The following is a 144,179-nucleotide window of genomic DNA, read 5'->3' as shown; positions in this document are numbered from 1 at the left end:
ATAAATATGTTCCCAAAGTTTCATATTCATAGGAGTTGGGCATTTTTTTTTATTGTTGATGAAGTACTTGCTAGTGTATTTTAGATTTATTTTTTTTAAATCAAAATTGGGATAATAAGAAATTTAAATATTTTAATTTTGACTTCATTTTTGGGTTGTTTTTTTTTTTGGGGGGGACAAAGTCATCTAGGCGCGACACAAAGTTAGATGAACTAATACTTATATAACAATTTACAGTGTAGTCAAATTTCCTACGTGAAGTGAACAGAATACTACTTGGTAGACTTGTTTGGAATGGTTGCAAGAGTCTTCCCTTCCTTATCCAAGAATTCATTGGTATAAATTATAACAATTAATAACTATCTTACAACTTACAAATACCGCAATATTCATATTGCAATTTGTAAAGATGAAATATTATTAAAATAGCTAAAAAATGGCACTGGCGTCAGGCAATGGTTTCAAGAAAAAAAGACATCTTTTGTACCACTGTTTGAGAACCACTGAGGTAAGTTATTGGGTTTGAAAAGCATAAGTGCAGTGCAGTGATAAGGATTTAATTTTTTAAATTGCTCGAGGTTGGATGTTTAAAAAAAAATATGTTCCGTGATAATGCGTTAAACAAGGAAATAAATACTTAAACAAAAAGTTTATAAAAAAATAACTTATAGACTAATCTATATATATATTTTTATATCAATATCAAACAATTTCTGCGTTAAAATATCAAAGTTTAATTAGTATTTCTGAAGAAATAGAACTTTTAATAGGAAATATTCTAAACTGTAAATTATATTTTTTTACATATAAAGTTCACTTTGTTGACTTGGGTTATCTATTTTTCCACTTGTCAAACATATTAGTTCTACAAATACATTCTTCTGTTGTTTCAAACATTCAATGTATGAGCTTATATACTATACTTGATAAACAACATGTTTTCTAGATAGAAATATATATCTACTATTGTGTTTTTACTTATAGGTAGTTTGAAATTTATGAAATATGTATATATTTTTTTTAAATTACACCTTAACTTATTTCATTTGAAGTTATTTAATACTTCAAATTTTATTTCTTTATTTTAGAATATAACTTTTTTGACATTGATTACTTATTTCTATTAGCAAAATAATAAGTACAAAATGACGAACTGTGTGTGTTCTAATTATTTAAAATCTTATTAAGAAATGTAATGCGCAGAAATTATATAGACAATAGATTGAGAAGTATGTTTTTATATTACCTCATATTACAGAAAGTTTTAACGTAAAAAATACATATTAATTTTCCTTAATAAAAAAATTATTTTAAACAAAAAGGGGTATCCTGTATAAGTTGGCCTACACGTCATACTTTATACGTCTCTTTCTATCTCGATATTGGAGACAGCGACAGAGGATAGCTGAAAATCCATTATCGCAACCTTTCAATAATAAGGAAATAACTTTGGTACGTCAAGCGAAGGGACGCAAAGTGAAGAATATTATTGGATGAGGAAGAGAAGACGCGAAGTGAAGCGGAAGGACTCGACTTTTCCGAGTTGTTCGGTTAATTAGCACTTCGAAGGGTCACAGAAACAGATGAAAAGTCTCATTGAGTGGAGGGCATATTTAAATAAAGAAAAGAATACTATAATAAATTATAAACATTGAGTATATTAATAAATTAAGAAGTTGTGAATTTGGCTCTTATGGAGTATTCGGAGGGGGGTGAGTTCTTTCGGAGTCCATCTGTTAATACATTGCATGGGATTAGTAATGTGCAAATTTGTACTGACGTTTTTCTTCTTGGGCATCGATGAACTCTGATAAGAGTTAATTCAAAGCCTAATTGAAGTATTTTTACTCTTAGCTTAATGTATATAGTCTTTATCCTTATTCAAACTGAATTATTTGGTACCTACTACTAATAAATAATATTATATTACATTAATTATCATTTGATTTTGTGATGATTTTAATCGATCATAATTGTTGGAATAAGTTTATAGGTAGGATTATACAATCATAGGAGCTTTTACTGTATATTTCTATTGCAACCTTGGTAATGAATAAGATATGACACACTTTACTGTAGTGCATAATTATAACTTTGTTGATCCATTAACTGGAGCTCATACTCAGACGATAGAGTCTTTGTGGAGTCCTCTCAAGGGTATGCTCAGATGGTTAGGAGTAATGAATACCTCTAAAGAGGATATTAGTCATCTTGACGACATTATGAGCCAATATCCGACATGAGATTTGTTCATATTTTTCAATTATTTTTTTAAAGTTCATTTATGCTCCATTTTCTTTTTTTGTTTCATGACTTAGTGGATATGATAACAAATATGTTTCTCACAATGATACCCATTACTTTCATCGAAGAAGGAGAAGAAGTATACCTGGAATATTATTCACCAATTAGACTTGTTCGATAGCTTTGGATCAAAACAAAAACCTTTTCTTTTGGAAGGATTGCGAATTAAACAAATTGGAAATTTGGACTGCTTTATATATGATTGCATCGATTGTTTTCTATAAATTTTAGTGTTATTTGTTATATATTGTAATTTATTAATTTCTTATGAACTCAATGAGACTTTTCATCTTTTTCTGTGACCCTTCGAAGTAATAATTAAACAAACAACTCGGAAAAGTTGAGATCCTTCCGCTTCACTTCGCGTCTTCTCTTCCTCAGCCAATAATATTCTTCACTTCGCGTCCCTACGCTTGACGTACCAAAGTTTTTTCCTTATTATTGAAAGATTGCGATAATTGATTTTCAACTATCCTCTGTCGCTGACTCCAATTTCGAGGTAGAAAGAGAAAGTATGACGTTCGGACCAACTTATACAGGATACCCAAAAAAAGTCTACGAGGTTCTGTACATACATTTTACTACTTTCTTCCGTTTTTTAACTGTGTTCCTTTTACTCCGTTTTTCTAGATCATTGATAAAATTATAGTTATTTTGTTACATTTTGTATAAGAGGTGAGTCAACTAGAAATTACGCTTGAAGTACTTTTTCTCAAAAAAGTGTAGGGATAGGTTTGTATTCTTCAAATAATTAATTATCTTCCATTTCTTTTAATAAATTATTTTGATTAGCCCTAGAGAGGCCATTTAAAGATTGCAAAATTTACAGTCACAATAAAATAAACTAAACATACGGTGTCCCTGATTTAATTTTGTTTTGACATATGTGGTGCGTCAATATAAAAGAATATTGAACAAAAATCATGATAAGGAAAAAATCCAAAATTATTTTTTACATTATTTGAAAATAATTTTTGATAACGTAATTATACTATCTTCGCGAGTTAATGCTAGGATTTATTAATGAAGAGAGTTTTTGAGCCTTTAATATTGAATGAAACACCTAATTTGGAAATTTTAATGAAGGAACTCATCCTCTTTACATCATTTGAGGTTCGTAGTCGATATTAAAGAGTAATAGAGCCTCTTTTGACTATTGTATACTTCAACTCACAACTTGAAATACAAATAATGATAAAAAAGTCTTGACTGTTTGCCCCTCTTTTCCCAATGTCTTCCAATGAATCCCTTCACTTCAAATTCTGCTCTAGCCTCTGTCAAATATTATTATTCAATGATATCATATATCAATGTATTATCATTCAGAGGAATATCAAATAGAGTTAGGATTTAAGCCACTAATTGCTCTTTGGAGGATGAGGAGGACATTGATAATTCTAAGGATATAGGTGTTTATTGAAGCAGCTGAGAGGATGTTTCTGCATTCATAATTTCCTTGATGACTTCAATGTTGGATTATTCTGTATTCAATAATATTTTTGACGGAAGTTTTTTTTTGTACTCCTTTACGATATAAATTATACATAAATGTCAACATTAAAGACGGAATGAAGTAAAAATACGGGGTTGAAGAGAGGAAAAAAATGGATAGGACATACAGAAGTTGACTTTTTTATTTTTGTAATTTCAAAAATCAAATGACGATGCTTTTGATCTTATTGGGTAATACTTCTTCTTAATCATCCCTTTAATGTTATGCGTTTTTTTAAATTATAAACTCAATCAAATATTTATGTAGCGATTAGCTACCCCGGTAAATTATGACCGGTTCTCCCCAAAGGACTTTATCGTTGAATAATAATGTATATAGATTTTACCAGAATGAAGTTGGTATGTTTTATGTGTCTAAGTGAGTAAATTTCTTATTGAAACAGACAAACTGTTAACTCCGACATGATGGCTAGAAGAGGCCAAGTTGTAGAAGTCCCTCAAGTGGCAGGGCAAGTTAAAATTATCCCCTTTTGGCAGGACAAACCCTGGTTTCGCCGACTTGAGGCTCAATTTGGATTCTTGTAAGGTCTCAGAAGAGACTGAAAAATATTACCATTTGCTGGTAAGGAGATGAGGAGGAGAGTTTGGGGGATACTCCTTACTCCGACCTAAAGTCCAAAATTCTCAAAGAATCCGAGATATCAACTCAAAACAAGATGGAAAGACTTTTTAAACTAATTGAGAATCCTGGTGCTTACTCTTTGACTGAGATTGTTAGTCATGGGAGAAATTATCTCTCGAACATAACCCAGCAGAGGGAATCTATAATCAAACAGATGCTCGTGAGGAATCTTCCAAATCCCCAAAGGAGTGGACTCTCTGTGCAATTCGCGGATGTGGACTTAGACGAATAGATATGGATTGTAAAATTCAATGACGGAGACCTCCAGTGTGTTAAAGACGATCAAGGATAACCAGAAGCCCATACATCGTAGAACCGACAAAAAAGAAGAATGTTTCTATCATAAAAAGTGGGGAAAGAAGGCAATGAAGTGTGAGACCCCACATAAGTGTCCTGGTTAAAAAAAACTAATAAGGCGTCGAGCAATCGTCCCGACTTTAAATCTATATAATTCTCTCAGCAAACTCCTCTTTGTGACTAGTAATGGAATCAAATTTCTCATTGATACGGGATTACAGCGATCTATACTTCCAACATCATTTACTCCAGATCATAAAAAAGTAGTGTTCCCTCAACTCAACTCCCAGCGCCCCAGTAGAAACGTGTGGAGTGATAAATCTCTGTGTTAGGGTCTACCCTGTAGGAGAGGTACATTGGGAGTTAATTGTCGCCGACGTCAGTTATGGTATCATCGGAGCGGATTTTCTATATAAGTCACTTTAAACTCTGAGTGAATATGGAGCTCGGTTCGTTAGAGAGGAGTCATCACTATCATCTTCAATGTGAATGAGTTGTGACATTGTTAAGGATATAGTTTCTCAGTTCCCTGCTCCTTAGTAAGAGGATCAATTTTTCCATCGACCCAGTCATGGAGTCAACCATGAGATATGTACTATAGGAGCTCCTTGCTTCACCCGTATGCGTCGTCTTATCCTTGAGAAGGAAGAGAATGTTATATATGAGATATCGAAGTTACGGGAGGAATCATACGGAGATTAAAGTTTAATTGGCCGTCATCTATCCATCTCGTTTAGAAGAAGGATGACCCCTGGTGTATGGTGGGCATTACAGACAATTTAATATTTTGACATCCCGGATCGTTATCCAATGCCTCATATCCACAATTTCTTGTGGAGTATTAGAGGAAGCAAGTTTTTCTCTAAATTAGATCTCAAACGGGCCAATTTAAAAGTACCAAGTACAATGATGATGTCAGGAAAACGATAATTACTACATGCACTGTACTTTATGAATTTGTCAGGATACCCTTTGGTCTACGTAATGTGTCAAATACGTTTCAAATACTAATTGATTCTCTTTTCAGCCAAATGAGTTTTTTTTCGCCTATATCGATGATATTATCATAGTTTCAACCACAGAGAAGGAACACCATATCCATGTAAAGAAAGTCATTTAAGTACTGAAAGATAAATGACCCGGCTTATAGTTTCGAAAAGAGTGAATTTTGTAAATCAAGTATCGAATTCTTAGTGCATGTTTTCAGCGAAAAAGGAACCCGCCCAGTCGAATCAAAGTTATGCTCAATCGTCCCGAAGAAGGCAAATACCTTCATAAGCTCATCGGAATGGTAAATTATTATTGAAGGTTTATTCCCAATTTGGGAAAAATATTGGCCCCATTATACAAGATACTGCCGAAGACTAAGAGTTCGTTCGTTGAGTGGACTGAGGAGGGATACATTGTTTTTTTGGTGTTTTTTTTGCAATTACGAGACACTCTCTCTCGGGTGATACTAGTCTTGGGCATTATTCCTCAGGTGGAGATATTTTTCTCACCGTAAACGCAGTTATCTTCCAAAGTGTCCGAGTACGGAGCCAGTCTGCGTCATATAAGCGGGAAGGACAATATCCCTGCAGACTTTTTGTCAAGGATAAATAATGTTATGGCGGATGTGGTGATTGGAAGGAATGTCATCGATCTTCACTTAATCCAAGGAAAACATTAATATGGAATATATTTTATGATTGTGCGTTCAGATTTCTTTATGTATGTAAAGTCTTAAAAGTGATTCGATAAATCTGTGCAATAGGATAAATTATTCGGAGATTTCGGTTTTGTGTCCGTAACTTTCATCTCAATGTGTTATACTCATTACACAGGTTTGAATTTTTTAACATATAATAATTTTTTTTTAAATAAAAAACATCAGGATCGAGATAACAGTGATTTCACTATTTAATTGTTTTTACATATGAATTTTTTACACAACTGTTTTAAATTTTTGTTAATGCAAAATTTACACAATCTTCATTTTAGGTCTTTTTATTTAAATATCGTTTATATAAGCAAAATCACATACAATTGAAGCTCTTTTCTTTAACTCTTGATGATGATGAGGTAGGAAGAGGACTTGAGGAAGGAAGCTGATTAAATATAAGAGGGGGGGGCTCGAGGTAAGAAACGGATTCAAGGTTGAAGGAGAATATGGGGAAGAAAGATGACTTGAGGGGGACGAGATTGATATGGATAGAAGGCTTAAAGAGTGCTCCATAAGTTCTTATATTAAAAATTTCCTCTTAGTCTCACAATTGATCAGAGGAGCTTTATTTTTTTCTTATTATTTCCTTTCTTCTATTAAAAAAGCTTCTTCTTATAAATAATCTTCAGGAATCGAAATTGCTAATTCCTTAGATGAAATGATTTTCTTTAATATCCATAACGATTTAATTTATTTACTGTTGGACCACTCATTCATTCTTACAATTCCAGGATGATCAGGGGAGAACATAAATACGTGATATTCTTTTATTCCTTTTATCTTACTTAAGTATTCAGATATAATTTTTTTACCAATTGAACCATTTAACTCTATCTTGTTTTGAAGAAAATTTTGGAGGCGTTCTTCTTGAATAGATAAAAATGTCCATTGTCAACCATTGAACTTCATTCTTATTATATTTAGCATAACTGACTCGTCTGTTGTAGTCTTTTCTTTTCATTTGAACACAATCCAAATGATTTTTATGGAACTATCAATTTTTAATGTCTAATCGTCTAAAGTATTTTTTTTTATGATGGACTCCCTAAACAAGAAGGCTAAAGTTTCCGAATGATCTTTACATATGTCTGAAGGAGAAGGTAACCTTCCAGGAATAAAAACGCCATGCTCATCATGAGGTTTTCAAGAAATATCTTGATACATTCCCGTCGCGCATATTGTAAGGGTTGTTTGATGGATTCTCAACAGATCTATTTGTCTTCAAAGTAAGGCCATTTTCCAGATAATGAGTATGTAAACGACCAAGGGTACTTTTGGACATTCCCATTTAGAAAGAAAAAGTGATAGGATTCACATTTTTGAGAAGCTTCCCTTCAATAAAGAGCTTCATCCTGTCTTCTTTTTCACCCATTCAAGAAAAATGTTTCAAGAGATTACGAGAGAATCTTTGAAAACTGTCGCCATTTCCAAGGACTGATCCCTACAAAATGTAACTTCTTGGGGAAAAAAAAACTAATTAGAGCATGGGCCTCTTTATTCACAGGATTTTTTAGGTCCTAATTAGAAATTGCATACCATTTTGCAAAAATGGGGAAACAATCTCTTTCTCTTCCTTGTCCACACAACGAAGTATCACGTCAAGATGAAAAGGTCAAATATCGAAATAGGAGGTGGTAAAAATGTCGGAAATAATTTATAACGTTTGGATAATAGTAATGGTGCCTAATCAGTAATCGTATAAATAATACTATAATTATAATAATAGTGTATAATACAGATATAATAATAATATTGTTCCTCTGAAGGTAAAGCTAGATCGGATCAACTCGCTTTATTTTTATGCAACTCAGCTTTAATAAATATTAACTGAGGCTATGAATATGACCAATTATATTCAAAAGGTCATAACGGGGCCAATTGGAGTCACATTAATTAATGGAAGGATCTAAATTATAATTTATAGCTAATATTCTTGAGTATCCCATCCCTTAAATTTGAACATAAATCCCATAATGGAATAAATATCCCTACTAACTATTTGGCCGTTAATATTTATGAGGTAAATAAATAAAGTGGGAATTTCTCAATAACTTGATTTTTACTCAAGCTCCATTTCTAGTTGACTATTTGCTAATACACCACCATAAATAATGGAATCAGTTAAAAAATGTGATGAGTCAACATTATCATCATATTTTCCCCGATTTCAATGCCAATTTCATGACGTCATGCCCTGAAAAAGGAATATCAGGGCAAACGAAGGAAGATACTTCTAACTTGATCTGAAGAGATGTTCGGATTCCGAATTCTACGAGGGACGGCAGGAGGAGAATTCATCCAAGGAATTCTACCAAATTTCATAAGGGAGTAGAATGGACTCCTTCCTTGAGAACAAGATATCAGGATAGAAACAATAAAGTCATCCATTAACGATAAGTAGATAATTTTAATATTTCAAAATGGGATGACTTAAAAAATACAAAATGGAATAAAAATCCTTAGAAATGCATATTTTCTAAATTGATTTTTTTAAATTATACATGAAATATTCTTCTATAATATAAGCTATAAATGTGTTATGAATAATTTATATGCGTCTTAAGAAGAGTGTTGTTTTTTTATCAATTTTCAGCCTAAAAATGTAATTATATCATATCATAAAGAATCAATAAAAAACATTTTAATCATAAAAAAAACACTTTGATATAAGTTTTATCAATCCTACTTTTAATTTTTTTATTATTTGAGGGGTAAAAAATGACTATGAACGATAATAATCCCAAATTACAGTAATCCCAGATATTTCAGAAATCAAACGACTGAAAGAAATACTGAAATTAGTTTTGTATTGTGCGCTCAAATTTAATTTCCTTTTTCTGGCTTAAATTCATTTGTACAAAATAAGTGTTCCGCAAATTTTGAAAATGAAAACTTAGTAGCAAGTATGGACCTCTAAACTTTATTTAGCGATCTTTTTTAGAAGATATGTTGTCTATTTAAGTTACTAACATATACTTTTCTTTTTGATTTAAACTTTTTAGGATTTAGACAGTTTCCCCGTCCTTGATCATAAGTAGTGATGTAAATTGAGTTAATGTTGTCGCTGGCCTCCTTTTTTGAAAGTTGTAATTTGAAGAGTGAAGTTTTTTTTCCTCGGATGTTGTCATTATAATTAAACTCCTGAGTAGTTAATGTATTTTCCTATTATATTCAAAACCTGACGGAACATTCGTGTGTACTCATAAAGGACGGAGAGTAACCGTGAGGATTTGTTGCGTAGTTATAATTGTTACTTGATGGACTCGGATTAGAACTCAAGATCGAAATCGGAGTCAAAGCTGCTTGTAGCTGTTCTAATAAAACGTAACGAGAACTAAGTTACACTCCTCTAAAACATTGTTCAAATTGTCAAGGTTACAATGTTAATTTTCTTTTTTCAAACAAGCTCAAAATGCTACAGATTAACATCACTACTTATTGAAGAAAAACACAAATAATACAATCATATAACCCGTATATTCATATTCATAACATTATATGTTCTATAAACTATAATATATAGGAAACTAGTTTAATCTGCATTTCTGTAAATATTTATATATTCCAAGGATTAAATTTCAATAACTTATAATGAAACATACTGTAGCATATATAGTAGGGAGGTCCAAAAAATATTTATGTTTGGGAAGTTGAAGTCTTGCCCTCAGAAGGTGGAGCAATATTTTAAAATTCAACGATGCCACCAAATACCAGGTGTTGGAAGTTTTCCATTTTTCATTAAAGTAAATGTCAATCTTTGATATAATAAATAAAGTTATACAAATTATTTAATCATATATTATTTTTCATTTGTTTTTTTGTTGCTTCAGGAAAATTCTTACGATGATCTTAACCGCTTTAGAAAATATATAAATTGATGTTTAGTTTTGATAAGGCTCTCGTTAGAATTTTGAATTATATTATATATTTTCTTAATTAACCAGAGAATTTTCTTTTAATCAGCTCGTAAATGATATCCTAGATCAGTGGCTCTCAAACTATTTAAATTAAATGTCAATGTTATGTAAAATTTGGGATGATCGTTTTTTTATAAAAAAAAACATTTTATTTGAATTTTTTTAGACAAACTATAAAAGTATTCAGAATGGCTACCCAAAACTTTTGTTATTATTCCATGTCTCTAAGTGGAAAAACGTCGGAGCAACATCAAAAAAGGCAACGCATGTGCGATCTCCTTCGTGCCAGTACCCATAGGGTCTGGAATAAACAAAAATTCTTCAGCAACAATATGGTTGACTTCTGGCCTGGATCCATGTGACACTCCTTTATCCCAGACTTGGCAGTTTGGGACGTCTTGAAGAATAATGTCTGCCTCACCTCTCATCCAAATTTAAATTGATTCGGAGCTGCCAACATGACAGTGTCACGCTGTAGACACAGCTTTCATCGTCAAGAGGTGCTAATCTGTTCGCCAGCGCGTCAAGGCTGTTATTGATTGATATAATTTTGAATATTTTTTTGCTAAATATCGTATTTAAATCTATGAAAAATTAAGTTTGAGTTGTTTTTCTTTATTTCATAAAAATTATTATTATTTAATACGTTCTGCTACTACAAGTTTTGGGTAGCAACTCCGTATTACTAATTTTGACAAGAAAATTTGAGTTAGACAGGGTTCTACTCCCCCTCCTCCCAGCTCAAACCTCCACGTATCATTAAAGGTAGTTCGGAGAAAGTTTGAGAACAACTGTTTAAGACAATATATTTCAAGGGTTTATGTTTCCATTTTTTTTGTTAATGAATTAATATTTTTTTGGCAAACGACGAAAAACTTGCATTCACACATCCAACGTTTGATTTTGTGATTTCAGGAATTTCTTAACCGTTAGTAAAATCTATGCAGGTGGCCTACCACATCGAGCATAAGTGTAGACGTATATACGTTTATCATTTGGAAACAGACAAATAAAAGAATCTATTTCTAAAAACTTTGTATAATATTATTTTCAAACCATAACAACTTTCCCCTTTCAAAATATAGAAGTATTGTAATTTTAAATGTTTTTTTGTTTTGTTTTGGGGGAGTGAAAATCCAATGATTAAATTTTGAAAAATTTGCCATTTCCTTTTTCCCAACCCAAGAGAATTTAAATTCACATAACAAAAACAAAGTATTTATGAGTTACTTCTTTTCAAAGTTTTGTAGTTATTGGTAAGATTCTTGGTACTTTTTTAAATGTTATAGCAATATTAAGTATAACAATCAACTAGGGATATATATTTTTGACTTGTAAAGTCTATAAGTCTTGTCATTCAGTTTTCTTAAATGTGTCTTACTTGTATACTTATTCAATACAGTTCAATTTTGATAGCATAGTCCCCCCTTGTGCACAATTGATAAGATATATCCTTCCAAAAATCCCCTCTTAACCCTTATCTATTTGATTATTTATGATGATTGTAAATCTTTAAGAAATATCAGGCCTGACGTTTGAAGTTCAGTATCAGGACATCAGATATAATCATTTTGTATATTTGACGCAGAAATACAAAAGCTTCAAAAAAATCAAAAAATTCACACAGCTAATGAAACCATTAAATAATATAAGTTGTACAACATTCATATTTTTTAGACCACCCTAATATATAGCTATACATTTTTGAAGGAAAACTACTTAAGAGAGTGCTGCTTGATTTTGTTTATCAATACAAAAATATTTTTCAACAGTATACTATATTCTACTAAAACACATCTGATCAAAATGCCTAGTAAGTATATATTATAGGGATTGATAATTTAGAGGTTCTTATTTTATATATTTATTTTTATAGACCCCTGTGGACAATGCTCATGTGGAAAAGAGTGTGGAAAATGTTCATGCACAAATTGTACTTGTTCCGGATGCAAAAAGTAACGCACTCCTTACAATGCACATGAATTATATAATTTCGATATCATGTAATTACTTATGTAATAAAAAACATTTATAATAAAGTATTATTATTTTTAATGAATAATTATTTATTCTGATGTGTAAAACCGAAAACGATTTAAAAGAATTTCTTCTACCATTTTTTATGTCAATCATTCCTATACTGAAAAACTTTTGATTTTGATCTACCTTCGGAGTTACGGTATAAAAGAGTGCACAATAATAAAAAGGTATATAGATTTAAAACAAAGAGTAACCCTGAAGATTTATTATAGAGTTATAATTATAATTCTTTGTTGGACTCAAAATATGATTGAGGAACGACATCGGAGTAATTGTTGCCTATGTCCTTGTTCATCTCATTCTCTCCGTCGTCACCGCTGATTGTAGAAGATCTAATGAAAAGGCATAAGAACGTAGCTGCTCTCCTCTGACACATTTTTCAAACGATCAGGGTTACCATCTTATTTTTCGAAATCTTTGAATCCAATTTGAGAAACGACTTCGGCAACTTAATCAAAAACAATTTTTACAGTTTCAGCATTCAATTTGGATACGGGATGCATTGTAATCATGTCGTTATAAGTAGAATGAAGGCTCTTAATCAGAACGAAAAATATTGTCTTGGATATCTCTTCATCTTATTTTAGTCAAAAAACTCTCCAGAGAAACGACTCGTCTTGTGGAGTACGTTTCATCAAACACAATACCAATGTTTTTGAAAAGAGTTCAAACGAGTCTTCAGATATTTAACGGTTGTTTCCCAAAGTCTTGATTATAAATTAAGTGATTTTGACAGTTCTGAAAGTCGATATAAAATGGGAAGAGTAAGGACATCTTTGTGGAGCTCTCTGTATAATGCAGTTGAAAAACTTTTCCATAACGTAGAAAAAAACCTACATGGATGTAGTGTACCTCCTCTGTGAAGGATTTTTTAGAAGAAGGGATAATTATTCTGTCAGGAAGCTAAGTTTTTTTTTCTTGATGTTCATCCAAATGAGGATTGAGGCTTTGGAGACGCTTAATAACTGATTCTATTTCATCTTCAACATTGGTTTCAGTTGAATTTTCAGAAACAAAATCGGAAGTAGACAAGGAATTCAAACAGGACAGTATGTCCAATAAAATATCACACTTATTAATATGATTGTTGTCAATGATGTGTTTCAGTAGTTGAAATGTAAGTTTCTTGTTCTTGTACCTGAAAAATTGAAATATGCATGATTATTGATGCATGTACATTTTAACATACTGAATGGCTAATTGTTAAAAGATTGTTATATCCAAAGACTTCCGTCATTTCTTATTCTTTGGAAAAATATAGAAATATCTTTTTGGTGGGAGGAGGATCTTGTCAGACTTATTTACCCTGTAACCACAAAGTCATCCAGGTGCGATACAAAGTTTTCCCATTACTTGGATGAACTTATACTTATATAACAGAATACAGTGTAGTCAAATTTTCTACGTGAAGTGAAAATGGATCCTACTTGGTAGACTTGTTTGGAATGGTTGCAAGAGTCCTCCCTTCCGTATCTAAGAATTCATTGGTATAAATTGTAATAATAATTAATAACTATCTTACAACTTACGAATACCGCAATATTCATATTGCAATTTATAAAGATGAAATATTATTAAAATAGCTAAAAAATACACTGGCGTCAGACAACGGTGCAAGGAAAAATGTGAAGGAAAAAATGGCAAGATTATTTAAGCTGATAATATATATCACCAATATAATATATAATAAGAGAGAAGAAAAATAAACAAACACGACATTGGTTCTAATCGAAGGAGTGCTAATCACTTAATTCTCCGTTATTAATTACAATATCATTAGACATGATGGACTATTCATATTGGACAAGACTCTTAGATTGAGGGACTAGTATTTGCAAAATATTTCAAGAGCAGCGATTTCCACTTCGTTATGATCCAGGATGTGCCAGAAGAAGAGGTGGTTGGCTCTGGAGGGACAAACCATCGAGAGGATTGACTTCTTATGAATCAAGCCAAGTATGAGAACCATAAAAAGTGACTTATAGGCTCTTTCAAAGAATTTTTAAGTGTATTTTTCTAGTTTTCACTACGTTTTTAATAAATAATAATGATCTTCAGTGATATTCATCAAAGAATATGAATATTATAACTCTATATATTCATTCATTTCATTTTAGAATGAGAATCCAGCTCCAACTGCATTAACTTGTAAAACATATATCAATGTAAATTCCTTTGTCAATGTTTAATTCCATTGAATATATGTAAATAGACATTTTATGACGACAGATACGGCTCTAAAATAATTTATTCGACACTCATATAATTATATAATTTGGTTTATTTAGGTACGTATTACTGGAGTCAACTCTATGGGAAGGTTTCAGGTCCTCAAAGATTTCAGATGCCTTATATTTCTCTTAACTATATTGTATTTTAAAAGTTTGGTATTTGTGAAACTGTTGTCTATTTGACTCAGGTTTACCTTTCAATTACAGAGAAATACAATATAAATTTTGATCATAGTGGGTATTATTCCACTTCTGGTCATCATAAATAGACTAATATTTTTTTAAAGGCCCTTAAAAAGTTCGTTTTATGAATAAAATATATATCAAATTAGTAATTTCAATCGTTATTTTCGGCTTATGGATGTTTAAAAATGTGTAACTTTCAAGTAATTTAGATCTTATTCCATTGGAAAAAATTCTAAAAGTTACATCTATCAATTTGTTATAAAATAAATAAATTTGCTTAGGATTATCATAGCATGAATATGATATATTAATTATTATTTTAATGTTGAAACATATCAAACATAATACACTCAAACAATTGGATAAATGAAGCAACACATTTTTAATTTAGAAGTGTTTTTCATATGCTTAGATCGTTCTTCATTAATTAAAGACTGAAATACTTCCATATTCTCTATGAATTAGTACGAAAGAAGGGATCCGAGATACTATATCCTCAACAGGAGACGCTTGAATTTCAATTTCTACGGGAATTATGGCAGATTGAAGCATTATCGGAAGAAGAAAACTAAGCTAAGCCTCAAAAGAGAAGAGTCGACTCCTTCCTTGGGGGAATCTTGTCCAATATGAATAGTCAATCATGTCTAATAATGTTGTGATTAATAACGGAGAAATAAGTGATTTGCACTCCTTCCATTAGAACCAATATTTTTCTTTTCTCTTATTATGTATTATATTGGTGATAGATATTATATCAGTTTAAAAGAATCTTGCCATTTTTTCCTTAACATTTTTTACATTGCCATTTTTTCCCTTGTCATTTTTCCTAAATTCCAGACAACAGTTGACGTAATCTTGGGAAACATATGGGAACTCCTTTAGTCGTTTCCTTTACAGTTGATCCCATCATTGACTCGGCATAATCCTCATATCAATATATTTTATGAGTTGGAACGTCTTGATAGATAATCTATAAATTTGACATTTCAAATTTTTCAAATAGTATAGAATTAAAGCTTAAGGAAAAATGAAAAATCCATTACTGAAGTTTATCAGATTATGGCATTTGTGAGCTCCTTAATTTGAATTATTGTGTTGAGATGATTATTACATTTCAGATTTAGTGTTTCTGAAATCTTCTTCTAAAATAATGGACACTGTGACTGGTCAATTTAATTGCTTGCTCGAACTTCATATAGTTATTAAGAAATATATAATGATTTTGCTTCATCAATATTTAAGGAAAGTTAGATGACAATTCAGAATCCAACTATTGAGAAATATGGATACCTATTATAAACAATCGGAACAACGGGATAGAGTCCAATTAAACGAAGCGTATTGTCATTTTAAAAACGTTAATATTATATTAATTCAACTACAAACCTACTATTTACATATTCTGTTCTAAATAGTCTCTAACTATTTGATTTTAAACCGCAAAACCTAACCAAATAAAGAAGTTTGTGTAAAATATAGTGATGATTATTTTTCATACTTTTATAATACAATTTTTAAAAACTTATATATATTGTTTAAACTTATTGTTGGTTGTGTTTGATAGTTATTGTATAATAAAGTGTTTTTTAATCATTTAATTTTTAATATTATTAAATAAAACAATTCATAAATTACTACTTTCAAAGCTCTCCATTTTTGCTAGGAAATCGATGAAAAGATGCTTCTTATGCTCTTAACATATTTTCAAGCAACTTTTCCAATTTTACAAGATATAACTATTTTTTTAATAAAAAAATACTATTATAAAATTAATTTAGAAGATTTAGACGGATAATTATAGTCAGTTATATATATATTGTTTATAAATATTTACCTTAATTTTTTAAATCCAAAATATTCCAATGTCAGACTTATAGCTGTTTAAAAATTCAAATACAACTATTTATTTATGTCATCATTCAATGTATTTATGAAGAACTACTAAAGAGTTAACATATTTTTCCTTCGTTATTATTAATAGAAAAAGGTGAGCTTCTGAGATTTTGTTGACTTATAAAAAACTTACAAAAACACTTCTATTGTTAAATTTCATGCCGAGAGGGTTTCAAATGTGATGTCGTACGTACCAAATAACAAATCCCGTCTGACGATGACTCACGTAAATAATAATAATAATATTTGTATGATTTATGATAACATTTACCTATCTTCATAAATCAATGTTCCATTTCACTATCATAATATCCTTGACATGACTCTCCGTCTAACGGGACTATTTCGGTATATGACACTGAAAACTCTCTCACAATCACAGTTAACAATAGGAATGTTTTTGTATTTAAAAAAAATCGCTATTGTGATTGATGGTTTCAGGTGCCAATTCTCACAATTCGATGTATCCTTGATGTATAATGAAAACCTTCAGTCTTTTGCCTCTGAAATCTGAGCCAAGAAAGATTTTTAATAGTTTTAGTGGCGGCTTTGGTAACATTTTCCAAATGAATGAGATAAGGACGCCCCAAAAAATAGCACTAGTAAGGTAGACTGACTTATACAACTGTTGCAAGCAAATTGGTCTACAGATCACGCTCAAACTTGGCATCATAATGAAAGAAAGTGCTGCCAACCTAGAAAAAGGGAAGTTTTAAATCCCTCCACAGCGGGCAATTTAAATTAACAATTCCCAATACTTTTTTGCCAGAATGCAAAATACATTCATATTTATTAGAAGTAGATGAATACTTTCACTCAAGGGAAGTTAAATTAATGAAGTATTTTATTTATTTATGCATGTTAAATTTATGATGAAATTAAAAAAAAACAACTATGTTTTATGTTATTATAATATGCCAGAAGGTGTAATTTTACTTTATTACTTTGAACAAACTGCAAAGGTAAGCTAAGTGTGCCATTTACAAAATACGTATGCAAGTTTTTGGGATTTTTTTTGCTCCCCACACTTCACTATCTTCACAATTGGTACGCAAAATTTAGTTACTTTATTATGGCTTTTGTTCGTAATTTCAAAACCTCTCCTCCCGAGTTTGTACTTTGTACATGTTCTCTAAGAACTTATTTCTTTTTTTTTTAATCCTTAGACGCATTACTTTTTATTTTGACTTGAAATAATTTTTTTCAGGTGAAATAAAATTTCATAGAGCTAATAAAAGGTAAAAAAAAAAAAAAATGGGCACTTGGTAGAATACAAATGTCCCCCTAAAATAATATCCCCTGAATATGGTCAATTCAGTATTTTTATGGTTTTTTGTAGCATTGACCTAAATATGATTTTCGATTTTTTCAAAAATTATGATAGATTTACATTTTTTCCTTTCTATTTTCTTGGCCTTTCAAAATTGAATAATCTCTTACTGTTAACTTTTACCTATTTAGCGGATGTCTTGATAAATATTATCAGTGATGCTAATCTGTAGGATTTTGAAAAGAGTTTAAAAAATATGCCCTCCCGTTTTTTTCTATAAAAGAAAATAAATAATTCACGTGGTCACCTTGACAAATTTAAAGAATGTTTTGAGGAAATCAGCTAAGCCATCATGGCGTTTCATTATATCAGCTACAAGCAGCTGTAACTTAGGGGGAGAAGTAAATAAGTAAGGACATAGGATTGAATTACTCCGATGTCAATCCTCAATTCTTCTTGGAGTCCAACAAGGAGATAACTCTACAACAAATCCTCGAGGTTGACATTTATGAACACACCTCCTCGGTAATTAAATAATAACAATAAGCTAAAGAAAAGGAAATTCATTTTTGAGGTTGCCAACCCCAAAAAAATCAGTGAGCTAAGAAATGTACCCAATTTTTATAATTATGTATATTTATATTAAAACACATTTACATTTATTTCTATTTCAAGTTGCATCTCCAACAATGGATCAAAATTAGAAATATTTATTTGGAAATGTTTAACAACTTGTAGTTTGATATATTTCCCTTGAATATTTTATTAAATTTCGTTGTTATGTTTCATATTTGCAACAAAAAGCATTTAAGGGAACATTCTCTTTTAATTACTATGAATTATGCAAATAATACAACATTTGAAGTTTATAAATGTGACATTTAAACAAGACGTAATAAAAATTGCGTCTTGAAATGTCAAAAAACCTTAAAACTGTCATGTTTATCATAATATTAATGTATTAAAAATTCATATAATTTTCAACCTCTTATTTCTCAAAGGAGATTTTGTAAAAGTGATCCTCGTTAATGAAAAAAACTATCAAATATTAGGCTTTCAAGATTGATAAAAAACACTCTTATTTTTTGCATTAATGTTCAGTCAATTTGATTTATTTCATACATTAAAATATTATGTTTAAATTGATAAAAAATAAAAATATAGTTTTCATTATAAATAATTATTAAAAAAAAAAAAAAATTCGTAGAAAAATTATAATTTTAATAAATGTGAAAGATTAACGTGGTCACCCTGAAAATTTGAAGAATGTTTGGGAAGAGATTTGCTTAGCTGATCTCATGAGATTTCAATAGATCAGTTACAAGTTACATTTTTTATCGATATTGGATATATATTTTAGAAATTTCGATTTTTACTATGATATTTTATATTAAATAATAAGAAAATAGAAGAAAATGGGGAAAAAAAAATCCTGTTTAATTTTTATGGCCAAGCGATGCACAATAATAACACTTAACATCTATTATGTCTTATGTTCTTGCTAAAAAGAGTGATACAATTTTTGTAAAGTTAGTCATTACATTAAGTAAAAAAGATATATTTATTCAAGGATAGTCAAGGGAGTTATTTTAAAAAATAACTCTTCTTTTTTAAATGGTCATCTTGACAAAATTACTAAACTGTACTTAATAACTAAAGTATTGGTAACTCGAATTGATTAATAAATAATTAACCTACAATGGCTAAAACTAGATGCAAAAAAAAAAACCAATTATGACAAAACATGCTCAAAAATCATCCTATGTCTAACTTAATATTTGCTTTTATGTTAATGATTTGAAATCTCTAATAAGTAATTTCTAAGTAATGAAATGGAAATACGAAAATGTACAAAAAAAATAATTCACTTATAATAAGAACTCAAAAAGTTAGTCATCGACATGTGAATAGTAACAACATATTGGTATTTTTCTGGTCCTTAAAGATCAGAGTTGGACTTTTATTGGCCAAGATTACTATAAGCCAAAATCATTTTTGGGCCATGGAGGTTCTGGTCCCTCAAATAAATGCTTAAATTGTAGTTCTCGGTCCTACTATAGTACAGTAATCAACATTATTTGCAATAGGTGCTGGTTGGAGTAACTATAGATTACATACTATTAATTATGTATAAATACTACTACTGAAAAAAATATTATGTTTTATAATGATAATACACATTTGAAGCTTTGTTTTAAGTAGTTTTGAAAATCATACCAATTACATATCATCCCCTATTGTCCATAAACTTAATTTCTGTATAGATAATATCTGGTAATTTTTCGTTTTTGTATTTCTCTTTAAATATATTTCCATACAAAAGTTTGAAGGAGATCTTTGATAATTAAAAAGAAGCACAAGTTAATACAAAAACCATATCTTATTTTTTAAATGGAGATGATTAATTAAGAAAAAAATTGTTATCTGCGATTTTTAAATTTGAAATTTTTTGGTTTTTCTATAACAAATCCTATTTCAATTACTCCGTTTTAACAAACTACTCTTATTTAAAATTATTGCATGACACTTAATATGATGTTATCTATTTAATTTCTTTTACATTGTTATGTGTGGTGTAATTGGTGTTCAAAGAATTTTGCAAACTTGAAATTATGAAAACTAATTGAAAAATCGTTTTATGTATATTATAAATTAAAGCAAATAACTGACTTTCATATATCCCACCTATAAAAACTAAAGAGCTAAATTGCAATTTTAGTTTATTTATCTAAATTTTTTTTTTCAAACTATTTGTTGGCAATAATTACTTTCGATAGCAAACGCATAACTTTAGCACTTTGGAACTTGTTGTAGTTCTGGAAGTACCTACGTTCCAACTGAGTAATTATATTAATACATATACAAAAATAAAAGAAAGACATAAATTCTCTGTTTTTGTCTAAGAAACTTTTGAGAATATATAGTAGTACTAAATATTGGATAAGGTAGTGTGGAATTACATTTTCTCTCCATTTTCTTCATAATCCAATATAAACTTAATAATTGATATTTTTTTTTGTGAGCATTTTTTTTCATTGCTCATTTCTATCTTTACCGAAAAATGAAATGACAATTCTGACAATCACGTAATATTTGAGAGGGAAGCAGCTTAGCTGTCATTACACTTTATTTGATTAGTTAAAAGCAGCTATGAAAGATTAAAAATCACTAAAAGTCCTGGTCTGTATCTAGAAGATAAATGAATTGGATGTCAACTTGTGGAATCGACATGTTGTACATGTTGGGAACAAAAATTTTATATATGTCGCTATGGAGGCAAGAAAAGCCATAATATGCTATTTAATCTGCCCGGAGAGGACCACCTCAGACATCATGAAGGGCTTAAACGTCAGAAAGCCAAAGTCTGTCGTGTCATAAATCGTTTGGCTGATGCGACAACCTTAACGACTTACCCAATTTAAAAGAAAATATAAGAAAAAAGATAAAAATTACATATGAAAACGAGAAAAAACAGATGTTTTTTCTTATTCGATATAAGTTAGTTCATAATAATATGGGTGGAATAAATGTTAAGCATATTGCAATTTATGTAATTTTCAATTTTCTTTTATTGTTTTTGTAGAAGATATGCTCTTAATTGCGCCTTCAAATACATTTTTTTTTATTCCAACATACACACCTACAGACAATTTTTTTTATTGGTATAAATGAACTTTTGGAGCAGGAATAATTGCATTTTTATCATTTTTAATAGCTTCAGTAAATTTTAACTATCTTAATTATCCTTGACCGATATGGTTATTAAAAAATGGTTTTTTTAAATCAAAGTAACTTTTTTTGGACATGTTATCTTTCTTCACTCCTAGGATCTCATATTACCCATTAATTTCATGTTTTATTGGATATAAAAAAATCCATTAACTACATCAGCATGAGTTGTACTAACTTTGTACCAAATATCTTAATTTTCACGGTAATTTAAAGAAAAAAATTTTGATTAGGGTGTTTCTTATTTTTGTTTTGTTGAAATGTTCAGATCGTTAGGTGGAAATACGTTTCTTTTGATAAAAAAATACAATTCGAAAAGTTTGAACAAAATTGAACAATGTTTAAATGTAGCTCAATGGCCACAAATTTTTGAAATTTGTCATTTTTTTCAAAAACTTTTTTTCTCAATTATTATGAAAACTGTTAACGGTATAGTTGGTTTTTGTTTTATAATTTTTTTTCAGATAACTCTTCCTGAATACTCTTTTTAATTCAAAATGATGATTTAATAAAAATCACAAAGCTATTCGTGATGAAGAGAATTTATTTCCAGTCAATTTGGTGAGAAATACGCCATTAAAATATAACTTACATTGATATCGTGTTGATTTTTCTATAGTGTCTGTCTTTGCACTTTGATATTTACGCTACTTTTGTTGAATAAACAACTACTCCTACTTAGATTTTCCTTTATTAAAAATATTCTAGTAATATATCTCCTTTCTATCTTCGTCCAAATTAGCATTCACAGTTTAAGAAAACAACAAAGTATTACGTATTATTATTTGTTAATAAATATTCTTCAACTATTATAATTAAAAATTGCAGTACGAGGATAGTTCTATAAAGAATGAATTTATATTGTAAACTAAAGTAGTCCAGATGTGCATATGAGCAGTGATGATTCATAAAGGGGGATTGAAATTTGGAACAAATATCAAGACTGATTTTACATCTCAAATTAAGGACGGAGACAACAAAAACAAAGAGTCTTGTTTTGCAAGAGAAAAATTTAAAGATATTGCATGTGGTAGTTTTCTCGTCAGCTATTTTGCATTGTAATTCGCTTTATCAATATTATTTTGTCAGAATAACATAAATACATCTTTGAGTAAATTGAGCCATCTTGAAGAAATTATAAAACAAAAAAAGCTGTATTGTGAATTATTTTCACAATAATTGTCAAATAAGTCACCTTTTTGAAAAAATTTACAGTCTTCAAAACTTTGAGGTCGTTGAGCTAAACACTTTTCAAATTTGTCCAAACTTTTCTAGGCGTATTTTTTTATCAATAGGAACGAATTTTGAACTGGTGACTCGTACATCTCAAAAAAATAAAAAATATCCTAATTTTGGTGATATTTTTTTTTGGAACTTCGTTAATAATTTATAATAGGTTTTTTTTAAACAATAAAATCCATAAGAAATATGCTGCTTAAATGTTACTTAAAAATGCAACATTTAAAAAAAAAACTTAACTTATTCAATCTTTTTAAGTATCTCATATTTTCATGGATCGATGTATTTAATCATTTTGATTTATAAAATATAAATTTTAGAGAGTTATTAATTATTAAATAACTAAAATGTGATAGTATAAACAACTATTGAATATAAGCCCCCCCATTCCTCTATAGTAAATGAATAGATGTATCTAGAGTTGTAAAAATCATTCACTTTTGATATTTAAAATATTCAAGAAACCGAATTTTGACTATGCCAATTTCAAGAATCTTTTGGATGAGTACAGCTTAGCTCTCATGGGGTTTTACTATAATAATGCAGTGTTGACAAGTAATAATAACCCTTAATTCCACTCTGTATCTATCAAGGACATAGACATACCTAAATGGCTCCAATGTCGAACCTCGATTCTACTCTTATCATAAGTCAGCAAACCACCCTAAAATTTTGGATTTAACTCTTTCAATAGCACGCACTCCCCTTTGAAATTATGTTTACTAAAGAATTTAAAAATTGTGGAATGTTTCATCTGTGAAAAATACTGCTAGGGACTAAGTGTTTTTGATTCTCTATAATACATTGACTTTGATATACAAAGAAAACCTGAAGATTGAATACATCATTTCCAAAATCTTAAGGATACTATATGATTTTAAAAATAAACTCTTGCCTATTCCACTAAGGCTGGAAAAGTATGAACTCCGGCCCATAATTACAAGTGGATGAATAGGTCATGGATCTATTTTTTCATTATTTTCAACTATTTTAATTATAGATTTAATTTTTAATGTGTCTTAATGAAATTAGCCTTACATTTGTTTTACTGCCCTGGTTACGAGGCTAGAACCCTGGCTGTTGGGGAAGGGAAGAAAAAGTTTATGATGACTGATGCAAGTAATGCACTGCTCACATTCTTGCTGCTATAACATTTGTCCTTGTTAAATAATAAAAATATGTATTATTTTTTATTCATCTTCAAACAGTTCTTAAATATTTATTAAAATGTAGTTTGTTCCTAAATTAATAAAATAACATAAAAAAATTTTACGATGCAATTTTTAAATTGAAGTTTAAAGAATGTTTGGGAGAAAAAAGGATATGATGTGACGAATTTGCATTATGTTTGCTACAAGTAGTTATTAAGATTAAGGAAATGATCACAAATTCAACTCCGTATTGTGAACCTAGAGAAATTACGATAATAATATCGATTATCAGTTTTACTCTACCTTAAACAAAGGATTTACATTTATTTATGACTACTCAACAAATCCTCATTGTTTCTCTCCGTACTTCAAGAGCAGACTCATATGTAGTTACTTTACTTTATAATTTACAGGCGGTATTACTCGACGAACACACAAATTTTAGTTTTAATAATATAGAAGATTTTCAGGATTGTAAGCGTTCCGCTTTTTTGTCGTTCTATTCAATTTTTCTTTTCTCGTTCAGTGTTCCTATTATACGGTAGTATCTATGTATTACACATCTATGTAAGTCTCAAACTCGATATAAAATATGATGGTATAGGATATATAATTATTTGATAAGGTGGACTTATTTTATCTTACAAATTGAGTTGGTCCATTTAGTTTTGGCTTAAGTGGGTTTACTGTAAGTGTAATTTTTTAATAATGAAATATTTAACAGAAAAGCTTAGTCGCCCTAACATTTTGTAAAGCTCGGATTACATACTTTTATGTGACTAAAGGTTAATCAAATATACTATGTTGGTACATATTTGTATACTTGTAGAAGCTTAGATTGTATTTATTAATATCCTAATCGAGAGTAATTTACAAAATAAAGCGATTCATATAATTGAATTGTTAAAAAGGTTAAAAATAATAGCAAGATCTTCCATGTTTTAATAAATATGTGGAAAAAAATGTATTAGAATGATTATCATACTCATTGTTAGTACTCTGGCTTAAATTTGAAAAAAACATATTCTCTGATCTCTTTTACTGAAATTTATTTTTTCTTATAGTATCTTTCAAAATTTAAAATATTCGTCTACAAACATAAAAAGATGAATTTATATTTTAATATAATTTTGTAGAATACAACACACAATTAATATAAAATCAACGCATTACTATAATATATTTCATTAAACAGTAACAGTGTAATATAACGCACCACTAAATATATTACAGTTACTGAGTCCGGTAACGCGTGTTACAATCCGAGCTGTCTCACAGGCGAGGTGTTTTCGAAAAAAAAAACATCAGTGCAACAGCCGTGTATAAAGAGGAGAAGAAGACAGTTTTAAATCAACACGTACCCAGAATTGTCCGGAGTTATTAGATCTCAACAAACATACATCATTTTATTAATATAGAACATAACTCCCCAACAAATCTATAGAGTTACTTTACGTTTTTCAGGTCACACTCACACCTAGTAAATCAATACGTTCTTTCCTCAGGAATATAAGAATAATAATAACAGTTTCAGAGAAAAAAAATATGACGTGATGAGCCAGGCAGTACTGGAGTCTAGAGACATAAGTACTCTTTGGCTCCTAGGCACACTCTGTTATGTATCGTCTTCTTTTATTTGCTTTGATTAATATGACTTAGGGATTAGTTTTTCCTGTAGTCAATGAATGTACCATTTTAGCAAGAAAAGTCAACTTGTATTTATATTTTATTATAATAGTTTATGTATTTATTTTATTCAACTTCCCTATTTTAATGACCATGAAAACGTATGGTCTTGAAATCATTATAAGATGCAACTCTTCTCAGTGCAAAAATACCATGTTCCTTCATTAGGCTCTCCAAAAAAAATATTATACCTTCTCTTTTTTCATTTATATTTTGATTGTAAAAAGAAAAAGTTGTCAAACAAACTCTCCACCCACGAATTTGGAATTTGATCTTTTGATCTTCCTTATCCAGGGTAGTAAAATATCCAAACACATTGATTTTATGACTCAATGGAGAAATAGAAGATATTTCTAAGCATTGCTCCTGCCGACAAGAAACGTCTTTGTTTCTAAACCAATTAAAGCAACAAGTTTTATCTCTAAAAGTATCCTAAGTTCCCAGAAAACAAGAACAACTATTTTCGAGGAATCTTTTAATTCCTTGTCCTTTTTCCACATCCAAATCACGAAATATGACTTTTTCCTGTCCTGAAGTTAGGATCTCATAGATATCGCTAATAGATGAAAAATAAATCGGGTAACGCATAGAAATATTATTATAACTAATCAACAGAATGAGGGCGTCAAAGATTTAATAATATTTTAAAGTAAGAACTTCATTTAAGATAAGCTGGTTAAAAACCTAATCATACCAACATCAATTTTTACTCTTGCCTATAATTCAATTTCGTCCTTTATCTTAGAGAAGATATAGCGGGTTCACCAACTTTTATTAAATTCTATTTATTTCTAAGCAGTAACAACAAGTCCTGTTTTTATGATTTTTTTTTCCCGAAAAAGTGATAAAATTTATATAATAATATACTTTTCTATGTTAAGAAACAAAAATAGCTAGAAAAAGAAAAATCAAGTTTTTCTTTTCTTTCTACTTTTTTTTATCATTATCATTCTTTGTTTTCATCACTCATATACATATTTTACTAATATGAAAATTAGATAAATTGCTTAATATTCTATAGTTATATATTTATACATACAGTAGCTTCAATAAATGATTTTAAGTTTGATTCTAGCTTGTTACCCATTGAAAATAATATATTGGAGAAGTATGTTGCCCCTTAATAAGCAGGGACCTTAAACTATAAATCCTCCTGCGAAGGACCTCATTAAAGGTCACAGAGACTTGTCTACTAAGTGGAAAGGGTGGCGAGTTACATTAGACAAATAGCTTTGAAGAAACTCCAGTAATTATTTTCAAAATAATCTTTTAAAGCTATAGAATAGAAAAATAAGTCCGACTATAATTACCCTCTACCCTAATAGCATAATGTTGTATTTTACTCCCGCCACTTTAGTGAAAACCAAGCCTCCTATTAACTTAATGTGTATTTTTCAAAATATCATTTTGTTATTTACATTCCTTGTTTTGTAATTCACTTTGCTGTCTTGATGCCAAGTTGGTTTTTCAAATCAGCACTAGTTCATTGTACCAAACAAATTGATAATGTATGCAGTTGGAAAGCATAATTTTTACAAATTGCTTTATATGATAGCTGTCTATGAATTTAACTCTTAGAAAATGTAATAAACTGGGGATCCAATTTGATTTAACAAATTATTGACTGATAACATTTTTATTTTTCCTAGGAAGATCTTTGAATTACAATACTTGCTTTTGAACTGCTTTACTATGTGCACCGAACATTTAGCTCTAAAAAAAGGAACAAAGGCTGCTAGCTAACCTACCTGGGTGGGATGGAAACAGATAGCATTTTGATAAATAAATAGTCAATTAGATAGAAACAGATTTTGTACATATTTATAACTTTTACTTTTGAATTTTCTTGTCATGATACATCTTCATCTTTGCAGAAAAACACTCCATAATGATTACATATATTCAATGGTGGGATCATGATGTAGGTGTTTCCCGAACAGATGAATGTACGAAACGAGGGAGGCCCCAAATCCAAAGTTGTTACTGGGACCCCAAATCCTGTCTCCGTCCCTTGAGAAATATGTCTTGCAACAGGACAGGTCCAATCTGTCTATTAATGGCTTGATCATATTGTACCTTTTTCCCTAGAAAAGCTCCCTGCAGTCCATACCGAATATCGATGCTATGAGGCAAGTTCTTGACCTTCAATTGTAGCCATAATCATAGACTAAAGTACCAGCGTATGCAATATGGATATCAAAAATAGTACCTTTTTTTAAATATTTGTGTCTGTAGAGATGTCACGTTTTTCAAATGATGATGGACCTAGGACTTCCTTCAAAATGTTTTCATTTCTATAACGTGTAGAATTCTTTCTAATTCCTACATGTGACACATTGTAATAATTATTGATTAGTATTTCCATAAAGAGTTTATGAATTTTTTTCATACATTACTGAAGAATCTGAAATTTCAAAAATATTTTGAATGTAATACAACAAAAACCCTTTTAAATAGGGAAACTACACTTCAAAAAATATGAATTAATATTATTTTGAAAAGTGGAGAAACACCGAGTCAGCATTAATGAAATGAAAAATAGTGAGGAAAGGGTGTAATGGAATATTTTTTACATAATAATACATTGGTACTGTGAAATGAACTATTTTATGTCTTATTCAGGAAAATAAAATAATAAATGCACATTTTTCAAATTTATTATAATGGCTTTCGAATATTGAAAAAGAAAATGGAGGAAGTTAACGAAGAAAAATCTTGACTGAAGACTTTTTTTTTATTCAAATTGCCTTCCTTCTTTCAAAGAAGATTTTTATTGACATAACGAAAAATCCCCTCTTGGAATAGAGAATTACTGTATATCAAACAGATCAGTCGAGAAAATCTTATTTTCATGGGGTGCTGCTCATCGTGTTTTGTGGTAAGGAATGCCAAGGTATGAGTCGAACACTACCATAGATATAATTCATGAAAACGTAGCAAAGAAACATCTTTTCAACAATACAGAGCTGCTTAGAAAGTATGGCTGTATATAAATCTATTTTAACTGTTTCATATGTAGGAATTAGAAAGAATTCTACACGTTATAGAAATGAAAACATTTTGAAGGAAGTCCCATGTCCATCATCATTTGAAAAACGTGAAATCTCTACCACCAAGGCTACCTATTAAATAATGTACAAAGAAGAAGAAAGAGCAAACGCAACAACCGTTTTTGCTTAAATAATCCTTATAGATATTCCTTACAAAAGTTATCTCTATTTATGTATAATAAATTCAAAGATAATTCTAAGATAAATTAGAATACTATAATGTTTACTTATACATTGTTAGTACAACTCAATCTGCTCAATTAAAAAAGTTTATAATTTTATTAAATTCAAAACTCAATAAGTGAGGATAAATTTAGGTAATATTATTCAGTCGATTTTTTGTAAATTATATTTGATTTTTTAACTGTTGAACCGTCCCTGGCTACGGTGTGAGTTCTAACATTTGACGAGTTGCATTAAAGTGCAGTTTTTTATTATGATTTTTTTTTAAATTAATATATTTTTGTCGCTAAATATTGAAATCTTTGTTTATGACTTTCTCTTATTAAAGGATAAATACAACTCAATTTGAAAGATGTTTCCACATTGTTTCAAAATAGAATGGGCGAGTAATCAACTTTTTTGGTTATACGTTTATAGAAAAATAAATTATTACAATAAGTCGTCGTAAATTTGTGTAAAAATAGGTATACCAATTCATGTATGTATTTACAGAGAGGGGATTTTAAATCTGGAAAATTGAATAGATACACCAATTTATTTCCCGAAATTAATTCAGCAGTTCACAAATATTTTTCTCGTACATATAGGGGGTCCATAGTGAAGTGAATCACTCAACCCCAAAACCTCTACCTTCAACCTGACTCCAACACTTGGACAGGCCTTAATGAGGAACTTCTTGTCTATGTCGGCCACTGCCTCAAAAATGGAAGCATGCAAGGGGTTTCAGTGTTTTCTGCACGTTTATTGGACTCTCTCCGATACCCCTCACACGTAGTAGTAAAGGAGTTAGGATTTGGCGAGCTGGGAGGCCACATTCCCCTTGCTTAAAATATATTGACCAAAAACATTGTTGGGTTCTCAAGAAAAAAATCCGGTTCCTATTACCCGATTTAGACAAACTACAGCAAATTAAAACTATAGCATGACACCAAATCTGTTAACATTAATTTCAAGTTTTCTGGCCTCATTATTAATGTAGTTATTTTTATCCTTTAGCGTGGGTCCATCACAGAGGCCCACAATAATGGGCGCACGGTGTTAGTATTTAAAAGACATCTCAAGGATTTTTTTTCTTTTACAATTTTGTCAGTTGAACCTGATAAACATACTCTAATCAACATAGATTTTTAGGATTTTCAAGATGTTAAGGTCTAAACTTGCTCCAGATTTCAAATCCTCACAATGTATATTTATTGCATATCTATTACATATATTGGTGTATATATATATTTATATATAAGTATCTTACAAAGAATGTTAAAAAAAATGAATACATTGTTTTTATAAAGTATATTGTGGACGCAAATTATACATATTTAGTAAATATATTTTGTTCAATATCAATTTATAAATATGTACATATATAATTATTTATTCATATATATATATATACGGTATATATATATACTGATTCTTAGATAGTTTCAAAAAGAATACTTTAATTATAAAAATAGTGGCAATATCTGTTGTTGAAATATACCTCAGTTTTTTCCGACATTATGTATTGTTAACATAAATTTGATTAAATATATAATTTGATTAGAGCATGCTGTAGTAAAAAGGTGGAATAAGTGAGGAGATATCTTACTATTTCATAAGATTTTTTACAATTATTAATTCACCAGAGATTATGATCTCCAAACAATGCCCAGTAGACAAGATTTAAAAGAATAAAACTCGTTGGGAAAAGCCATCTTGAGATCCTGTCTACAAGCACTGCCTTCTCACGTTTTTTCTTCATTAGATCTCTAATTTCTTTTTGTCTTTTCAATTGAACATCATGTACAAGGTTCTTCATGCCTTGTTGAGATATCACATTATTATTGTGGAGTCCACCAATATCACCATTGGGAGGTGGAGGAGGAGATGCAGGTTGATGTGAGTTGATGCGAGGGTGACTGGAGCTATTGTTACTATATTCAGAGATATCTCCTCCATCGGTACCATTTCCGTTGGATTCCTGAGACACAAAGTAAGGTTCATTTTGTACCGGGGGTATATCTCCATAGCCTGAATCTCCTGTCGGATTCCCCGTATAAGGGTCGATATGGTTTATTTGTCGAGAAGGGTTCCGGAGATGAACACAAGTGTGGCCTCGGGGGACACTGTTTCCATTATCTCCTATGGAATTGCTATTTGGAAGAAAGGTTGAGAAGGACTTGTCACGGGATACATCATTTCCAAATTTAGTTGCAATTGTCTGTTAAAAAATGAATAGAAAGTAATTCATATAATAAATAGTCTCTTGATTCAAGGTCATACTTCAGCAGGCATCATTGATGCTGTTTGTCCACCCTTGAGGTTTGAACGAACATTAATCCCACGAGTTCCAAGGATAAGATTTGATATTCCTCTTGATTTCTTCTTTTCTATATCTGCAATGTCTCCCATCACGATATTAACCAAAGCGTATTCCATCAAAGATAAAAAAACGAATACGGTACATCCCGACATAAAAACATCAATAGCCTGAAATGGAAATATGATTTGAAATAGATGAAGATAAGTAATGATGGTTTAAAATGATAACCTTTATATATGAAACAGGTGGAAGAGATTTTTGGCTGTTGGCATGTTGAGTAGAGAGTGTAAGAAGTGATGTGACTCCAAGAGTTACTCGAGCTGGAACAGCCTCAGGTTTGATCCAAAATGAGATCCAGGACATAATAACGATTAAACAGGTTGGCACGTATGTATGAAATAAATAATAGCCTAGTCGTCTTTTAAACTTAAATACGACTTCTAAGCATGTAAATTGGCCTGCAAAGGGATAATTGTATAGTTTCTTTGAGTTATATATTTAAAGATATCTTACCTGTAGAGTAAACTGTAGTACAGTCGTCACTTTTAGTGGAAATTAGTTCCAGCTGAGGTAGCTCAATACCCTTATCGACATCCAAGGGCATTTCTTTATCCCATGTGAAGATCAAGTCATCAGTTGTATGAGAAACTAAAAATAGAAAAATATTCATTTTAAATAGATTTATATGTTTTAGAAACATGCTCATCTTATATTATTAAAAATGTTTTGCGTCAACTCATTGTTTTTCATCTGAAATAGTAGCATATGTGGTGTGTCAAAATAAAAATAATATCCCAATTTATTTTTTACTTCATATTTACATTTTCTCTGCATATTTCAGTCCATTATAGGCTTAGTATTCAAATTTGTCTCATGAGTTAAGATATCCACGAATTTTAGCCTTAGCTTTGATTATTTGTTTTATTTAAAGGACTTAAATTGACCCCAATATGGTCATTTCAAGCCAAACCTATCAAATTCCCATTTTTTTATTGCGATTATCAATTTTGGCTACTTTAACTGCAATTCGCAGCACACCCTAAGGGCTAATAAGAATAACCAGTCCTTAGAAAGATACCATAATTTGTGGAATAATAAAAAAGTAATCCATGGTCAATTTTGAGAAAAATAATTCTAGCTTGTTTTGGTGTTTATGTATTTATGCTAATGTATACCATTTAAAAAGAATTACATAATCTTTCTGATATTTTTTTGTAATTTTTTCATAAATTTTAAAACCTAAAAAAAAACTCTAAATTTATTATGGCAATAACTTAATTTGAAAGGAAGTTTTTTGTTGTTGGAAAATTTATTTTAAATTGTATTCACATTTCATGTAACTTTGCTTAGATTTCATACACCTATTGCGATATACCGGAGTTAAAATCAATTCGGCGTTTGCATGCGTCGGCAATTTTGTTATGATGAAGTTGTGTGATGGCGTCTCTTTTTTTTCACCGGCAAAATTATTGTTGTATCAACAAACTTTAGTGAACTTTTGGGGATCAAGGCAACCACTGCTCAAGAAATAAAGAAGATTTAATTGATAGAGGAGGGAAGATGTTTCGCTGAGACAATAATTTTTGTCCACAACAGCATCGACATTTCAAATAGAAAGGTCTCCTTGGATCCAGCAAATCGCTGTAGATCTACCTTGGGACTGGGAACAAGACTCAGCACCTTGTCATGTATCAGACTGGTTTCTGAAGTTGCTGAGTAAGTACTCCTATGTTTTTATTGGGAAGAACAGCAGTCCATATCGTGATCCAATGTATTTTTTTGTCTGGGCTACGTCAAATATAAAACAAAACGAACATCTCATGCCATCAATGAGTATCTGATTACCTCCATCAAGGAACTACCTCGTAATCGCCTCCTCCCCCTTACAGGCCCGTATAATTTCGTGATTGATGCTGGAATTAGATTAATAGAATAACATTCATATGTAAATTTTACCCAATTTTCAAGTAAAATTGCCGACAAATATGACAATTTAAAGATTATTGCATTAAGTTTTATTTCCATAGTTTAATTAAATATAATATAAGAAATAGTAAATATTACATTTGAAAAGTTAAAAAATAGTAAATCAAACATATTAAATTTATAACAGACATACACAGATAGAATATTATTTAATTTTAACACGACGTATTTCATAACCAGTAATAAATAAATTATCAATTTTTTTTGCTCTAGGAATCCCGTTTTCCTGGGATTTTTTAGGATTTTATACCCACACGAAATTTCCAGGAAAACATAACCATTTCATAGTATATAACAAAATAATTTTGTTATAAACGTTTATATGAGAGTACCTACTAAAGTATTTAAAAAAAATCAAAATTGATAATAAATATAATACAAACTGTATCAAAATTAGTTTTTTCTTTTATAATTCGTAGTAATTAGACCGTAGAAGTAGCAGCGGGGTGAGGGGTATTTTATTCCAGAGACCAGATTCAAAAATGTTCTAGGAAACACATCTAGTCGCTACCCAAGGTTGAAGTAGTAAAATAAATATAAATATTGACAGAATATTTAATTTAATTGAAATGAAGCTTTTCATTTTTTATTGGTGTGATTTATGAAAACCAGCAAATTGCTTAAATTTTTAATATAAAAAAATTATTTTTTAACTTATTTTAAGTTAGAAAAATTCTATAAACTCTAATAACTCAAAAAATAAGAATGCTAGAGTGCTAAAATTGGTGCCATCAGATGTGATGATTATTATTTATTAATTACTTTATTTGTATTATTTTAAGAATCATGATAGCTCATGAATATGATTAATGAACCTTGTCCTTACCAACCTGGTTTTTGATTTTGTATCTTAAGAATATAATCCACTCATAGATAGTTATAAGTTATCTCATTAAATGATTAAATTTATAGGATTTCAAAAAAAAAAATTTATTGGCCTTTATTGAAAAGCTTCATCCCATTTTATGCACAATTTTCCAAATTTTCTTCCATCTACATTTTTTCATAATCAAATTTAAAAACTAAATATCGAAAAAACTGAACATAATAATAATAAACTCTGGAAAAAGGTAAAACATTGAAAAGTGTATTGTTGAAATATTATTAAATAATATTATATAACATAAGTGTGCATATATTTTGATAATTTGTATTTTAAAAATATATACAATAGCTGAATAAAACAAGCAAGAAATTAACGACAATTTGAAATAAAATTGCGAGTCCAGAAATGTTTCGAGTATTTTGAATCCAGTGTTTAATCCGTTGGACATTCATTGTATTAGAGAATATTTATCAAATCATGGATATGTAAAATTATCGTACAATAGTTCATTTCCGTGATAAACCATACATGAGGCCTTACAAAGCCAAAATCATAAGGCATAAGAGTAGTATATAGGCAGTAATGGCTAATCGAAAGCACTTTGAATATGTTAAAAAATAGAATCCGATAATCAACATGTCGGTCATCATTTCTACTCTGAATCCAACCAGGACTTAAAATTAAACCTCTGCAACAAATCCTCTGGGTTACTCTCCGTCTTTTAAGAACATGCGCTCATGTTCCATCGTCTTTTGTACATATCAATGATATGTTGTATGGTGTAGAAAAGGTAATTCACTCCTCATGAATTAAATCATAATGAAACTGCTTAAGAAAAGAAAATTCACCCTTCCAGTAGCCAACTAAAAAAAAGGAAGAGCTAAAAAGTTCATTCGATTTTCATCACAAGAAATATGACTTTGAATAATTTAAAAATAAGACAGGTTTTGTATTTTGTAAACAATGTTTATCTCTTAACCTCATATGCATGTCATTCTTCCAATTTTTTGTTTTGTTTTAAGTTTACATGTGATTGGGCATCTCTTGCAAATATATTCCAAGAAGTTAAAAGATATGAAATTTGAAGATCACGCTTTTTTCGTAATTACTAAATAAAAATTATATTTTAATTACCAAATCTCTCATAACTGTTCTTGAATAAGAATCATTAAGTATAATCACTAAAGCGTGAAAAACAAAGAGGAACACTTTAGACTTTGGACTCGGAGAAGAATTAAAGATTGAAAACGCACTAAATATTAAAAATACCATTGTTAGATACAAGGTGGTGTTGGTATTTATTTCCTTCATACCATAGCTGCTAGCAGCTAATTTCATGAAAGGCCATGAGCTTATCTCTTTTCAAGTATTCTTCAAATTCTCAAGTGACTACTTTAACTATTTTTTACTGTTTTTCACATTCAGGCAAATTCAATTTCGGTCTATTCTCTTAATTGAATGGAATCAAATCCTGGGGATTGGCCTCCTTTGAAGAATTCAAATGAAGTAATATAAAAATATAGCGACAGGGATAGATGGAACAACAAAGGAAGATAACTTTGGAAATAAGAATGAAAGGGAATAAATGAGTAAAGATGTGGTAATGTTTTATTCAAATCGATTAGGAGAACATCAAACGAACAATTTTTAAGAAGTTTACCCGATACATTCGACAATAAATGACAGTTTTGGTAGGACTACGGTCCAACATCTTTAAGAGTGACACAGGGGGCATTACCCTCATCCTGAGAGTGAGGATAAACGTCATATATAGATTTAAATATATTAAATAACCTACTTAAATTGAAAGAAATATATTTTTAAATACATATAATAGTTTACTTACAATTTGATCGTAAGTCCATCAAAAAAGGGCTTTACAAAAGCAGAAGAGGTTCCAAGATCCCTTCAAGATGATATCAAAATAGCTAGTCAAATAGAACAAACAGTGCTGCCATACCAATCAATTTCAAAAAGCCTTAGATTTTACTGCATCGAATACATAATAAGTCAATTATATAGGTAATAGCGGTCTCCCTCCTACATTCATCTATATGATATTTTGTGTCCTTAGAAATTATTTCCCTAAAATTGATTTTCCAAAAAATAAAGGAAATTGTTTTAATAGAAAGGGGATGCAAATCTCTCGCTTCTTCGTTATTTTTGTTTCCCACTAACCGTCTTTACTAGAGACTCCGACTTGAAACATCTCATAAAAGGAATATAAATCAATGATAAATAATTTCAAGCTTTTTTTGCTTGCAAATGATCTCGCAATTTTTAAAACAAGTTTTCGTAAAGTGAAATACGATTTCTATTTAAAATGTTATGAACAAACTTCGAAAAATTGAATTGTCGAATTTCTCATTTACTTAGGCCCTGATTAACCACTTAACTATAACTCTCGTCCTAGAACTGTTGATCAATATTATAAAGAACATAAACAAATATCAAAAGAGGAGTTAAGAAGATTCAAAGAAGAAATTGCTGATTGTATTTTTTCATGCAGGGGTCACTTTTTTGACTCGTGTTACTAAAAATTTCCAAAATAAGTTTCCCTCCCCAATCAGTTTTTCATATAAATTGGTTCAGTGGATAGGAAAAAAAATCATAATGGAAAAAAAAAAAATATTTACACCAACTTTATTGGTGACAAGGCGTTAGCAGAATCTAAATATAGAAAATGAAGAAATCAACCCTTAAATAATTCACGCAACCCGTTTTACTTTATAGTCAAAAAAGGGGTTTTGGTACAGGTTGGTAACATCCTTTTTGTATACCTATACGTCAAGATAATAATAACTTAGAAGGATACCTAAAAATGCAGGGAAAATAGAAAAAAAATATGAATAACATGCATTTTTTAATATCTTTGGTAAAATTTACCCATGGGCACAAATAAAGGTTTAATAACATATTTATACAAATGGAAGCAGAGTTTATTGGCTTTGATTTGATACCCATATAAATGCTATACGATAAGCTATTGCGAATCTATAGTCAAAAAGAATACAAACAATCACTGTTTTTTTCTTCTTTTTAAAACAACCAACAATAAATTTTCAAGGCCCATGCAGTATGCATAGCCGCGGTCCAAAATCCAAGTGACTGGTATATTTAGTTTCTATAGACCTTGCAGAATGGGAAAAAAGTAAGATATTAAATGGTTTAAAAAAAAAAGAAGTTAAAACTTGAACACGTTTAGTATATAGGGTTGAATTATTCAGGATAATGACCTTAGTTACCTTAAATTCTACTTTAAGTCCAAATAGGACTTATACTTACAACTCCGCAACAAATTATAAGTTTTACTCACTGTCTTTCATGAGCATATTTAATAGTTATTACTTTATAATATTACTAGCAAATACTTACTCGACATTCGTCGACCAAGGTAGGAGTGGGATATGGCATTGACAAAAGACAAAATAATAGAAAAATTATTCTATTATATTAATAATTATTATTATGAATGTTTCGTTGTTGTAAGAAAGGTACTGATAATTCTAACTCTCTTGCTATGATAATAGCGTTGGAGCTGGAAATTGACTATATTTTACACTTCATCAACTAATTGTACTACATACATATATCAACGGTTAAGTAAAGAATCCAAAAAGTATCATCATAGGACTCTTATACTCTTACTATTGGCACTTGTAACCTTAGCAGTATTATGATTTTTTTTTTAAATATCTTATTTGTCTTATAACTTATAAACTTCAAATAACATAGCAACATATATATATACAAAATGTCCATATGTCTAATGTCCTTTTTATATTTTTGTCAAAAAAATTGCCAAATATTTGAAGATCTCAATTATTTATGTAACTTATTGTATATTATAGAAATCTTAGGGATCTTCATATATCTCTGATGCATTAACAAAAAAAAATATTTTATAAATATAAAGAAAACAGAGATTATTTCCAATGAATTGTTTTACTTTATAATTGCTTACAGTCTAATATTTCATAAACATATTTTTGTCCATTATAGGCTGTATATGTAAATTTCTGGGCGGATTTGAATTACCCAATAATTTTTACTATAGTTTGATTTATGATACTTTTTTATGGTTCCGGTTAGGCTTTTCAAATAAAATCCATAATAATATTTTTCTTTAAATTATGAAAAAAATTTGTGCAAGTGTAACTTCTGTGTCTTTAAATGATTGACTAAAAATATTTTATTAACAGAAATAGAATATTATTTGAGAGAAAAATGTGTCTAGCTTGCTTCTTTATTCATAGACCACATTCTACAAAGTTATAAGTATTCGTACCTAAAATTGTATTAATTTCAGAGTTGTGCGAGAACTGATTCTACAGCTACGAGCAAATTCCAGGGAAATATTATATAATGCAAAGAAACTTAACTTACAGGCATTCTAAAAACACCTTGTGAATTAATTAGTGATGGTTATAAAAATGAAAAACATAATAAGTGAGAATAATGGGTTTGACTAGCTTAAAGTTTAGTATTTTTTAGTATAAAAATAAGAGCGTTAATTTCAATATAGGCATTTATTAATTCAAAAAACAAAATCCCATAATTACATTCGCCAACGAAGTTGAAGGGAGGAAATATTTTTGACTTTGGATCTTTGCCTGTTAGTCACCTGAGAGGTTAAAGTCAAAGGTCACGGTAGCACAAAACCTTACGAATAAATAATCGACCACAATTTTGGAATATTTAGAAGTAATAAGCTCAAATTGTTGTCCTTATGTAAATTTAATAAGAATGCTTCATTTAGCAAAATGACCATAGGCAGATGTTTGCTCCCTATCAAGTCCCCATTTTAGTTTTAACTTTTATTTTCAATGATCCCATTCAACGACAATTTCTAGAGAAATGAGAAATCTTATTATTTACTATATTAAAATTATTTTTGTCTGTTGGTATGGCGCATTCATAATTAGTTTATATGTCAACAAAAAAGCAGGCTGCAATTGTTTTTGGGAACATCAATCAGTAATCAAAAATAATTAATTAAGTTTTGTTTTTAAATTATATCCACCATTTTTTTATTTGTTGAGTAGCAGCCGCGGTTTTATCTTCTATATTGCATGTGACCGATTCAATATACAATGCTAAACAGAGATTTAAAAAAAAATCGACTTCTAATAATAACTATACTGGTAATAACTGACTAGTAGTATTTTGCTGTTATAAGAGTGTCTGTACAAAATCAAGTGATTTTCTCTTATGAAGTAGAATATCTAGAAATAGAAAAATCATATTTAATCAATTTTTTATTTTGTTCAATATATCAGATATAACAAGATGTTGAAATAAATTTGATTCTTTTAATTCTGATTCTTTATATCATTTTTCTTTAAATTGATCCATAAATATTGACTTTTCCTCCATAGATGTATAGTTTGTATGATATGTAAATGTAGTGATACTTGTTTTCTTTCAAAGGATATCATGTGAAAGTGTCTATTCATTGTACATAGTTTCTACCTCTGTCATGATATAATTTCAAGATGACATTTATTACAATTTTCCCCTCTTAGCAAATAAACAACTTATTTCTCCCTCTGTGATGCAATATATATTTCTATGTATATACATTTATATTTGAATGAATCCATATAAGCTCAAAGGTTTTCTCCAAACTTGTAGGGCTTTCATACTTTCTTTTCGAATGTTGATTAAAATATCAAGGCAAACAAAACTTGTATTTTTTCTTGTCAAATTTACACATTCATATTTTCTTTAACATAATGTATAAAAATATAGAAACGAAGCCAGAGGCTCATTTTGAGAAATATTAGCACACTAATAAATTTCATGTTCATCATTTTATTTTATTTTTGTTTAAAAAGGATTCAATTTATGTCAAGTGTAATGTATGTAAAAGATATTTACATTAAACTATTACATAAAATATTTATTATATACTTATATATTTTTTAATAATATAATATTTAAAAAATAGTATGACATAGTCAGAGGATTCCGTGAAATATTGCCCTCAAACATTTTTAGTTAAGTAATTCGTCGAAAAAAAATACGACTAAGAATTTTATTAGCTCATATTTAATACATTACAACACTTTGTAAAAACAGTTTTATATTTCACTCCATATTGAAGATTGATTTTATTGATAACATTTATTTTTTTTAATCGTCATTATAAGAGGTTATTCTTACTGTATGTGCTTTATACTACTAATTTGTTTATAAGTACTTTATGGAAGAATTGAGATTAAATCTTTATTAACTTTCAAAATTAATAATTTATATTCATACAGAGTGTAGATCCAAACCATACAGTAGGATTTAATTACAAATTTATTGCCGTCTTTGTTAATTTTGAGGAGTCATTATGTAACCCAACTACAGCTGAAACAAAAATAAACAAGTTTTGTATTTAATTCTATATCTTTAAGTGTAAAAATGTCGGAGAAACAGCAAAAAGGGAAAACTTGTGCAAAATCCTCTGTGAGGAAAAGGCTGAAGGGACCATTGACATCTCCTTCTAGACTATTTACAATATCAATCAATCCAGTACAGACTTCTGCAGTAACAATATGGCTAACTTCTACCTTGCCTCCATGTGGCTCTCCTCCAATCCTGACCTCAGAGAGAAAAATGTCTATTGTGCCTCTCATCCAAATTTGGGCTCGCTCCAAGATGATGTCCTTCAACACCATGGACAAAGCCTTCACTAGCTGGCAATATGTTCACCCCCGTGTTGAGGCTGTTATGAAGGAGGTCACTTTGAAGACAAAATATACCTAAATTCAGTATTTAAACCTATCACAAATTGATTCTATAAATATAATGTTTCTCGTGCTTTATTCATGCTACTGCCAGTCTTGGATCCTCAATCTGTATAGATTTTATTATTTTTGTTTTCATAGAGACTATATCTGCCAATATTTACTTGATTATTGAATCATATTTAATGTCTGAAATTTAATTATATCTATTTATAACGTGCTTACAGATATTTTTTTTTAGTTTTCTTAAATATAGTTAGAAATGACATTAAATACTTACTGCTTTCGATTTCCAGATTGCACGTTTGTGTGTCATGTGGATAATTTTTGAAGTGCATCGGACATGACAGTACCAATGTTAATCTGAAAAGATAATACATTTATTACATACAGTTATTTGAAAAGTACTATAGCTTCATTAATCAAAATATTTTTTTGAAGTCATTAGTATTTATAGATTTTGATTGTGCATTGTACATGCGAGTACATCTAATGGTCATCAAATAACAAAAAGTTAGTAATTTCCATAAATTGACAACTTTATATACTTTTATTGAACTTCAAGGTAGACTATAGTGACAAAGAAAGAAAATTACGTATGTTTATATAAATAACAATGTTCTGCCTATAGAAATAATAAAGACTCTACCACTCTTAAATAAAAATAACAGATATCAATTGATGATAATACAAGTCACAAATATATATACCATATCTAATATCTGTGGTACCTTACGTGTTAATCATATATTTGTAGTCGTTTTTACACATTATATTTAGTTCTAGATAATTTTTGAGTATTTCATCTTTCTATGGGCTTGAAACAAAATTTGGAGAAATGTTAAAAAATCAATAATGCACATAGAAATTAACCCAGTCTATGCAAATATGTATAAATCTTAATTTCAAATATTATCACTTATACTTAAGTTGAATAATTCAATCCTGAGAAAAGGCAATCTAAAATAATTATTCTCTTGAAGTCAGTGTACGTAGGTTCGCACCAAGGTAATTCTTAGAGAAAGAAACATACTTTATGGATTTATGGAATGGATTTCACACAAGATTCCTAGGTATGTTAAAATAAATTTCATTTTTAAGGGTTTTGTTTAAAAAGGGCAAATGCATTTATTTTATTTTGACCAGTGGCAATAATCAAACTTTAAAATAGTATTTACAAAATATAAAAATTATTATCGTTAGTAATACATTCGATATAAGAATATTAAAACTTTATAACTAACCTAAAAAATTAACGAGACAAAATATTTCCAAAATGTTAAGAATATATTTTTAACTATGTCACATACAAAATAAAATAATTTACTAAAAATTGGTTGAGGTCAGTCTCACTTCTCTAACAAAAAACAAACATACAGAGTAACTCGAAAGATTAGTCGATCTGGAATAAAAGCTATGCTTGCTATTGTACATATTTGGTTTTAGAAGGTAGATGGTGTTGTGATCATCGAGTCTTGTTTCGTGAAATGGATATCCTTTGTTTAGTATTCAGTGTGAGGTAGATAGTACAACGTTATTCCTTTTTAAAATAAAACCCTTAAGAAATGGATATGTGTTTATTTTTATGTCAGCAACTCAAAAATTACCAAAATTCTATATAGTCCTTAACACATCTTTGAAGAAGTTAATTTCTTTTTTTACTTTTGGTAATTACAGAAAAAAATACCTTTCCTCGTACTTTCGGACAAAATACTTAAGTACTAACACAAACATATATCCAAAAATTATTTTTAATTATTCAAGAGTATATCAGAGAAAAAGGTTTACAAATGTAAGTCTTAAAAGTAATAGTGGATCTATAAAGAATTTTTGTGGATCGGAGGTAAATAATATATTCTGCATAAACACTTATAAACTTATGCATAAAAACTTATGCATATAAACTCTTACACTTGGATTTATTTACTTAAATCATAACAGATATATTTCTGTTCTGTGATACAGCTTTAATTCATAGATAGGGATGGGGAAATTGTCTAAATTGCAATAACGGTAAGTTTAAAAATAAAGAAATTAAATATGAATATGATATTTTCTCTTGGATGAGGGGCCAGCAGTCATCAAAGATATATCTTGCTTTGATTAATATATACTTATGGTCTTATACTTAAAAAAAAAGTCCTACGAACTCGAACTTTCTTCTGACCACAAAATGGTAGATTTAGGATTTTTCTCAGCTCCTGCGACGAGAACTTTTAAGATTACTAATTGGCTCATTGGTTTAGAAGAGTTTAAAATAAAATTAAACAATAGATTGAGAAAATATCCTACGAACATACTCTATCCTGTAACAGATTATTATGTGTCTTCAATAAAAAAATTTCGGGACAAAATTCTTACTATTATTAGTGAGAAGAGGAAAAGAGTTAAACAATTATAGGAAGAGATAGATGAAATTATCAATAAAGTATGTCCATATACTAACTTCCAAACTATGAATATATTCGGGATTGCTGAAATTGCCGAAGGAGAAATGAAGAGGAAATTGATGCCGAAAAAGTCCCTATAAGACATAGCTCTTATAAGAATATGTTTCTGTAATAAATAGCTCTTATAAGGTGTACATGTATCGATAAAAACTAGAATTTCAGAAAAAAAATGGAACTTTTTTTTTTGAAAATAATGAAGTAATTACAAATCCGAGTTCAATACTCAAGTGTTTCAGGATATTTATCAAGGAATACTGAGATGCTCTAAGAGTGGATTTTCTAGACAAAAAAAGTGGGATCTTGTTGTATCTTTACATATAATAATAATATATTTGACTAAATCAATAAGTTTTACAAAGATGACAAAGCTTCTGGACCTGACAATATAAAAAAAGAAAAATATATACCTTATGTAGTGAGTATATTGTTCCCTATTTACTTAGGTTTTAATTTGAGATGGAAAAGAGGGGTATACTTCCCTCAGCTCTAACTAGAGGTAGAATTTCCCTCATCTCCAAAAAAGAGGCCTTCGCAATACTTAATTAATCATACATAATTTTAGTAGGCGTTTTAGCAAAACAAATCGAGTCTACACTTAACAAAAAGTTGGGTTAAGAACAAAAAGGTCTTTTTAAAAAAAAAATGGCATATTGCCGATATTTCACGAAATATTCTGACAACTATTAATTTTGTTAAAATGAGAAAAAAAAATTGGAGCAATGTTCTCTATTTTTGGGGATGAAAATCAATGTGGAAAAGACTTCCATTCCATTTGGTAGATGGTGTACTGGCCCTCTCATAATGATTGGAGGATGTAAAGTTGTTGAAAGCGTAAATATTTTGAGAATAGAATGGGAGAAAAATTGACCTTCTTTATACAACTTTGTGAAGCTAAACTCTCAAGCCCACATGTGGTGTGAGTCCTGGAGAGGATTTAACTTGGAAACAATAGTAGATGTATACAATTCCAAATTAATTGCCCAAATCATTTATGTGGCCATAGTTCTACCATCGGTAGGCGAGAGGCTCTTCAAGGAAGGGGGAAGTGTGGTTAAATAGATTATTTGATAAAAAAAATACGCACCTGTCCTGAAAAGACCTCGATGCCTCTTGGAGGGAGACTAGTACCACTGTCAAAAATTTTACCAAAAAATTATATAAATATTTTCACACACATCTCTACCAAAACTCAGTTGGACTAGAGGAGATTCATCACAGAGTCATCCTTCCATAAAATGTTGATGTTTGGCACTGAATATTCCATCAATACAGAGGCATTGCACTCCATGGGCTGGACAGGTGTACAAAAATATATATGGAGTAGATCACCTATATTTACAATTGATGTCATCCGTCACAATGCAAACAAGAAGCCATTCTTTAAGAACCTCCAAAAACAACTGACAGAGCTGGAAACGATTGCCATCAACGAAGACGTTCTTACATTTCATGATATGAATTACGAATCGATTCTGAACAACTGGAAGATCTTACTACCTTCTGCAGAGATCAACAAAGTGGTATTTTCCACTTACTCCTTGGTATTTGAAATTTAATTCTGAACTTTGAAAATCTTCTATTACTTGTGATTTAACTAAGGAATATATAAGGAGCATAGATCTTCCTCAAACATGGGAGAGGAGGATTATGCGTTCTCTAAAAGGTATCAATAACAGTTGAAAATTAATCTCACAATTTCAGATATCGAATAGGTTGATTAGTTTTTCTCTATATTGTGAAGACTGAGGAAGAACATTAAACGATGTCAAACACGCTTTTGTTTCCTGTCAACTTTTGAAAATTATAAAGTATTTATTTAACATCAATAATAGTTTAGATTTGGAGACAAGATATTGGGAAGCATTTTTGCTATTTGATATTCGTTCTAACAGGAAGCAGAGTTTACATGAGGGAAAATCCATAAGTGTGGCTGTCAGTAATTGCAAAGCTTTTATTGCTCAACAAGTCACAGAAGGGTGATTTACCAAAGAAATCTAAAGACTATCTTAATATCGAATGCAATCAGAAACACCGCTTTATCTCTGAGGATTCCCGAATCTACGATGAGTAGAATTATGCTGCCGAATTAATTAGATATTTTCCTTCGATATCACTTGGTATGAATGTACTTTTAGAATGATTATTCGGCGATATAAGAAGTATAGGAAAGAAAATACGGCTTTAGTTGGATATTTCTTTTCCTGTTTTATTCATTTAAGTAGCCATGCAGATTTTTTTTTGTTAAATACATTGGGTAACAGTATTTGATTATGTATTTTAGGTAATTATGTGAAATCTCGATTTGTTAGTTTGATTATTTTTAAGTTTTCAGGTCTTTAGGAAATCAATTTTTAACTGAAATGTTGAATAATATTTTTTTATTCAAATTTCTTTGTATGTATCTATCTTTTTACATTTAAATAAATAAAAACCTTGCAGTTGAGAAGAAAAATATTGTAACTGTTAATAAGAACCATATATGAAATGAGTCGTAAAAAAGTATGCATTTCTGGTATGTTAAAAAGTAACCGTATATCAACATGACAATACTGACAATTTAAAGAATGTTTTGGAGGAGAGCAGAAAAGTTTTCATTATGTATTACTATATTAGCTGCAAGCAGCTATGAAGTGAGAAAGAAAATAAGCAAATTCTATTATATATTATACAAAGACATATGCGGGAATTACCCCGAGGTTAATCCTAAATTCTCCTCTGAGTCAAACAAGGACTCATACTTATAACTCCTTAAGAAATCCTCAGTAATACTCATTGTCTTTTACTCACTAGTGATTACTTTGCACTTATTATTATTGTTTTGCACTTGTCTAAGGTCATTTAATAAAGATATGAATGTTTTTACTAATTATTACTACATATTTCCAAAATTAAACGTATTAGTGAGTTTTAGTTTACTCTGATACTCCAATACTAACAATATCTCCATATTAAAAAATTAAAAATTAATCAAATTCTATAAGTCAGATAAATGATTTACTAAGAATAAGATGAATAAAAAAGTCCAAATTATAGTTAATTAAAATTTCAAAATTGTTTTCTTCGCTATACCTAAAATAATTATCTCATTTTTATATTCTTTGCTTTGATTGCATACACACAGTACTATAGCTTTACTATCACAACATGCTGTTTTGGTTACTTTCTGATGCAAAGACAAGTAAAACTTTCCTTTGCAATGAACTTCTAAAAATTATGTTTAATTCTGTTGCTAGTTCATCATATTTAGATATGGGATTTGTCTAAGAGCCCAAAGAAAATGCGGAAGCATAGGGTATTACTTCATTAAGACCATCAGCTGCTTAGTATGTACATGATTTTGGGAAAAGAAATGCATTACTACTTAAAAAAGTAGATCCTTTTTCATTGAATATGTTATTAGTACATTGAAAAGGTTATAAATATATTAAAATTCAGATATATTTATTTTCCTATGCAAATATAAGCGAAAAATAATACCCTCGACTTATAAAATAATCAACAAAACAGGAGAAAGAGAACACTCATCTACTGTTTTTCTTTTCCTAATCGGTAAAGATTGGATTTGCTTAAGAGCACTAGAAAAGGGTAGGGACAAAATAATAACATATCACTTAATTACGACCATCAGCTGTATGTTATATGATTTTGAAGTTAGAAAATAAATTACTGCGTTAAAGAGAAAAACTTTTTACTTTTAAAATCATATTAGTACATGACAAATGTTATGTATTATTTTCAATTCATATATATTTGTTTTATTATACATTTTGAATCAATTTACACTAAAGATAAGCGAGAAATTATCTTTTAAAAAAAGATATTAACACCTCCACGACTTTTTGTATAATGAACAAAAAAGAAGAATGAGTACGGTTATCCGCCGTTTTTCTTTTTCTTATCAAAAAAGATTGATTTTGTGTAAGCGGGCTAGAATAAGACTGAGGGAGATAATATTGTTTACCTAATTAACACAGCTGATGAGCTGTCTGTTATATTATTTTTGGTTGAAATAATATTATATTTATTTTAAATTCAGATATATTTATTTAACTATACATTTTTAAACAAAATTCACACCAAGAGTAGGCAAAAACCATTCTTTTAGAAGCAAATGTTGACAATATGTGTCCAGAATGCGTACAGAAACAAACAATTAACCCACTTTAAGTATGTTTCTTAATCTATACATGAAAACAATAAAATAATGGAAATAAAAAAATTTCTAGTTGGCAATCAGAATAGTCTTTTTTCAAAGCTATTATTATTGCTTTTTTTATTCTTGAAGAGAAAACATAAAAGTATAAAGGAATTGTGCAATAATGATATTTAAAAAGACCACTGAATTTTAGAAGAACTATTATGAAATCACCGAAAATTATTTTGGAATTAACTTGTGATGTCACCGCCTTCACAAAGATTTCACTTAAAAATAGAGTACTTAATCACGAAGTTGTTATTTATTCTTTATCAGCAAGAAGTCAGAACTCATGCATACCTATTAGTCTGTACAGACTCCTTTTAAGATCCCATGAAGTGCTAGAGAGGTATAATATAAAGGAAAAGCTTAACGTGAATGGAAAACAACACATCTGATGTAACATATTTTATATGGGGAGCTTTGATAAAGAAGGAATGTCCAAATGGCCATACACATATTGGATATAGTCGTGATTTCTTTCATTTTACAACTATAAAGGATGCAAGATATGCACTAATGTTCAAGAAATCATGTAAAAACTTTCTCAAGTATAATCTTTTTCTTCATAATTGTGACTGGCCTTTTCACCTAACAAAAATTGGAACTATTGGTCATTATCTTGTCATTTGGTCAAATTTAAAATATTTAAATTATATTTAGTTAATTCTGTGTCTTAATTATATAGGTACAACTGCATCAAACTTTATGAATTATTGCCATTTTTATTAACTATTCAATTTTACAGGCCCTCCAGTCCACCCCCTGTGGATATGTATCAAGGTATTTATATTGAAGTGAAAGCTTAGCTTCTTATTTTTATTCATGTATTGAAAAATAATGTCGATTTACAATAATAAAAAGAAAAATAACGTATTTACTTTTGCGTCAAAGAAAAGAGAGTAACACTGAGGATTTGTTCCGGAGCTATAAATGTAAGTCCTTGTTTTACTTGGAATAGAATTGAATATCTACAACTTAGTTGTTCCAATCTGTATCATTGTTCGATGCAGAGTGTTTTTTTCCTTCATTTCATAGCTACTTGCAATCTAATATCATAAAACGTCTTGAAAGCTATGCTGCTTTCTCTTAAACCTTCTTCAAAATTGTTCATTTTGATTAATTTTATACTGGCAAATCATATTATTTTCAATTATGCTTGTATATCTTTGTCGTATTTTTTGCATTTTGCAATTTTTTTATGTGTCATCAAATTGTACTTTTTGACTAAAAAATATCACTAAAGAAGAAAATAAATTTCATTTATCAATATTAAAAAGTTCTACTATCTTTCATCTCATCAAATTGGCTGTTTCGTTAATGTTATTATAATTTTTTCGAAAACAACTACTTAATTAATATTAAGGGAAACAAAAATATCTCATAATTAATTTAAGTAGTAAAATACCTTTCGGTATGAAATAAAGAAGAAACCAAAAATTAAAATGGTAACCCCAACAGTTTGAATAATGTTTAAAAGGAGAGTAGCTTAGATGTCATGACACTTTAATAAATTAGATACAAGCGGTTATGATCAGAACAAAATAAACATAGATCCAACTTCGTATCCAGCCAATACGAATGCATGAGTTCATCCAATGTCGATCCTCCATTCTACTCTAAGTCCAACAAAGACTAACAAAACCATCCTTGCAAGCAAAGTATGTTCACTTGAACTTTATAAGTAGATGTTTTCGTCTTAAGAATGAAATAATAACAGGCTTAGAAAATAAGAAAAACAAAGTTCAAGCTTGCCAACTTCAAAGCTTCAAATTGAGATTAAGCATATTTTTAACAATAACAGAAATTCCTTTCTTTTGGAACTTTTTGACAAAAATATAATTTATATTTCCTCGTCTTTTTTATCATCCGTTATTATAAGTTTTGGATGATTTATCTCATTCTACATTTATCCATCTTCTTTTGTTTGAAATTTGACAGCATGTCTCCTGATACAAATTATTTTCATTTGTCAAAGTGATATTTTAGATAAATGATTTGATGTAATATATATATATATATATAGTTACAATAAATTCATCAGATTTTCTTCAGAGTAAAGGTTTATGGTATCCATTAAGAAATTCAGTTCTCACTCGATTCTCAAATTTATTTTTTGAAAATGATGATACACAAGTTTACAATAACAAAAGCCATTTTTCATTATTTGTTTGTTTTTTACAAATAAAAAAGTTACAATTCTTTTGGTGTGATGTTTATTATATATTTTTTAGATTCTATTGAATAAAATCTTAAAATTCATAAATTTTGCAATTTTTAATCAAGATTTGATTAGTTTCATATTTTTATTCTCTAATAATTCGGCCTTTAATATTATTATTATTTTTTTTTTTAATTTAAGGTATGCAAATTGCTATTTATGTGATATCAGCTGTAATTCGATATACTTCACTCAACCTCATCCAAGTTAATGAGTGCATTTTTGATACCCTCAATTTGTTCAAAGTAATTAATATTTCACAAAAATTTCTTTGAAAAGTTAAATATATTATTTAAACTATTATAATAACAATTAATAATAGGGTCATTCTTTAAAATAATGTTGTTAAAACTAGTTTTAAAAAAATGATGTATTTATTTTCTTTATCTTAAACTCATGCAAGTATTTTTAGTATTTAAATGGATATTTACAAATGTAAAAGGTATGAAATAGTTATGGAAATATAACAAATTTAAACATCGTAATTTTTTTTCAGTAGTAACAATGGTGGATCACACGAAAAGACGTATAATCTTTAACCTGTGAAGAACAAACTAACGATGCAAGCCTTGTGGATTTGTATATCAACATGATAAAAATATACATTTTAGATTTATCTAAGACTTGAATTCGGATTGAGAAGTAACATCTTATTTATAATCACACCTCATTTATACATACCGAGTGGGGATTTTAAAACCGGAATAAGTTTAAACCTCAATATCTTGGCAACTCTGAGATCTATGTTTATTGAGGTATTCTAATCAGATCCAACTGACAAAACCGTATAAGAAAAAGTAATAATGAGTAATATTGAGATGCCATCTGGCTATGAAAGCTAAGCAGTAATTATTGAGTGTATCTATACCAGGTGCACGCCCAAGGAGATTATTGAGTTTACAAAGCTGTCCAAATAAACTTTTTACGATATTGGCAAGGCTTTCGAGGAGTTTGATGGGTCGAAAAAACTTACAAGGAATACTTATGATTGTTCTGATGGCAAAATAATGAACTCCATACTTTCTGAAAATCCTAAAGACATGTGTAAATGTGGCATCCTACCTCGTTAGATATGTAACCCTTGCACCACTATATGTTAGTCATCTTGGAAAGAGAGTTTAATTTTTTTATAACACCTAGCGGGCTTCCATTTTTGAGGCAGTGGCTAGTTTTGACAAGGAGTTCCTCATAAAGGACTGTGCCAGGTTCAGGGTCAGATTAGAGGCTGTAATTTAAGCTGGAGGTGGTTTGTTTAAGTGATTGACTTCACTATACTATATACTGTCATGTAAGAGCAAAATATTTGTGAATTGAATACCTAATTATGGTAAATAAATTGTACAAGACATTATTTTTAAATTTTACGAATATTAAAGAAAGGGCTTCTTCCATTCTTTTTGTTTATTTTCCTCAAAATGCAGGACTTTGGACGATTGTGGCAGCTTTTAGACCATTAAGGTACTAAAAAAAAATCCTCTTCAGTGGGTCTTCACTATCTTGCTTGAGAGTTTTTGGAGGAATCGAGTATTACAACATGTTGTCTATTTTACTATTTAAATTACAAATTGTACACAAAAGTGTACAGCGTTTTTGTTCCTTATTAAAAGTAGACGGAGTTAAGTAATTGTAAGGAAAAGTAATGAGCACCTAACGGAATATAGTGACATTTGTCGTGGAATTACTCTCCATTAGTTTGTTTTTGTATTAACACCGGTTTGTAGGGAGTTGAGATGAGCCCAGAGAAAATGGCTAACATTTAAAAGAACATATTATACTATAAAGTAATCACAGTTTTATATTCTTATTCGTAGAGCTATAAAACCAAGGACATTTATACCACATTACTAAGTAAATTATAACCTTGAATGATTTATAGATTTGTAATGCAACATTTTGTCTTTTGACGCATTAATAGTTTTATAGTACAAAAGGCCTCTTTATAATTAAATATGCTGATTCTTTCTGTATTTGTGTAAAGTTGTTTTTTGTGCACCTACATACATATCTATGTACATAGTTATGTATATATAAAAAAAGTATACATAACTTCTTCCCTAATTTACCTCATTGAGCATATTAATTTTTAACTATAGATTACAATAGAAAAATAAAATTTTATTAATATATTTTTTTCCATTTCTTATTGTTTATATAAAAAAAGGAGGAATACAATATTAATTTTCCTAGCCTATTTTACAGAATAAATTTGTAATTAGAAAACAAAAACATACATAAAAGATAAACTGAGGTACATATTATAACTGCCTCATCTTCGAATGGAGAGACATAATATCTTCCTTTATATATTTAATTATCTATTAATATACATACCTTTTATTGCTGTTTTAGAATATAATGTCCCATATGGACATTTTGAATTTGTTCATACATGCAAATTATGTTGTTTTTTTTTGCAAGAAAAAATAGCTATTAGCCCTGCTTTTGGGGAAAAAAAACACTGGTAGTTTCTACCGTTTCTCTAGCCTACCTATTCATGTAAATTTTGCAGTATTTGCGTTTTAGGGCCTCTGCAAGTAAACTCCTGGTTATAATAAGCAAGATTTGATAATTTAGATTTATATAAAATGTTTGTTGCCATTGTAATGGCCAATAATAACGATTTTAATCATTGTTGTGTTCTTCCTTATTTTCAATAAAAGACTGCAGTTCTGTCTTAAAGACTTAAAAAGTCACTTAACTTTAACTATAATTATTTTTAAATCAGTTCTAGTGAGGGCTACGGACTCACTTAAATTTAAGGGTTAGTCCGATTTGAACATTGAGACTGCAGTTTTTATATGGATTGATAAAGGGGGTAGACGTAGCTTGTAAAGTTCACCACTTCAACTCTTTGGTTTGACACTCAATTACTTAATGTTTAATTGATTAAGGGTTAAAAAGTTCACTATTACTAAAGTTAATATTCGGAGAAACACTATTCTTATCTGAGTTATATATAGATTTAGAAAATCTATATATGTCAACGACATACTTACAGAGTTGGGGACCCAAAACGTACTATAGCATCTAATTACAATTTTATATTTGACATTTTTTTAAATGAGCTTTCACAATCACACGACTCTTGAAACAAATGTAAAGAAGATTGGGTTTTATCCTACGTCTCTACGTGTGCAGATGTCGGATCAACAAAAAAAAAGTCTACGCGTGTGCAATTTCCTCCACACTCATCTCATCGCCACACGACTAACTATCAACCTATTCGGGAGGATGAGTTGACAGGTATTATCTTGGCAGCTTCAGCCCGCTATGTTTCTCTCACAATGAAGATTCCTCAATCAGAATGAGAGTCATGGAATTTTGTGGAGAAGAAATCCAGTACCTACAATTGACTTCACATAATCATAGAAGTATTTTAAAAAGGGTGTTAAGAAATTTTAACAAATATTTATTATGATTTTTAATTTGCAATGTGTTTTTTTTAATTGATTTTTAGAATATTGGTTGAAATTTTACCCTAGAGCATTAAGTATAATCTATAATATTTATTTATGTTCTTTTTACACAATTCCTCCAGTTTACTTATAAATGTATTTTCTATATAATATATAAACCAAATAAAGAATTTTGAAAAAAAAAAATAATAATAATAATATAAGTCAATAGGTGAGGGAAAAAATTTAATATAAAAGATTTCCTTAATAAAAATCCTTACTAAAAGTAGCATGATTATTTTGTCATTTCTAATCGTAACAGTACAGATTACTTTAATTAAAACATACATTATATGCAATAACTATTTAGGACAAAAATGAATTATTCAGGAATATAGCTAATTTGTTTATAATTCAAATGGGAGATTTTTTTTTGTTCAAAATTTAAAAATATCCTTTGGATCTCAATAGGAGCCTGTTAATTAATAAACCTAATGTCAGTATCTGTAGCATTTAGATTTATGATTGACGGGCGTTTTTGTTATTCAAACATTAAAAAATATATAAACCTATTTAGATATGTGCATTTTGTAAATAAATGAACGAAATTTGAAAACAAGATATAATAATCACTATTATTTGAGAAATTTTAGAAGCGATACATATATTACATTATCCGGCCAAGAGCACTCAGTTTTCGAATTTCCTTTACACATTGGGCCTTTGCAACATTGTCTTTCACTAGCTACTACTATAAAAAAAACGATGGAAATTGGGTGATTGTCTCTGTGCTCCATGATTGCTGAGGATACTGAGTTGTGGGAACTAACAGAACTCTTACTTTTCACTTTAGAGACAAACGATTTAGCCATTTTCAAAATTTCTGCAAATTTTTTTTCTCTTATGTTCGGTGAATATCATCATCAGCACTGCAAGGCGTTTTCAACTTTTGGTGAAGGTAAATGTATGTATACTGCTGGGTTGATAGGAAATGAATGACAAATTTCCATATCAGCTGCTTTAGTTTTGTTTCAAAAATAAATGTTATCCTTAAAATATGAGCTGCCAACCTCATAACTAAAATAATATCGTCTGCTCCCTTTTTTGTACAATATTCCCGAGGAATTATAAATAAGGGAGATATATATCTGTTCTATATTCATGAGTTGCAAGGCTTGAATAGCAGAAGCATTACTAACCAGTTAAATAAATGTTATTACCTTTTTCTTTTCCAAGTTCCCACCCATAGACAGCTGTTATTACATCCAAAACATAAACTCTTCCTAAGGTTGTTTTATTTTAAAACGCTGCCAGGAACAGTTTGGTTTTTCATCAACTCAATTCTGCTTTCTTGCCTTACAAAATGAATATCTTTGAAATTGTCACTGACTATTTCATCGTTTCTATTACATTCCCGCATAACCCTTTTGATAACATTTTTATGACCTGGAGGATGTATAGTTACTAGAATATGTTCACTCAAGTATCTGTTTTCGTCAATAAGTCAGAATATTTTTCATTGAGTTGGTCTGAAATTTCATACTTTTATTTAGTAGCAAATTAATTAAATTACTGTTTGTAATTGGCTATTTATATGATCATTTAAAAAAATATTCTTTAATATATGAGCCTTAAATTTTTCTGAATTGGATATAACTTTCAACAATTGTGAATTCTATTTTATAACCTTTAATTGTATAATCATACTAGAAATTCAATTAAAAACAGTCTTTTTTTAAATAAAGACAATACTAAAAAAGTAATTTACTTTATCAATCGCTGATAAAAAGTAAATATTACATGGAAATAATATGTTTCATAAAACAATTTTTTATACTGTCTAAAGTTATTTCTTCTCTCTAGGAGTATCATGATACAAAAGTATATTATAATATATATACCCTGTTTTGAAAAATAATGATTCAATAGTGCATAGGTATATCACAAAAATACTCAAGAGAATTATACAACAGATAGCATGTCCAATATCCATCGAACAAATTATAGAGAAATACCTTAATGTAGAAAGCCTCCATTTTTTAAAGCTCAAACTAGTTTAATAATTATAAAATTGATTAAAAAATAATAGTAAAAAAAGAAGAAAGAAAATGTAATTTTTGTAAAGACGAAGTCGAAACGTTTTCAAACCTCTTCTTGTGTTGCCGGGAGATAACAGAGCTACGAGGAAGTTTGAAGACGGGGTTAAAGAAGGCTAGTGAGTAACATTGAAGGAGAGGGACTTTCCTTTTCTTGATATCTCAAGAAGCTAACAAAGACATGAAGATAGAGATAATTATTATGGGTTTTCTTTTTAATGTTTACCCAATTAAATGCTGCATAGTCCAGTTAAACAGTTCAGCAATACTGGAATGGATTGAATAGGAAATGAGTGTAATTGCGCTTTTCCGTTAACCTATCCCACTAGAGTAACAAATGTTTTCAATTCTTTTTATCAATCGTTGTCGTCCTCTTTTTTTATGTCAATTGGTATGTTTTATGTGGGGAGAGAAAAATAAAAAGGGTAGTTTGAAAAGGAAATGAAAAAAAAGAATGAAACTTCTATTTTAATAACTTAAACTTCCTTAATTTTATACACGTTTCAGAAGCTTCCCGCTGAAAATAGTTCTGAACTTGAAATGAAAATTAACTTCTAAAAATTAATTTGATTATAATTCAGTTTCTGTATGTTTATGTATATTTTATTATTGATATGCACTTATTTACAAATTTATTGATTATGATTTTGTTCAACTGTTTTGGTCGATAATAAATAATAGTAATAAAAAAATATTAATAATTCAATTTTAAGCAATTAGTTTTGTTTCTTTGGTTATAATTTAAAACATGGATTTGTTTCATTTTGAGAATGTACACTACCATACCCCCGTTGTTACTTTGATTGTATCTTGCAACTTTCTCTCAAAAAAGAAGTAAAAAAATGTCCAAAATCAGTAAGTAATAAGCATTTTTCATAACTTAATAAAATAAATTCTCCCAATCAAGGTTGAGAATGCTGATAGGAGGGAGGAAGCAGAAACATCAATAGCTGAAAATAAAATGAAGTGTACTCTTTTGTTTTATTGAGATAATACTGTGCATCGCTTGCACTTATTGGGAGCAACAAAACATTTTTTCCCTCTTTTTCTTGTCCATTATGATACACTTCTCAGACTCTACTTCATTTATGATCTTTGCAGTTTTCTTTCTTCTTTATAGCTTGCAATGTATATTGAGAGCTTTTCCACCAAACTGATATTTAATAAAATTAGATGAAATCAGTTTTTTAATTGGTTTTTCTAAATGTTTTTTTTTGTACAAACAACAGTGATCAAATGTTCTATTTACTTAATTGGGTATTACAGTTTTGGTACCCTCCTTGCTAAATCACTGTAAATACCATGACTTAATAGAGATAGATACTTTCATCTTACCATTAAAAAAATATTCTCCTATCATGATTTGCAATTAGATTATTTCCATTAATATTCTATTTTTTTATCTTCCAAATTGAAATAAATATTTGTATAGATACTTGATTTTTCAGATTTAATACTTTTTAAATATTATTTAAATTCTAAGCGAGCCATATGATACTTATCAGTTTATTTCAAGTTATCATATAGAAGAGAGAGAAAAGGAATGCTGATTCTTAAAAATGGTTGGATCTCTTCTGTATTATTAAAGTTTATTTTCTTTGTATCTTGATTGTGTAGAGTGTTTTTGTTGTACTCACCGTATAAACTTAATTTATAAGCAGCTGGTTGCAGTAACCCAAACATATTGTTGGTAGGAATTAGCTATCTACTTCGTTTAAATAGTACAACCTCTTGTGTGGGATTGATTCTTCGCTTGAAGTTACGAAACAAAGAGCTGTGTCTAATTTTTGAAACAGAAAGTAATGTCAACTCGTATCCACTATTATCCAGTACATTCAATTCTACTACTTCGTCTTTATTATTGTTTTCGTCTTCAGAATAACTAGATATATTATCATAGTACTTTTCAAATTCAATAAATGCACCTCCCTCAATGAAACTTTCTAATGTCCTTTATCCAGCATATTTTTCTGCACAGAGGTTTTTTCATGAACGTTTTACTAAGCTCATTACAACATGTTAACTCATCATAAAGTCCCTTATAAAAGTCATTGCGGTAAAAGTATATAATTTCTACGATCCCTTTTAAGTTATTTATAAATATGTAAATCTCCGTTTGTTCATTAATGAGATTTATTTTTCTTATATTTATTTTTTATGTGTTTCTTAAGGAAAATATAAAATCATATAAATAATCTTCTTTAAAGTGTATTCAGGTAGAATAACACTTAGTTGTTCATTTTTAATGCCATAAACGGTGATAAAAAAATTAATCAAACGAAGAACTTATTTTTAGAAAATAGTGTAGTCAAGCAGAAGTAAGATGTTAATTGCGTTTTCTGCAGATAAAAATTATACGACATTTATATAAATTTAAAAATATGTCATTCATAATATTATTCTTTCCAATTTTAAATAGTATATAATATTTTCAAAATATAAGTTAATTTTGGAAAATTGATAAACACTTCCAATTTTTTCTATTAATATATATTTATATCACTACTCATTTCCTAACAAAAACTTATTTATTCCATCATAAGAATATTGAAGGACGGAACTTATATTAATCATAAATGAAATATTATGATTCTGGGAAGAATTTTTCAAAGAAGGAAAACGACAACAAATTATTATTGGTGGTTTTATTGAAAGAAAATGTACGAACTGTTATACTTTACAGTTATAACAATTAATTATTTTTTAATTTAATTTGATACAAGTTAAGCCAATATATTAAAGGTTCCACCATGAAATTTAAGATTCATGGAAACATATAAACGTCATCTTCCTCCTCATTTTTCCACTTGAGTAATAGATAGTTCTTCTTTTGTAAACTGCATAATTTTAATTTAGATATATATTTTTTGTTGCTATTCTTTGAAAATAAATACATTATAAGCAATTTTGAAAATTGAAAAAAATAAAATTTTTGGTAAAAAAATCAGTGTAAAGTTTAAAATTTGTAACAAAGAAATATGATGAAGATCAGTCTTTTTAGAAATTTGTATTCAAAGTGGGGATTTAAAACTTGCAATATCATTTAATCAGAGTTTTATCACCGTTTCTTTAATTAAGAGGTTTTACTATGCATCCAAACGAAATCTAAAAAATAAACAAGTTTTGTTGCAATCCTATGTCTCTAAGTGTAAAAATGTTAAAACATCAATAACAAAGACATCGTAGGTGTAATATCCTCAGCACCGATGTCATTACTGATAAAGCTACAAAGACTGTTGGTATCTCCATCCGGACTTCCTACAGCATCAAGATGTTCATTATAGCCCCCATCCAAAAAGATCCAAAAATTATGCTGCAACAACATGGCAGACTTCTGGCCTTCCCTCATATGGGCCTACTCCAGCCATGACCTCAATCCTCTAGAATTTGCAATTTCGGGTGTCTTGAATAAAAAAAAATCTGCTGCACCTATCCTTCAAATTGGGGTTTGCTAAGAGTCATACATCATGATAGTGTGGTACGTTATGGAGACTGCCAATCTGTTCGATTGCGTGTCAAGGCTGGTACTTCTTGTGAAGGAGGACTTATTGATTAAGAAATATAACTAAATATAGTATTTAAACATATCTCAAATTAGTTTAAAGCTTTCTTTTTTTTATTCCATATTAATCCCATTTTCCTTAATTTAGTCATGCTACTACAAATTTTGGGTCTCCACTTAGCATACACGTATTTAGAAATTTCAAATTAAAAATATTTATCCGATATTTTACTCTTATTTATTATTTTACACATAAAATAAGAATTGAATCATTTTTATATCAGATATCTAAAGTTGCATGGTTGCACGTAATATTTTATAATATAACATAATGTTAAACGTAATTGACTAACAAGACCAATGCAATAGGTTACTCCATACTTCTCATTTTTGAAATACACAATATTAATAACCAAAAGAAAAAAACTTACTTCACCATATACAGAATGGTTTTATCCTTCCATAGCCAAATGTAATGATTAGGAATGGTCATGGTTTGGAATGTTACACTTTTTGCATTTTTAAAGAATGAATCAGGGCGCCAAATTTTTTCCAACCACTCAATCGGAAGTAAACGATATTCTGAGGTCATATTATCTGGGAGTCTAAGACGATTATCTTTCCAACTCTGAGCAAAAAATACATCACAGGTATACGTCTGAAAAATAAAAATACATTATTTGTATTTAGTAAAGTAATTAATTGTTTACTCTTAATTACTATAGTTATATTATTAGTACCGCAATATATAAAATGGTTTCTTCAAATAGAAATAAAACTAATTTAGTAACTCCTATTTCAACACCAAAAGAGTTTTTTAGGAAGCACAAAACGATAAGAAGATTTAAAAACTATATAAAATAAGTTAAATCTATGATATTGTATCCTCATATCATAAACTTTTTTTAATGAATGTGGTAATATATTAATAGTTTTATTTATACAAACATATTTTTAAATATTATTACTATTAGGGAGCGTTTCTTATTTATCAGTAAAAACATGTATTTTCAACACTTTCACAGAAAAGTCCTGATAATAATAATTTTTAAAAGGATTTCTCCTTTCATGATATTTGAGATGAATATACCGGATGTAAAAAGGAAATTAGGATACTTTTCAATAATAATTGCTTATATAACAAAAAGGTTAAGGCTATTGCTTTTTTTTTATTTTCTCAGCACTATCCTTGAGAACAATTACTTATCAATGCCGTCGTCTTGGTGTTGATGATAGGCTTCAAGCGGTGTCTAAAGGCTACGCAACCGTCGTAAAAAGTCTTCTTTCTCATTTAAGCTCAGTGCTCATTAACAGAGGTCTTCACCACGGCGATGTTTGGATGGCAAATACTGAAGGCCCTTGACTCAACGTGCAGTCAGAGCATAAAGTCAGGTCAGGAATCGACTTCAAACTGTTCAGAAGTCATTTTCATCCATTTAGATGTTCTAATTTCATATCATAGGCCTCTCCTTCAGCAATAAAGATTTGCCTTTCTCCCTTTTAACGGGCCTAGAAAACCGTAGACTTAGAAACACCCATGTCATTTGCATCCAATACCATTGAATCCCTTGGATTGGCTTGGATGGCTACCTCCATTGCTCTAACCTGACTTTTCCACTGATTATGCCACCAGTTTTGTACCTGAAAGCTTCTTCTTCATTCTCACTACTGGCGAGACAATGTTTAGCAAACATAAACATGTTCCTGGACACTTTGAACTGATCCAAGTGTATCTTTCTGATCTCATTTTTACTGGGAGAGGGGCATACATAGAAGGAAAACAAACACAAACTCAGCAGTTTCTGACGCAATTCTAGCTTTGAAATAAGCTAACGCAACCTCAAGTTATAATGGTTAACTGTAGTATACTAATTTACATTAAGCACATTGTTTCGATGAATACCTCCTTTAAATTCTCACCTCATCTCTTTTTTCATTACAATGTGTTGTTTTTTTTTTTCAAAATTGTAATACCGAGCAAATATGAACATCATACTTAATTCACAAAATTTTTGATGAAAAAACTAGCAAATTAAAAGAATTTATTAATAATTTGTAAATTAAATATTACATTCCTAATTTGTTAAGAGGTTTTGTGGTCATAATTTCTTCTGTGGTTATTAAGGTGTCCCATAAAAATAAAAGTATTTAAAAAAAATGATGAACTCCTAGTTTTTTTATTGTATCTCAGCAGCACAACTGTGAGATTTATTTCCCCTTTCAACAAGTCGTAGCAGGTGTCTAACAAACTGCGTTATATAAAGAATTTTCACGTTTAAAGGGTTAGTTGAAATTATATTTCAAAACTTTAAAAATCTTCGAATACATTAGAAAAAATATAGGAATGAGGCCATGTTAAATATATTGATATTCTATCATTGAAAGATGAATGTTTTTTACGTATATTTGTTGTTTTTTTTACAAAATTATATAGAGTGGTGGTGGTTTGTGGAAAAATAACACAATTCCCTGAATTATATTGCTATTTAAATAATGTATGTTGAAATTCAAAATGGTATTTGGGGAATAAGAGAAATAAACTATAAAGGAATACATTTTTAATATATTTATGTTGTGTTCTCATATACAATAGTGAATTTAGAAGTAATAAATTATTTAAATTCTTCACACCACCTCGTGGATAGTATATATATTTTTTAGTTTGCTCGTACTCTATTAGACAAAAACAAAAACTACTAATATATTTTTCAAGGTTGTAAAATTTTGGGAACAAATCTTGTAATGAAAGACCCATAGAATTTACCAATACAACAGCTTTTAAATATTAGTTGCATTAATTGAAGTGTTAAACATCTTAAAGGAAAAATTTGAAAAACATATGCTGATATTTGCTTGCCATCATCATATTATGTATATGTATATTATGAGTATAAAGTAGAAAAGAAAGTTAACTCCTAGTAGTCAAATAATAATAACAATAGACTAGGAAAAGAAAATTTACTCTCCAGTTTGCCAAGTCCCAAAAAATGGTTGAGCCAAAAAATGCACTCGATTTTCATCTTTGTACATTATTGTTGAGTTGATAGTGAAAACATAATTTCCTACTTAAGATCGAACAAGTTTTTGTGTCCATCTCGTTTTATGAGAAATTGTCCGTAATATTTATTTTTGGTAGAAATAGCGTTGAGTAAGCCATTATAAATTTTGGACTAGTTTCAAATTTAATTTTCAAAAGAAAATAATCAAAAGTTAGATTATTTTTGTCCTAGTTTAAATCTAAAACTTTGATTTTGATAAATACCAAAAATATGTATGAAGTACATAAAATAGTTACGGAGAACAATTATTCTCAAATAAATTATACTATAGACTATATTTGTTGTTTATATTACAAATTAATATTGAATTTTATAATTAAAGGATTATTGAACCATTCTTGGTATTTCTCACGTTTTCTTTAAATACAGACATAAAATGTAGATTACAATCCTATAATTTCATGTAGATTATTGTTAAAAATAATTATGATTTTTGACAGTTCTTTTTAAACACTAGTTAAAATATTTTTTTGAAGGTTAAAAGTAGCTTTTAATTTTTTTTTTTTTTGTAATAATGCTGTCATTATTTTTCCTTTAACTGAGATCATTTGAAATAATAATTATGTATTTTTTTATCAGTTGAAGTAATTTAATCAAAATTCAAAGTTAACTCATTCATAATAAATTTATGATGTTGTAACACTTAATACTATGGGTAGAGTTGCATTAAGTGTTGCAACTTCCCTAGCAATGTGTATTGTTCTTTATTATTTTACAACTTAAATTCACAGCAACAAAGTTTTTTAGCTGGACCCTGGCTTTAATGAAAATGAATTTATTCTATCTATAATAATGATCAGTGATTTATGAGATGAATCTTATTATATCTTAATCTACTATAGTTTAGCATAATGACAAGTCTAGCTATCTATTAATGAAAAAATATTATTTTTTACATTAATAACTTAATTATGATATGTCATAGTAATAATATTTCCCAACTAGTGATGAAACAAAACAAACTGAAGGGCCAATTGGGAGACATAAGAGCCCAGCTCTTTTAAGTGAACCAAGCCAAAAGATCCGCTTCATTATAAAGAGCCGGAATTCCCCTCACTATTGCCTATTATTAGATGTGTAAATGAGCAAACTATTGAGTTTTGAGTATACAAAACAAGCTTTTTGTTTGTAAATATATCTATATTCATGATTTTTCAAAAGCCTGTCTACATAAAAAATAAGTTAATTAAAAAAATATTCATTAATTGCAGTCTTATTTTGAAAACTTGCCTGAAAAGAACAATTACTTTTCCATTATTAATTAAACTTTTTTATGTTCTATAAGACAATATATAATATATATATTTTAAATTTTTCCTTTCTCTTTAGTCGATAAAAAGTATATGATGTTCTTCATGTAATACTTTATATCCTTATTTTGTAGTAATACAAGTCATTAAATGCAAACATTTATTATTTTTCCTGGAGTAAAATTTACTTTTTTCATACAAAGTTGTATCATATGTGTTAAAAAGAAAAAAATATCATCAATATTGTTTTTCTTAAAGGAAGAAGAATATAGATATATAAACTGACATGTCATAGACAATTAATCAATTATATGTAGAGAAGTGAAAATGCGTGCATTTTTAAGCGGGAGAGGATACAATTGTACAATATGCTTATTGGACAAGAATTACAGCTCGTATAATTGTATTATTCCTTTTTTTTAAATTGAAATTAGTAAGATTAGATTTTGTGTCTTGTAAGAATTTTAAATTTTGTACAATCGATTAATTTTAACCGGATTTACTCCGGAAAAGCAAATTTAAGGACTTTTAAGAAGAACCAATTACTAATCTCCTGATCTTCCACAATCATCCACTAAGATTGTGTTACTAAAATTTTGCATCTTTAAATATGAAATCCCTATATGTCTATATCCCTCTGTAAACTTGTAGTGAAAAGTTATTTAATAAGAAACAAACAAAAAATAAAAACAAACACCTTATTCAAATACTAAAATTCAGTTAATTTTCCATCAGGGACGTCACTTACTTGATATGATTTTCAAAAATGTTTTAGGCAAAAAAATAACATGTGTACTTTCATTATAAACATAAATCATAATTTTTCTTATTTATAAAACTTGTATGAAAACCCTTATGAAAAAAGGAAGTTTTGTTGCAGCAACATATATTAGATTAGTTAAAAAAGAATAAACTACACTTTGAACTTGATATAGTATTTTGTTTGTCACACTTTAAACATATCAGCTCCATTATATGGTGACAACTTATAGAGAATTTTTAAACAACCACATCCAGTCCAACTACAAAAAGAAAAAAAACGTAAATGAGTACCAAGAAATTGAATCAATATAACTATCCCCGTTCTCTTCAAAGACTACTTCTAAATGATGTGACGACGTCTTGAGCTGTGAAAACACCGCTTACCGTATACTTTTTTCATTTTACAAAAATACCAATCGGCAAACTGCCTGTAATATCAATATTGTTCATAGTGAGGAGATTTGTTAATCTAGAGAGCGAGAAGAAGGGGGAGGGAAAATTAATGTACGACTAAGTTAAGCCCTTGTTAATATCACCTGCTGTTTATAAAATTTTAAGTGGAGAAAATGAATGACTACTATAAAGGATTTTCATGCACCGTCACAATGAATAGCCACACTTACAAAGTGAGGATTCAGTAGTTGTAATATTTAGTTCATGTCCTCCAGCCTGTTTGTGACGTAAGTAATTACACTTTATATGGTTCAACATTTAAAATGATATAGAATTTTAATCCATATAGATACTAAGGGTAATAATTCTATTGTACAGTTTTATCAAAATTTAATCCAATTCATATAATTTTTAATTCATAAGAAGATGTTCCCACTGCAACTATTTAACAAAGAATGTACATGATTTAAAGAAAAAAGTTTAAAGTTTTCCTTGTAATCTTAAAACTATATTTTTATTTCTACGAAAATAGCATACCTAATTATACATATATCTAGGTTGTAAAAATTTGATTTGCCAGTATGTTAGAAAAAAACCCGGAAATCAACAAAGTAAATCTGGACATTTGAATAATGTTTGGAAGGTGTGCAGCTTAGCTCTCATGACGTGCCACTAGATTAGCTGCAAACAGACGTGAAAAGAATGAAATAAACACTTCAGTTATAGTAAGGACATGTATAGCCTGAAATTACTCAATTTTAGATCTTCAAGTCAACACATAGATCACTTTTTTAACGACAGATGGTTAATATACCCAAATTTGAAATTATTATTTTATTTTTAAGAAAAGACAATCTGTTTTAAATTTATTTAGTCAATTACTTAGAGAACACATTCAAAAATGTATGAGTGGTAAGGGAAATAGTTCAAAATGTCATCACAACTCAGCAGTTTTAGTAAGATAAGTAGATTTTTATTATGTTTATATTTCGCTTTAATAAACAATGTTTTATCCTTTTTTTTTAAATAATAATAATTAGACAATTACAAATAAGCCAAATTGCAACAAATTCACTAAAATTTTGGCCAAACTTAATTTTACGGGTATTTAAATGTAGTGACGATGATTTCATAGTTTAAATATAAATTGAGGTGTTGAAACTGGGCATTAGAGTTGTATGAAATGTGAACTAATGATATGTAATAAAAAAGAAACCGAATATATTAACATAGTATTTGACAAATGTTTCCAATGGAGCAGCTTAGCCAACATGACGTTTCATTAAATTAGCTCCAAACAAGCAGCTATGAGAGGATAGGAATAGAAAGAAATAAAGATTTGTATCTATTTACAAAAACATATGCCGGAATTACTCAGATGCAAAGATGCACTAAAGTTTTTTATGTGATCTCTGTCAGCAGATATGTTGTCTATCGAAATGACCACCATATACTTTTATTTTTGATTTATACTCACAAGGATTTAGACTATTTTCCCTTAACTTAATCATAAGTTGTAATTTAAATCGTCTGTATTTTTTAGCTGGCTCGCTTTTTTGGAATTGTAATATGAAGAATGAGTCTTTTTTTCCTTATCTGTTGTGATTATTACATAACTCCGTTAGAAAATTTCATTTCCTACTAGATTCAATTACATTCAAAACCTGATTGAACATTTGTGTATAGTCATAAAAGATGGTTTACCTTAAGAATGAAACGTCATGACAACTACACTGCTCTCCTCCAAAATATTCTACAAATTTTCAGGTTACTATGTTGATTTTCGGTTCCTTTTTTTTACTTACCCAAAATACACACGATTTTCAATACGCCGCTGTATTTCTAAGTACTTATAATATTCTAGAATACACCGTACCCACAGGTTGTGTAAATGAGCTGCTGGTCCCTGAGGCAGGATAAATTCTTCTACCACCGCTTCCCTGTGTATCAAAGAACCCTTTCTAATATCCAAAATAAACACTGGCCCTCAGATTGTACAGGTTAATCACTGGACCAAACTACAGTTTAAACTCTACTCCCGCTGTGTTTTGTAGGCACCAAGGCACATTTCTATTATTCTATAATCCACTCCACCCCACAAGTTGAGCAGGTATACTGATGGGCCCAAGGCATAATAAATTTCTTTGCCATACCTGCCTGAGCAACAAGCCCTCATAATATCAAAAATAAATTCTTAAATCAATGGATTTTGTGTAAATACTGAGTATTTATAGTACGAAAATACTTAATGAATATTTGAATCCTGCATAACAAACTGCAAATGAATGAGGGCTATAAAAAGTGATGCTAATCTGTACCATTTTGGGAATTTTAAAAAGTGATACCGAAAATCAATTTGGTAACCCTAACAATCGGAAAAATGTTTTGGAGGAGAGCAGCTTAGCTGTCATAATGTGTCATTGTATATGCTAAAAGTAGCTGTGACGGGGGAGATGGAAATAAGTAGGGACATAGGCATCCAATGTAGATCCTCAATTCTACCCTGAGTCTACAAGACTTTTAATTATAACTCCACAACCAATCTTTAAGATAACTCTTCACACACAAATATTCAATCAGATTTTGAATATAATTGAACGAGGTAGAACAGAAAGTTCACTCCTCAGAAATTAAATAATTATAACAACAGCACAGGATAAGAAAATTTACTCAATTTTTTGCCAACTCCAAAAAAAAACAACGGGGGAGTTAAAAATTAAACACTATTTACATTACAAAGTATTTTTATATATTTGAATCGGCCAGTTATTCAATTTCACGTGATTTTTTCCGTCAGGGCACTTTTTGTTGCCGTTTTTTAAGCACTGCATATTTTCGGAGTGGGTTTCGTGAGATCCAAGGTTTTATTATTTTAATTAATTTTTATATATAAACAAATATATTAATATGAAAATTATGAAAAGCCTAAGCTACAGTTTTATCCATTTCACGATTCATAATTTCCAAAATCTCGTGAAAATGTACCTTAATGTGCTTCAATTATAGATCAATATAATTATAATCCGTTGAAATTCATTCGACCTCTGTTGTATTCCTAACTTCAGAAGAAAAATGAATAAACAAGGTTGAAGTAAACAAGATCGTTTGTTGAAAATAAAGCTCTATTATGAATGGTAACTATTACAATTTCTTTTTGTCACTCAATAATGTATTTTAAGACGAAGAAATTGTTCATACATGTTGTAACTTGTACGTACAAGGTAACTTATACACAACATATGTAGAAATTATCGAACTGTTATCCTTGTTTTCATGAACTTGATTACAGCTGTACCAAATAATTTTAAACAATTATAAATTTTATTTTAAGAACGTAAACTAAGAATTTATTAATCATTTAAGAAACATTCAATTACTACAAACATTATCCTTATCCCCATTATTCTAAATTCTTCATTTCAGTTTTTGGTAACAGTTTGTACAATTTTTTTGTTTCAAGTACATCATGTACACAGCATTATTCTGTTAGAATGTACAATTTTGTTTAAGAATTCATGGAATGAATATGGAAATAGTTAATATTACTTAAGAAAAGATGGAGATAAAAAAATGAATATATGTAGCTCTTTTGTTTAATCCACTCTCGAATACCGGAAAGAAAATGAGGCCTACTTTGTAACTTCAACTTTGATGGAAGGAATATTTTTTATATTTTGGTTATGTACTACTAACAAATACCTTAGAGAGAAGGTTGGTATTATATAATCACTAATGTTTAGCTTTCTATCCTGCAAATAGTACCTTATTTTAGTTTTCGATTTATACTTAAATAAAATATTTAAGGATATATATTCGGCTAATTTTATCAAGTTGATCATTTTACTAAAATTTAAATTTATATAGATTTAGTTTTATGAAAAAGGCAATATAGCTTTTTCGGTGACGTTAAAAAATACGTCATAATTGAAGGAAACGCCATCTTTGGGACTCAAAGTTGATATTATTACAACGTAAAATAAACAAATGTCGAATAAATCTTGATTGAACACAATTAAGTGGCTTCAAGATTTTAAAAAAATACTTAAAACCTGCAGTGAATACTTTTTGATGACAATAACAAACAGTGATATTTGAATTAAATCAAAGCTTTATGAACTGAAAAAAAAACAATAAAATAGTCGGATAATTAGAAAAAAATATATTACCCTTTCCATTGCAATTGTTAATTGGAAATAAGATTCTATAACGATGTAATAACGCATTTTATTAAATTTTAGGCTTAATACAAACTAAGCAATACACCAAAAGATTGTTGATCAAAAGTAAATATATATGAATGGCAGATGACTTATTTAATTTACACATTAACATTTTATAGTTAGAAATTAACGAACGTTGAATTTATCACTTTTTCCAATATATCTAACGATCTAAATTTATGTATAGTTATAATGTTAATATACCGGGTGATGCATGGAAATTAGGACACTTTTTATCATAATTTCAATAAACTAATTGCTAGGAATTCAGTCTGATTTTTTTCGATTTTCTTCAGACACTCCTTGAGAACAGTTATTTCTCAATGGCGTCGACCTTGGTAGCATGATAGCCTTCAGGTGGCGTATAAAGACTAAAGATACATTCGGGAAAGCATCCTTGCTCATGTCTTTCCAATGCTTATGGACAGATGCCTTCAAGGTGTCAATGCTCGGGTGGCAGATGTGTAAATCCTTTGCTCCACGTGTGGCCAGAACTTTAGAAATTAGTATATTGATGATTATTAAATTAGCAATATATTATAAACTAAAGAAATTATACAGAGGTATAGTAAATAATTTAAGCTATCAGTTAGCTTAACAAAACATATGTTATATATTCTTTATTTATAAAAAAAGTAAACCATTAGTTTAGTTTTTTTAGGTATAAGGTTTCTGTTTTTTGTTCTTAATATTAACTGAAACCTTACTGTCTATCCAAAATATATATTTAGATATACACAAGTTTTATTATATTTCAGGCCCCAAAATGTATTAACAAAATATATTATTATATTGTTTTAAAATCTTATTTAAATTTTGTAAAATAGGTAAAAAAATAGCATAGTAATAACATATTTTTCTATAAATATCTTACTTGTATTGTCCCTAATTAATTCCTAAAATAATATTATTTTTATAAATATATCAAAACTTTGGACTTTTTAATACATATTCCTTTGATTTAATTGAAAAATCAGTTGCATCAAGTAGTATACAATACAAATGTCATTTTAGGTAGTAAAAATGTCAACTTTGAGCTCCTAGAACGATTCTCCTTCAATTATAATTTAAGAAAAATAAAGAAACATCATTTGTTTTTTAATCAAGATCTAAATCATTCCCTCTTCTCTGGTTAAGAATCATTTGCTTCGAAAAAGCGCAAAACTATTATCAATGTCGTTTTTATAGTATTATTAATCCTAATTTTCTATTATATACAATTTCTATGCATATTGCAAAATAAATTTGCTAATAAAGTTGACTAACAAATAGGATATTCTGCTTCTATTGCTCTTTTGTGAAAAAGTTTACCTAGAAAGCTAAATCTTATTTATGTTTTTATATGTGAAAAGAACCCTAAATGAAATCTTTTTATGTAGACATTTTTTTGTATACGAAAAAGATAATTCAAATTGTAATAGGGATGATTAAATTTGTTGATATACGTACAATATGGTTGTAATCTCTTCATAATGTATTTACATTGTATTCAATTCGTAGACTTTTTTTATATTATATTCTTTTTGAAAAGAAATTGCCCTATTTCTTGTATAGATATATATTACAGAGTTTATTGATCATTGTTCTAAAAGACCAAGTAATTATCGTGAAGACGAATAAGACTTATTGCATTTTTAAATTAATGTTGTATTAAGCATGATTATTTTTCCTAAACCTTTTTTACATATAAGTGCTTTATTGAACAGAATTTTTTCTACTCTTAAAGTGTATCTCATTTTCTTTGCAGAGTTTTTAAAATAATCAATTAATACAGTCCTCCTTGTCCAGACATAAATAAACATGACCTCATTCTAACTTTTTTTAATCTTCATTGAATATTGATATTATTAGAAAATTTTACCACCTCCAATAATATCCGAATTGATAAAAACAGATAATTTGGTTCTTAAATGATGCATTTACAATATTTAGTATTAACAAAATTATTAGTTAACCCCTAAATTAAAACTAATTTTATAAATACAAATAAGACAAAGTTTAAAATAGTTTTATCTTTAAGCCTTCGATTTCTTGGGCAATGAAGATGGAAACGGACATTTCAATGTGAGTTGATATGTTGTAGGTAATAAACATCTAGAACAACTAGGTTTACTAGAGAAATGAGTGGTTTAATTATGAGTTCTACTAAAGTTATAGAGGATGGAATTACAATTACATAACAATTTCAACATTAAGACTATTGTTTTATAGACTGCCATGTCAAAAGTGTGTAAAACTAAATAATTATGTGTGTCACGCATTTACTGGGTGCCTTTTTTATATATACTAAGATATTATACCTTTGAACCTCAGAGGCCTAGAGGATGTCAATTAAAACCCAGAACTCTATTTGGATCCTCTGGTTATAATAATAGTGTTTCTTTCAACGAAAGAGCAAACAACTTTACGGTGTTTAAAGGAAAGGCTAATATTGCAAAGAGGCTTACAAAAATGGAACAAGTACTTACAGGTGACCTGAGAGTGATATTTATGGTCACATCCTCATGTTATGCAGCGTTTAACATGAGGATGCCCAATATTGATGGTAATAGACTTGATACGGTCTATCTTTTGTGCTACTGGACTAACAGATCAATCAAGTTTTTAAGAACCCTTAAACAAATTTTTTCAAAGTTTTCAATGTGAACCGTGTTTATCAGACATTTCAAATCTATTATTTGTTTATTTATACTAAAAACAAGCCATACATTTATATGGCTGATGAATTATTATTTATGTTAATATAACACAATTGCTCCTGGCAATTCATATTATATAATCTTTATACTTAAGTATATATTTTTATTTATACTTACAAAAATGATATTAATAAAGATAGTAATGAAATAACTTTAACTTGTTGTTTAAAATCATATTTGTTAGAACGACGTTAAAGCAACAGTTATACATCATAAAGAAAATATATCTAATTAACATATATTATTTTTTTTTTCTCAAAGATGTATTTTTATGGTACGAGGGTTTTAAAACTGCAACATTTCAATATCCATGAGTACAATGAAGTGGCATTGATATTAATTAAACATACCTACTAATATTTGAGTAAAAATTTGAAGAACTTACCATAGAACTTTCATCAATAGTATCCAAACTCATTACAGTGACATGAAATAAAACTTCCGTAGCGTTTCCTTTAAAAAAAAAAGAAGTTAATTATACACATTTCTTAAGCAATATTTATACCTTTATATTTTGGGGGCCTCATTTTGTCGTAGAGTTTACTATTTTGAGGCATAATATCACTCAATTCTAAAGGGTAGTCTAAATCACTTATTTCCGCCATAACTGTTGAGATTATTCTGAAATGGAAAAAATAATTCAATTAACTGTGTTGAACAATAATTGTCTATTTTGTTATATACATATGTACACTTTATCTAAAAGCATTTATTGTATCACACGACCTTTTTTCTGTAAAGAAATGGAAAAAACACATATAACAATTTGTAGTTAGATAAATTTTTCCAAACTATGGAAATAATTGTTAGGAATTATTCACAACTTAAAGTAAGCTATTATTAATTCAACCAATTAACGTGGAAAACACTGATTAGAAGAAAAGAAGCTGAAATATTGACAGCTTACAACAAAATATAGTGAATATTTTTGTGCATGCGAGGTAATGCTGTTAACTTACGCCTTAATGGATAATGTTTACCCTTAGCCAATTTACTGCAACATTAACACAGGCTAAGCCTATTCTGTCCGAACTTAACTTTTGTATTTAATATCTTAATAGGATTAATAAATATTCTCTACAGGGTAAGTACTCAGCCTAGCCAAAGATTAACAACTTATGCATTTATCCATAATGTTCAGCCTTAGCCGATTTTCTACAACATTAACATATGCTTATTCCATTCTGCTGGAACTCAACTTTTGTACTTAATATCTTAACAGGGTAAATACTCAGCTTAGCTAAGGATTAATGACTTACACTTCAATCAACAATGCTCACCCTTACCCAATTTACAGCAGTATAACACAGGCTAAACCCATTCTGCCAGGACTTAATTTTAGCTTTTAATATCTTTAAGAAGTTAGTGTACCCACACTTTAGATATTTTAACGGCATTGAGGATTGAATTCCACCTCTTCTTGAACTCCCTCAGTATTTATACCTGTAGGCCTCAATTTAGCACGGGTTTAGCAAATTATACGAGTAAGTATTTAAGTCATATTTATTTTAAAGTTTTGACATAAAATGATTAAACTTTTACTTAATATTATTAATTCATTATTTATATATTAAAATCTTAGAATACTTAAAAAATTACCAATTTTACCTCTGTTATTAAATGCAAAAAATAATGTATTCAAAATTAACTTAATATTGATAAGGAGGTTAAACATTTGTTCACGTAAAATACATTGGTCTGGGCCTTCGTCTTGCTTCCCTTCTAAATAAATTTTATTACATCATATATTTTTTATATGAAATTTTTTTAAGGGAACTATTCATTTCTTAACAATTTTTTGAATTAATTATCAAAGTTTTCAAAAATGTTTTTATGCGTTCTTAAGGTTTATCTTCCTTAACAATGAAGATGTCTTATTCTGTGAAAAACATGTTTCGTTTGATAACAATCTATTACTTTTGAAATAATCTATTTATCTTTACCAGTCTACAAAATTTAATATCGTTTCCTACACTTACGATCTTAATTGTTGATTTCATTAAAAAACTACTAATGTAAAAACTATATATTTAAAAAGGTGTTTAATTTATTAACTGATATATATATATATATTGTATCTATGGAATTATGAATAAAAAATAAATTTATCTAAGTCTTTTTGTCTCCACATGAGTCATAGATCTTTCTTCTTCTATTACATTTATTCAAATACTTTTTTTGTATTGCAATATATTTTGTCTCGGTAATTCTTTGGAAATAAACATATTCAATGATATTATAGGAAAATAATGATTTTTTCTGTATTAAACTTAAAAATTAATCATTATGATTAAAATTTATAATAGTAAAATTTGTGGAAGATCAATTTTTCTTGAAATTTGTAGTTTTACATTTATTAAATCTTAAAAAAAAATAATATTCAGTCTTTATATACTCCCTTTTGTGATTGTACACATCAAAGAACTATTTACTCTTATAGGAAAAAGTAAAACGCCTTCTTTATTTTATATACGTGGAGTTCCATGATTTTATAATATGAGAGAACTATTAAGTGAAATAAAGTTTTATATTTATAAAATATATATTTTAAGATTTGGTCAGCAAAACATCCCGGGAGAAGTTCTTGTGTTTGGATTTGAAGGAGAATAACGAAGGGGTAATAACAAGCAGAATTGGGTAAAAATTATTTTGGTTTTGATTTTTGAATTGAAAAGTACAGTTTATCGATTGGAAATGGAAAAATTGGTGATGCAGTTTTTTTTTTTCTTGTTGTTTTGTGTATTATTTAATAAGTCGTAGAGGTCTTAACAACTCCCTCTCAATATATAATATCCGCTAATATGTAGTGTATTTTTTTATGAAGCATAATTAAGTAAGTATTTATGGTTACATATGTATTTCAATTTGATTATAATATTTTCCCTGCACTTATGTTATTTTAATGCAGAATGTTCTCCCTGCTATATTATTTATTTATTTACTCCCCAAAAATCATATAACCAGAAGTTGTTAAGAAAAAGGGGTAATTATTCAGTAATACCATATGTTTCACTCGTGCCTTCTCCTCGTACTCTACAAAAATCTAATTCCTACATATTATACATACAGTATGTATCTTTCTTTACATGTTCAAATGTCGGAAACTAATAAATATTGAACTCCGACTGACACATAAATAAATTTCTTTAATACACTTTGATAAAAAGTTTTATCTAATACTTTAAATATTTTTAATGACATGTAATTAAAGTATACTATTTTTCCAAATAAATAAACTATTAAATCTCTACAAAAAAAAGTTAAAATCAAGAAAATATATATTTGAACAAAGAACCTTTTACCAAGAGGCCATAAAAAAACAATAATGTTAATATATTTATGGCAATTCCTGTTAAAATTATTTCTAACAAAATTAGCTCATTAACAGCTTGATAAATTAGATAAGCTTAAATATTTTTGATGTATTAATAAAGAAAGGAAGCAATTTTTTTCCCGTAATACAATTTTTTTTTACAAGGGTATGAAATATTTACGACTGATGTTTGAGTTCCAACACGCTTTTAATATTGACGTCATAGTAGATGAGTGATTGCATGTTTTGTCAAAAGTCGGTATGATACACTAAATTGAAAATTCTAGCAATAGTGTCGTCATAGACTATGAGTAGTTTTGTGTTTTTTCAAAATTTGCCTGTTTTCCATGCAGTCAGTACAATACATCTGATTGAAAATTCTAGCAAGCTCGATTACATGATGGTCTAACCTTGTATTTCAATTAACCTTGATATATTTGAGAGATATTACATGATTTATGTATATCAATATAATACAGAAAAAGAGTGCAAAAACTAGATCTTTTACGACGCATAAATTTATAAAGCGATGTAAATGTGACTGAGATTAAATGTACACTTATAAATAATTATATATATTATCAATAATTAGAATACTTAGTTGTCGTTATAGTATTTACCAAGCTTTTCTACAAAAAGAAATAAAAAACATTCATGAAATTAAATAGTAGTTTATTAATATTCTAATATAATAAGTAGATTAAATAGTTATGGGAGATTTTGAATATTTTAAAAGCTATTATCTTATAATTATTATTTTATTATTTTTCAAGACTATAATACCATAGCAGTTTTCACTTAATTTGATTTTGATGAACCATTTATACTCGGATAAAAATTGTTTCCATTCTAATATTACTATACAAAAATGTGTACAAAAATATAAATATGTCTTAATCCATTAATATATGCAAAATCTGCTGGGAGAAACATAACTTAAGCTTCTTAGAATAGTTTCAAATATTTTTAATTAAATGATTTATTTTTGAGAAAATTATTAAAAAATCATTTTTTTATCATATAAATTCTACTTTGAGTTTATTCTGATTTTTTAGTAATAATTTACTTAATCCATATATTTGTAAAAAATATGATCCGTCGGCTTATAAAAAAAAATAAACCGAAATTAAACTTCTCACCTAAACAATTTTAAGAATGTTATTTTACTTTTACAATTATACTTCTACTTATAATTATAGCTCCACAACAAAGCCTTAGCCTTTCCCGTTGATATTCACGAACTAGTGATTACTTTATAAAAATATGTTCTCTCTTAAAGAATAAAAGATTAATCATCACAGCTTTGGAAAGAATAAAAAACTTTTCACTTTGCAACAACAAAAAGTATTTCCCACATCAATGTTATAATAAGTAAAACATGAATCATATGAAATAATTAGTTTTGAAATAACATTTCGTGTGAATAACTTTGTTACGTTCTCAGTAGAGAAGAGAACGAAAAAGGGGAGATGAGATTATTCCTTTTTTTTTTAAATTCTAGGCTGGGCTTCTTCATCGTAAAACTAGAACTTCAAGTCTTCATCCTCGTCCTCCCTCAATCCAATAAGAAGAAGTGCGAGAGAGAAAGAAAGAGAAAAGGAGAGTGCCGACCCTTAATATTTTCGCTTATTAAATGTTTGATATGATATTTATCAACTATGTTTTAAAATAACCTTATATCTTTTTAAGGCTTCGCAAAAGCTTTCAATGATTATTGCTAATATTTTTATCCTTCATAAAACCACTCCTTTTAGTATCGTAATCTAAGGATTAAATAATTATAAAATATTGCTTTTTATTCATTAAATATCCAATATTTTAAAAGAATATAATCGTACTTATTTTCGACTTAATTATAAAAAGATTTATACTTTGTATGATACGGATTGCAATATATTACTAAGGAACGCTATAACCACACAAATTTCGTTTTTGCAACATGTGTTCTCTATCTTGCCTTTTCTTTCAAATGTACATAAACAGATGTCATATTTTAGAAGCCATGCTATTAATATTTTTCAATCATATTTTCTTACATATTACTAAGAACACGATATCTAGTGATATGATAAGTAATGCAAATCGAATATTTTTTTTGTTACCCCGTTTTTTTTTGGTTTTTTAGAATTGGTAATCTGCGTATTGAATTTTTTCTATTTCTTTGCTATATCAATATTATTAAACTAAGGATTCGTGAATTTCTTTCCTACTAAATGTTATAATGTTCAAAACTGGATTGCTTATAAAAGACGGAGAGTAATCTTGTTGGACCCAAAGTAGAATTGCGGATCGACATCGGAGTGATTCTTGGTAATGTCCTAATTTATATCTTTCTTTCCTTCATCCCTTGTCACAGCTGATCTAATTAAATGTAAAGACATTGAAGCTACTTTCCTTTTTTTTTTTTAATTATCTTTGCCAGGATTATCATGTTGATTTTCGGGGTCCTTTCTTTTAAAATACGCAAAATAAGAAAATATTTATCACTAGATATGATATTACAAACCGATTTTCATTATTACTTAATTATTTATCCTAGAACACCTAAGTATTAAGTAATAACTAGTGCTCATAAAAGACAAGAGTAATAATGAGGGTTTGCTGGGGGAATTATAAATGCAAGTCCTTGTTGGACTCAGAGCAGAATTGAAGATCGATATTGTACTTATTGCAGAGTATATGTATGTCCTTGCTAGATACAGAGTAGGATTAGTGATTATTTATTTCCTCTCAAGGCTACTTGCAGCTGATATAATAAAACGTCATGACATCTAAGCGGTTCTCCTCCCAAATATTTTTCTAACTGTCAAGCTGACCACGTTAATTTTCTTTTTCTTTATTTATACATACTAGTGGTACTTTTACTCGTATTATGCATTTTTTTTTAAAGTGTTGACATTTTTTATTTAGCCTTTTTTGGAGTTGGCAACCTAAAGAATGATTTTTTTTTGAAAAGATGCTATCCTAATTATTACATTTTTCAAAAACAACGATATTTGTGTACAATACATAGATATATCTTCTAAAAATATATTTCATAGATAATTTCTATTATTTACAATAACAATACCAATAATAGTTATAAGCTTGTGATATACGTATATTTACATTAGTAGATATGAAAGAATGTACAAACAAACTTATTAGTGTTGTTTAGTTTATGGAAAAAAGTTGTTCTAGGGGGATTTCTATCCATTAAAAAAAATACATATAGGATATTACTTATTTTTTGACGTTGTAATTTTTTTGTATGTTAAAAAAGGTGTTTCTAAACTACAGCATAAATATGCAAATTAGGGTGTACTGAAATAACCATTATAACATTTTCGGAATATATTTAAAAAATGATGATAATTTTTCCATTTGACTATTTTTCTAAATATAAAAAGGGACTAATTTTATGGTGTCAATATTTTTAGAGATTGAATATTAATTTTGCACTTTTAAGTCTAAAAATTGTCTGTATTATTATGGAGATAATATATCTATCTATATATATGTACGTATATATCATAAAAGGTTTTTTTTTTGGCAATTCTCTAGACTTTCTAAATACAATACAATTAATAGAATAATTTATTTTAATTATTTAATTAAATTTTTCTCATTTAGAGGATCATACTACAAAATAAAAGTGATGTTCTTATCAAAAGTGCCAATGTATGATTAGCCTAATGGAAGGCAATACATTTTTTTAGTTAAATTGTAAATTTAACCCCTGTTAATGAAATACTTTTTATAACTCAGTTTTGAACTATTTAAAAAAAGGCACCTCTAAAATAATGTATTTGATTACATTAAATTATGATTCTCACTTCATCTAAATTTGGTATTATTTTTAACTTATTTCATTCATTTTGCAACCGTAAATATCCATTGAAATGCTAAATATACTAGTATGAATGTAATATAATGAGCAAAAATACTCGTATAACGTTATTCTGAAATAATTTTAATAACATGAATTTGGCGTTTTAACAATATATAATTTGTTATTATTTTAGTGAAAATATTAGATTCGTATTTCGATAAAAAATTGTAAGAAAGAGAAAAAAAAATTGATTATTATAGCATAAATACTCCAACAACAGCTGACATCATCTTAAGGTTTTAACAAACTCGTCAATAAAAACATCATTGTTCTATTTAGTATCTATGGTCTCAGTCCTCACATTAAAAAAAGAAGAATCCAAGAAATCCTAAACAAGGCATTATCAAGATAAATAAAGAATCAAATTTATTGTTTCACGAGAATACTGAAAAGTATCGACATTTAAATGTAGATTCAAACGAATACCATGTATTTTTTATGAATCACTGGTCTGTAATATCCCAGTTTACTAACAGAGTGCTAAGGAAATCGAAGGTTGTAAAATACTTCATTTAGTGGAGCAGGTTTTTATCTTCTTTTAAAAAAACTTTTTGATATGTAAAAAACGATTTATATTATTTATAGATAAATGCAATAGAACATGAAAAACTATCAAATATACTGGTATCTTGAATTTTGTAAAAAAAAAAAACCAAGTATCCATGATTTTCACAATAGATACATAGTATCGCCAAACATAAATAACTAAAAAGTATGTATTTTTATAGTCAGTTGTAGATTTTATGCTTATATTGATTATTTTTAGTGTTGCGAATGTTATTGGTTCAACTTGAACTAGAATAGCTACTCTGATTAAAAAGAAACTTTTATTTTTTCATTCCAAATTCAATTCTCAACCTTATTTTTTTACAGGTGAAAGTACTCGCCATCGTTATTCAATACACATTTTAATTAAATTATATAGAAGAGAATAACAGTCAGTGTTACACACACACACCCATATTTACTACTCAATATTTAGATTTCCTCTCTTCAAGAATAAAAAAATGTACTTTAGCTTGTTCTTAAAAACGACCTAAAGTACTAAGAATGCAAACGTTGAAGACAAATGTAGCAAAACATTTTTTTTAAATTAACGGTTTTTTTTTTATCAGATCTCCAAATATTGGCAGCTTTCAACAATCACCTACTTTTAAATAAATATTCATTCATTTCATAACAATTTCTTAATTACCACATATCTTTTTTATCAAGTTATATATTTACAGTGGAGGTATCTGTATTTAATATTTTTTTAATTTATTTAAATCAAAACTATTTAAATGCAGTAACTTTACTTAAATAGCTCCATACAATTTTTTGGCAGGTCACAAGCTGTATGTGGATTCTTTAAGGTAAAAAATACATACATATGATAAAAAATGTTTCTTTTCATGATAAATGATGTGAACAGTGGGAAAACTAGACAATAATCTACACTATTATAGCTTTTTAATAGTAATATACGGCAAAAGTATGTGAGATGAATCCCTTTTCTTAATACAAGAAACATTGTCGTCGATTATACATTTTATTATATTTTGTAAGTCCCAAATGGAACACTTTTTATTATATTTATCATGTCCTACATATACAAAAGTTACATGTACAGTCATTTTAATTTTGAAAATTATAAAGTTTTGATGCACTCTTTTGAGAAAAGAAAGTATTACATTCATATTGATTAGAGATCTAGAGTGTTGAAATCCTAGTGAGCATATCAACAACGTCTTATATTATTTTATAAACCGAGCAGAGGTTGCCCGCATGGTAGGGATGAATGACACATTGGTATATTTAAAGAAATTCATCGTAAGACTCATTAGGTTTTATATTTTTGGAAGTACAACTGGTACTCTAACCTTTATAAGTAGAAAGGAACATGGAGTACTAGTTGGATGAATAATTCAGCAATGCACTGGGCTAACAGAGTGGATCAGCCTTTCTGACCATTGACCTAAATCGTCTGTATTTTTGATCTGACCGCTTTATTTGAAATTGATAATCAAAAGAATAAATTTTCCATTCCAAAGCTGCTATCACTATTATTTAACTGCTGAGTAGTGGACTTATTTTCTGAAATTATAATCAAAAAATTATTTAACAATCGTGTTTGCTCATAAAAGATGAAAAGTAACCTTGAAGATTTTATATAATGATAAGTCCTTGTTAGGCACAGATTAAAATTGAGAATCAACATCGGAGTAATTCTTGCTTATGTACTTGCTTATTTCCTTCTCTCCCCCCCCTTTTTTGTCATGGCTGATTGTAGCTGATCTAATCAAAATTTATTACAGCTAAGTTGCTATCCTATGAAACATTCTCCAAATTATCAGGGTTGACATCTTTATTTTCATTTTTTTGACATGCCCAAATAAACACGATTTCCATCACTATCTATGACACTGTCAAGAGAAAGATAGACTTCCTGCCAAATGATCTATTCTTGGTGACATAAGAGCTATTAACATGGAAAAAAGATTTGTTAATGTACAATTAATACCCGTTGATCTGATTTCAATCAATATTATAGACAGTGTTTCATAATGGATATGCTGAAAATGTTTATACATATATAAAAACCAAATTCTTGTAGGGATATTGAAATAAAATAAAATCTACCTAATAAGGTATAAAATGAAAATTGTAATAAACAAATAACTTAAAGTAATAAGATATGAGTCTTTTAACATTTGAATTGCAAAGTATGGCAAAATTTGTTTGATAAATCCATAATTACAACAAAAGTTATTCCACATAAAAGGAAGCAGTGACGACATCTTACGGAATAAAAATGCGTGAACTTATTAGACAATTCTGTAATCAAAGTAGAAGAAAAGGGATAGAGGGAGGAGAGAAGAGGGGAGAAACAGAGAAAGGAGATAGATATATATAGAGAGAATGGGGTTTTATTTCGACAAAAAAAAAGCTCTTCATGACCTCCAAGGCCCAAAAAATACTTTAGGAACAGGTTTGGATATTTTATATGTCTACTTGATAAATTAAAGACTGATTCGTTCGACCATTTTAGGTTGCATGTGTTAATATACTAAATCAAACTTATATAAGATATTATAACTTTGAGAAAATATATTTCTGGTTTATTTTTTTCTCACCTACTCGAAACAAATGAACACAACACTACGCAATTGACCTTGCTACAAATAGATTTAAAACTAAATTAATGACTTTGCAGTTTCAAATAATAATTTATAATAAATAAATACTTGTTGTCATCTTCAATGTTGCACTATTTACTATTGTAATTTATTGCATGTTGCAGTAATAATAAAAAAAATGTTATTTATGTAATTTGCACATTTTGAACCAAAATTACTCTAAGTATCGATCCTAGATAATAATGATCGACAACCATGATCCAAATTAAGTGTTCCACAATATTTATTCAATTTTTTTTTTTTTAAACAATAAATACAAATATAATTTTTTTTTATATGAACTTTATTTATATAAAAAATAATTCATAAAACTCATTTACTTTATTAAATTATCTTTAAAAGTATTTTTTTCAAATTAGCAATTTGAGATTAATTTCTATTTAAAATTATCTTTATAAAGATGAAATTCATATTTTTATTTCAGGGTGGGTATTTTAAATTAGATTAAACAAGATTAAGACTCTACCTATCTCTTGGCAATATTGAAATCTATATCTATGAAAGTGTACTCATCAGATTTAGCTGACAAAACTGTATGAGTAAAAATGCAGAATCTTTGAGATGTTTTCCGAATACAAAACTCTATTATTGTGTGCCTATAGGCCGGGTGCCCGCCAGGGGAGATTATTGAGAACGAAGCTGTTCAAATCAACTATTTAAGATGATACCAATGTTTTCAAGGAATTTTATGTGTTGGGAATACCCATAAGGAAGACTCATGATCGTTTTCAGAGAAAAAACGTAATCCAGACTTTTTGAAGTAAAAAGAAAAGAAAATGTGACCTCCCACCTCACTCAATCTGAACCCCTTGGTTGCATTCCTGGAACATGGATAAATAGATCATCATCAAGGCCTGTGCCAGGTTCAGGACCAGATTGGAGCTGTAGCTGAAGCTGGTGTTGGTTGGTTCGAGGGATTAACTTCACTATGGCCCCTAACATGTAGAAGGAAAATATTTGTGAATTGATGAAATAATTTTGGAAAATAAATTGTGATATACATTAGCCTTATAATTTCTAGATTTAAAATCGCATTCCTGGGGAGCATAGGCAAGAATGACTCCTATTAGCAACTTCAATTCTACTCTGATTCCAAAGAAGGACTTACAATTATAACTCTACAAAAAATTTCAAGGATACTCTCCGTTTTTATAAGCTCACACAAATGTTGCATTAGTTTTTTAATGCAATTGAATGTAGGAATTTCACTCCTCAGGAACTAAAATAATAACAACAGCTCAAGAAAGATTACTCTTTATTTTGTCAACTTCTTAAAACAAGCGAGTTAAAAAATATACATGATTGACATCATTTAGTACTTTCTGTATATTCTCATATATTTGAATGGGCCGTTCATTCATTTCTATGAGATTTTTTTCTGCAGACTTCTTAGGCATTTTTTTTTCAGAACAGCATCTTCCTTACAATGCTCTTTTTAGCGAGAATAAAAGTTTTTATGGATAAATGAATATATTTATAAATTATTCATTACTGAAACTATCGTTTATTCATTTCGCAATACATAATTTCCAAATATTTATCAAAATATACAATATTTTGTCCCAGTTATTCATTAATGACATAATGATCTGTTCAAAATTATAAAAGTTCTGTTTTAGTTCTAACATCAATAGAAAATAAACATTTGAAATTGGAGTAAGCGAGGTCATTTGTTTAAAATATAGCTCTGTTATGATTTACGATATTTAGATATGACCGGAATTACCACCATTTAAGGTACAAATATATTTTAATCACCCCTAAAAGAAGCAAGCCGAAATTATTTGCAACAAAAAGAGACCTGCTCAAAAAATTAACACAAAAAAAAAGCGTGCCAAAAAGAATGGAGACGATTTGAATCGTATTACACATAAATATCAGTTTTTATAACTTTGCGAAATCAAATTAGTTATTTCTTGCTTGGGTTATGATGCCTAAGATTTACTTTTTTTAGTCCAAGTCCAAGTTTTTCAGCATTAAGTATGTTAGAAAATTTAGAAAACAAAAAAAAAGGTTATAAATTAATTATTCAAAATTGTAGTAAATAGCGTTATTCTGATCTTAATATTAAATAATTTAAAAAATAAAACGCCAATAGAATTTTGAAACAAACATTTTAGGACTTTAAATATATAATGAGTTCATATTTTTGTTTTGTTCAAATTGACTTAAAATATGTATTTAAAAAAAAAAAGAAGAAGCTTTTACTTTAAATAAGAACAATTTTGTAAATTTCAAAAAAAAATATATTTTCTCTACAAATAAAATAGTTTTTTCAAATGGATTTGATTAGGTATAAAGATTAAAGATAAATAAGTAGACAAAAATATTATACTTGATCTTTTTGGGATATTTCGAAGAACAAAAAATAGCTTCCTTATTACTTTTGTGATAATAGTGATAGAAAAAAATATTTAATTTATATAAAATTTATGTCTCATGAAAATTTTTAATATCTTACAATTTTTGGAAGTATCAAATTAACAGACAAATGAATATTATGCATGAATAAATCCTAAGAAATATAAAGAATATACATTATATTCAGAGATGTGAAAGTTCAATAAATCTTTGTGAGCGTAAATCAAATAGAAAAGTACAGTCAAATCTGGATAAATGAAACTGTTTTTTTTTTAAATATCCGAAGTATATATAAAAAAGACGAAATATTTGGATACTTAATTAAATAAGTAATTTTGAAACTGCTTATTTTGAGGCCACCAGTATTTGATTAGATTCTGTTTTTGACAGATCTTCGATCATTTCTAGCTTATTTTTAACCAAAAGTATTATTGGGTGAACTCATGGTATGTTATTGAAAATCAATGTGAAATGAATCTTAAAATAAAGGTACAGAACGATAATATTGTGTCCACTTGAGATATGTAGCTATTCTTAATTCTTAATTCTCATGAATTCATACAAAGTTCTGCGGATTTTCTACTTCATACTTCATCTATGCGAAGTATTTTATGTAGTATCTGAGATAATTTCGATATAAACGTATTTTTATAAAATATATTGTATATATTGTAATATATGTATATATACTGTATATTTTGGTAACCTTGATAGATTACATATCTACTGAAAGAGATCACAAAATAAACTATAGTGCTCCTTGCTCCCTATTATGTTTTAATTTTTAAAATAGGCAGAAGAAATGATAAAGAGCTCTAATCTCTTGCAGGCTACCAGGATCTACTTTCTAAAAAAATGTATACTCAAGAGGATTTTGACACTTTTCTTATTAATAATTATATAATATACTAAGTATTACGTTTTTTAATTAAAACAATTCGGTTTGCGACGATAAACAATCTTATTTGTAAACTCATATTTATTTATTTCCTATAAATTGATTCAAAATAGTTAAAACATTGTATCGAGCATTGCATTTTTTTAATTTTTTTTTTGGACAAACTAATGGTCATTTTTTTTTCTTTCTATTCGTTAAACAGTTATGAAATGAAAAATTAAATAAAAAAAGTAAACTAAAACAATCCTGTCATGAATTTTTAAAGAACTAAAATAATTTTTTGTTTAACTATTGTTTTGGAGGAGAGAAGCTAAGCTGTCATGGCATTTAATTATATGAGCTATAATCAGTTATGACAAGGGAGACATAGAGTTTATATAGTTTTACCATAAACAAAGGGTCTCGAGTTTTTAAGCTTCTTTTAATGATTCCCAAGTTACGATTGACCTTCTTTATAATGTATTGTTGATGCCTCTTAAATTTCAAATCACGAGAGATGTAGATTCCTAAGTCCAAAAAATAACTTACCACCTTAAGATTTGGGTGGAGGAACTCTTTTTTAGAGAAAGGAAGCAAAACACATTTATAGCCATTCTCCAAGTTACACTCCAATTAATAAATTTGGTATAGACATTGCCGACAGAGTTTAAACCAGAACATAAGATTTTTGTATCACCCACGTATAAGAATGTATCTTCTGAAAAATTATCTGGTAAGTCGTTAATGTAAATTTCAAAAAGCGTGGGTCCAAGTACACTACCTTGTGAAATAGATGAAGTAACGTCACTAGTCTCAGAAACAGTGAAACTGATTGCTACACTCTGTATCCTATTCGTCAGTCAGGAACTAAGCCACTGTAACAACCGACCCTTTATACCGATGTTAGACAATTTAAAGAGAAGTTCCCCATGAAGGTATATAACAATACAATCAAGGTTACAGTTACAACTACTGACGATATCATTCCATAATGAAATTAGATTATAGATACACGATATATTAGGACGGAATCCGTATTGCGTAATATAATTCGTTTTTAAAATTCGAGATACCTATTATGACAATGATAGTACAACTAGGGATGTAAAAAAAGGAATATACTAGACTATTAATTTTGTTAAAAAATTAAGAAAAATGAAATACCTAACTATTAAGACCAAAGTTTTGGTTTTTCTAAATCTCTATTTATAGCAGTTTAAACGTATAATATCTCTTTGAATATATAATTTATTTGATCTTTTGTTTCTGTTAAGGATGCTAATGATGATCATAATAACAACTTTTTTATATATCTTTTAAATCTGAAGTACATTGAATACAAATACTGAGCAAATAAAGATAGTTCATAGTGAAACAATGTTAAAATATTATTAAACAAGTAATTAGGATTATTTAATAAGTTTACAGACATATGCTGATGTTTATGTAAGTTTAAATACACTAATAAACTTTCTTAACTCATTCTTATATGAAATAGTAATTTATTTTGCAATAAAAATTCTAAAATAAAAAATAGTTTGATCAACATATGTGGTGCGTCCATATAAAAACATTTATGAACAAAAATCAAGAAAATGAGAAAATCCAAATTATTTGTTTACTTCATATATAGATACAGCCCAATTTTATCTATAGAGGGTTAATAATAATAATTTTTTGACGAAAATTGACGACTATTCGCCAAAGGAGGCAAATCTAATCCACTCTCAATTTTGAGAAAAATAATTGTAGATGGTTTTTGTGTTGATGGATCAAATACTAAGTGCAAATCCACACTTTCGACAAAAAAGAAATGATTATTTTCTTTAATTTTCATTACTTTTAAGTTATAATCAATAAATTATATAGTATGCTTGTGTATATTGTTATATATACAGAATTGTTCAGTAAATCCAAACCTTTATTTAACTACATCCTGAACAATAAGAACAGCATTTAACTAGGTTACTTCAATTATAAAATAACAGGTTGACCCTCAGCTTAAAGTTAGTTGCACAACTTAAAATTAAAAAAAAGTATTTCCAAGTTAGGAGACCCAGAGGAACACCATCATCGAATTTGCTTGCGTAAGGCATAGCCCTGCGTACATCAAGAAGATGCTCATATATCCAAAGTACACATTCTACAACATCTACATGCACGAGAAGGAGGACGTATCATAAAAGAAAAAAGTCTACAAGTCCCAGAATGATAAAAAAACGCACTCTCATATTCCTCGTAGAACCTAAACGTTCATTGAAGACATCTCCAGGGACTCCGATTAACGCTATTGCCAAAAAGTGCTAAGTAAGCCGTGCAACAGTCTTCTGGAACTTCAAAACGGACCTGAGGATGAAGTCATACCGCCTCTACGAAATATATATCCTTACATACAAAAATTTGTAGTGCCATGGTAACCGAATCTTCTTTTATTTGGATGAGAAAAAATTGACTGTCAATAGATCCCACATCATTCAGAACGACTAATGGTTGGCCACAGAGAGAGCTAATGTCTTCCATGCCTTGAAAACCTAGTTTCCATGTAGCCTCATGAGACTTGGGTTCATTAAGAACAACGACAGTGTTATTCTTCCCCCATTTTCTTTGAGCCAAAGGAAAGGGTGGGTGCCAATAGGTACTGTGAACTCCTGTCTGGCCAAGTAATACCTTGGAGGAAAGCTGAGGCAAATGGTGTTGATTTCCAGTTTCTATAAACCTTGGTCCCCTCTCACAAGAAGTCCCAAAACTTGTTTAAGGAAGTGAATGTGTCTTTTTGACACGCCAACACCAAGCCCTCTAACTCCCCCTATATGAATTCCATGGATTACTGTTCTTAAAGGGAATTAGCTGAAAGATAAACTAAAAATCCGAGAAACACTCATGATATCCGTATTTATTGCTAGAAAAGAAGGTATCTGCCAATTCACACAACACATGCAAATCTTTTAGGCCTTTTATCTAGCAAATGATTGACGAAAATGGCAAACAAATATAAAAAAAACTTTGTATTATAAAAATATGTCAATAAAATTTAAAACCAATATTTACTTCACTAATTGATCAGGGTGCAGTTAAACGTAGTCCGGATTTACCTGAACAACCCTGTATACACTAGTACATATATTTCATTAAGTCAATAATAGGCTGACTACTCAAAATTGTTGATGAGTTAAGATATGTCTTTTAATTTATTTTCCTTGACTGTTCTCATTATTATTAAATTCTTGTCAACTAAACTTCCTTTCTACAGCATAAAATTATCTAGCCAACCGGCTTTAATATTTGTATGTGCTCAGAAAAGACAGAAAGTTATTCTGAGGATTTTTTGCAATTATAATTGTAAGTGCTAGTTGGGCTAAGAGTAGAATTGAGATTAGAAATCGGAGTTGTTATTGCCCATATTATTGTATACTTCCTTCTCCTCTCGTCACAGCTGCATGTAGCTGATTTAATGAAACGTCATGACAGGTAAGCTACTCTCCTCAAAAAATAAAAATGTCAGGCTTACCATGTTTATTTATGTTTTTTTTTTGTTTTAACTTTTATAAATTGTTACCGATTTTTGATCACTAGTTTTGTGTGTAAATCCTTGTTAGACACAGACCAGAATTGAGAATTAATATCAGAGTATTTCTTCCCTATATTATTGTTCATTTCGTTCTCCACCTTACCTTTTATCACAGCTGCTCCTAGCTGATCTACTGAATTCATAATAGCTAAACTTCTCTTCTAAAACATTTTTCACATTGTCAAGGCAACTATGTTGATTTTAATTTTCTGTTTCAATTTAAAAAAGTAATGAATGTTGTCTAATAAGGAACCTAAAGGATTATAATTCTTTAAGTTAAGATGATTTTATCTCAAGATGGGATGAATCTACATATCAAATATTGTACATAATAAGTTAAAATACAAAATAACTTTATTTCAAAAGATTTCTTTCTTTTACAGATTGATAATTAATGTTTTAAATGCTTCATGGGTCTTGACAATTTTGGATTTTTTTGTTATTTCCTAATATATGCTGAATTTAGGATTTCAATTATTTCTAACATTTATTTAGCTATTTACAAAAACAATATTAAGTCATTTTCAAATTTAACAAGCTAATAAACTTTTCATTAATGAATCAATACAAAATTACATTTAGTTTGTAAAATAAATTGACAATTGTTTTAAAAGATTACAAAAATTTATTATTTATTTTCTTGCTATTCTGTACTTAACGTTTTATATAAATATTTATATACAAATATTTTTATTAAGTTAGTTCTAAAAATGATTTATATTCGAAAGCATATGAATATACAAATCTATACTTAGGTTATTTGATTTTTTCTTGGAAAAATATATTTTTCCGGAAAAGTAAGATAAGAAAATTCTTCATAAATAATAAATTATTTATGTGTTTGGGAATATACTTTTCTTTCTTCCACATTGGAAATTTCGAGAAAAACAAGTTATTTTCATTAAAAAACAGAATAAAATATGTAATTTTGCATATGATACCATATGCACAAGGTACATATGTTAAGGCAGGGAATACTATATTATGTAGAATCGCTGCTATTTTTTTTCCTTCCCTTTTTTTGAATACTAAAGAAATAAAATTGAGGAAAAAGGAATCAAGTAAAAGAAAAATATTACCATTATATCATATTTGTTTTTCTTTCTGTTAAATGAATTACAATACAACTTACATAAATTTTCGAAATAATTTATTTAATATCAATAATTACATGATTAGTTAGAATTAAGTTTGTTAATCTTTTTTTTTTTTCTGTTTGAGTTAATTTTACTATTAGTATCGGACTCAAAGTTTTTGGTAGTCATATTAAAAAAAAGGTACATATATTAATAGATTTGGAACTGAAAGAATGGCATTGATCACTGAACCAATGTTAAGTCAGAAGAAATAAATAGTCCTTTATCAGCCTTTACAAAAAATGATCTCGGATGCAAAATACAAATTAAAGAACTAAATATTTCTTCATTAATAAAGCTGTAACCGAGTAATTAATAGATAGGAGCACATGCTTAAAAGATAATATCACTTGGCTTTTTAAAGCCACCTCTATCAATTTAATTTAAAAGGTCATCTTCTGCATCGAAATTGAATTTTTCAAACTCGATATTTGGCGACAAAGATAGAACTTTTATAAAGTAGATATATTTTTTCTTGAATATGGATCGAGTTGTATATCCACTGAGGTACTAAACGATATCATTGTGGCTTCATGGTAGATTTAAAACCAAAAAACAATCTGACGGAATTGAAGTTAATTTTTTTCAATATTGTGATCAATTTTCTCTAGGCTTGTACCCGTTCACTCTTTTTAGACTTTCTGTTTGCCGTTCATTCGTTCATTTTTCCGTTCAATTGTTCATTTTTGATTTATTCCTTTAATATCTATCTAGTATAAAAAGAAACCCACAAAAATACTTATTAATATATAAAGCCCGTTTTGTTTCGTAATACATAAAAATGAGACTCAAGGACGTAGCTTAATAAAAGCAAAACAGGCAATCCCAGGAGTCCTAAAATGATACTCTCAATTTTTATATAATGGTGTCCAATTTCTTCAAATTCTTTTGGTTTTTTTTTAATAGCCTCAAAATAGGGAAAGTACTTTTTTTCAACACAACCTCCAATTTATTTTCAACAACCTCCCTCCTTTAAAAAATAACTAAACTGACATATTTTTTCTGAGTTACCTTATTTACTAGAAAGGTTGATAGCTTAGACAATATAGGCAAATAATAAGTGTGCTGTTCAATCAGGGGTGCTTTAATGGGTGCAAAGAAAAAAATAGTGACTCCGAGCCTAACCCTACTTTTGGACCGGGCTCTATTTTTCCAACTTTATAGTTGGGCCAAGTTGAGCCCATAAAATTAGGGTCTGTTTGTTGCTTAATTGTCAGGTCTTGTTGGGTTTCTTATTTTTATGTTATGGCAGAATTTTTTTGGAGATTGATTGGTTTTTAATAGCTTTGCTTTTTTTTTCAAAAGGTTGTAAATTCCTCCTGTGAGTTCATCTATGATATACCCACAGTGGTCTAGGAGGGAGGGGGGCTTACCCCGTGTGAGAGGATAAAATTTGTTCCCAATCACTTGTCTATATTTTCGGCTTCGACCCGACCTGAATGCATTGCTCCGACCAGTTAATAACCGCATTTCTTCTTATGAAAATAATAAGTGTATATCAACAGTATACACTATACATATTTTTGTACAATTGTAATATTTTTATTTTGTTACACTTGTCTACAGTTTTCTTTTTGTAGATAGTTGAATTTTATATTTTAAATAATTGGCTATGGATGTTACATTTTTAATTATTTATTATATTAATATTTAATATATTAATCCAATGCTGTTTTTTTAGCTGCATAAAAGGCTCCCAAGCTCAATCCCTTTATACCAGTAACCCTTACAATTGACTTCCCATTTCTTAAGCCAATCTGCAAATGAAATCAAAAAGCATATTTGCTCTTTGTCATTTGCTATAATGAACTTTACAGATGAATCCCTTTGAAATACATAAAAAGAAGTTGCACAAAAATTGACACAATCCCTAAGCCTTTTGAGTATCTTCTAAACTTTTGCAGTTTCTTTAGAGGCTTATATTCTTCTTCTTACCTTTATTAATATTGCAGTGAAAAAAAATTGTGAATTCGTGGAAAAATCTGACACATAAACTGAGATTAAACTAGGGGGGTAGCTTTTGTCCTCTATTGTTCGAATATATACCAATTAAGTTTGCCGCACATCATACTTAATATTTTTATCTGTAAACGGGAGACAGCCACAGTGGAGAGTTGAAATTCAATTATCTCAACCTTTTAGTAATAAGGAAATGACTTTGCTTAGAGATACCCCGCTGCAAAAATATATTATAGGTATAGGAGGAGGGGAATCTTGAATTTTTTTTAATAAATTTGTACAGTAAGAGCATAGCCATGAATAGTTTTTTTAGAATGAATTTTTATAATTTACCTTCATCAGAGAAAAACTCACAACCTTCTCTACATATTGAGAATTTTCATTCCTATAATAAACTTATTCGTCATTTAAACACGGTCGCTCATTGTCAAAATGTAGTATATTCAAAGTAACTACCGGCTGGTCCACTGAAATCTGAACACTCGAAATTTAATAATTTATGAAAATTTAGTAATTGAAATTAATTAATATTTCGTTATATTAAAGAATAAACAATTGGTAACAAAAAAAAAAAAGCCTTAGCTCTCGAGATACGTAGAAGTTGAAAAAAGGACATTTGAACGTGATCGAAGAATTTTTATGCCCACACTTGAAGATGTTGGGAGTCTCCAAGACCACAATTTACACCGTCAGCAACTACAAAACGTTGGAGAGAAAGACAGGTTATGTCAAAAAGTCTAAACTGGACCTCGAGGAGTTAAAGAAAAGAGCTCAGGTCAATCATCTCAGGTACATGACGGCCCATGTAAGAGATCTCGGAGTTTTACACTAAACTGTCCAGAGAGCTATCAAAAAAATGGGTGGAAAGCTCCTTGTTAGGGTGTAAAGGCCACTTTTGAATGCAGCAATGAAAGAAAACCATCTCCTCCATTACAAGACTCTTTTCAAGTTTTTTAAACTTTTCTTTGACATTTTTTACCCCCTCCCCTTGACAGCCCTGATGTCAACACCCTCAACTCAACTACACCTTTTGGTTGCTTATGGAGGGAAAGGCCTGCATTGTCCGTCATCGAAACAACAGGACCATCAATGCTACTGTCAGCCAGCATTGGGACTCCATGATAGAGGACTACAGCCACAGGGGGTGCCACGTCTTCCACCACCACCTGGAAGCCATCATTGGTGTTAAGGGTGTCTAAATTACTGATAAATACAAATGAGAGCTCAGACATACATCTATTCGTACTATTAATTTTGTTGAAATCATATTATTCATTATATCTTGTTGAAGTTTAAAATTGAAAGTGTTCAGACTTTAATGGACTATTCAGTATTTAAAATAGTATAATATGTGTCTTAATAATATAGATTGACTTAGAAAATCAATTTCCGTTATTTTAATAACTGAGAGAATTCAAAGTAATTATTTTTCTTTTTTTTTATATTACGATATGTAAATTTTGTAAGAAAATATTATATCCGTAGTTAGATACCAACTTATAATTTCCTTAATATTATAAATCTTTTTAAGGTCCTTTGTACCTTTTATGAAAAGTCATCTAAAAACCTACAATAATCTCGTTACATAAGGTTTTTTGTATTTGAAAAACTCGTGAGAGTTCATCGTAATACTTTGAAGTACTTTTTTTTTTATCATGGTACATTTTCTTTAAAGATTAATGGTTGAACTAATTTATAATAACGTATTGACTTATTAGCAGAAATATTTTCTTACAACTTAAGAGTCAGTTGTGTATCCATTTATATCTCTCTATATGCACAACTAATATGTGTAGCCCTTCAACACAAAAGCAAGCTGGAATGTTTTTCTCTAAATTGAGTGTGGATTACTTCAACGAATTATCGCCAATTTCTTTTAAGAAATTATCTATAATAGCCCAGGGCTTTACAAAAATTTAAAAAAATTCCAAGCCTGTAAATTTGTGTCCAACAAAAAAACGCACCTCCTTTGATACAGTTTGAATTTTTTTATGTAAATAGTGCTTCAGAAGGAGTTATGGATCCATAAAAATGTTGTTGTGACAATTATCAATCTGTAATTTTATTATTTGTTGTATTTTATCTGTTTTTACACAACCGTCTTCAATTTTATCGTACTTTCATACTATTTTGTAAATTGGTTATAATATCTTAAACATTTCTCAAATTTAATTCAAAATTTAAACTTTACAAATTCCTTGTAAATAATGGCTGTCAGTATACATTTGTGAAAGTAAATCAGAATCAATAGACTATACGCGTGTCACATGTCGAACTGAACTTAGTTTGAAATGGATTGTGACAACTTGTACCATTTAAGCATATGACCTGTATTAACCTATTCAACAGATCAATTTGCCTGTCCTGGACGGTCGGCCAAGTATTAATGTAAAACCCTGTAACCTTTTGGTTGCGTCGAATATAGCTCTTAAAGTGGTCGAAATTCAAATTAAATGAAAGATAAATAAATAAAAAAATGTCGTTCAGTACAAAAACACAAATCTTTTATTAGTAGTAGTACTTGTATAAATTATTATTAGAAAGGATGAAGAAACAGATCATCACAAACTAGCAAACTCCAGATTTTTATGTGATAAAATAATAACAATTAATTATGATTTGATGCACCACATACACAGCTCGTGGGAAGGCGTATATTCTAGTATGCTAGAAGTTCTGGGGTGATACGAAATACGGCGAAAGTGCAGTTTAAACTCCCTAAAGACCCAGTACTTCACCTGTACAACCATAGAGCAGGGTTTTTTTTGGGATGTAAGGAGGTTCCTTGGTGCTCCGGGAAGTGGTGGCAGATAAATTTAACATACCGCGGGCACAGAAGTTCACCTGCATAACCTCTGGGTAGGAGTATACTTTCAAACTTTAGAAGGGTTCCTTGGTGCCTAGAAACACAGCGGCAGTTGTGTTTAAACTTTATTTTGGTCCAGTCCTTCACCTGTACAAACTCAGAGCTACGGTGTATTTTGAGATATTATGAGGGTTTCTTGATACTTAGTGAAACGGCAGCAGATATATTTAACTTGACTTGGGCACAGCAGTTCACTTGCACAACCCATGGGCTGGGGTATATTAGAAAGGTTCCTCAGTACCTATAATTTACCTGGACTAAACCTGAGGGCCGAGGTATTTTTTAGAATTTAGAAAGGTTCTTTGATGATCAAGGAAGAGCAATGGAAGATTTAACAAAATTGGGAACAGCAGCTCATATACACAGCCCTTGGGTGGGGGTATATTTAAGCATATCTTGGTACTTAGAATTGTGGTTGCGGTGCAGTTTAAATTGCCTTGAGGTTCAATACTTCACCTGTACAACCTGAGAGTAGGGTTTTGGGATGTTGAGAGTGCTCCTTAATGACTTGCCGGGCTAAACTGGACCGGACAGAAAATGAACTAGAAGAGACTGCAGTCTTTAGTCCTAATAAAGACCAACACGTCATTACATTAAGGTACAATATCTTGAAAAGGAAATATTATATTATCCCCCCCCCCCTCCCTAAAGAATGAAAAAATGATAATTACAAATTTCCCATCCGTAAAAATCATTAAAATTTTAAAAATGACGTTGTTTCTCCAAAAGAGGCTTACATCAAAGGGCAGATAAGTATGATTTTTGAAGAATTGAGGCATAACTCTTTTATGTTACTTTACTTCATTAAGTTGTTAACTTTAAACTTCTTTTTTTTTGTGTGTGTGAAACTCAGTAAATAACAATTTCCTTTGATTTAGAAGAAATACGTAATTACTTCATTACAAGATATAATGCAATGAAAATTTATTTAGAACGTGGTACTTGTATGACAAAAGGATAAGTTTTGTATTTTTTATTTAAAAATCCTACTATTATGGATTATTATTGTGGCTAAATAAAAAATTATTATTGCATGCTGAGGTAGAATTTTTTTTCACAAAGAGAACGTATTTATACCCGTGGATTTTTTTTAAATTTACAATTAAGTAAATCATTAACTCAAATTGTATAATTGTTATTTTAGAAAAAAGCTGAGTAAGGCGAATACTACCATGTTTTTAAGACAACAAAACTCCATTGTAAGTATACGCACTACAGATACAACCTTATGAGGATTATTAGGAGGAAAATGTGACTAATGATCGATAATTAAAATTCAAAATTGAGTATAAGCTCCAAGTTTAACTTTATAATTTCTAAAAATTGAATCAAACACGTACTTCAGCTCCTATAATACCCATGAAATGCAGTTGTTACTATAGTTCTATAAATTTTCAAACGTAAGCATGTGTTTTATCTACATTTTATAGGTATTTTAATTTTCAATGTACGCGCCACATTAAGTTTACGTATTTTTATATTACTAGCTTTTAATCAAAATTCAACATAAAATTTAAATCATTTTAGTAACCCTTAACAACGTGGGTAGTAAAAAATTCTTGAGAATTTTTCAATCTCAAATTTTAATTAGTTTTGTGAGTTAAGCAAAAAAGTTGCGATAACTTAACTGAAAGCTTAGGTTCTCAGGTTTTATTTGATATATAAAACATAAACAAAGCAAGCAATGTTATACCTATTTAAGAAAAAAAAAAATATATATAAACTGTTTAGTCTGCGACGGCAAGATCACGTCCGACATCATGAATTCCCTAAAAGTCAGTCGGGCACTTTTGGTCGACTTAGAAATATTCGGTTATTGGTTTCAACCTTAAGGACAAGCTTAAGAGTAGTTTACAAACCAAATTAAAGCCCAGTAAGATAACAAAGGTATTTGATAGGACCCGGCTGTGAAGTTTGCCAAGTACACTAAGAAGAAGAACGTAGCAAAAAGGCTAGTGGAAAAATGGTTATCTTTCATCTTTGACTTATATTTCATACATCTTATATAACCCCAAGAACCTTAGTGTTTAATTATATAATTGAAACTTTTTCATTTAACTTACTAAACTTATCAAAAAGATGCGATTGAAAATGGTATGCATACTTTTTCTCATCCCTATAGGTTGATATACATTTACATACATTGTAAAATAAATTAATATTTAATCGTAAAAAGATGAATTTTTTTTCTATTTTAAGTAATTCATATATATTAATTATAGCCATTAAAAATTTTTAAAGGTATTTTGCTTTAAAGAGAGTTAACATCTTGTAATGAAATATTATTTTGGGAAAAAATAAGCTCTCTAATTTTGAACACGCAATAGAAATGTACATTTATGTAGAATATTTTAATAAAATAAATAAACTATAATATAATTAAGTTAACTTTATATTAAACTATTTTCCCTTCTCTCTTGCTCCCTTCTCCCTTGACAAAAAAGGGAGCTTTATTATGTATTTATATTCGTAAAGGCGAAACTTTACATACTAAGAGCTTTATCTAGTTAATGCAGACATTTTTTTTTTTTTTTGCACCTCTTCATTAAATTATGATTTATAATACAAGTCATTTTGAAAAATTTATCCTCATGTTGTACAGAATATGGAAATCTATTGTTTGTCCCATCATTTGAAATATTGATGAGAATCATGCGTATTTTTGGCATGATAAAAAAATAGAAACCGAAAATAGAAATTGTAACCCTGACCATTTGACGAATGTTTTTGAGGAGAGCAGCTTAGCTGTCATTCTTTTTCATAAAATCAATTAGAATCAGCTTTAACATGAGAGGAAGGGGAGAAGGAAATAAAGAAGCACATTGGCAATAGTGTTTTCGATGACGATCCTCAATCCTACTCTGAGTCCAACAAGGACTTTCAATAATCACTCCCCAACAAATCCTAAAGGTACTCCACCTTTTATAATCACAAACGAATGTTGAATCTGGTGTATGCAGTAGAAAAAGAAGTTCTATCCACCGGACATAAATAATAAGGACCACAGCTGAGGAAAAGCAAACTTATTCTTATATTACGAAGTCCAAAAAACAGGTGAGCTGAAAAATAGAAGTTATTTTCGTCACTAAATATAAATAAAGTCTAGTTGGACTATCATTGAATGGGACAGAATCAAATCCAGTTAATATTATAAAATAATTCGTTGAACCAGGCTAAATATTAAACTAGAGGGTAACTGAGATAATATGAGACGCTTTTTTTTCCTTCAATATGACTTTTATTTTTCAGTCTATATAATCATGTAGCTAGAACAATAATCGTCTATGTACCTTAATATTATCTACTAAAAAATTTTAATACATATCTGGTTAAAAAAGAAAATTTTGAATAATTAAGATATTTTTTTTATTTAGAATTATTTACGCAGAACCAAAGGCTTATGTTTTTTTCTTAAATATTACTGAGAGCGTTGGCGTGCTGGCTCATTGAAATGGGCGGACTTCAGGTGATTGTTGTAACTGCATTCACCATAACCCTAAGTTTTCGGTGTTTATCACTGCTAGGGACCTCTCAAGGGTATGATCTGAAGCCGTAGAAAATTTCATAATACCTAAAAATTACTACAAAATAGTCTTTTAGAATCAATATATTCCAAAATATTAATATTTGTATATGTATGTATATATAAAATACATAGTTATATGAATAATAAACGTGCAGTAGCATGACGTTACGACTTTATTTTTAATTAGAAAGTTTCATTACACAATCAAAAGAAAACTGACACTCAAAAAAAAAAAAAAACACTACTTTTGTTTTTTAGTGTAATAATGTCAGATCAACAACAAAAAAAGCAATCCGTGTGTTGCCTCCTGTGGAATATTGTCAGTGCTCATAGAACAAGTATTTTTAATTATCATTATATACCCAGTTGGAATGTAACATATTAAGGGTATCAAGAAGTTAAATTTTCTTAGCTTGTTATGATGGTAAGTTTGTTACCGGTATTCGACATTTGATTAAAGCAACTCGAACCAAGAACAGTCAGTTGCTATCATACATTGGAGTAGTGAGGAACATACGGTTACAGCCGAATATAAACATTTCCAAAAAATGGCTTTAAAAAATGTATTAATGAATAAAGCTATTAGAAATTAGGGTTTTGAGATTTATTGGTGAGATTTATGAAAATCAGTTAACTACTTCAATATATAATATCTTAAAAGTAATTTTTGCAATTCAATTTCACAATTTGAAAATTAAGCGTCAATAACTCCACGGATGATGTTAGAGAGTTTATTTGGCGTCATTTAACAATTCTAATTTTGTGTAGTTTGTGAAAATCCGGTAATTGGAAGCGGATTTATTCTAGAAAAACGAAAATTTTTTATACCTTTGCTAATAACTAATTACCTAATCATGTTTTTACTCATAATTTTAAAAATAAATATATTGAAAAATTAACTTTTCATCTTTTTGTGGAAAATAAATATTTATTTAAAAAATCTTAATGAAAATGTAATTTATAAGAAAAAATATGAAAAAATGACGTGTTCTTAAAATACTAAACTTTGGTTTACTCAACAATAGGGGCGTCATCTATATGATATGAATGTTTAAAACGCAATTTTTAATCTCTACTATCTATAAAACAATACGATAACTATTCAGTGATTAAATTCTAGTTTTATTGTTTGTTTTTTTTTTTGAAAAAGGAAGTGATGTTGCTGCAGTCTGTATCTTGTATTCAATTAACAGAATTGAGCACTCAAACAAATAAACTGGCATGTTGATAGTTCTATCAATATATGAATATTCAATAACCATTATCATAGCAATAAAAAAATGAATTATAGTTTATTCACAATCCATTTGTAGGCTTTTATGTGTCTCCCATAACATTTTCATATATCCTTTCCTCTACAGCAAAAAAACTTTCATCTCAATATCAACCACCTTTATTATAATGTTATGATAATAACAATATGCTAAAAAGGGTAGAAAGAATTGATAAGGAGCTCTATTTAGAAAAAGTAATGGACAGAAATGTCATTTTATTTCAAAATAATATAGAAAAGAAATGGAACAAATAATTGTGGCCATTAATAAACATAAAAACACATTATGAGCAAGAAGAAAAAAAGGAGGAAATTATTATACAATTACTTTGTCTATTAATATCACAAAAATACAGAAAAATAATAGAAATTAATCAAATGAACTTGAGACTTTTCTCAATTACGCCTCTGATGCACGTTTGTTCTTCATTAAGCTATTGTTAAAAAAAGTGTGGAATTAATGTTTTGATAAAATGACACATTTGAAATATAAACTTTCATTGTAAATATGAGGGTTTCAAATTTCCCGGTAAATTTTCTTTCAGTGATATCCTGGGGAAAATATTTTAAATTAAGAGATCCCTAGAAAAATCAGGATCCCGGTAGTAAATAATAATATATATTGTGAAATTTATGTAAATCTTATATTATTTGTTAAAGAAACGATACATTTTAAACTAGTTCTGCCCGAATTGCAGTTTTAACTCTCATGTTCTTCATTTTTATAATTTTCTATAAGATTCTGAAGGTTAGTTTTAAAGTCTGCATGTCCAGCTTTTTTTGGAATTTTCTAACCTGATCCGATTATATGTTATATAATTAAAAGGAATATGTATTCTGAAATAATTCAATGCAGGATGTCCTGAAAATTTCCATTAGTTGTAAAACTCGAAGAATTTCCCGGAAGACGAAATCCAGAAAGATAAAATCTAGTAGACACTTTATACTTGTATCTAGTATTGCTTACATTGTGCATATTTGACATGTCAAGGTAAAAACAGTCTACAAGATGTTTTTAGAGCCTACAAGTCAAGCTTTTGGAAACCCGATCCAATTATAAATAAAATATATAATTCAATAATTGAATGTGTAACTACAGGAGGCAGGTGAGGGTTATTTTCCAAATTTTCTAGCCAGTGTAAACTCCTGAGGAACTACGGAAAAATAGAATTGCAAGAGAGAAAACATAATAAATAAAGAATGGGGACCCAAAACACTACAAATTACAATTTTTATTCCCGTTATTTTTTATTTTTTTACCTTAATCAGACGACATTTGAAACAATACTAGACAAGTTTTGTCTTTATACCATATTCCTCAGTGTAAAAAGGTCATAGCAACAATAAAAAAGGCAACGCGTTTGTGATCTTTTCTTTCCCTGTGCCAATGCTGAGAAGACTGCAGAGGCAGTAGTTGGCTTCTCCATCTGTACGGTGTTTAACATGGAAAATTTCATTACAGCCCCATACAGCCAAGAAGAACCAAAAAATTTCAACAACAATATGTTTTACTTCTGGCGTACCTCCATCTGCCCCCCCCCACTCCAGCCCTAACCTCAATCTCCTAGACTTTACATTTTGGGGTGTCTTGGAGAATATATCTACTGCACCTCTCATCTAAAATTCGAGTAGCTCCGAGCTACCAACAAGACAGCTTCGTACGCTATCGACTCTGCCTTCATCGTCAAGAGCTGTTTATCAGTTCGTCGGAGTGTCGAAGCTTGTAGGACAAATTGAATTAAAAATATAGCTGAATAAAGTGTGTAAACATATTACAAATTGATCTTAATGTGTATATTATAGATTCCATAAAAATCACGTTTTATTGTAATTTAGTCAAACTACTGCAATCAATTACTTAATTAATAATTCCCTGAGCTAAATACGTATTATTTACAACTTTGTAGATATAATATTATAAATTATGACATGGTATGTGTTACCTATTGTGACCTAGAAATATAGGTCTTTATATGCTGAAAAACATATACATATATATATATGTATTGCTATTGTTTTCCTGCCCCAATATCAAAGATATCTTTAACAAAATTGTCAAAAACAGATTCAAGTATGTTAAAAATGCCCATTCTTTCTGTAATTTTCCTTTATAATGTTTGACCATTGCATTAAAAGAGAAGACCATCCATTTAAAAAGGAAGCAGTGGTTCAAACGTACAGTTTCAACAAAATAATTTCATAAACAAATTTATATTTGTGTTCACATCTATCTCATCTATTTCCGTTAATTTTATTATTAGCTTAAATTGACCAAATAAGGGAAACCAGAGTTGTTACACTTCTGCTTTTGGTTGAACAGTGTTCACTCAAACCCTAAAGGAATTTTAAACAGTATACCAACACAAATTAGAAATTTAATTTTTGCAATTTCTTTCCAAATTTTTTTCAATAGGAGAAGATTTTTTTTCTTTCAAAATTCCAATTTTATAATGAAGCACTCCATTTGCACACTATCTGCTCTTAAAACAAAATCCTGTGAACACCCCTGATTGTAAAATTGTATTTTTTAACTATTATTTTAAATATTAAAGAATCGAATCGGAATTGGCAGCGGTATCAGTATCGGAATTTATTTTCTTGATCGTCCCATCTCTAATTTTTACACAAGTTGCATTTGAATAAAAACCAGTCTAATATTTTTTAAGGAATATATAACTACATCTTATAAAGTGTTGAATGAAATATTTCAATGTATTAAATGTAGAAATTGACAATGTTATCACTTTTAGAATTTTATATCGGATAAATTCAATCAAACCACCCTGTAAGGACCCCGCTCTGGCTAATAAATTCGCTTTTTGAGAAGAAAAAATTGTAAAAAGGGGAATAGCAATAGTTTTGATTTCATAAAAAAGCGACGTCTTCCGTGGGATTGATTTGCATTCCTTATAGACGGAAATACTTCCATTTTCTTAAAGAATTATGACAAAAATAGAGATACAAAACCTCAAGAAGAGATGCTCGATTTTTATGCAATATATACTAGGATGATGATGGGATGAAAAATTATCCATAAAAGATGTTCGAATTCGAATTTCGAATTCCACGAACGGTAACGAGATGAAAATTCATCCGAGCAAAACTACCATATTTCAACAGGAAGTAAGATTGACTCCTTCCTTGGGAATGAGATATCAGCATCGAAAAAAATGAAAAGATCCACTCTCGATGAGTAACGAATTTTAATATTTCAAATATAATTAATAATTCTTTTTCATTTAATATTTTATTTGAATTTTTACAAAGTGTGGTGATTTCTTTGAATAATATTACTTATTTATTACGGGGTATTACTTCATAAAACTTCTAACAATGTTACTTATTTGCCAATACACCGCCATAAAAATGGAATTACTTAAAAAATACAAAAACAAACTAAAATCCTTTGGGATGCATATTTTTTGAATTGATTTTTTTTTAAATTAAACATTGTATATTTGTCTATAATATAAGCTTTGATATTCCTCATTACTATGAATGATGAATAAGTTATATGAATCTAAAGAAGAGTATCATTTTTCATCATTAAAAATGGAATATATCAAGTGTTTGCTATTACACCGCTATGAAAAATGGGGTCACTTTAAAAATACAAAATGAAACAAAAATTCTTGGGAATGCACATTTTTGAATTGATTTTTTTAAAATTAAACATTGAATATTTGTCTATAATACTAGCTGTGATATTTCTCATCACTATAAATAATGATTATGTTATATGGATCTAAAGAAAAAGTATTGTTTTTCATAATTTTTCACAATAAAAAAGAGAATAAAAATTAAGATTAATAAAAAACAATAAGAACATTTTAACATACATTTTATTAATCTTACTTTTAATTTGCTGATTGTTTTAAGGGTAAAAATGACTCTAACGATAATATTCCAACATAAATTCCTTTTTTGGCATAAATATATTTGTACAAAATTCGTGTTCTCCAGTTTTCTTATGGATAATCCGTTAGATAAAATAATATTAACTGATAGAAAAAAAGATTGATTAATTCTAATTCCGTCGGAGAAAAAACTATAAAAACTGCCATTTTATTTTTGAAGAAATATAATCATTCCTAAAAATACATTTACCCGTCAAATATAGTTAGACTCAAAATCTTGTAAAAAGTTAATTAAAGTCTTATATATTTTTTACAATAATATACATTAGATTATACAATTGTAATATAAATTTATTGATTGTCGATTTTTTGATGTTTGAAGAAAAAGCCTTTTTGTAATTATTCATAGGTTCCCCTCTATATAATAAAGCCAAACGTTTGTATCTAATGTCTTTTTATGTCATATGTTTAAAATGTTTCCAATGAGATAAAGTATTATAATTTATTTTTTTAAGGAGCAAAATGATAAATAAAAATATATATAATTAAATTAAAATTTAAGTGCATGTAGGAAAAGACATCATTACAAACTCGATTAAGTTATTATAGTTAAAATACATTGACTTCATAGAATGCACTCTAAAATTATGTATTCAATTTTATAAAGTACATCCTTTTTTCTTCCAAAATCTGATTTTTTATTTATTCAAAATAATTAATCATGAAATATAATTGGCAAAAACCGTTTATACCTTATTTTGAAATGAGAAAAATATGTTCAGAAATAAACACCAAAGTTTTTATTGTTTATGTCTAAACCTTGTGAATCCTTGTAATTACTTCATACCTATATTTATTCTTATAAATAATATGATATTGGAAAAGTGCGAGACTTTTTGTTGTAGCAATCTGAATAGTGTTTTTTATATTTAAAAAAAAACTTTTATGATTATTCTCTTGATTAATAAAGAGATAAAATCTAAATATAAAGCAATTTCTAGTGCATGAAAGACAAAATCTAATAATGAAAATTTGTTGTTGAGTTATAAGTTTAAGTCCTTGTTGAACTTGTAGTAGAATTGAAGATCGAGAATGGAGTAACTCCTGCTTTTATCTTTATTAAATACGGAGTAGGATTTGTATTTCCTTCTTTTCTAATAAATCAGTAAAGACTGCTAAGCTGCTGTCCTCTCAAACAATCTTTCTGTGACTAGGGACATCAAAATTAATTTTTAGTTTCTTTTTTTAACATAACGGTAGTTTATATTTTTGACCATTATATATATATATATTGCATTTAAAGCATTGTTATATTAAAATTAATTCTCATTTTAGTATTTAACCAAAATCTTTACTATTCAATAATATTTAACCATGATTTGTTTAATATAATACATATCTATTAGAAAAGAATCAAAAGAACGTTGTATGATTACACTTTCTTATTTTCACCATCGTATGTATCAAAATGAAATTTATTCATATGTGCTCTACAAACATTTCAATATTTAACGCTTGGATATAGCCATCCAAAGTATATACCACTTTTGAAAAGTATTTTATTGATGTTTACTTTCGAATGATTAAAACTATTAGCAACCAACTTTCAACTATATATAAAGGAGTGTTCAATTACTTTGGGAAAAACTATTCCCTATATAGTGAAAATTAAATACTGAATATTAGAAAACTGATTGTACAATATTTGAGTAAAGGAATGAAAACTTTGAGTTTCGACATTGTGCCAGCTAAACCTTTAAAACAAAGATCATTATTTGTGCAAAATAGTGGTCGTATTTGAACTTATAGTTATTCTCTAGGAACGTTGAATATTAGACTAGACCATAGCTAACTGCAAGTCTCCATAAATTCAGCCTTTTAAAGGAATGGTCCAGGTAAATTCTTCGAAGGGAAGAAACAGTTCTATACGACATGAGGGGTTATGTCAAAAGATGTAAGGACGACCACTGTGGTATCATAACAAAAGACTTTTTGCATGGGATAAATATATATAAACAAATAATAGACGCGTTTAGCTACTTCATCAAAAAGAATTAGTGCAATTATAGTCAATTTTGTTCTGCTTTCACAATGTTAACGTTACAAATTTGGTTTAATTGATAAAATAATTAAAACAAGGGTTATATAAATATTTTTAACTATTAATTTATTCCCATTGAGAAACAAACAAAAAAGTAGGCTAATAAAATCAAATGAATCTTGTATATTAAGGCAAATTTACTTTCAAATAAACCTTCAGTAACATTATATATTTTGTTGCCTACTAAATTGAATCAGAAGCAATAGTTTAAATATAAAAAGGCCTCGGTTTACTTATCAATTACATTTTATTAGAGTATTTTATTTTTTAAATTTTATAGATTACTCATCAAAATACAATGCTATATCTGCTAACGGTCAAATAGATATAATTTGACTCTAATTTCTTCTACTGTTGGTCCTCAAAATACATTACAAAAAAATATGCAAGGATGTTTGAGGTAGTAATTGGTAGTTTGGTTTAATGAAGGAAATTTTACTTTTATTTGTTATACAATGTAAAAGCCATGATAGTGAAAAAACAAGTATAAAGGTATACAAAACCAACAGTTAGTGTTACTGTTTCAAAACTCCTCCAAAATATATTGTTTTTAACAATTGTTTGTTTACATAATAAATTAAGAATTTTTAGAGTTCGAGTTTTTGATTGCCTCCTGAACGGTGTTTATTAATTTTCCTGAACTATTATTATTTTTATTTAATTCTTGTGAAGATAACATAAAAGATTATATATAACTCCGATTATGTGTCATAAATGATCGCGGTAACTTTGATCTTTTGTTGGAGAGTTATAGATGTAAGTCCTTATTGGACAGAGAGTCGAATAGAAGATCGACATCAGAGTAAGTTGTACCTATATATCCTGGCTGTATATGGAATGAGACTTGTGTTTATTTTCCCCATTTCTCCATTGCTGCTAATCTAATAAAACGTGATGGTACTCTCTTCTAAAACATTTTTCAAATGGTCAGGGTTACCATGTTAATTTTTATATTGTTTTTTATTTACATGCTGAAAATTCTTACTATTTACAGCCCTAATCCAGTAATATTTAAGTACATTCTACATCGGTTGCCCTTTCTTGAAGTACATATTTTTAAATACAAGAAGTAATGAGGACTCATTCCTGTAAAGAATAAACAATATGTTTTGTGACCCTTGTTGTATACAACGTGTTGTATATACTGTTTGGAGTTCTATAAAATTTGAGTTTGATACCAAAGAATTATAAAATATCCTGTAAATACTGTAAAGTATAATCCATAAATGCAAATGATTTTATTAAATAAATTCAAATAATGATAAAAAGTGAGAGTTTTGACCAGTGGGTTTACCATCTGAATAAATTACACATTAAAGCCACAAAAGGCTCAGTCAAAATATTTATTTTTTCTTCCATGTTGGCTTCTAATATGATAATAACATATATATGTAGGTACTTTCAACAGATCTTTGATATTTTATAATTAGACCATGATAATTTAGTCTGGACGAGGTCTTTCTTAATTGTCAATTAATACATAATATTTGTTATTTTATATGCATAAACTATTATTACTATGAACTTGAGTACATCATATTTGTATACTTTTATTATAGTTATTTGGAGTGTGTACCAATTAGTAAGCCTCATTTATATACTTGTGTACCTTTTTGAACATTGTAACTTTTTTATTTTCCTTGTGTGTGTTGATGAATATACAATATTTCTTATGAATTTAGAATATTTTATCTGAAAATATACTTCAAAATGAATTTTGATATGTAATATATTCAACTTTGAATACAAGGGTTATAGAAATGAAGCCATATGATAAGTTGTAAATCATCCTAATGGTTACTGATAAGGTTTTTGTTTCAAATAAAACGAGAACATATATTTAAAATGTATAATTATACAAAACTAATTACTTACAGTAGTCTAAAGACGCTTGCTGTAATTAACGAGTAAATTCCGGAAGTTGTGAGTCGAGATTTTGCAATTAAGTTAATGGTGAGCCTCATATTGTCAAATGTGCACTCTATATAAGTTACTTTTTTTCATTACGTAAGAATGACAGTTTATGTAGAATTAGAAAATACTTCACAAATTATTCAATTCGGTTGTTTTATTTAAGAATAGTTAATAATAATGATAATTTATGTTGAGACAATATTTGTATTGAATAAAATGGCCTTTAAAACTCGTCACATATTCAAATTGTACACACTGGCGCTTTGGATGAATATATTATAGTGAAACTAAGAAAGTTTAATTATCTTAAAACACGGCTGTAACCATTTTTGGTTTTGCTGTTTAATTTACGTGTATATAACGTATTTACTCCTTTGGTTTTCAGTCGACTAAGTATGTATAATTTACTTATTTATCTCTTTTCCTTACTCCTTCTCTCCCCACAAGGACGGTAAAATTATATATATAGTCTTGTTGGTGCTTGCAAGTGGAAGGAGTTTTTCTACAAATATAGCTTGCCTTCGGAGAGTAAAATTTAGGAGAGGCACGCGCAAAAATAAGTATGTATAGATTGGGACTGCCGTTTATATAAGGAAAGCACCTTCAGAATTTTTTCTCTTAAACTACTTCATTCACACTATTATGTCAGCTTATACGGATGATAATTTCCCCTTCATTACAAACAATTATCTTGAGGTGGTTTGATTAATAAATAAATATTTATTTATTAGACTATTTACAAATAATTTAGTCCGATAACGTCTAGAAAATATAAAAAAAAACTTCTCTCTAGCCTATACAGGGTTGAGTAATAAAGGTGAACTGTTTATGGTATGTGTGAATGAATAAAGGTTCAAAATATTAAAATATAAACTTTGTACTAAAGGTATTATGTAGTACGATCTTGTTTGAAAAAGAAAAAAAAATGAAAAAGAAAAAGAAAAGGAACCGAAGGAAGTACTACTCCAAGACCAGTATATTAACTCAATCATTCCATCCCCTTTCAGAGATTAATCATACAGATAAAATTAACTGATTTGATTGGATCTATTGAATATAATATAATTTAGTTTTCTTTCTAGTTCGAGTAGTACAGTGTTAAGTAACATTAAAATTATTCAATAATTATTTTCTTAAATTATTTTCTATTAGAATATTTTTTTTCTGAATGGTCCTCATAAATGTATTGTCTGTCCAGAGGCATCTTTCAGAGGGAAAATGTAAATGAAATCTTTGGCAATTTAGACTTCCAACCACTTGAGCGAATGTATCCCACTTCTTCGTTAATTGATCTTGGACGCAAGCAGCGTACTTTCAGTTTGTGTATATTTATCATAGTAAAATTTTCCACGTAATTAAGTTTTTAGACGTCTTTTTTCTGCTTCCTTCAATTCAAGTTGCCTTCGTTTGTCAAAATGTTTCAAACGGTCAGGTACTTGGTTTCGGTTTCTTGGAGGTATCTACCACAGCATTGGAATAGTTTCCATTCTTTAGAGTCGTTTTGGTTTTTTTAGAAGCGCAAATCCTAATCCATTTTTTCTGGAAGCATCAGTTAGTAGGTGAATTTTGCCATTTTATTAAACATGGCTGATAATGGAGTAAATATGAGATTTTTATTGGTTGGTTCAAAAGCTTTGATATGGCCATATAACCATTAAAATTCCTTCTTGGCCTCGAAAAGATCACAAAGGGGCTGTCAATATTTAGAAATTCATGGCAAAATCCACCAAGTTGATTTTCTACTCCCATTAATGACCTGAGATCAGTACGAGTTGTTAGCATAAGCAATTCAAATATCGCTGAAGTTTCCTAAAATCTGCTCTGATCGAGTTCTCTAAAGTTTTATATCCAAAAAAGTTAATGTTCACCACATAAAACTGATTTAGATTTATTTAATGTTATTGCATGTTTGAACATCTTTCCTACGTTGTACAAACATGGGTGATGAGTTTATTGAACTTGGTTTTTCGCATATCATTCACAACCTTGTTAAAGAGAAATAGATCAATGGCAATTTCTATTGTGTCTATAGAAAAAGGAATATCCTGTAGAAATATATCCCATGGAAGACCTTATGTATCTCCCGATAGGAGTTATGATTTTTTTCAATTTTTGGGAATATGAATGCAGAAGCACTTGCCAATATCCTTTTGCTATATCTATTTTATTTAAATAATATTATTCCATACTAGATTCAGAAATAACTTTGGCCGGGCTTTTTGTATGACATGAAAACGCAAGACTTGAGAATTGAGTTTTGTTAGATCCACACAAAAACTAATACACCAATTTAGTATAATTTTTCTGATTAATACACATTAGAAAGTACTTATCTAGATCCCTAGATCTACTTATCCCAACTCTTCAAAATTATTAATTATATTTTACAGACAATGAAAAAATAAATAAAAATCTACACATACAAATTATGGGGACACAAAATACAACAGTAATAAAATTTATATCAGACAAACAACAACTATATCTTCAATGATGTTGTTGTCATCATCAGCTATAGATTATCTAAGCGTTTAAGGATTGAGTAGAACTTACATGATCCTAGTATAAATTTTCATATTTGTAACCCTTTTTTTCTTATAAAGCGTGTTTGCATTTACATTGATTAAGGATAAATGCATCCATTCATCTACATACGTTTTAATTAATACAGTTACAAAGTCTGGACTTGCCATTTATAATCAAATTAATAATACAATATTTGTTCTTGTCTTTTTAGCTATATATATATAAATATATATTTTGAAATTGTTCTGTCAATTTTTTGATTGAAATCTTTTTTGAGGAAGAAAGGGATAAATCTCTGTTACTCTGTCAATATAAAAAAGTAAAATATGAGTTTTGTTTGTATAAGTACATTGAAAATATGATTAAATTTGAATTGTTCGAAGTCATATATAAAACATTATTCCCAATATGACTCAAGAAATAGTATTTAAACTTAAATTTTATTTTTAGTATGTACTTAAATTTTGCTTTTTATTTGAATGATTCATTTACCCAGTTTTTAACTGACACTTTGTTACTACAGCTAAATATGTTGTAAGCAGTCATTCAAGGAAAGTAAAAAATTGACCGCTTAGTGCAAATGACCGACTAAACAAGGTTTGGTATTTTTAAAAAAATTAAATGTTGAAGATAGTTAATAAAAGAGTACAATAAAGGATAAAACTGAGTTATGGACATCAGCAAGGTGACATTATTCCTTCTCAGATAGAGAAGAAGGCATAAATATATGGAAAGAATGCCAATATATTTCTATATATTAAGTTGTCAATATAGAGTTTATAGGGAGAGATGCATATTATACGTACCACCGGATGCTAGGTGATTTCATTCCCAGTAAATTAATTCCCCATAAAATGCATCTCCGGACATTTTATTCTCACTTTAAAGAGGGGTATTTAGTAACGTAATACGATATATCTACTAACACTAGTTCAGGCCTCTCACTTCCTTCTCCAAGATCTTTTACTCTCGTCTGCTTCAAGTTCTACTCTGGATTGAATCATACAACAATGAAGACGAGGATCATCATTATTCTTAGCATCATGCTGGAACCCGTAATGGATCTTTAGAATATCTTACTCATCCTCTTCACGTCCCATCAGAATTGTCAAAAAGCTCAATTTCAAACTCATAAAAACTCTGAAAGTCCATAACTGGAATGGGGCATTGAGTATGCAAGTATAAAAAACTTAAGCAAATCGTCAATTTGTCGGCTAACCTTTCTAAGAGATCAATATAATTTTCTAACCAGGATACTAAAATTGGAGATATGTGTTGTAGGAAATAATTTATTAGCTTGTATCCAACCATATCATCGTACTCCTTGATCTTTCCAGCTGTCTCACTCAATTTCTGTAAGTAGAGAGAAGTACGTCCGACTAAACTAGAATAATATAAGCACAAATCCCTTTCCGTATATAGGAAGAATAAATAGGTTAGAATTACTCGAATGTAGATCCTTGATTCTACTCAGTCTTCAACAACAACTTATCTTATAACTCCTGAGCAAATCTTCATTCTTACTGTACGTCTTTCATAAGCACATGAACTAGTTATAACTGTTTTATGTGATGTGCTGTCTCAAAAATAAAATGATAATGAAACACAGCTTTGAATAACAAAAAATATCATTAAGATAACTAAAAAGAGAAAGCCGTTTCGGAACATGTTTTAAATATTTCTGTGATGGAACGATTCCATCAAATTTTCCAATTCCGATTTCAATGCAATTCTAGTAAAAGATCCCGATGTGATTCCGATTATTTGATATTTTAAATAATGTTCAAAAAATATACTTTTGTTATAAATTTCTTACAATTACTATTTATCAAATAAATCACCTACATTTACTTAATGTAAATATTATTTATAGTGATGTACAACGAGCCAAATTTTGATTCATGAGGATTTTCCAGTTTCTATAAAAAAACAATCGAGGAATTACGATCTTTACTCGTTACTTGCCTGAATAATTGTTACTTACCCTAACACTTTTGTTCTCTAAAAAACTCGTCACACAAAAAAATCATATTTTAAAGAACTTCATCAAACCAGGGGTAGGCAACCTTTGAGACATGGAGTGCCAACTTCAACATTTCTAATCATTGAGTGTTGCACTAACAAGAATAACGGTAAAAAAATACACACAAACTACGGGAATATGTTATAATTTTTGTGTGCCATTGAATATGCCTCGACATGCTAGCAGTGGCACGCGTTGCCGACCCCTGATCTAAGCAATTAATGGAAAATAAAAAAATATTTTTCTTAATTTATTTTCAACAATTAACTTTAAAATTGGTTTAACTTATTTGAATCATGGTCATAAACGTAACTCAACAGTTTACATAGTCTACAAATCAATATTTTACTATAGTCTGGTTACAACTTATAACCAAAATGTTTTTAGTGGTACTGATGCTTATTAATATCGATGCATATGATAATATGTAGAAACATAAAAGTTTTTAGACAGTTAAGATTTTTTTTTACTCATTCATCCTTTAAGACAGAAAATGGATTTAAAAAATATTTTCATCGAATTCGAATACAAATTAAAATTTAAAGCAATAAATTCTCGTCAAGTTGTAACTACTATTTCAAGTAAGAAAATAGTTACTGAGATGATGCTCTAGTACTAAAATGCTGCAAGTGCTAGAGGAATGGGAATTATGTTGAAGCTTAAATCCCAAGGGATATGCCATATGAAATTGTAGATTGAAAATCAAATTGGACAATTTAAATTTATATTTAAAAGTGGCTTCTCCCTCATGCATTTAGAAATAAATATTGATTTATTAATTATCATTCATCTATATTAATGCAGAGAAGTTTGTCGTATGTCTATTGGTCTCAAGAGGACTTTTGAATGTATGCCTATTTAACTACATAATTCTAAGTAATATTGATTACTCCCGCAAGTCTAAAAACATCAAACAAAAATTACCTTTCAAACGAACTGGTATTAAGAGTACACATTGCACAAAAGTCAACAAGTTTCTACATAGTTTTGCCTGTGCGAAAATATACATTCTAAATTTCACAGAGAAAGGAAGTCCGTATTGAAAGATTTAAATGTTATAATGAGCTCGAAAAAGAAAAACAGAGAATCCCAAGTTTTGAGTAGTTCCAGAGTTTTGACGGGTTCTGAGCTTTTGTCAAACTTGCAAAGGGTTCGTAGATCCCTTTACAAAACTTATTCCCCTAAGCTAACAATATTTGCATCGACTTCATGGGGTTAGAACACAATTATTCTTGTTTGGCTTTTGTTAAACTTGTTTCTTCTCAGTTTTAGAACATTTATTATTATAAATTATTTTATTAAAATAATTATAAAACTCAAGTAACAAATTAACATGGTCATTTTTTATATCATAATGGATAGATTTAATAATTTTTTTAATAACTTAGAAAAGTGATAAATAGTTGAATACCTGTAATAAATAATAATACATAAGAATCAGAATCGCAGATTAATCATTATTTTCTCGATTTTAATTCCATAAAAAATACCCGATGTCACACTTTTTTTTGTTTTATACTCAACAGTCCATATAAATTTTAAAATGAGACCTTTAAAAGCAGGTGCATTGAGAAAAATAAGTAATAATTTGTGTGAGCACTGGCTTAGTGCAGTGACACGCTTAAATCAGGTGATGATTGAAAAAATATTTAGCATATTAGATCTTATTATAATTGATCTATATTTTATAGTTTCTTCTTTTTTTTTTTTTTTTGCAGATTTTAATATATGAAATATTGGGATAAAATATATTTTTAGTTATATAAAAATGTAATACAAAATTGATGTAGAAAAGTGCACCAGTTATAATTATAATTCCTGATACTTTTTTTTTTTAATTATTCCTCTCTATTTCAAAAATTCATACGTATAAGTTAGCAAGGAACAATGTAGTTAATTTAGTGACGTCTGTCAGGAGATATAGAAATCTCTCAAAATTACGAAAAAATACTTTTTATAATTTAATGATTTGTAATTTAAAAAAATCTAGGTCAGCCTTCTATATATATATATGACATTATGTTATAGCCTATACTATACAGAAACATCATCATAGTTCATGTTTCAGTACTTGATAAAAATAAAGACCCACATTCAATTAATTACCATTCTTCTTTGTGGCTCTAACATAATATGTAACCCTATCCATTCAATCTCGATCCATCTGTTTCAAGTTTGATTTCTAATCTTGGATCGTGCAGTACAAATATTGGTGGTAAAATTTAAAAAAATAATTTCCTGCATTGCCAAAGAATGATTTTTGGCACATATATAAAAAAATGTAAAATACTCCATGTTTGTTGAAATACTCAATATCAATGTATTAAGTTGTTCCCATGTGGTGTATTGGCCTCTTAACTCGGTCATTCAATTTCTTTCGATCCATACATATTCTCATTTTCTACTAGGTTTGGGAACAACTCCAAATGCATGGCACCAATGTACTGCTTTATTATCAACTTTACTTATTATTTTCATTCTTTCCATTCCATTATTATTTATTTATTTTCATCTCTTCTCAATAGGTAAACGGTATGTTTCTTGCATTATGAACTACGTCTTTCTAAAAATCTTTTTTAAAGCTTATCTTCATTGGTTGCTCCTGCATAGTTATCAATTCTTTCTCATCACAAAAAATACATTCTTCCATCTTTCTTTCTTTTTTTAAATTTCTTTCTTTTCTTTTTTACAGGTTGCACCACAGATACAGCCATTTGCTTTGGAAAAAACTTTGAAATGATTCGCAGTTCTCAACAAACTAGTCTAGATACAAATATTTCAGGAATTTTTTGACACTTTTCTTCACTTTTTCTGAATTTAAAGCTAAAGTGATTTTCAATTTTCCATTAATTTCTAAATGCAATCCATCAACACCTTAAATCTTCTTACTTTTTCACCACTTTCTTATTTAATACCATCTCTTAAAAAACTCTATTCCTGCTGCAGTAACTTCTACTCCGTTATCGGAGACTGCTTTAATTTTTCAAATAATTTTATTTCACTTATTACTCATGGACTGGAGGTGTTTTACCTGGACTGTTTTCAATAAATCCTCTAGGCCCAGTTTGGCCTTTAAGACAGATCCCTTCTTCCTCTCCGACGTTTCAGATTTGGTAATGGCATACTGCGTGGAGTGATTGAATGGAAATTCGTCGATCAAGTTCAAGTGACATTTTCTTGAATTGTACTTATGCTACAGAACTCAGGTTTTTTTTTTAAACTAATTGTTTATGCATTAATATATCAAAATATGAATTAATTTCAACCTTTCTTAATAACTGAATTAGTAAGTGTTGAAATTTCATTGTCATCTACTTCAATATCGATCCTCTGTTCTACTGTGAGTTACCTTTGACAAATACAAAAATATAATACTCATTTAAGATAAACTTTTTATAAATAATTCTGTTGTATAAACATGCTACTCTACCTACAGCAAACACAAACCTGTTTTTTACTCGTTTATAATTCGCTATATGCCAACAAAATGTTTTACATATTATCAGTTTGGAAGTTGAAATATATTTTTACTGTAGGGTCACAAAAAGTATTTATTTTTAATTGCTTTAAAATGACTTTTATCCTAGCACAAATTATTAATGATTATTAAGCAAAAAACCGTTCATATACTTTCATTCACATATTTTTTAATTATATTTTATTAAACTTTGATGCAAAAAACAACTATTTCTTACAAGGAAAATCGATTCCTTTTTTAAAATCAAAACTCAATTCTATTAAATTTAAAATATTTGTATAAGTTTGAAGTAAATTGACTTTTCTAAACAACATCTACATCAAATCAATCTTTTTCATTAATCTTATTAAAGATATATAGTTGCTAGTAACAAAGGTTTTTCATTACCAATGCACTTTATCAAATTACTTTCATTACTTTAACACAAAAAAAATAAAACTTATACATCTTGTTTTATTTCAATCAGAATTGTGACTGTGTTCATTTTTTTAATGTCTAAGTATTGAAGTAAAAATAATTTGTAGGTAGGTAAAAGGCTACCCCACAATTCTAAAAAAGTGTTTGAAACCCTTTTAACGTTTAAAACAAACTATACATAACCCATCTAATGATAAAAAATTATATTAAGTGTTAATCTTAGCATATCAATGTCGTAATCAATATTTTTAACGATGACGACATGAAAGTGAATTTATATTAAAGGGTGTCTTTTTTTAAGGGGTGGGGAAAAATATATATATTCTAACTTCTTTATTTTAACTAGGAGGATTGATTCCTACGCCACTGTATAATCGACCAAGTATATAAAAAAAATGTACTGAGTCTGCAAGCTCTCTGTCCCGCAAGAAGTATTTTTTTTCTATAATTTTTCTATCCAACCAGTTATCAGATTAAAAACAGTTTGGAAAGCTTGATGGATTCTGATATATTTTATTTAATAAAATTAACTCAAACATCTACTACAGTCTATAGTAGGGCACAAGCGTGAGCAGGACATTGCCACTTTGTCCATTGACAAATCCTGGAATTCCTTCTTAATCCGATTGATAAGTTTTTATTTGATGTTGTAGGAGGTTGGATTGTTTCGTCATTCGATTGTGACCCCCCAAAAAAATGGATTCATATCCGGCGAGATTGGAGGCCAAACCTTTGGCTAGATGATATCGTTAAAATTGTTTAGCATTCGTTAGAGACTTTTTTTCCCTGTTGCCTCAAAATCAGCTTAAGAGGCTCCCAATTCTATTCTAACCTTGAGAACGAACGTTTGACTGAGTCCCAAGGTTCAAGCAATTGTTATGTTGTCGCTCGGGACCCAGATTCCAAATATTTAAGACAACGAATTCGTCATTGATTTCCTTTTTGAAATGGTGCAAGTTTAAACAAGCTATCTTTAAAAAATATCAGCTGCCTAAGTGGCGAGCTTGCCTAAGAGAGCGTGCCAAAATGACGGCATAAATAGCTTGCACACCCGGTATACGCATTTCTTGAATAATTTAAACGTTGTTAAAAATATTCTATAAATAATCACTGTAAATTCTTAATTGAATTTTTTGAGAGATTTTTCATATTATGTTCCCAGAGTTGGACACAAGTTGATAAGATTTTGTCTCCCTTCCCCACTCATTTTAAAAATGATCAACAAATTTTGAGAACAGATTTAAACCCCTCTGTTGGCTTTAATTCAACGACGGAATATTCTCGCTGATTTTTTTTAACTTTTGGTGATACAAAATATATTATATGTTAAGTCAGTTTCCTTGAAACTTAAACAGATCAAATATAACAAAAATACTTGACAAAACCTTTTATACTAGGTTTTGATGGGACCAGGTCATAACATTTAATTCAGGCTTTCCAATTGCGCCAAATTGCCTGTCTTTATAATTGATTGTTATTGCATGATCCTTCTTTTCCTCAGGTCCTAGTGCATTATCACTTAGAGCAATACCTATTATCTGTGAAGTCAGATAGCAGAAGTGATAAATAGTTTTTACCACCTACAAATATTTAAATATTCATTAGTTTTATTTCATTATTAACTTACAATAAAAGCAAATTTAGCCTTGATTTGTCTGTAATTGAGAATCAAACAATAATGATTCAATTCATTCCTTATTCCTGAGATTATCTATGGGGATTGAAATCATTGATTCACATATATAAATGTGTTGCATTGAGCTATTTTCTATTTATTTTTTTAATATCTTCATATTTGAACTAGTAAGCTGGTATTACTAACTTCAAATAGTTTTCAGCTCATAACTCAGTTCTCAGTTCATTACTCAGCTTTCAGATAGTTAAGACATAAGAAGATAATTTTCTAGCCTCCGACATACGAAACTGAAGCTTAATAATGTTCCTACCAAGATAAACTTCAGTCGACTCAAAAAGCAACTTATAACCACTTCGAATAAAAGCCGTATCTTTGATATAATTTAGACCCCAACTAAGGATTTGTATATTTTCACTTTTTTCCTGTCAGGTCATATGTATTTATTTCAGAGAAGGTTCTTTTTTGGTTTTTAGATTCTACCTTATGCCATAAAACACACTTGATCACTTGTTTATATCTTAGTAGTAGAGCTTTGTTTACTTTACAAACTCTTTTACAAAGAGAAAAAAATTATTTTGCACAAGTTGTTAAAGCTAATACAAATAATAAAATTAAATATTAATTGATTGTCAGTTTTTTTTTAAACGCGTGATTATATTTTTGCACCACGCATTCAGAAGATATTATGTATTCCAGTTTTCTAGATATTCCATAAGACAAACACATCATTACATGACACGGCGACAATAATACTTAAGATATTTGAAAACAACCAACCATTGGTGAAATATTGGAACGGAGTTGTATCACAATGAATGCATTTTCTCTGAGTATCAATGCCATACTATTCAAGTTCTTGAAATAAAAAATTAATTTCACATTTACCAGCCTCAATGTTTATTTATGGTAATGTAAGGATAAACACTTTGAGATACATTCTTATCATTTAATCGTTTATATTAAGCGAGTATCCTGTAAATAGTTAATAACTTCGGTTCAAATAATTTATTTTTTTGTTATCTCCTAACTCTTGATAAATCAAAATATAGTATATTACACCTTAAAATTCCCTTTTTAGCTTTAAGCTCAATAATTACTGAAATTAAAATGTGGTCACACTCTAAAAGTATGGTTGAAAAAAATTAGCTGATTCTAATTACAATTTGAAATTGTATTAACTTTTAGCTAACTTAAGTTATTTCAATAACTTCTACTCTTTTTACGACGCTAAATAGGCACAATTGAAGGTGTAAGATAGTAAATAACAAAATCCTCACTTTTAATCCCCTATACAAACTACTTATGTGCTACTTAAATCCTGAAAGGACCGACCCTTAATACAACACCAAAACTAAAGAAACTTGCACAACTCTACACCTACTTTTTTTAAATTAATTTTCCAGAAAAACTTATATTGAAAAAATAATTGAATAATCCATCTAAAAGCACAATAACTTTGTAAAAAAGTGTCTAATTATTTTATGGCTTTTAACCAAGCTTTTAGTTAATAAACAGAAAATTAAAAATGAACTATTCCGCAGAGATTAACTTGCTTAGGTAATTTATAAAAAGTATAAAAAGTGAAAAATGAATTTAGGTTATAACCAATGTCAATTTGATCTCACATTAGATTTCAATATGGATATTCTTTAGTCATAGAGAAGTATATTTTATTCCCTAACATTATTATTACAAAAGAGTTTCCCTAAAATTAAAGCTATTTTTAATCGAATAATGAAAACATATACTTATTAACAATTGAAATAGTTGACAAAAAAGATGTATAGTTTGGGATCCAACTGTTTTATAGGATTTAAAAAACCAATTATTACATTAATATGAATAATTGTAATGATATCTTTATTTATAATAATGTGACAAGTATTGGAAATAAAATACGTAACGCCTACAATAACCTATGACCAACATAGTTAATTGAAGCATTTGAAACCCCTAAATTACAAATCTGTAACAAATGTTACAACTTTTCGATTAATTATTATCTCCTTTATTTTATCATTTTACATAAAAATTGAGATATAAATTATCTGGAACAACAAACCTAAAGATAAATTATAACATAAAAAAATAAATTTGAATATTATAAAAGACTTTATTGAACCATCTTTTTGATTTTATCACTACTTTACTAATATATTTAATAGTATAATATATTAAGGCTAGCTGCCTAAATAAGGGTATTAGTTCCAAAAATGGGGATTATTATAAAAATGGTTCGCCACATATATACTCAAAAAAAAGTGAATATACTTACTTTTTATCATAAGATTGGTTATTCACATCTGACTCTAAAAGCAAAAAAGGCTTCAATCACTTTTTATAAAAGTTGATACATTTTTTTTTCTATTCTCATGATTTAACAAATATTTTTGAAAAAGTAATTTCGTATTTCCCGCTCTTTTTTTATACTAAATATATCTTGTTCATTATTGGTCACATCAAATGATTGCATTGTTGTAAAAGTGTGAATGTATACTACAAACACTTTTTGGATAGTATTAAGCTTAGCCAGTTTAGTCTTGAATTAAAGTGTATACAGGTCTCAAAGAAAGAAATTCGCAATATCTTATATTTTCACAGAGAGAAACGCGTCGAAAGCGATCCAGAAAATTTGATATGTATACGGGTCGATTTGGTTTAAATGTAATAGAGGTGCATGATGTCCCAAGCACTGGCAGCACTGCCGTCGAAAATGTAAATAATTCAAAGAAAATACAGAGATAAACCGTCATGCTAGCAGTTGTAGCATCATGTAGGAGCTGAACATTGATCCTAGAACCATTTGAGGAAGGATGGATACAGAAATAAATCCGAATAGGAATTGTGTTTTATCAAGACAAGGCTAGGCCGCATACATCTTTCATGACACGCCAGAAGCTCCGGGAGCTCGGATATGAAGTTTTTATATATTCACCCTACAGTCTGGATCTGATTCCAAATGACTATCAACTGTTCCTAGCAATGGCTAACGCGGTTGGGGTTACAAATGTAACAAAATCAAAAATTGGTCTTACATACTTTTATACCGTCAATAATAAATAAAAAGAAGAAAGGTATAGGTAGTGACCAAAATCGGGTGCTTTTTTTTAGCCCTTCTTTGGTAAACTTAATTTTTTTTCCTTTATTTGTTACAATCTAATTTACATTTAAACTTATAAAGCAATTAAAAAACCATATTAATAAAGACATAAATATATTATTTACATATGATAGCTTTTTTACCTGACTTTTTATGTACGTACGATCGTGTTTTCCTGCTGTTGTTTTTCCCCCACCACATCTCAAAAGAGAAGAATGGAAGAGAAAAAAAAAAAAAAGGAAGAACGCCTGCTGCGCTAAGCAATTACTACTAGCGAAGATAATTTCAACTAACACAACACAATTTGCATCATACATGAAGTCAATGATAAAAATACAGGAAAAAAAGAGAAGTGTATGTTTGTCTTAACAGACGTCCTTCTCTAGGCTCTGATAGTTTATTTCTATCTGGGGAGTTGAGCTGCTGATTTCGTTAAAGTTTTTACATTAGTAAAATTCTGTGTTTTTCTGGAATTATTTTGGTGTTTCAATAATGTTCGTGGATGGTCCTTTGAGGAAGAAATCTGTTCCAGAGCATCACTTACTTCTAGTCTTCTTCTTCTTCCTTAAAAAAATATCATCATTGTTCGTTCCTCACGGGAGGTCTATTTTTTATTTTTAACCCTATAATATATTCCGAATAATAAGTAATAATTATGAACAAATTTTTTAAGTGGGTCTTATCCTCAATACAATTATCTTAATGTACATAAGAAAGATCTTGTATCAAAAGCCATGAAGAATAAGATTATAATAGATCTAAACCCAATTGAGGGAGATCATTTTCCTAAAAGGCCGACTTATATCGAAGTTGATCTTTGGAAAACTGTAACTATTCCATTTAGTTCTTCGGGGTATTCACGTTTGTCCAGGGTCTAGAAATATTATCATAATTGACATTAATAAGGAGCTAGATATGGTATTGTTTTCTCTCAAGTAGAGGAGGAGTTTATATTGAGAAAATCAAATGGAAATAGAGGTGGTATCTAAGTTATTATACGAAACCTAAAATATCAACGTAATGATGCTTCTGGAAATCCAGTTCTTTTTGAAAAAAATGTTACAATTCATTCGCTTCATGAAGATGTGAAGAAAAGAGAAATTAATTCTATTTTTGAGAAGTATGGAACCATTGTGAACCGAGCAAAAGCAAATGTCTTTCATAATGAAAGGATACAGGGTCTCAGGAATAGAAACTTCATTTTGAATTTAGTTCCTAAATGGGAGTTGTGGGGTTTTCCCCCCATAAAATATGTCAAGAGAATGAGGGCAAATATATCGATGAGAATAGAGGAATAGATCAAGGTGATAACTGTGAACATTCAAAACCAAAAGGAATCGAAAGAGGTTATAACTCAAATGATGTGGAAAATCAAGAACGAAGTCAATCATCGTGGAAGGTTGACAAAATCGTAGAAGGGGATTTTTTTTGCAACTGAAAAACAGACTAATAATTATAGATATCCGGAAAATGAGTGGGAAATGTTGAGTTTGAACGAATTTGAAGAGTTGAACAAGGTTTGTAATGCAAAAATAAGTCCAGAATAAGTACCTTCATTTTCGGTCGATGATGAATCATGTATAACTACGCCTATAAAAGGGAATGAAGGCAACAATTCTGAATCATTGGAAAATATTTCATTACACTCAATTGAAAATTTAAAGCCGATTAAGAAGAACCCCCTTATTAATGTAGAACATACTATGAGCTCACGTACAAGATCAGTATCAGTTAGAAAAAGATCTGCTCCAGATACTAGTCCTTCCCCACAGAAATAGGAAATTCCCAGGAAGGCACGAAAAAATTAATGTTTGTTAGTTTTTAATCATTGATATTCATATATATATTTTTCTATGATAACTTCAACTGCCAGTATTACATTGTCAGAAAAAAAGATTGCAAATACATATAACTGATTTTTCTTCCTAAAGTAATATCAAATGATATAAAATCAAATCTGGGTATGAATAAGATTTTATCAATTAATACTAGAGGAGAAAAGTATTGAAAACGCCGATATGCGTCAAGACATAATTTATCTTCAAGACATTGAAGTTGACGTGTCTACTTCTTGTAATGTTAATTGCCCAGTACGCCTGTTCAAAAGAAATTCACTCCTTTTTTACAGGCTCTAATTCAAAAAGATGAATTTTAACTCTTGTTAAAAATAAATACAATGTAAATATCTTGCCTGAAAGAATATTCGCAAAAAAGTGAGTGGCATAAAATAGGAATAATGGCGAATGGTGTTAAATTTTCATTTATAAATTAATATGGTCCTAATGAGCACTCTACCTCCTTCTTTCAATCAAAGAAAGAATTTATCTAATCTAAAATTTTTAGGAGATCTTAACGTTAATTTAGATAATCCGTCCAAAAATTATCGTAATAGAGCAATTTTAAATAATTTCATTATAAGATTTAGCCTTATAGACTGTATAAAGAAATTGAGTCCTCATCAAAATATTTCTTGGGGAAGAGGTAAACAATCTAAAAGAATAGACTTAGCTCCAGTCTTCCCTCCTCTCTTCTCTCAAATGAAACAGGCTTTTTACAGACCTAAGCCATCTTCAGACTATTATTTAGTGGAGCTTGAATTCCAATTTTGCCGGAAACCAAGACATTTTAGATTCCCCCAATACATTCTCAGTTATGGAAAATTCAGGGAAAGACTGAAAGGAAATTGGTTAGGTGGATTCAACACTTTTCATTAATCTACCCAAGTAGAGTCTATGCTATGTATGTCACATTATTCAATGCACTGTTTTAGTGTACGTGAGGAATCTAAGGTGAATTTATAAAATAAATCAAGAAAAAATTGTCCAAAGTTTTCGCTAAAGTTAATTGTTTACTGAGACTTATACTACTGGCACTATCAACTCCTTCAGAATCTCAGAAGTTGCTGTTGCTAATATGGCAGGAAAGACAATTGTTGAAAATGATCAAAATAAAAGAATAAAGTTGCTTTCAATTCTATAACGAAGATAATCTATGATGGGAAAATTTTAATAAGTACAGTTGATATCCTGAATCATTTTCATAGAAAATTTGAATAAATTGTAGATACTGAAAGATTGAATTTTTCATGTAAACAATCATTTAAGGTTTCTTCATATGTTCAAGGTTTTCTCCAAGGAACGAATAGTGTCCTACTTTATCAAAAAACTCAAATGCAATGAAGCACCTGGTCCAGATGGTCTTGCTGTGGAATTGTTTACTCTTATCCCTGAGGAAAGCCCACCTTATATCCTACACATTGGTAAAGTTATGGAAAAGCTTGTTAAAATGCCAAAATCTTTAACGAATGGAAGAATAGTCCTCATTCCTAAAAAATGTAATGGAACTGATTAAAAGAGATTGAGACCAATAACAGTTCTTAATGAGGCTTATATACTTTTATCTGGAATTTTGGCAGATCAAAATGCAGTCTATCTTGAATAAAAAAATTGGAATGGCACAGAAAGGGTTTTTAAGGCACAGAAGAATTTCAGATATTTCGCGAAATATTGAAGCTGTGATTGATTCTATTAAATCAAGGAACAAGTTTGGTAGTATCATAGGGATCAACTTTAGAAAAGATTTTGACTCTATTTCTGATTATCGTATTCTTCATGCTGTGGAAAGGATGCTCTCTATAAAGTTTTTTAGTCCGGTACATGCACTTTTGTTCAACAGTACATCATCAATTTCGATTGATGGGGTGAGGAATGATCCAATCTTATTGAAAAGTAGTTGTAGACCAGGCTGCTCGTTTGCTTCTCTTTTGTTTATAGCCGCCATTGAAAAGCTGGCAAGGGTTATAATAAAAAACATATTGGGGTTGGAGTCAAATTCCCAGACGATGTGACATTAACTATAAAAGCTAACTCGAAGCCCCAGTTAATCAAGAGGATAGAAGTGCTGTTGATTTATTCTCCAAGTTTAGAAATATATCTGGTATAGAGCTGAACAAAGAATAGACATCGATTCTCCCCATAGGATCATGTATCCCCAATAAAGAGCTCTGTACCAGTACCTGCAGGATAAAAACAACTATTAATATTTTGAGCCTAGAGTGGAATAGGGATAGAAACCATATGCGTAATTGGAATCGTATTTGTTCCTGGATTAATCAGAGGTTGAATAAGTGGAGAGTATATCGATGAGAATAGAGGAATAGATCAAGATGATAACTGTGAACTTTCAAAAATAAAAGGAATCGAAAGAGGTTAGGACTCAAATGATGTGGAAAATCAAGAACAAAGTCAATCATCGGAGAAGGTTGACAAAATCGTAGAAGGGGAATTTTTTGCAACTGAAAAACAGACTAATAATGATAGATATCCGACAAATGAATAGGAAATATTGAGTTTGAACAAATTTGAATAGTTGCACAAGTTTATCACTTGTCGAAGTTTAATTAAGACTGGTTATTTTGTCGCTCATACACTGATTCTATAATAGAATTTTCGTCTGGTTTTATCTCACCCGACTGGGAAGGTGTGTTATCATCAAGGTTAGTTTCTGTATAGTTTTCTCCTTGTGTCATTCTCTGATTTGGTAGAATTATTTCTTCCGTGTTTTCTAGAGATGCCTTTTCTTTATTTCCTTTGTTTACACTTGTGTCCTCGTCTTCCAATATTATCACCTCGCTACATTCCTCACCCATACCCGCTTTTCCTTGCTCCGATCTTGCTCGGCATTATATAATATTAGACTATTGCCACTTTTATGGAATCTATTGATATTTTGATATTCAGAAGGTGACTTTATCCAATGCATGCATATCATGTAGAAATGACGAACTTATACTACTTGGAACATTGTTTCGAACTCCCACTGAAATGTATACGTATGCAATGGTTACCAATGGGAAGGAACCATGGGATACTTTTTGGTCTTCCAATGACTTTTACTATTACGTGTGGTGTATTTGATGACAGCCTTTCGAGTGTTTCTTTGATGTAATCTTTAAATACTCTGGCGGTTGAGACTTGCATTTTCTCTTCAACCCTCTGTTGTGCTCTTCCATAAGCAGTAACTGCTGCAATGAGTCCAATTTTCTTGTTTTACTGAGTCAGACAGAATCCCTTCCCTCGCTTCCGATATCCTTATTTTGAAGTGAATGGGCCAATTTTTGGCTTTCATCAATTCTCTGGGCTTGACCAGGGCTACAAATGTTTCTCCTTGATGTCTTTTAATTCAATAGAGTATGGAAGTTTTACTTTCGGCAGTAGTTCACTACGGAATATCCTTCTGACTGAAGTAAATAGGGATCTATAAGGGCGTCTAATACATATGGAATCCAGGTCAACCGTAGTACTTGGACTCACAGAATTGCCGAATTTGTGTATGGCATATCGTTTATATTTATTCTTTCTTTTCCTTTCTTCGTAAGAAAGAAGAGGGATCTTAAACCATCCCTTCTCCTCATTTCTATATTCTTTTCCCGGCCTACTTTCTTGACCTTTAAGCATAAAGGTATTATTTTCAAGAATTCTAGTACTGACCACTTTGTTGTAATTCCTTTGGATTTTAATACTTTTTTTTTAATTCATTTCGATTGGTCGAACTTGACTTTTTTTTCTTGATCCATTCCATTTCCAATCTACATTTTGTCGCTACAAAACTGCAAATTAATAATTTGATTCGCAAAATTAAAATAAAGTTACGATTATTTAGTAAAAAATATTACAAAAATAAAAATTTAATATTTTTACTATAAAATCAACAAATTTTATATCAAACTCATGTTGTTAAGGTTATCTTAAGATAGGTACATATTTTTTCTTGGCCAGTATTTTTAACATTTTAATTTAAATGTACAAACCTAAAATAATTATTATATTTTGAAGATCACACAATTGTTACTATTATATCCATACACTTATTGCTTAAGTCTATTGACCTTATTTAAAAATTGATGATTTTAGATATGCGAGCTAAGTTTCATTATTGGGAGTTGAATAATCAAATGCAATATAAAATTATATTTATATAGGAATGAAATGCAATTTTTATAAATAACGTCGCTTACTAGATTTAAAAATTTAAAGGCCCGGGACTTAAATACCATTTTTAAAGTATTCTAATTGATGAGTTTTGCTCCTTTTAAAAATGGTGTTAACACCTTTAAAAATAACAGAAGAGTTTATATAGGGCCAATCCTGCTTTTATGTTTATTGGATACCGTCTCAAAAGAAGAAGGAGAAGAAAAAATTGCCTTTCTTGTCCCTCCATATAAACAGTCATGACAATAAGTACTCTTTTCTTCCATTATTGCAGACCAAGTTTCAAACATTAATTTCTTTTAAATATCTTTAGAAAAAAAAATTATGCTGCCACACATATATATAAAGATATTCCCTTTCAATAAGATTCGTTTATAAAACCAATTTTTATTTTCTTAGCACCTGACTATCAATGTAATCTCAATTGCACAATCTAAAATGGTTTATTTATTTATTTTGAAACTAATTCTATCAAAATTCACCAAATGAAATGTAATAAGATGGAAAATCATAAGTTAAAGTTTCGAAAATAAATATTGCTCTAGACACTTCATGACGAATATAAACCATTAAAATTAGTCAAATTTACATAATACGTTCGGAATTATTTTTATATTGTTTATTATACCTAAAGGGGAAAAAATACCTTTGATTAGAAAGACAACAAGTTTAAATAATTCAATTTCTGAATGTTATATCTGTATATAATTATCATTTATTTCATAATTTAACTTTAAAGTAATGTTATGCAAATCCCTAGTTTGCCTTTTTAGATATTATTAAAAAAATGATATGCATAATCCTACAAGGTTTTTTTTTTATTCATGTATTTTTATAACTTGAATCTATCACATTATTCCAGTAGTAGTAAAAAAAAATTAAGATTTTTTTTTTACAGAAAATAATGTTTATTTAAAAAATAATTAATATTATCTACAGGAGTATGTATCCTCATATATATATATATATATGAGGATATATTTGATCAATTTGATTAGCTCTCCTTTTTCTTCTTATTATTATAAATCGAAAATATAACCAGTAGATATTTGAAGATCAAATACTTTACATTGGTGACCCTGACGTGATTCAAATAATGCCCCCAAAGAAAACTTCACCACCTTTGTCTCCCCAAAAACAGGCATGGTCAGTTAGAACAGAAGAGATGAATTTAGCAATGACCGTCGCGGAACTCTCCTTGCCAGGTTTTATTCTTCGATTGTTAAGAACTGTCTCCCGAAAATTGAACTTCATTCTGCGTCGAGGGGGATTTGTCACACCAAAGTAAAATACAGTCTTATGGCGTCAGCATTCCTGCGTGAGTTTTCAATATTATTCCCAATAGTATGGAGTATCTCGCTTATGAGAGAGCGAAGAAATGATATTAGTCTGATAAGGGCTATCATCTTCTGCAAGGATGAAAAGAATCAGAGAAATGAAATTTTTTAATAAAATGGACTTGCTCAGAGTTTACAATCAAATACCCATCAATGAAGACTCTATCAGTAAAACAGCTATCATTACGCCATTTGGATTGTAGGAGTACTTGAGAATGCTATTGGACTTAAAAATGCGGCCCAGACATTCGACGACTCATCAATTCTGCTTTGAGAGGAATTGAAAATATCTTATGTATCACGATTATATATAGATTGCTTTTCGGACCAGGGGTTAACATTGGCAGTCCACAAACTCAGTTTTGTCGCGGCTTAAAACTCCTGGATGGGTACTTTCGCTTAAAAAATGCAATTTTTTCAAGATTTAAACTTCTTCTTTCGAAAGGTATTGAATGAATTTCATCTCCAAATCAAAAAAATGATTTACAGATATTTCTAGGAATAGCTCAATTCTATTCACAATTCATCAAAAATTTGTCATAATTGACAGTGATCCAGTTTTAAAGAAAAAATTTAAATTTATATGGAATTGATGAATGTGAAAGAGTTTTTCATGGTATAAAACACAGTTTATCCTCAAGTACTCCACTTTCATTCCGGAACAACTCGTTACCTGTAGCCCTTTCATCATATGCGTCTGATACTGGGATGAGAGATGTACTAGAAAAGGAAGTAAATGGGTGCTGGCAAAATTATGTGGGCATTGGATGGAGAAAGTTTTAGAGTATTCACAAATTAAAACCTTTTGAGACATGCCTGATGAAAATGTCATAGACGATAAAAAAATCCATGATCCTAAATAATTAAATTTTAATGTTTAACCATATCTCAAGTGTGCTTCAGAATCATTACTTGCAGTCTTCCACAACAAAACTTATAGGATGAATGTTTTCCCTGTTGTATTGTGGGGACTGAGGAATTAAATAAAAATGGAGTCTAAATGTTGCCATTCAAGTAAGTTACTGGTTGCAAGGGATCTTTAACTCCAAACTTCTTCGACTCGTTTCCTATTCCTAAGGCAGATGCCAATGCTGAGTGCTTCTTTGAGAGGATGAAAAGGTGGCTAACCCCTCCCCCCATCCGAGTAACCCAGAGATAAACATTCGACAATCGTCTGAGCAAGGCTGACTACGCCTTCGTTAAAAATAAGCAATTCAGAAAATCTATTGCACGAGCGTTATTTTAAATTGGATTTGGACGCTAAAGTCGACAATGTCTCCAAAGAGATACTCCGTCCTATTTTTAGAATCGCGGAGATCCTACCAGCATCTCCAATTGTATGCTGTACAAGATCCATTTTATAATTACTTTTGTTTATAATGTGTTTTTTTTTCTTGTCTAGGGGGGGGAGAGTATTGTTGAAGTTAGATTTGATCACGTTGATCACTTCAACTTCTCCTTTTCATATTATTATTAATAATTTAAAATATAATCAGTAGATATTTGAGCATCAAATACTTTACATATATTTTATAAATATCGTGAACAAATTACAACTTCTTAATAAAAATATTTGTTCATACCTAATACAATAATACTATTTTGATTAATTTAATAATTTCTCATATTGATCAATTAACAATATGAGAAAAAATTAATTTACATATATATGTGGTGCGTCAACATAAAGGAATCTAAAAAAAATCAAGAAAAAATGACAAAATCTCTATTATTTATTTACTTCATATATGTCAGGCCGTCAGAAAGTCTCGGAACATAATGAAGGTTAAACAATTAATTACATCTAGCAGCCTTAAATGAAATTGTAGAGATTTTTGGAACTATTTATTACTTTATTCACACGTAGGCAAGGTAGTGCTTCAACATTTATCGCCACTCTTTCTTAGCTGATTGTTTTAGGAACTCATTACTGCTATGACATTGTCTACAGTCCTTGCTTTCAATTTGCCACCAGATGCTGTAGGGGATTCAGTCTTGTTGCAAAAAAAATTGACGGCCCAGTATATACAGTCATGGCGTGCAGCTTATATTTAACAATCTCTACTATTTAAAAAAAAAGAAAATTGATTTTCTGCGTAACTAAAAACTTATGCCATATTAAAGTTAGATTTTTTTTTTAAATGTTACTATTCAATTATTGGTGTCAATAATGGCCTCAACTACACTTCAGAAACTAGATCAGGCCTTGATAACAGTCTCTTATGGCATATTCTGCAACACCTTCTGGGTCCTAGACATCATCTCGGATTTTGTGTTGCAAAGTGAGATGTTGGTATATTATTCAACTATGCTCCACATTAAGATGTATAATGGATTGAAGTCGGGTGAGCTTGAAAATTCAAATACTGGGTTCAACAAATTCTGACAAGCAGGTCAACGTTTTCTTTGCATTGTGGCATAGAACAGAGTCTTATTGACAGAAACATGGCCTTCCAGCTACAACTTTCTTAATTCAGGCCTTAATATGATCTTCCAGTATCTTGATGTACTAATTAACACTGACGTTGAGGGCACTGGTAAAAGATTTGTTTGTTTGGAACTAAATTTGAAGATAATAATTTGAAAAATTTAAATAGTTATTATAATTTCCATTTGTGGAGGTCATGGATACATAATATGATTGAATATACGTTTCTTAAAGTTATTTTCTGATAAAGTACTGAATATTTTTTTATTATATCTTATAAACTATAACACATTAACTATAACTATGACATAAGTACATAAACAGCAAAAATAAGAACCTTAGCTGCATTTTATGTAAAGTATACAATATATGTATGAATCCCTGAACAAAATATCATTTAATGATTTTGCCTCGAATTTTCATCCTTCATCATAAAAAAATATAACCAAAATATTATCCTGATCTGATCACTAGGGACTGTTTCATTTTTTCTTTGTTTTTGAATCCTACACTACTCAACTTTAAAGAGCTATAAGATTATATTGATATATTTAATTTTGTTATATTTTTATCATTGTCTCTTAAATATGTTGTTGTTGTTTTTTTGACATATAACTTATCAACATCCAATTGTTGAAACTAATTTGTAATATATTTGCATCTAGAAAAGAATAGCGTGCTGACGAGTGTTTTTCTTCTTGATAGTAAAACGTGCTAATTAATTGCAAATATGTAATAAAAAAGAATTAAAGACCCGTAAAATATGATAGGGAGAAAATTATGTAAAGGAACTCTACCAATATAGTACCAAAAGTTTTAAAAAAATATGAGCAACGGTTTCTTTAGTTACCCTTAGGTAAACTAAAAAATGAGCTCCTACTCTCATTGGAAAAATCTCACGAATATGCTAAAAAGTGTCCCAGCCAGAGTAAAACAGGATCTAGAAGAATTTCTACGTACCAACTAGAAATCGTGAAATTTCGTCTTTGCTCCTGGACATTTATTTAGAACACTCAGAGGAAAACTTATCTTATAAATAGTGTAAATAAATGACAAGAAAATACAAACGTTAGTTGAATAAAGCCTGTGTAAAGAATTTACATGTAAGATAAAACTTTTTGTAAATAATTCTTCCGACCTCTGTCTTAATGGATTACAACTGTTTGATGTACAAGAATGACCACAAGGACCCTTCTATCCAATCAAAACTTCATAGGATTCCAAATTGTAAACACTAGGGTAAATCCAGAATATTTGTCCGAAAATTGAAATTACTCCCAGACTTGATATTCATGTCGTATTAACTTTCCTTTCAGTTTGGATTTTCCGCACTTAATAATGTTTTCAGTCATAATTATCGTTTAAAATCCTATGAGATTTTTCCGTGATACTGGCACCGTGCATCAGCTGACAAGACGTTCCGGACGTCAAAAAGTCCTTATAGACGTGTTTCGTTTTTTGGATATACATAAACATATTTGTTCTAAGTTGAAGGAAATGTTAGAGTTGTCAAAAATATTATCTAAGACGGGTGTAATACTTTTTGTAAGTTAAACCTGATAAATGTTTTTTATTTTCTGAAACTGTAAATATTCTTCTTCTATTCTTGAGGAAAAACATTTAAATATAAAGTGAAATTAAGAAAAGTAACACAGATGATTTTTTGTAGAGTTATATGTGTAAGTCCTTCCTGGAGTTGGAATAAAATTGAGGATTGACATTTGAATATTTTTTATATGTCCTTTTTAGATACAGATTAGAGTTTATTTCCATCATTTCATAGCTGCTCAAAACTAATTTAATGAAACATCATGAGGCTTGACAGATAAGCTGTTCTTCTCTCATCATATTTTTCAAAACTTTGATATTTACAAGGTTTCATTTGTATGTATTTATCAAAAATAGTGCATAAAATTAGTTCAACAAAAGGAAATATACTTTATGGCAATAAAAATGATTAGTAATCAGCATTAATATTGAATATGTAAGAAAATAAATACCATTAAAATTTAGTTATAAGAGCCTTGAAATGAAGTTATATATTATAAGGAAAAAGGGTGCAACTAAATGTTTAATTAGTTATATCTATAGTAAACATGAATTACACAATAAAAGAATAGGAACAAAAGAAAATATTTTTCTGTGTGCTATTAATTATCGTCATAACATTTTGTCTTTTTTTGGGTAACCTAATGTTTATAATATTAGTTTTAGTAGAATCAAATATATTGTTTTTGTAACAAATGGTTCTAACAACGGTGTATAATTGCAATTGGTTTACGCTTGATGGTTTTAGAAAGATAAAGTTACGTAAGAAAAAATGCACAGATCAACCGTCACCTAAGCAATTTTTTGATTGCCCAGGAAATAAATTTGATTGGAGGGTCAATTAATAAAACTTTTTTTAGAACAGCATATCCTCAATTTAATAGAGTCGGATTCCAAATATGGCCCTATTTTTTTCCTGTTTGCCTTGTGGCCTTCAGTAAAAGGCCACCCATTTTTATTTATTTTTTGGCTATTTTTAAGGTTCAAAGTATTTTTGAGAGTTTGGTTTTGAAGAAAGGAATACATTTTGAAACCCTATGTTAAAAAATGATATAACTATTTTTAAAATGGATGTATCAAGCTTTTAACTTAACATTGTTTCAAGTTAAAAGTAGGTGCCTTATATTCAAAGGCTCATAGCTACAATACGAATATACTCAAAAGCTTATGAGTATCTCATTGTATAACTTAAAGTACAAACTTTAAATAAATAAAAAATAGCGTTCCCATAAACACACTATATCGTTTTCAATTTAAGATACGGTCACGACAATATTCCAAGGATAAAACCCATTTTTTAATTGATCTCTTAAGAATAGTCTATATATTTGCATGCTCTATCTAGAAGAAAAACCCGAGGTAGTGAAATTGAAAAGTAATAAAATAAAATCCCTCTTGACAGTAGAATGCCCGAATTCTGGATCGGTGTTTATCAATGAAGAAGTGTACATGTGCAGAATGGAATTCTATGTGAATTTTCCCTGGCTTAATAAGAAATATATTGCAATATTGAGCAGAAATTGCAAATTTTGATAACCAAAATAAGTTTTAATTCTGAGTTTTGTATTCGATTATAACCTCTAATTTACTTATATTCTTTTTCTATATTTGGGCTATGAATTTTAATAATAAAATATGTTTCAATATTCTTTTTTTTTTTTTTTTGTTATTTTAGGCAATTAACCTAATTATGGAAAAAACGTAAGTTTTTACAAAAATTCGAAGACCAGTAGATTTTAGTATCATTTATTTTAATAATACAATAAAATATAATAATTAATTAAAAATTACGGATTGATTTTGATCAAACTTGGTACTAAGATTATATATGGGCACAGTAAGAGTCCATTACATTTTGAGAGGTCAAGTTCAAGGTCATACCAAAAAATGACTATAGTTTGAGGTTTGGCACTCTACCGAGTTTTCTTGTTTTAACCATAAATAACTCTCAAAATTATTTTTTGTATTATTTTAGACATACAGTTTCAATCTGTGAAGACGTAAATTTTTAAAAATCTTTGAAGATCGGTAGAGCCCTCCAAATGTTGCACTTTTCTTCTTTTCTTTTTTTTTTTACTACTTTCATAATTTGTGTAAAATTACGCAAATTTTGGTTCCTCTGGTGTTTGCATAGCTCAAAAAAATACATTGACGGGACACCCTAATGTTCATACCACCATAATTGCTCTTGATTTCAGTAAAGCATTTGATACCAAACAACATAATTTTCTTCCGTAAAAAAACCGTTACCTAAACGTTTTTTTAAACCCCTCCGAGCTCTATTATATAATGGATCATCGACAATAGAGATTGATGGATATATTAGCAATCTCATAACTCTTAGCCAGGGCTGTAGGTAGGAATGCCATTTATCCCCATTACTATTTCTTGCAGCTATGGAGATCATAAATTGGTTTCTACTTAGAAAATATAGGATCTTTGGAAGCGAAAAACATTTGTTATATTTGTACGCAGAAGAACTTACAATTATGATGGATGGAAACTCTGAAAGTCAACTTATAAAAAGGGTTGAATGCATTTTGAATGTCTTTAAATATTTAGTAATATATCAGGTCTAATTATGAACAATGAAAAAACAACCATACTCCTCCCTATTTGAAACTGGCGATTTTAACCGTGGAGGGATGTTGTATAAAAAATATTGTTAATATTTTAGAAATTAAATTGACAAATAAAGTCCCTCATAACTCTAATTGGACATCTTTAGAGTCTCTTGCTAACATTTGGTGTCGCAATCTTTATTATACCAAATTAGGGTAAAAAAATAATTAATACGGATAGAGCTATTCCATCTGTGGCAGAAAGGGCGTTGAAGGAAGAGGACACATAGTTGGGCATTTTTTTTCAATATAGATACATTCCAGCTCTGAAGAGACCACGTTCGCAATGGAGGGGGGAGGGCTTAACTGTACTACCTAAAATTTTAGTGAAAATATATGTGAAGATATTTGCTGATGTCACCAGAAGACTTAATTTAGAGTGGAGATTTCATTTAACTAATTTTGCAATATTTAAGATTTTAATTTTTGGATCAAATTTATCTAACTGTGCGATTCGGGATATTTAGAACCAATGGGCGGCAGCTCACAGAGTCATGTGGAATAAGTCACCTAGCTACGACTCAAAGAGTACTGTTTATATTATTAGACAAAAATATAAAAAACTCCCGTCTTCAAAAATCTTTAAAAAAAAGATAATAATCAGTTGCCATCATTATTTGGATTAAACACCATAGTAATTCTCTGAACATCTCGTATTAGTATCAAATATTGGGATAGAAGAAACTCGTCTCTTGAGATCCAGCTTGAGCTAACAACTATTTTTCTACATTAATTAATTATTAAATCAACCTTGAGGGATTTTTGCCTCAACAAAATTGAAAAAAATCACCATAGTTGCCAATAAAAACAAATGGTCTTTTTCTTAGTGAAAAAATATTTTCTTTGCTTATAAACAAGTGAAAAGCATAGGCTGTATTCTTTTTTTGAACAAATCCTTAAAAAGATGGTTTTTACATTAAAAATATAACCCCTACCCTTTGAGTTTTATATACAATTTTATAGATAATTTGTCAAACTTCATAGGTATTACTCAAAAGTAATATAAAACGTAAAAAAGAATAAAAGAACTCGATAAAATCATATTAAAAAAATCTACCAAAAGATTTTATACAAAGAAATACATTTCAGATCCTCTATCAACGCAAAAAATACTATTAGAGTTAGATATAAAAAAAAAAAAAGTAATAAACTCTTGGTATTGCTCAATATGTAATAAAAACAATTCTCTATACTAAATTATATAATAGCAATAGATGAAAAAATTATAAACTTAACTCCTTGAATGATTAAATAGGTACAGGTCCATTTTTTTTTTTTTTTTTAAATCTGTTTTCCTCTTGATTAGCACCTCTTGATATGAAACAACTGTCTTTGAAAGAATAATTTATGTATTTGGAAAAAAAAAAGTTATCTACCTAATATAGAACATTAGTCTTTCCGGATATCAAATTCTTAAAACTTTGTAAATTGAATAATATGTCTAAAATTAATTTATGAGCTTTCTTAATTATATATACGTTGTCCATTTTACAACTACTTGACTTATTTGAATGGTGGCCCGAGAAACAATTGTTATTTTTTTCAAAACAGATTTTTATTGCACTTTTTGAATAGACATAGATTTTTCCAGTGCAATTATTATTTTTGTATTATTTTGTTTTTCGATTATTCCAATCAGGTGATCCACATTATAAAAACGAGTTTTTTTCGAAGATATACAACAACTTTTTTAATTTATATTTGTTGAAAGTTTTGGGAATGGACGTCTACGTTTGATTGACTCACAGGATTTTCCAACCATAATATATCCAAAGACAACAGAAAGTTTAATGACCGCCAAAAGCATCCTGTCTTTCTTTTTTATTTGTAAGGAATGAGCGCGATACATATACAACAACCAGGAACTAACTAAATCTATATAAATGAAATGATACATTAGCTAATGGTCGCTTTTCTTGCTTAAATATTAATTCTATATAGCACAAGAAGGTGATCCACCAAATCTTGCCCTACCATATACTTGTTTTATTTGCATACTATATCGGATCAATGTTACTTCTGCTTCCTCTTCTTTGATTTTATATTTTTTAAATGGCGGTAGGATGAAGGTGGCAATCCTGGATACCGTACATAAAAAAAGTCTTGGGGATAGGCCTGAAGTTTAAAAGAACATAGTAAAACATCAATTTGTCATCATATTTATAATAGAAATGTATAACTTCGTGCGCCGAATGTTACTTATTTAGAAAAATCAAGTTTTAACGCAATCTTTGGATTTAAAATCCAACCATAATATCTTCCCATTAATTAAGAGCAAATAATAATAATAATTATCTTTATTTGGCCCATAATTAAAAATAATCCAGAAGCATCTAATGTGTATTTTTTAAACACAAGCACTTGTCGATGTATGATGTTGTTTTTTTTTCGTTGAATAACAAGATGAGTAGCATAATGAAATTATTAAATATATTTGTTAATAAACTTTCATTGATTTGTATATTATATTACAAACTTATGTACCTAATATGGAACATTCCTCCGTTAAGGGACAGGAGAATACATATTTCTTGACTTTGTATATATTATTAACGTTAGTATCGGGCATTATATGCTTTGCTTCAATAATATAAAAGAAATTTCCACAAGAAATCATCACTCTCCGATTTCATGAGCAACCTCACACATTTTTACTCAATAGTTAGATGTTCTCTCCTCAAAATTAAAAGAAAAATAATAATACCTTGATATTTTTTTAAATATGAAATAATGAGCCAAGGAGTACTTTATTATCTATAACGGTACCTGGATTAATTTTAATTACACACGCTTTTTGCTAAACCTCTTCTAATATCAATTTTATTATAGAGTTTATGAGAAATAAAATATAAGATGTCCTTCAGTTTTACATATTGTTGTTTTGTTTTTTAATTCTCTACAAATATCTTTCTTTTTTAATATTAGGCGTACATTAGATGCTACATGTAAAACGCATACGAGATTTAATAATAATGACTACTTTTTTATTACTGAATAAACTACAGACACTGTTTTTTACTCACTAGATGACTCTTAAGCTGAATTAGCGTTACTTTTTATAGACTATTTTACAACAAATGACAAACTTTGTAGCAAACAATAAATGATAGACTCAATTCAGTCAAATTATATCAACTCACTCAATACCTATGGCCATATAATGAAATGGTCTAATTTTCTTAATGGAACATCCTTTTAGATTGAAGGAAGAAAGAGTTGATGTGGTTATAAATACCCAAAGAGTGTACTTACAAACATGCTTAGAGACAAACATTGCAATAAATATATAGAGAAAGTAATTTTTGCTTGATAATATTTTCAACAAATAAAGAAATCGTTATAGCTTACAAACTATTATTCCATTTTCATTAGAAATGGAAACTTCTCCCTCTTTCCCATAATTTATTTTCATCTTTTTTTATATTCAAACTAAGCGTATGTAACTGTAAAAACTAATTTTTCAATAATTTTACATGATTATTCCAATGATTATGTTTGAGATTTAACTCAACAATTATTTGATCTCTTTTTTGATTTACTTATGCAATAAAAGTTTCCCCACTCAAACTTCTCCTAAATGAAAAGTTAAAATATCAGCTCTACTGCTTGAAAAAATGCAAAAGTCAATAAAAATTAGAATATTTACGTGTGATTTACAAGATTGCATTATATATGGCTTCATTACATCATTTATCACAGCACATATCTTTTTTGATTATGATTTGATATTAAATATATTTTAGCAAAAAATATATGGGATTAACTTTTATATACACAAAAAAAAATACTCTAATGCACAAACTAATCTTTTGTATATACTCTCGGTCCCTTGGACGTAAAATGCTTCGATTTTTCGAATAGGACCAATATTAAAAAACATGTAGTAAAAATAAATGCATTATTTTTATTAAATTTTTCCCCCATGAATGTATATCTCATAAAAAATCAAAACAGTGCTGACATGACAGTTGAATTTGATGATTTCCATTATTTTATCTACAGTATTGACAATTGGCCTTCTTTCTTTGGCATAAAAATTACCACAACGGAATGAATGAAACCAAAAATGTGAATGTATGGCTATAAAAATTTCAGGACCATAAAAACTAAACATTTTCAGTTGCCTGGCTTGCGTTTTCAGCTTTATTGAAGAATAAACGTAAAAATATATGGGGAAGTTTATTTTTGCAGGTGCTCATCTCTGACGTGCGCTTAAAAAGTTTAGACTAAACAATTACAAAACTGTCTAATCAGTTTTTGGTACAAAATCATATCTTTCCGACACCATTTAGCGTAAATACAACTTATAGAATATGAGATACACATAACAAAAGCATTTTTTTTTTTTTTTTTTTGAAAATAATTTATTTCTTTTTTTTACACATATTATAATTCAAATTTCAAAAGGTGTTCATAACGCCATTGTAATTGAAGAACATAAGAACAAATTAATTTTTTCTTTTCAAAAAACAATTCTGAATATTTTCAACTTATTTGGTAATAAACTCCATATGTTTAGGTATTTTCTCACAAGTTGACCTTCATTATTATTATAAATAACAACAACCTAGTTACATCCCGTATGCAATATTTAAAGTGGTAAAGGTTGCAACAATAGACACAAAAATTATCTGCTAAAGATTAAATGGATAATGTGGTGATTTTATATAATTGTTTTTCAATTTTAAGTCTTTTTAAGTTTCAGTTTAAGTTTTTTTATCAAATGTTGTCGATTTATTTAAATAGTCATGTTCACTATTGGAATCACCTTGTAAGTTTGTAGTTTAAACCTATTTAAATGTAATAAATATTTATTTCTATTTTGGGTCTTTTATTGTTCGAAAATGGTGTGTATAATAATTTCCAAAACATAAGTAATTCTTTAAAATAGCATATTCAATTGAATTTTTAACTCTCATTAAGGCATTTTCAGCTTAACTACATTGCTATTTGTTTATTATTATTACTGCAGTATAATTGAAATAAAAATATCCCCAAAAATATTTCCATATTATTAAGCAATGCAATTTATAAAATATGCACCTAAATAGTGTAAAAAAATTAGGTAATTTCATGGTTTTTTAATGCAAGATTTAGTATTTTTCTAGGTGGAACGGATTCATTCGAATCAGTTTGATGGTTTTATAGGAGAGGGTTTAATTTGCATAAATTCAATTTGTTAATGATATTCAAGATAAAATATTAAGTTGTCTGCTAAGCTATTTTTGTACGTGTAAGCTAAACCGTGTGGAATGTGTGATCACTAGATTCGTCAATGTTAGTCATAATGGTAAACTATTATTTTATGTATTAGTGTTTAAATGTCTAGGTATATAAAATTTACTAATTACCGAAGACTCAGTTGCTTAAATCGTCCCATAATTTTTTTCATTTTTTCAATGGAAAGACCTATTTTCATAAATTTCTCCGAAATATTTGTTATATCATAGACATTTCAATGTAAACGTTATTGCACGTAGTAAACCTAGATTTTCTCATAGTGTTGGATATAGTAATACTTAAAACTAAGACAAATTTTAACAGATCTATTTTTTTTTAGGAAATGTTATCATATCCAGTCCATAACTCCAAAGAAGATAACACCTAATAAGATCAAACAATATGAGTAGTATTTTATTTTAATCTATAAACTAGAAAGAGCCCCCAGCCTTCCGATTGGTGTATAAAAATATATAATCGAAGATTACATTAAAGTAACTCTGATAAATTTAGAGATAAACATGGTAATGAAGGAAATTATTTACTTGTATGCAAAGGGCGGCAAGAATACAATTAGCCATCATGTATTAATAAAAGCATACTTGTTCAAAAAACTGGAATTGTTTAGTTGCAAGATATCATTAATCCAAAAGCATCGTCTTGTATATTAAATAGCTATTTTTGTCTCATTAGAAGCCTTCCACTATTTATTAACAGGAATTGGGGTAGGGGAGGCTGGAGTGGTTCTTACATTAACTTTGAAATCAACCGATAAAAAAACATTCTTTTTGTTCTTTGCCAAAATGCATTACTCTATTTCATTAAATAATAGATACAATCGATAAATTACAAAGTACAACACGAACGAAATGTTCAACAGTGAGTCACATTTAAGCAAAATATATGTAAACAGGGGTGGGGGGCAGAGGGTATTCCTTTAAATTGATGATATGATATAAAATACACAGATACTTTAAATAATAATAAAAACTCTTAAAAAAAAATACAACTCAAAACACGCTATTAAATGAGAGCTTAAATAGTCTTGCTTAACACATGCAATAGAAGTTTAAATATTGATAAAATAAATTCATGGCAACTTATCTTTGCATGCTAAACGTTTTGTGTTTTGCTATGACCGTATTTCTTATATTTTGTTGCTTTCCAACGTAAAAAGAAATAGATTCACTTTGTTTGAACATTTAGAATTTAAAATTATCATTTTTAAGTGCAGCAAAAGCTTGATAAAAAAGGTTTTAAAAATTTACAATCGCATACAAAATGATAATTACACTCATCCTTGGTGTGACAAAACTAACACATTTGATTTTCATCTGAAAAAAAATGACATTATTTCGAGTATGTCGGAGATTACACGATGTTTGAACCACTTATCCGGAGATGGACAACATAAAGCTTATATAACTTTAATATACAAGCTGTTAGAAGATCAAATTTTCTTCTCTTCAAATAGTTGTTTTAAATATTCAGTGTTCGTTCTTGAATATATATTTTTTTTTACCGAATTCGAAATGAAAAGCCATCCTGTTAATGAGCGACTTTGAATGAGTAGTTCCAACAGCATGGCATCGATTAACTGCATGTAATTACGTTAAACCAATGTAATTATTGGTAGAAAATTCCCAAACCGAGATTTTCTGGAAGAGTGTTTGCAAAACTACTTCTACATACTCTCTGAGTACTTAAATAGGTTGTGCAATTTTTTTTGTACCCGGCAAAAAGATTGTAAAGATTGTCGCCAAATTCCTAAAAGATATACATTCAATAATTCTTGAACAGTCAATATAAATAGGCTTCAATAGGAATATGTAGATCTCAATAGACTGATAAACTACCATCTTTAAAAAAGTCTTTGTGGATAAACCAATATTTTTGAATGAACGATCAAGTGCTGATAATTGCCACAAACTTTTATTCTAATCCAAAAAGGGAAATTATAATGTAGGCCGAATAAACTCAAAATCAACTTATGTAAATTTAATACATTTATATATACCCAGTATACCCTTTTTTAGTGAAAAAAATCTCAATGTGAACTACGCTAATAATAATTATATTCAATTCAAAAAAATGAATAAAAAAATTAAATTACCACCAATAGTTTCGAACCTAAAAAACGAAGAAATAAGACAACAAAATAAAATAATAATATGTAACATTATAGGAAATTTATCTTTAAAAAATTCTTAAACATGAACTAGGACTTACACCATTAACCAGAGTTTAAAAATATGAAATTTGAAATTACTACATAAAAACATTTTTTTTATTTACTAAGGGTGTGATTAATTTTATTTTATTCTTGAAGAGAGAACAATAGGTACTAAATTATTCACCGAGTGTAAAATACAAAAATAAACCCTGAGCATTTCTTATGGATTTATATGAGTTAGTACTCATTGGATTTATCTACTTATATCATATGTCTACAGATTTTTTATCGAAAAAATAATTTAAAAACATAAATGTTTTCATGGATAAACTAATCATTAATAATTTTTCTCATAAAATCTTTTGTATTATGTGAGATATGATAATACATTATAAAATAATATAAAAGAAAAAAATATTTTGGTTTTATAAGATTATAAATTGTGCATTCTATTAATAGTTATACTTTATATCTTCTATTTCAACTTGATGAAACTTTTTATTGTAGAAATAAATATATTTCCATTCAGAATAATAGAAAAAACCGTCAATGTAATATTGATAAGATTTCCATTTTTGGGATATAGGTTTTATTAAACCAAATCAAGTTCCTATTGATTCCACGGTAGGAAGTAAAGTTTAATAGAAATGTGGTTTTTAATTTATATCATACCCTAAAAGGGAGACTTTGGTTAACTTCACTCAACTTGGTAAATGATTTATAAGAAATTAAACTTTTTTAATGGGGAGTTTACTACATAATATATCTTCATTTTTTAATTAAAAAATATATTCAAAATATATCTGTTCTTAACTAGGAATTTAATCTTTAAAATACAGAATTCACTGAGATTTATCCATAAAATACTCAATGATGTATAGAACTGCATTGTTTTATGCTGCGGCCATGTAAAAATATAAGAGACTGAAAATCAAAAGGGTAATCCTGACAGTTTGAAAAATGCATGAGAGGAGAGCAACCTTACTGTCGTGTTATTTTGTTAGATCCGTGAGAGGGAATATACACAAATCAAACTCTGTATATAAAAATTACATATAAGCTTGAAGTTACTTTGATGTCGATCCTTAATTTTATTATGAGTCCAACAAGAACTTGCACTTATAACTCCAGAGTAAATCTTTATTGTTACTATCCGTCTGTCATGAGTGCATACTCTAGTTATTACGGGGATGTTCTTTCATTCATAATTATCAATAATATTGATAACAGCTTTATAAAATAAAAGAGCCTATAAAAATTGTAAACTGGAAAAGCAGCTCCTGCTTTCTAGCACATACTTATCAACTTCTGCTTAGAATGATAATGCTTAGCTTTAATAGTTTTAAAATTAGAAAGCAAATGTTAAAAACTTGCAAAAAACTTTATTATGTTGCTGAACCTCTAACTAAAGCTATATTCAAAGAAGGAAACTACAAAATATTGGAGGTGGTAGGATTCTTTAATTAAGTTGAGATGACATTTTATTTTTGAAATTTTTGAAATTATTCATTTTATTATGAATATAAATGTATATAAAAGAAGATGTTCATTTTATTGTGAACATTTACCAATCATCGCTTTGTTAACTTGACACACACAATCCTTACTTTATCAAATTTTGTGATGGTATCATTTTCAAATTTAAGCTGACTCCATTTTTTTATGAATTGAGCGGCTAAACTTTTATGAGACGCTAAGAATAATTATATTCAATATAAAAAAATTAAATTAGAACCAATAGTCTCAAACCTAAAAAACGAAGAAATGGGACAACAAAATAAAATAATAACATGTAACATTATAGGAAATTCATCTTTAAAAAATTCTTAAGCCTGAACAAAGAGGGAGTTGAATTATTTTTACTTCAACAGGGAGACAATTCCAATATATATATTAAATAACATACATATGTACTAAGAATGTGGGAGATTTGCAGTACAAAAAACAAAAAAATAGTAGAATTCCTTCATCTAAAATATCATATCCCAAATTGCTACAATTTACTTAAAATATTAAGCTCACAGAGCATTTAATAGATAAATAAATAGATCATAATAATTACCTTATATCAAGCAATATTGTAAACCAAAATATGTTAATGATCAACAAAAAATTGGTACTATTTTTTAACTAAGTTAGAAATGACGAAGAATCCGTAGATGAAGAGAAAAAAAGAACACACTGACATGGAGGGACAAATTCGAAATGTAGAAGTAATTCTCTAGAAATAGTTTTCTAATGGCAAATAATTTAAAATTTCGTTCCATAAAAAAACATATTTTTATAATAAAAACAATTAACACCATACAGAGTTTATCTGGTGTATTTCGTACATTTAAATCTTTTGCAGGATTTTTTAAGATATTTTTTCCTGTAATGCTTACATGTTCAATATTTTTGTATATTCATCAAATATTTACTCTGCAAATCACACCCTCCACATGAAAAACACATTTTCCTTCTTTTTCCATGTAATTTAAGCACATCAGTTGCATATTCAGGTGAGAGCTCTTATTCTGGATCAAAATGAGTTAATAAGTTACTTGTAAAATCAAAATAGCATATTGAGTCTATAATAGAGAGGCCCCCCCCTCTATATTATAAAATAATAATATCAAACAATTTAATTTTAAGGGATACCTTGTAATAAATTAGCCGATAATGTTAAGGAGGTATCTTCTCCCAAATAAATATATGGTGAAAATAAAAATGATGAAGAATCTTTGGATAGTGACGGATGTAGGAGAATAAGTGAACGTAGGTAAGAAATCGTTAT

The 144,179-nt window shown here is 29.0% G+C and overlaps 1 protein-coding gene and 2 long non-coding RNA genes across 5 annotated transcripts; 1 reads left to right on the top strand and 2 right to left on the bottom strand.

Moving 5' to 3' along the window:
* Positions 1–7,298: 7,298 nt before the first annotated feature.
* LOC121128039 (uncharacterized) lies at positions 7,299–12,409 on the top strand. Of its 3 annotated transcripts, none has more exons than XR_011783200.1 (3): positions 8,566–8,834; positions 10,521–12,167; positions 12,231–12,409. It is a non-coding gene; the product is annotated as an uncharacterized lncRNA (long non-coding RNA). The 3 variants fall into 3 exon arrangements; XR_011783201.1 differs by having other exon boundaries at positions 8,568–8,834; positions 10,584–12,167; XR_005868014.2 differs by having other exon boundaries at positions 7,299–12,167.
* A 155-nt stretch (positions 12,410–12,564) lies between these two features.
* On the bottom strand, positions 12,565–14,021 carry LOC121128040 (uncharacterized). Its single transcript, XR_005868015.2, has 3 exons — positions 13,924–14,021; positions 13,584–13,867; positions 12,565–13,532 (listed from the first exon to the last, which is right to left on the bottom strand). It is a non-coding gene; the product is annotated as an uncharacterized lncRNA (long non-coding RNA).
* Positions 14,022–30,076: 16,055 nt separating this feature from the next.
* On the bottom strand, positions 30,077–107,307 carry LOC121128330 (glycine receptor subunit alpha-4). The gene is made up of 9 exons (XM_040723914.2): positions 106,868–107,307; positions 71,611–71,726; positions 71,491–71,558; positions 59,154–59,380; positions 41,144–41,226; positions 31,828–31,962; positions 31,543–31,772; positions 31,275–31,481; positions 30,077–31,212 (listed from the first exon to the last, which is right to left on the bottom strand). Exons 1-9 carry the CDS (start codon positions 106,954–106,956, stop codon positions 30,631–30,633), a joined length of 1,737 nt encoding a protein of 578 aa, XP_040579848.1. The 5' UTR covers positions 106,957–107,307; the 3' UTR covers positions 30,077–30,630.
* Between the last annotated feature and the right edge of the window lie 36,872 nt (positions 107,308–144,179).

The sequence above is a fragment of the Lepeophtheirus salmonis genome, chromosome 13 (assembly GCF_016086655.4).
Source record: "Lepeophtheirus salmonis chromosome 13, UVic_Lsal_1.4, whole genome shotgun sequence".
NCBI lineage: Eukaryota > Metazoa > Arthropoda > Copepoda > Siphonostomatoida > Caligidae > Lepeophtheirus > Lepeophtheirus salmonis.
This window is presented reverse-complemented; position numbering and strand designations above follow the sequence as displayed.

What these genes read in the sequence shown, in the direction of transcription:
- LOC121128330 (XM_040723914.2), bottom strand. Translation starts at nt 106,956, where the DNA reads ATGAGGCTCACCATTAACTTAATTGCAAAATCTCGACTCACAACTTCC. An exon ending in CACCTGTTTCATATATAAAG is followed by an intron (nt 31,482 to 31,542) that starts GTTATCATTTTA and finishes TTTCCATTTCAG; the next exon opens with GCTATTGATGTTTTTATGTC. An exon ending in CATCAATGATGCCTGCTGAA is followed by an intron (nt 31,213 to 31,274) that starts GTATGACCTTGA and finishes ATTTTTTAACAG; the next exon opens with ACAATTGCAACTAAATTTGG.